The sequence below is a fragment of the Rattus norvegicus genome, chromosome 5 (genome assembly GCF_021556685.1).
Source record: "Rattus norvegicus strain SHRSP/BbbUtx chromosome 5, alternate assembly SHRSP_T2T, whole genome shotgun sequence".
NCBI lineage: Eukaryota > Metazoa > Chordata > Mammalia > Rodentia > Muridae > Rattus > Rattus norvegicus.
In genome coordinates this window covers 63,791,939-63,936,117 of record NC_141538.1, presented here as the reverse complement: position 1 = coordinate 63,936,117, position 144,179 = coordinate 63,791,939, and the positions used below count along the sequence as shown (strand labels likewise).

The window sequence follows — 144,179 nt, the reverse complement described above, 5'->3', positions numbered from 1 at the left end:
AGGATGGCAGGGCCCAGGCTGAGAGCCCAGGAAACACATTTCCCTCGTCAAATCTTGAGGATGCCATTAACCACAAAGCCTGTGGCCAGGAACTTGAAGTTAGCATGTTTTCTGTTGTATCTGGTTTCTACAGGTCCTCCGGATTCTTCCCCTGCTGGTCTTAGTAGGTTTAGTTTATCTATATCTTGTGCTTCATACAAAAGCCGTATAATGTGGTGGGAGGGAGCAGCTCAGCGGGCCTGGCCTAGGTGTTCCCCTGAGGAATCACCACCATGTGACAGGCCCAGAACAAAAGGGAGTTTATTGGGGGAAGGAAAGGGGACTGGAATGGGGGTAGATGCAGAGAAAGGAGAGACAAGGAGGACAGAAAGAGAGAGGAGAGAGAAAGAGGCCAGCTGGGGACTCGTGGGGAAGAAAGAGAGAGACTAGGAGGGGGGTAACACACATGGGTCTTATACTTCTGACTTGTATAGTGGGGCAGAGACGAAGCTGTTGCTAAATAGCTGTTGGGCAGAGCCTAGGTGAATGGCCAACACTTTCATCTATCTATCTATCTATCTATCTATCTATCTATCTATCTATCCATCCACCCACCCGTCTGTCCATCCACCTATCCATCCATCCATCTATCTATGCCTGTCTTTCTCTCTGTGTGTGAATCTGTCTCTCCGTCTCTGTCTCTGCCTCTCTATCTCTGTCTCTGTCTCTTTGTCTCTGTCTCTCTGTCTGTCTCTCTGTCTCTCTGTCTCTCTCTGTCTGTCTCTGTCTCTCTGTCTCTCTGTCTCTCTGTCTCTCTGTCTCTCTCTCTCTCTCTCTGTGTGTGTGTGTGTGTGTGTGTGTGTGTGTGTGTGTGTGTGTGTGTGTGAAACCTTCCATTACCTAGAGCTTGCCATCCTGGGGCTCAGGTCCTGTTTCTTAATGATGATTGATGGATGGCTTTGAAGATGCAGTAAATCGATAGGGTCTGAATTCCTAAACTCTTGACAAGAGCCGAAGAGAACACACATCTCAATGTCTGCCTTCACTCTCCTCTGGCTTCCTTGGTGCTCACATCAGTCAGAGATGGGACCCTGTGGGTCACTCAAGGAGAGAGTTTTCCAGTTGGTACACAGCCTGATCCGTGGTTACTTCTTCCATTCAGCCAACACTACGCCATGCCGTCTGCACAGGCCCGCACTTAGGGTAGGGGCATGGAAGGAAGAAAAACCTTAGCTCCTGCTCGGTGAACTTAGTCTACTGAAAAGAGTAAGAATACAGAGTGGCCTGTGGAGGGAGGACCAGGCATCCTGTAATTCTCCTGCCCTTCTGTGTCCTCTGGATAGTCCTATAAGGGACATGTCATCACAGAGGCTGAAGTCCCAGATGAGGACACCTGGCCAAGGGTTCAGAGGTTGGAAGTAAAAGAGGAAGGGTGGACACATATTAACCTGAACTCAAGGGGAGATGCCACCAAAGAACCCTGGGCTTGTGAGCCCGCTCTCCAGCCAGAAAACAGGATTTTAAAAGAAGTATGTGCACATCTTATGGTCAACACAAACCAGAATCCACCGTCTTTTATTTGTTGTGGGGGACAGGACAGGACCAGACAGAACGGGACCGGACAGGGTGGATGTGGGGGATGGTGTGAATAATGCACACTTTTCTGATTGTTTTGTTTCGTTCTTGGTTTTTTTTTTTTTTGTTTTGTTTTGTTTTTAAGAAAGAGAAAGAACATAAAGTTGGATGTTGGATGGAGGAAGAGATCCTGAAGAAAATGTGATCAAAAATATTGTAATTTTTTTTAAAGTGGAACAGCCATTCTAGATTGACCCTGTAACAGAAGTTCAGGAGAAAGGAAGGTATTTGTTTGCATGGAGCAGATGCGTTAAAGAGAAGCTCCAACACAGGATGGAGCTGGGTCAAATGAGACAGGAATAGGGGACCATCAAGGGTGACTTTCCCTTCAGGAGAGGATCGTAGGACAGAATAACGTGGAGGGTGCATCCGCAGCGAGAGAGCTCAGCAAGGGACCGAGCTCAGCCTGGGTCCCCTGGTTCCAGGTCGCCAGCGGCTGCAAGCCGGTGCCCGCGTCCCGCTGAGCGCTGCGGAGGGCAGGAGGCGGCTGCGGGGCGGGCGGCCACGCGCCCCGACAGGTAAGTGATTGGATTAAGAGACCCGGCTGACAGGATGTCCGTTCAGCCGCTGAGGCTAATCAACTTCCCCATCCTGTCTGCTAATAAATCCTGCTCCGGGGACCACTCGCCTGATGATGGCTCCTCGGGGACCGCCGCCGACTTCTCCCGGAGCACTCGCTCGCAGTCTATTAAGGAGGCAGCGCGCGCCTGTCAGGTCCTCAGTCCCGCAGCGGCTCCGAGGTGCCCATCACCCAGGTGCGGCGGACGCCAGCCATTGTTCCCACCGCGGGGGTGACAGCCCGGCCCCGGGTCCCTCGCCTCGGGGGGTCCCGGGCCCCTCCGGGCGGCGGCCTCGCCTATCGGGCTCTCAGCCCTCGTAGCCTCGTGGCCCGGGCTCCGCGCGGCAATTACAAAGAGGCAATTGCTGGATCTATAATATCTGTGGAAAAGATGTATAAATAAATTAAAGCTTTAATTATTTTCTTGCATTCGCGGCAGCTCCGAGAGGTAGCCAGAGCTGACTGTTGAGGAAGCTGCACTTGGCAGGACTCTCACCTCCCCCACTCCCCAAAAGGAGAGGGAGTGGAGGGGGGTGGGGGGAGGTGGAGAAACAATTTCCTTTGTTGCTCAATATAAAAAGTACAAACCTTTTGACCCAGCTGCTTCTAAAACAATATGCTCCACACTTGAGTAATACACACACACACACACACACACACACACACACACACACACACACACACACACGCTTTCTTATGAGTGGTGTCTATAGACAGAGTTCAATCCCATATTTTCATCTTATCTGGAAGAACCTCCAAGGGCGTTATTAAATATGTGAAATACGCCAGAAATATCCAAGCAATCCCCATCTGGCCCTGGGAAGGAGGAGGAACGGACTGGGAAGTAATAAAGTGTGTTTATTTTTTAATTTTGATGACAGGTGTTACATCATTAAAAAGAACCATTATTTTTAAAATTCAGCCAGCACGCTTCAGCGATTCAAGAGGTCTGCCACTGTGGAATCCATCAGAGCCTCCCTCCAAAAGCCCAGCTTGGTCCATCCTCAAGGCCAAGTTGCATTTTAAAATATCCTAACATGGACATGATTGTGAATCTTAAAATAATAAATAAATAAGTATCCGTCATCTCAAGGAGCAGTAAGGGCAACAATGTTACAGACTCACCTGTCCTTAAAATAGGTTTTGATCTTCAAGGTCATGGGATCTTAAGCTATGAAGAAATTCAAAAGCCAGGTGGAAATTGAAGCAAGTTCAAAATGATGCTGCCTTTGCCAACAAGCCAATCCCTCCAACGCAAAATACCATCATTTCCCTATAAAAAGTGCTGATGTGCTCCAGGGTGTGGGTGACTCCTCTGTGCCAGACCCTGTCAGCCTGTGCCGCCCCCTCCAGTGAGAAAAGCAGCCAGAATTACCAAGCACAGGACCTAACAGCTCACCCTGAAGACATCCTCACCCCTCTCTCTGGGTCTGTTTTCAACAGGCATCAAAAGGCCAGGATGAAAAGTGTGGCTCTGCTAAAAGGCAGGGCCCCTGATCACTTCCTGGTGTATCTATGGGAATGTAACCCCAGAAGCATACAAATATTATGTGAAGATTTCTCTCAAGCATGGTCATCGAAGTACTGTCAGCCTAAAGTCAGAGCTTGCATATTGATCAGTGGACAAAAACACATGGGGAGGGCTGGAGAGATGGCTCAGAGGTTAAGGGCACTGACTGCTCTTCCAGAGGTCCTGAGTTCAATTCCCAGCAACCACATGGTGGCTCACAGCCATCTGTAATGAGATCTGATGCCCTATTCTGGTGTGCCTGAAGCCAGCTACAGTGTACTCATATACATGAATAAATAAAATCCCTTTTTTTAAAAGAAAACCACATCAGGAATACCTGAATTCCAATAAGGGGAGGTGATTCCTGCACCTCCTGGACTACGATGTGGCAATTGGAAATGATATTGCAGACTTGTATTTAATAGAACAGAAAGAAAATTTTAATTTTTAAATTATAACTACTTATATTTAAATATATTATATATTTATATATTATAATTAATATATTTGTAGTGGCTATTCCTGGTTGTCAGCTTGACTGTATCTGGAATGAACTGCAATCCAGAATTGGAGGGCTCACCTGTGATCCTGATCTTGAGGCGGGGAGACACAAGTTACTGACCTGGATCTTGGTACAGAGATCTTGAGGTATAGTGGCCATGAATCCCAGGAGAAAGCAAGTCCCAGACCCAGGCTTGGTAGTACACACCTTTAATCCAGGCCACACCTTCTGCTGGAGACCTGCATAAGGACATTGGAAGAAGGAAGATTCTCTCCTCCTAGACTGCTTTCCTGCCTTGTGGGGCTGAGCTACTGCTAGATCCTTGGACTTCCACTCACAGCTGCTGCTGACCATTGTTGGGGAGTTGGACTGCAGACCGTAAGTCATCAACAAATTCCCTTACTATATAGACACTACCCATAAGTTCTGAGACAATATTATTTTTAAAAGATTTATGTTTTTATTATATATAAATGTAGCTGTCCTCGGACACACCAGAAGAGGGCATCAGATCTCATTACAGACTGCTGTGAGCCACCATGTGGTTGCTGGGATTTGAACTCAGGACCTCTTAACTGACGAGCCATCTCCCCAGCCCCCACAATATTACAATTAAAAAGAATTCACACAGCCTGTAAAAATGAAAAATGCATGTGCAGAGACAGTGCTAGGCCTCAAGACATTAAGAAGGGCTCTCCCTTGACATTAGGATTGGTCATGATTTTTATTTTCTCCTTTTTAGCTTATCCGTAAGTACACATTGGTCCAGCTTCTCTTGCTTATAACACAATTCCTCTAAGGGGTGTTATAAAGACAACAGGTTTATAGTGGCTCACACTTCTTGTCCAGAGTTGAGGGACAGAATCTGGTGATCACTTTTTTGCCCTGAGAGTCCTAGGTTGACTCAGTCATCATGTGACAAGAAACAGGGCACATGAATGTGCGTGTACGAATGTGCCTTCTGGTCTCTTCTCATGAAGAGTTCAGCCTCTGGCTATCCTGTGTATACGTTACATTTTCATCACTGTAAGCAAATATCCGTCAGAATAACCAAATGGAGCAGAAAACAATGGATTCACTGATTCAGACGGTTCGGTCCTCCAGGAAGGCATGGTAGAGCATAGCAGGTCTCATTACAACAGTCTCGAAGCAGAGAGCCAGGAAATGGTCAAGAATAATCTATTCCCAACCACCCCTTCACAGTGACCCACTGTGTCCAGGTAGGCTCCACTCCAGAGTTCCCAGAACCTTTCAAATTAGGCCACCAACTAGGATCCAAGGACTCAATTCATGAGGAGTGGATGGGATTTTCAGACTCAAACCACCAGACCCCATCCACATCAAACAACATCCTGATGGCATCACCTGTAACCACTATAGCTGGGTGTTTTTCGTGCCTTTCCTATCTCACAATGAGAACTAAACTGAGGGTTTGGGGGAGGGGTGCAGATTCAACCCATAGCAAAGTATTTCTGACCTTAAAAAAAAAAAAATCTAGCCTACTAGAGGTAGAAGCAAGTGGATCTCTGTGAGTTCTGGACCAGCAAGGATAGGGCAGTAAAATCCTCAAATAAGCAAATAAATGCACTATTAGTGCACCAATAAACATAAGCAGCAAAGAAATTTCTAAATCACTAAGTGTGGGTCCAGGGTGACCCTGACGCTGACCGTGCTGAAAAGTGCAAACTTCCTTAGTCCCCACTGGACCTTGTCTTTAGACCTTTGTGGCTGTTTATAGGCATAAGTGAGAGGTCATGCCCAGGATGTTACGTTAGAGGGGGAGCAAGAGGGGTAGGCAGCATAAACGGGGAAATGGAGACACCCAAAGACAAACTGGCATCAGAGTGTGGCTCCAGAGAAAAGCCAATGGCTAACCCAAGCAGTCCAGATCTACCCTGCACCAACCAGCCTTGGAGTCTTCACTGTGGCAGGCTAATGCTCACAAATGGAGCTGGTTTTCCTCTCATGTTTCCTTACAGCTTTTACTGTCTTTTTAAAAAATTACTTGCCTTTATTATTTTTAATTATGTGTATGTGCACCTTTGTGTGGGTCTGTGCACATGAGCATAGGTGTCTACAGAGTCCTCTGGAGCTGGAGTTACTGGCAGTCATGAGCTGCCTGCTGTGGATGCTGGGATTTGAACTCTGGTCCTCTGAAAGACAGTTCGTGGTCTTAACCTCTGAGCCATGATCTCTCCAGCCTACAGCCTTTGTTTTTTTGTCACTCAAACGACAACCCAAATAATGGGGTAACTTCAGAACAGTCAGAATAATGGGGCAAGGAGAAGGAAAAAAATAGAAAACGGGACAAAAGGATTGAAAGCATTCCTGTGGTTGGTCCCAGACTCACATCCACCCCAGAGGACATTAAAAACTGCCTGGCTGAAGAAGAGAACACAGATGAAGGTCGAATGTCGGTAGCTACAGGGGTCCCTGAAAAAGGCCCTAAACCCTGCTCTCAGGCTGAGTGGGGCTGACAGGGATAGCAAAGGTCTCAGTTGGATTTGGAGAGTTCTGAAGGTGGGAGGGTCCTGAGCCTCCCTAGGGAGTTCCCAGGCACACAAGCCTGACACAGCACCCATGGACAAAGCTACCATGGGAGGGATAGAGTAGAATCAGCTATGGTGGGTAGAGAACCCCATGATGCTTTCAGGACAGGAGAATTGATGGGTTTTTTTTAATCCCTTACAGCCAGGGTAGCTGATATTTTTGTTATTTCTTCAGTGATAGCTTCTAGGAAGCAAGGCAGCCACAGCCTGTAGGTGCTGGTCCTGAGGGCCTGTGGGGAAGGCTCAGAGCAGCCATGGGATGGGTATCTCCTGAGACAGAAGACCTTCTCACACTTTTTCCATCTGTGATCTTTCACCCAAGAAATGTGTGCAACCTCAGAAACCTGGGTGTATAAAATAGGTATATAGATCAAACATTTACTAATAACAAATTAGAAAGAAATGTGTTCTACAGCAATTCTTTGGGACATATAATTTTACCATTCGTTAAAGACAAAAGCGAATTTACATACTAATGAGTTGAATATGCTTGGTTTTTTGGTTTGTTTTTTTTTTTTTTACAGAAAGAATTAAATCCTGGCTGAATATTTGATATTGTAGGGCATAATGCAGCGCTAACATTTTTCAGAGTTGATTAGTGTTGTGATTTCATAATTGTAAGTATTGAGGACGTCGCTTTGCATAAACATGTAATACAAAATGGCAGAAACGTGCTTAGGGCAATTTCAGAAATTGTTGGGAATTCTGTCCTGATCCGAAGCCAAAACCCATGTAACGATCTTTATGAGACGCGAGTCAGGAACTTAAACAGCAGCTTCCTAGAGTCAGCCACCCTGAGACAGCACACTGGATGGACGGCTTGACCCTTTACACGCCGAAGGACGGCAGGACTCTTTGTTTTCCATATGTAAGCCATTACGTCTCTCTGAATGCAAAACACTGCAGTTCCTAACACATGCCAGTCTCAGAGAGAAGCCCCAGGATTCCACGCAGCGTTGATTAGGGTGTTGCAGAGTACAAAAGCATGTGAGGAACAGGGTACACATGTTGTGTGTTGGGGACCAAGGCTCTAGCGATGCGCTACAGAGCAGCACGGATAAGCACCACCAGATACCCCCCGCCCCACATATGGTTACAGTTTAAAAAGCTGGGACATAGGCGATCCTAGAACACAGGCAACCCAGCCCTACAGATGTGGCACCGAGAGACCTCACACACACCCAAACCTGAGGTACAATCATTCAGAGGAAGAGAGGGATGAGAACCCCCTAGCTGCTGAGATCCCCTGCAGTTCCCTGAGATGACCTTCCTGCTTTGCCTTCTGCTAGGACAAGTGAGACCGCAGAGAGGCCAAGAGTTGAGTATCGTCACACGGAAAGCCACACAGAGCCAGATGTTAGTCTCAGTTTTTCCTATACCCTGTCCCCCAATCCCACCCCCAGCGTTGTACATGGCCAGAGGACAGAATCAGATGGAGGGTTGAGCCATCCCTGGAGCATGTGGCTGTGTGGAGGTAGGTGACCCCTCCCACCAAGCCCCTGTTAGGGGTCCAGGTGCTCCTGTACCCACTGAGCCAGCTCGTCTCCAGCCACGGCAGTCTGCTAATAATTGCACTAACTGTCCCCACCGCCGTCAGCACTAACCACCCACACAGCCTTCCAGCACCTGATTTATCAGAACTGAGGGCATGAGGCATGATCTTAAAGGGTCACAGCGCACCGTGGATCTCTGGTTCCTTTAGCATTAAGTGATAGAACATATTTTCTCTGCTAACTCCACTGTATGTTCTAGGATAGATTATTTTAAGAATCGAGACTAAATTGAAACAAGGCAGGCTTGAATTTTCCTCCCAGAGAATCGTAGACGAGGGTCATCTATCAGCGTGACACAGCAGCAGGGTTTGAGGGCTGACTCCAAAGCCCATCGCCGAGGACTCAGCCCCAGCATGTATTTGCTGTGTGACCTTGGGTGAGGCGCTCATCTTCCCTGCCTCTCAGCTTCCTCACTAACCAGATCCCTTTCTGGTACGCAAGATGGTTTTGTCAAGTCTGTCAACAACTGCCAACGGACATGACAGAATTTCCCCTGGGACAATACAGCAGAGTCACATGGTCTGCTGACACAGAAAAACGTTTCAAATCCCTCGTGCTTTTAGAAATACAAATCAAAACAGTCGAGGACAATCAAACTGTAAAAGGTTCCAAGGCGGTCAAAGCCAGTGTTGGTGAATGTGGGGAGTTACAGTGGCTCCCTGACACTGTTGTTGATGATGCAGCCTAAGAACCCCCACCCACAGAGGCTGGATTTCAATCAAAAATGACCTTGCCTTTTGCCATAGCAGTACCACACCTTGGAGCCGTGTAGAGAAAACAAGTGACTGTCTGAACAAAGACTAGCTGGTCGGTGATGGGGCACACCTTTAATCCCAGAATTCAGGAGGCAGAAGCAGGCAGATCTCTGAATTTGAAGCCAGCTTGGTCTACAGAGTGAGTTCCAAGACAGCCAGGGCTACACAAAAGAGGAGGGGGGGGAGGGGGAGGGGGAGGAGAAAGAGAAAGAGAAAGGGAAGAGGAGGAGAAGAAAGAAAGGGAAGAGGCAAGGTTGGGGATTTAGCTCAGTGGTAGAGTGCTTGCCTAGGAAGCGCAAGGCCCTGAGTTCGGTCCCCAGCTCCAAAAAAAAGAACCAAAAAAAAAAAAAAAAGGGAAGAGGAGAAGGAGGAAGAGGAAGAAAAGAAGAGGAGGGGGAGAAGGAGGAGGAGGGGGAGAAGGAGGAGAAGAGGAAGAGGAAGAAGAAAGTTAGAAAATTGGGAACTGGAACTTGACCCTGCTGGCAGCAGTTTTTAAAGAAAAAAAGGAGGAGGGGTTGTAATGCAAAAAGGGGAGGTGGTGTCTGGTCCTTAGGGATTGCCTAAAGCATGATGTTTGATGGAATATTATTCACCTGGTTAATGGTTTCATGAAACCATCAGTGATACAAAGTATTCATTATTTGGTTTCCTTAAAAGCAGGCTACAACCAAACACTATGCAGAAAGAACTCTACTGCAGCGCTGACAATGGGCAAGTTTAGTTTTGTGCATATGTATCATATATGTATCAGCCACATGTCCTGTAGTGGCCAAGACACCCTCACTTTTAACACAAAAAGGGTGCTTGTCGGAATAATCCCTATTCTTTCTGTGTCTCCCCAGGGTGCATGTGAGGATTTGAGCGGAGGTCCCCACCTCATCTTCACGTCCCCACTAATAGTTTGTGTCTCTCTACAAGTCCTAGCTGAGCAGTTGTCCTGGAGTTATTTATGTCTCCACATCTCCCCCAAGAAGTCATTGCAGAGGGTGAGGTGTCCCTGTCTTGCCATCATGACTGTAAAGGGTGGAATAGACAGAACGGGTCTCTGCCAAGACTCATTGTATTCACATCAACTTCTCTTAAGGCTGAAGAAGCCCTTAAAACACCAAGTCCTCACTTCTATAAGTCTTGTCTTAGCAAAATAGCCTTTGTAGGAAGACTCAAAATGAATTAAGGATTCTGAGATGGAGACTCCTCATTTCTCTGGAGTGGATGGGCCTAATGACAGTCACAATGCTCTCACAAGAGAGAGCAAGAGATGTCTATTACAAAAAAAAAAAAAAAAAAAAAAAAAGTCATGGAACTATGACCACAGAGGCAGAAGTTGAAAGGAAGGAAACACGGCCTACACATGCTGGCAGCCACCAAAGCTGGTGTGGCAGAAAGACCCTCCCTAGAGTCTCTGGGGTTGTTGAGGGGAGTAGCCCAGAGGATAGCTTTATTTCTAGCCAATAGAACCAATTCTGTGTTTCTGGCCCCTCGGGCTGTGAGAGAATGCTCTGCCATTGTCTGAAGTCAGCAGGCTTCTGGTGGTTCATCCCAGCAGCCCCAGAACACGGGCACACATGCCCTATTGAAGCCCACGTGAAAGTTGCATAAACAAAGCAAAGCTCAAGGTTAGACGATCACGGAAGCAACTCATGCCTCCCTTGATTATTTGACAGAGAACATCAGCTGCTCCAAAGAGCCATCACAAGTTCAGTGTCTTCAGAGCAGGGCCCAACCCCTCCTCGGACTGGCACGGTTCAGCTGTAGTCGTTATGTATTGGGACCTGTGTTTAGTTTGGGGGTGGGGGGGGGACTCGGTTTTCTTTAATGGTTTTAGCACGACACAGTTTTAAGAGGTTAGCAGAATGAGTCGTGAGAACTACTCGGCTAGTCCAACACCTTCTTGTTCAGGCAGAGAAACCATTGCCCAGGGAGGGCAAGGGACTCGTCAATCAGCAGCTGGGAGGAAGCAAGAGTACAGACCCTTCAGCTCCGTCCATACAGAAGCGCACCTACACTTTGAGATTCCTGCCACTCCCACCCTCAGGGAGTCATTGTTTTAAGCTTTGCTTGTGGCTACTGTCACAAGTTGTCACAAACTGCATGGCTCAAAACAACTGAAACATACTGCTCCAGATGTCTGCCGGCCAGGTTATTTTAACTCCTCTGGAGGGAGATTCTGCTTGCCCCTGCCCCTGGCTTCCTGTCATTGTATGTCACTTCCATTCTAGTGCCCACCTCCATGTTCCCATGGGTTTCCTGTGGGCTTCTGTGGCCCTCTTTCTCAGAAGGACACCATCATTGAACCATCCAGTATGGCATCATCTTATTGAATTATATCTGCCAAGATCCCAGGCCACATTCACATATTGTGGGTGGACAATTTGGGGGCGGGGAGTGTGACACTACTCAACCATGTATACATGGATTAGTTTGGGGTCTTTCTCCAAACTAATAGATAACAGTGTGGATTGAAAGGCCCAGTAAGAGCCAAAAAACTAAACATCCAGAAGGTTTCTCCGTGTCTCCCTGCACTCTATGGTTGAACAAATAGCCAATTCGTCTGCCCCTTATAACCCATTGTCCTGGTCAGTATTTTGTCAATTGAACACAAATTTATTATTAGGGAAAAAGAACTGCAATTGAGAAACTACCTCCATTAGATTGGGGCATGAGGGGGACATTTTCTTGACTATTGATGTGGGAGCACCCAGCCCACTGTGGGGGGTGCCACCCCTGGGCAGGTGGTCCTGAGTCCTGTACTAGACAGTAAATCAGTAAGCACCATTCCTCCATAGCTTCTGCTTCAGTTCCTGTCTCCAGGTTCCTGTCTCGAGCTTCTTCACCAGTTTCTTTCAGTGATGGACTGCACTCATACTGTGTAAGACAAACAAACCCTTTCATTTCCAAGTTTCTTTCGGCCATGGTGTCTTTATCTCAGCAACAGAAAGAAAACTAAAACGCATGTGTACTCCTGGCTGACAAACCCACCAGCCCCCAACAGCTGTGCAATAGCAGAGGGACTTAGGAACTGTGATGGTTGAATATGCTTGGTCCATGGGGAGTGACCCAATTAGGAGGTGTGGCCTTGTGGTCATAGGTGTAACCTTGTTGGAGGAAGTCACTGTGTAGGCAGACGGGCTTTGAGGTCTCCTAGGGCTCAAACCCCACCCAGTGAAGAAGAGGTCATCCTTCTGCCTGCCTTCAGATCAAGATGTAGAACTCTCGGCTCTGTCTCCAACACCATGTCTGCCTGGATGCCGCCATGTTTTCTGACTTGACGATAATGGACTGAACCTCTAAAACTGTAAGCCAGCCCCAATTAGATGTTGTCCTTTATAAGAGTTGCTGTGGTCATGGAGTCTCCACAGCAACGGAAACCCTCACTAAGACAGGAGCATAGACTGAACAAGGAGCTCAATGTGGTACTTGGGAGAACAGCCCAAAGAAATTAAGTGGAAACCCAGGTGATTGTCGTGGTGTCCCTACAGGGTCTGGGATGGGTTTGGCTTTGTGGCTGCCAGCCAGCAGGGAGCAGAGTGGTCTCAAGGAGAGAGTGCACAAAGTGTGTGAAGCTGGCTTTTCCCCTTGACCGGACTGTGTAGAAATTGCTAGTCCGACTCCTATTTGTCTGGGGCAATTCTATCTCTGCTAACAGGTGTGGCTCTCCAGGGCGCCATCCCCAAAGTTGAAGATGAAGGACAGCTAGTCAAGACTCCTGCTGACCACAGTGTCCCCTTCAGCCTAGTGATGTCAGTTCCAGAAAGCGCTCCAGGGGGTATGTGAGGATGTTCACTATGGTATGGTTTATAGCGAAAGAATTCAAACATGAACCCTGGAAACCCACACAAGATTGGATTAATAAATGATTAGACACCAGTTTATGGATTATTGTACAATTGCTAAAATTTTAGTATTAATAAATATTATAAGGGAAATAATCAGCCTGCACCCGGAGAAGATGTGGGTGTGGCTGCCATGTCATGTGTGCGTCACTAGGTGGCAGAGCAGAGACCATGTCTACACTCAGTATTCTGACCTGGGAACATCTGAATGTTAGTAGCCTAACATAACCTGGAGAAAGCTAGCCTGAGACAACCATCAGCCCTGTGCCAGGTCCAGCCTAGCCTGAGATGACCACACATCCAGCACCAGGCAGACCTAGATGGGCTCCCAGGATGGTGAGCAAGCTGGAGACTGGTAGAACCCCAACTGGGACCATGTGTCTCCAGGCAGAAAGGAGCCTGAGACAGAGGACCCTCCAATAGGGCCACTTGGATGGGCCAGACAAGGAGCCTGAGATGACCATGGGGCCCAGCCAGAGAGCTAGCCTGTGACGACCACCAATCGGGTGTCTCTCAGGTCTCAGGGCAGACCATGTCTGAGATGACCTTTGCCTGGTGTCATAATGCACAGGCAGGGCACAGCACTCCTAAGACCACTCCTGAGATGACCCCAGACACTCAGAGACCCTGTACCCCCCAAAGAGGAACAAGTAAGTGTTGGGTAAATGGAAGAGAAAGAGAAACAGAAGGATGTAGGCACAATGAAGAGAGGCAGAACTGGAGAGGCAAGGGTAGAGAGGAGCAGTCTGATGTGAGTGGCCAGTGATGCCACCATGGTGGGTGCCTAGCCTGTGCTACCACAGTGAGGGGTGGAGTGCACATTTGGATCCATGGTCCTTCAGCGGCAGGGGTCTGTTACCACCAAAGGCCAGGTTATCCTCGATGAGAGCTGTGTAGAACTGGCCCCACCCCTCATCTGGGCATCATGGGAGACCTGAGCTCAGAGTCATGAGATCACAACTGGTCCTGCCCCTCACCTACTGCAGCACTCAGGAGAGCCGACCCTGAACTTCACCTGGGCAGCACAGTGGAACTGGCCCTGGATGAGAAGGCTGTGGATGAGCCAGCCCCAAGGGCTTGAGCATGGGAGAACCAGACCTACCTTCTGTCTGCTGTGCAGTGGTGTTGGCAAGGGCGATATTCCCTCCTCTTCCTTTTGCCCTCCTCACTGGCAGTGGATGGGAGAGCTGGTCCCTATGAGGGTCAGGAGAGCAGAACTATCCTTGCCCTTTAATGCAGTACCTTACCAGGGCAGCATAGTCAAACCGGCTCTAGATGTGGGGCTTGCAAATGAGCCAGCCCCAGCCCAAGCGCATGAGCACAGGAGAGCTGGCCCTGCCTCCTAATTGCTGTGTGATGATGTAAACAAGAGGGACAAGACACCCTCCTCCCTTCCTTCATCACTCACATCTATGGCAGTCAGGAGAGCTGGCCCCAGGGTCATGAGAGTGGAAAACTGGCCCCGTCCCTCACCAGCTGAAACACTGGGGAGAGCTGGCCCTGCACCTTGCCTGGGCAGCAGAGTAGAGCTGGCCCTGCACCTTGCCTGGGCAGCAGAGTAGAGCTGGCCCTGCACATTGCCTGGGCAGCAGAGTAGAGCTGGCCCTGCACATTGCCTGGGCAGCAGAGTAGAGCTGGCCCTGCTTGCAGGGGTTGCTGGTGAGCCAGCCCTGAGCACGTGATATCTGGAGAACTAGACCCGACCTGCTCAGATACCTTTCGGGCCCAAATCCGAGGTTTTGAATTGGCCCATCCCAACACCTACCCTATCCATGAACAGTTAGAGTGCGTGAAGGGACCTGTCCTACAAATCTAAAACCACAGGATCTCCATGACACAGGGCAACAACAAGGTATCTGAGAGGAGTCCCAGTGAGGACCCAGTATTGAGAGAGTAGCAGAGGGGCTGGGGATTTAGCTCAGTGGTAGAGCGCTTACCTAGGAAGCGCAAGGCCCTGGGTTCGGTCCCCAGCTCCGAAAAAAAGAACCAAAAAAAAAAAAAAAGAGAGAGAGAGAGAGAGAGTAGCAGAAGCCAGAGGCCTCGTACCAGACCAAGGAGTCACTGCAATGAACATTTGCAAGCAAAGAAGTTTGGACAAAAGTGTACACTGCAGAACACACTGTGACACACTACCTTCCACAAGGGGATTTTTTCTCTGTTGGTGAGGAGGTTGCAAGGGTGGAGGGGAGGAACGAGGGGATGGGAAGATGAGTGGGATTGGGGTGCACGATGGGAAATTTACCAATAAATAAATAGTTTCTTTTTAAAGAAAAAGGATCGTGTTGTATAATGAGAAATAGTGCATCAAATGCATTCCAAATATTTTCAAATTCCAATTAATATTCTTTCATGGTTCCAAAGATACATTACTAGTTAGCATTAGTTAAAAATTAGACCTTGGGACTGAGGAGAGGGCTCAGTGGGTAGGAGCACTTGAGTTTTGATTCCCAGAGCCTACCTAGAAATGTGAACTGGAAGTGCCAGTGTGGCTGTTACCCCAGCACTTAGGGAGCAGAGACAAGAGGATGCAAGAGGATGGCTGGGACCAATGAATAGGTATTTACATACATACATACATACATACATACATACATACATACATACATACACACACACATACACACATACATGTATACATACATACATGTATACATACATACACATATATACCATTAGACCTTGCCCCAATTAAGAACACGACTCATATACATGCTTATTCAGAAGGCCAGGTCTTCTGCTCCTGGTGTTGGGGTGTTCACGCTCGCTGCATCATTGAACCCTCAAAGTCAGCCCCAGGAAACAGTTCTCCATCTACTGCCCTCTGTGAGACAAAGGGGAACCAAATCCCAGTGCCATGGCCGTGTGTGGTACAGACTACTGCTGGAGGTTTGAGCGGTGGATGTGCTTATGCAAGTAAGAGAAAAGGCAGCTTCACTTGTCAAACAGCCCCCATCACACATAGCCTGCAATTCCTGCCTTTCTTACCTCACAAAGTGGCCTTGCCAGTGTCTGTTTCCTTGTTTTGCCACCGCTTTCTAATTCGGATGCCAAGGCTACTTGCTAATTGGCAGGACACCTGGAGCAGCCTTGCAGAAGGGCCAAGGACTGTGTCACAAGAGCAAACAATCCACTGCACTCTTGTCCACACGTGGGTCCAGGCATGATATGCACGAGGCACAATACCGAAGTCAGACTGCATAGTTGTTTTAAATATTTAATCAGATTTAATCAGATCTTTCAAAATGAATCTTAAATCCTAACTTTAATTAATTTAATAAAAAAATTTAATATATACTAATCATAACTTGAAATTTTGCCTTTTCACCTTCACAGATAGGTTCTCTCTCTCTCCTCTTCCCTTCTTCCTTCCCTCCCTCTTCCCCCCTCCTTCTCTCTCTCCCTTCTTCTCTTCCTCCCTCCTTTCTTCCCTCCCTCTCTCCCTCTCCCTCTCCCTCTTCTTCTCCTTCTTCTCCTTCTTCTCCTTCTCCTCCTCCTCCTCCTTCTTCTTCTTCCTCTCTCTCTCTCTCTCTCTCTCTCTCTCTCTCTCTCTCTCTCTCTCTCTCTCTCTCTCTCGCTCTGTAGCCCCAGCTGCCCTCTGTCTCCAAGATTCTGGGATTCAGGGGTGAAGCATCGTGCCCTTTAATACTTTTAGAAGGAAAGTATGCCTTTAATCCCAGAACTTAGGAGGCAGAGGCAAGTGGATCTCTGTGAATCCAAGGCCAGCCTGGTCTTCAAAGTGAGTTCCAGGATAGTCAAAGCTAAACGGAGAAAACTTATCTTGAAAAACTAATAATAATAATAATAATAATAATAATAATAATAATAATAATAATAGAGAAATAAACAATATGTTATACCTCAACCTTACTCTTGCTCTGTGATGTTATTAGGGGAGCAGATGTTTGGGGGATCATGGGATCGTGAGTTTTTATTGTATTTTGTTCTTTCATTTTTCCTTTGTATTTTTCTAGACTTTTGTTCAATGAAAAATAAAAATAACTATCTCTAACAAAAATTAAGCTAAAGGATCAGAGCTCAATTGAATTAGCAGATGGATTTTTTTTCAAAATCCAACACTGCTTCAGTGAGTACTATTTAAGACTCCTGTGTCCGATATTTGTGTTATTACTCTGTACAGTGATTTCAGCTCTTCAAAAAAAATCATTGGAACTTAAAAATATTTTTAAAAATTCATTCTTACTCCATCTTCCTAGTGACTAAGCATGAAAGCTGAATAGTGAGAGATGATGAAGGTCAGAGATGAACTTATGGAGGAAATTCATGAATTGTGTGGCTTTCCTTTAGTTCATCCTTCTGAAAATAGATCAAGCACATAGTGAAGATCACAGGAAAAAAAGAAAGGAAGGAAGGAGAGAGAAGGGGGAAGAAATGAAGGAAAGAAGGAAGGAAGAGGAAGGAGAGAAGGGGGAAGGGAGGAAAGGAGAGAGGAGTAGTAGGAAGAAAAGAAGGAAGGAAGGAAAGAGAAGGGTTAGGAAGGAAGGAAGAAGAGAGGGGGAAGGAAAGAAAGAAGGGGAAAGGAAGGGGGAAGGAAGGGAGGGGAAAGGAAGGAGAGAGAAGGGGATAGGTTGGAAGGAAGAAGGAAGGAAGGAAGGAAAGAAAAGGGAAGGGAAGGGAAGGGAAGGGAAGGGAAAGGAAGGGAAGGGAGTAGGGATTCATCTCTGATGTTTTGATGTTGTTTTGTTTTGGTTTTGCTTTATTGTTGTTGGTGGGTTTTTTGAGATGAGGTTTCTCTATGTAGCCCTGGCTATCCTGGAACTCGCTCTGTAGACCACCCTGGCCTCAAACTCACAGAGACTCACCTGCCTCTGTCTCCCAAGTCCTGGGATTAAAGGTATGAGCCACCATACCCAGCATAATGTATCTTTTTGTAACAGTCATGACAGCTCTCCAGCCTACTCTGTAGCAACTAGAAGAGACTTTCTGCGTTTCTCCAAGGGATGGGTTTCTAATTCTGTCCCCAGTCCTTATAGGCACTCAGACTTCAGCAGGCTGGGCTCTGGGCTGCAGCCCACACGGAACTGCCTACTTAGCTGGTATCCCTAGGCCTCACGGTAAGCAAAGGACCTAGCAAGCTGACCCTAAATGCCCTGGTGTCTAGTCTCCCAGTGGGGGGGGGGAGAGGGGGGCGGGGGGGGGGGGAGAGAGAGAGAAACTGTTGTGTGCCTGGTGCCTCCAGAGGCCAAACGCAGTATTGCCCCCCCCCTGGAATTGGCGTTATAGGCAATTTTGAGTTTCCAGATTTGGGTGCTTGGAATCAAAGCAGCGCCCTGAAACAGTGCCAAGTGCTCTCCTGCCACTAAACAGCTGAGCCCTCTCTCCAGTCCCTATAAGGAACCCTTCTATTTCCACAGATGACTGAGAACGTGCCCTTAAGGACAGGCCTGGGGCACATAGCATTCATGAAGCAAACGTTCTCCTCAGGACCACCACACCACTGTTTGCTCACACTGTGGCATTTAAATCTGAACACACACACCCTGGCAATGGACGGGGGGCACTATAGAGACACACTTGTTGCCACACCACACAGCTCCAATGGAGGCTGTTTCCCAGAGGCCTACCAACCGTGTGGTATAGCAGATGGCTCGGTGGTTAAGAGCACTGACTGCTCTTCCAGAGGTCTTGAGTTCAATGCAACCACATGGTGGCTCACCACCACCTGTAAGGGATCTGATGCCCTCTTCTGGTGTGTCTGAGGAGAGCAGCAGTGTGCTCATACATACATACATACATACATACATACATACATACATACATACATAAACACAAAAAGAGAGAGAACACACAAAAGACTATAACCAAGAAGATAATGGGGAGGAAAAAGTTTTGACAAGATATATAACCACCTCATGTCTACTATGTCTGTGAAAGCTCAAAATATGTAGTTTGTTTAGCCCAGCACAGTAATGCTGGCCCTGGTTGAGGGGGAGCGGGGGAGCCAGCCCTGACGACAGAGTGAGGGAGATCTGGCCCTGTCACTCCTCTGCTGTGAGGTGGCATGGGTGTGGGGGCAATACCCCTCCCCCCTCACCACATGCAGCAGTTGGAAGAACTGGTCCTGGGGTCATGATAGTGGGTGAGCTGGCCCTACTCCTCCCTGGCTGCGGTACTCAGGAGAGCGGCCCCTGCACCTCTGGACAGCACGGCAGAGCCGGCCCTGATGGTGAAGGTGCAGGTGAGCCAGCCCTGAGGGTAGGGGAGCAGGAGAGCTGGCCCAGCCACCTGCAGGCTGCAGCACTTGGGAGAGTGGGTTCCACACCTTGACTGGGCAGCGCAGTGAAGCTCCCTCTGGAAGCTTGGGTAGGGGTGAACCGGTCCAGAGGTCATGAGCGCAAGGGAGCTGCCCCTGCCTCCTGCTGATGGAGGCACTGGGTGGCCTCCCTGGAGTGGTGCTAGAGAGCCTGCCCTGGTAATGTGGATAAAGGGCTTTCTAGGCCAGCCACTATCCACACCCAGATCCAGAGCTCTGGATTGGCCCACCCCAAAATCTTTGTCATCTGCAAATGGTTGGGATATGTGTAAAGGCCAGTCCTGCTGTGCCACAGCTCCAGAATCTCCATAACCGGGAACCACTTTGTGGTCCCCAGACCCCTGCCTCGCTTCCTGCTTCACTCTCCTGACACCTCAACTCCGACCTACCCAGACCCAGAGTTCAGGGTGCAGATGCCTCCCTTATAGTCCTTTTATTTTTACATGGCTCCTGAGTGGGCATATGTCACCCTAATCTGACAGAGACAGTATGGACTTTGTCCCCTGCTCCATCTCTTGCACGTGGCGTGGAGCTCTGCAAACCTTAGGAACGATGGGCTATATGACAGAGGAGAAAGTCGCCTGTGATCCTGGACCACCGACTCTATAATCACCCCATTTTCCCAGTCAAGAAACAGAGGCCCACAGGACTGAGGAATGTGCCCATAGCTCAGCTACTAACTGGTGGACCAGAACAGGAACCCACCCAGAGCTGCGGTCCCACAATATCTCATCCTCCCTGGGGATCCTGCCACTTCCAGGAGTCCAGGATCCCGCAGACTCATCCGGTTCTCACGTCCTCAAACTGCACATTGTGGATGCTCTCCCTGTGTTTGCCACTAGTTATGTTTCTATACTGCATTTGTTTTCTCTCCCATCTCTGCCTTCTCACATCTCCCCCCACCCCCAACCCCAGCTCTGCTCTCCACGGCCTGGGAGACACCAAAGACCTCAAAAGACTTTAACAGAGAAAATCTTAGAATAAAGGAAAGGGGGCACCCCGCCATCATACCCAGGGCAACCAGAGAAAAAGAGGGGTCCAGCATCATATCCAGGGGACTGGGAGGCAAAGAAGAAGTAAGAAGTGTGCTTTCTCTTTTTATGCCTGTCCCTAATAGAGGAGACAACAAAGTCGGATGAAAAACAAAATTAGCTGCAGAGGAGGAAGAAAGCCGGAATCTGGAAACTCTAGGGAAACAGATATAATAAGCACCATTTGCAGCTGACCCCCTCCCCCCTCACAGTAAAGCCCGGAGAGCAGCCCCAAGTGTAAACAGATTTGAACACTAAACTTAGCGGACCATATACAATTATTTCTGGGGAGAAATGGATGAGCGCTTGGTTAGACAAATGGAAGAGGTGTGAATGAGTCTTAACACTCTGATCTAGCAAAATGGTCCTTTGAAATTAATGGAACAAAAAATTATACTGGGGAAAAGCAGCAGCCAGAAGAGCGGGCACTAAAATAGGAACCATGAAATGAGAACGCATTCTTATGAGTATGAGAGTAATGAAACGAATTTAAGAAAAGGTCAAGTTCGGGAGACGATCGGATGGGCCGTGGCGCCACAGAAACCCCTAATTTGCTGCGGCATTTGAAGCCCTCGGCTTTAGCAGGTACAGAATCCATGAGAAATCATCCATTCCGTGAGCTTTCTCTGAGGCTGAAGGATCTTGGGCCCAGAGAGGCTGAATGACTGCCCAAGACCACACAGCATAGTAGAAACCTGACCTCACACTGCATTTAAAGCACCATGTGGATTAAAGGAAGTCGCCCTCTTCTGTCTGCTCTGGTCTGAGAGACAGACATTATGTCTTATGGTTCAGAGATGCAGGAACCATCACGTAGAGAACATACTTTCTGGAGTCGGGAAGACCTGGGTTCAAATCTAGTTCCTACAAAGGACCAGCTGAGATGTCTTATTCATAACTGGAATTCTAAGCCTCAGTCTCCTCCTGGGTAAAATGCAGCCAGGATCACACACTAGGCAGAACATGATTCCAGAAGATTCCCAGGAGACAATCAAAAAAACTTCTAATACATCATTAATTTCTCAATATTCCGACTTTGCCTCAGAATGAAGAAAGGCAAAGAGGACAAAAGAAAATGAACTCTGGAGGCTGATAGCGGCGACAGTTCAAGGCCACCCTGGGCTGCAAAGCAGTTTCCAGGCAAGGCTGGATAGAAAGCCATCAGGAGCAAAGCTGGCCTCTGAGCTCCTCAACGCCCCTTTGGGAAGTCGAACAGCCCAAGAGGGCGAGGAAGACAGACTTAACTGATGCCTCCAGCCTGGGACATGCTTCCCAGTGGGGTCCCCAGCCGCCTCACGAGGGTGAGGGCGGGCTCTCCTTCCCTAGTGCTTCAGCCACGGGGCAGAAGGGTCCCTGAGGCATGGCTCCACTTCCCTCTATAGGGGGCACCAGAGAGGCGCCGTGCTCCCAGCTGTCGCCTGAGCTACCCAGAGGGAGCAGAGGGTATTTTTATAAATATTTTTTATTTTATTTCAATGTGTTTGGTAATATTCATAACTGCTTCCATCTGGAAGGTCCTAAGGGGACCCCAGCCATCAGCCCTGCCCTCCTCACAGAACTTGTAGTTGCAAGGGAACTAAGGAGACCGGGAGGAATGCTCACAGATACTAACTTTCGCTCTGATGCCCTGAGAAGCCGAAGCATATTTGGCTGGGATTGTTTTCACAAGATAAGCTAACCCATGAACCGCGTGCTAGTTTATGACTGGGGAGGCCATTAAGCTCAGAGATCTGCAGAAGCAGAACCCGGAAGTCCCCAGTCCGAAGCTGCCTGTGCCCTAGCGCATCCTCTCCTGGCTAATTTCTAGTCCCTTTTACTTTCATTGCACATGTTGGCAGAATTAACTAACCAGCAACGACACGCCGGCTCAGGTCGCCCGTCTTCCTGATCTTTTCTGGATTGTCCCGTCAGAATTACCTCAAACTTCCACAGCTCTGTACTAACCATCGTCTTTGGGGTTTTAAGGTGCGGCTGCATGTGAAACGGTACCAGCTGAGAGTCAGGGGTCATCGTTTCTCCATCACCTTAAGCTGGGGACCGGCCACATGGCCAGGGATCAGAAGCATTTGGGGGACTAAGTTAGAGTTATGGGAAATATGGACATGCCAAATGGACTCAAAGACCAAATAATTCCCTTATTCTTCCTAGGACAATCCCAGGTGGTTTATGTCAAGAGACTCAAAGAGTCCTGGGCTCAGTGTTCAGACCTGGGCTTGGTCGTGGGCACAGGAGTGGCAAAGGAAGAGAAAGAGGCTTCTCTTTGGCAATGGGTGGACCCAAGGTCAAACTCTCCCTTAGCGCTACCTCCCTAGGGATTCATCTAACTTGTCTCTAACAGTTTCATTCACTGGGGGGGGGGGGGGATTTAAATGGACAATGAGCGAAGAGCCTGCCTCAGAGTAGGCCCTAAACACAGGTCTCCCATTCCCCTTTGTATAAAAAGACAAGGTGGATAGGAAAAGGAGCAGGCTCCCATTGGAGGCTCCTTCCTCACGTGCCCGTGTGTAACTTCTGCTTCCCGAGTCTCCATCTGTAGAACAGGAGCCGTAGAACCTACTTTACATTGTTTAGGGGCAGGTCGATTGTGTTTAGCCAAACACTAAGATAGGCTCAGCTTGTCGAATCCTGAACACATCGGTGTGTAATGGGCTTCCTTAATCTGGGCTGACACACCAACCAGGCTCACAGTCGAGGTCTTGGCTCTGTAGCGGGCTCTGTGGGCTTGGGGTCCAGGCTCTGTGGGCTTGGGGTCCTGGCTCAGAGGGCACAGACCAAGGAGCAGACGGCCTGTCATATGGTAGGAAGACCCCACTACATTGAGGTCAGCCAGCACCAGCACCCAGGCGTGCTGCTGACCTAGGCTCGCAGCCCTGAAGGAACACTTCTTGCGGATGGTCCGCCCAGGTAGTTTTACAGGTACCAGCTTCCTGGTTCTTGGTGTCCACAAACCTGCTCTGGAGAAGCTTCACACCAGTTTCCATTCCCACCTTCCCTAGCATAACCCTCTCCTGTGTAGCAAGACTCACAGCTGTGTCACCTGGATCTTACTGTTAGGCGTTACTAAGTCAAAACCCCTCGTATCATATAAATGGTGTTTTCAATGTCATCTTCAGTCAAAGAACTATAACCGTTACCCCGCCCACTCCCATCAAAGGTCGCCACACACAGTTATGTAAAGTGTCCTCTCTAGAACTCCAGAGGCTGCCGTGTGTATAACAGCCCTTTACAAACAGCTTTCCCTAGAGTTTTGTGGCCACAGCCTGTGTGGCTGCATGAGACAGTTCTGCCTCCATCCGTCGTGCCAAGAGAAACATTTCTGATAAGAATTAGCTGCTTAACCCAAGGGTGGTGGTGCATACCTGTCATCCTCCAGCGCTTGGAAGGGAGAGAGGCAGGAGGATCACCATAAGTTCCAGGCCAGCCAAGGCCAGATGATAATATCATGTCTCCCAGGAAAAAAAAATGGGCCAATGGGAAGATGTCCTGTGGGTCAAAATGCTTAATGTGCAAGCATCAGCAGCCCAACTTCAGACCCCAGCACCGACATTCAAACAGAGCTGGTGTGGCTACACATGTCATGACTACACATGCCATGACCCCAGCACTGGGGGGACAGCGGTGGAGACAGGAGGATTACTGGGGCTTTGGGGGTGCCAGCCTACCCAAAATATCCCACAAGTTCCAGATTCAGTGAGGTACCCCATTTGAAGGGACTGAGGGAGACAGGGGACACCCGGTCTGTATAAATAAAAGGGGACTCCCAGTGACCTCTTCTGGCCTTCTCATCTGTGTGCATGTGCAACACACACACAAGAACAAAACAAAACATAAAGCACTTTAAACTCTTCAATAATCACCTGTACAATTTTTAGTACACCTATGTTACTTTTTTTTTTCTTTTTCTTTTTTTCGGAGCTGGGGACCAAACCCAGGGCCTTGCGTTTGCTAGGCAAGCGCTCTACCACTGAGCTAAATCCCCAACCCCTTATGTTACTTTTTAAAACCCAGCTTGCGTTAGTACTTAGAAACACCACTCAATCCAGGAGAATATTTTTTTTAACTTAGTGGCTCATGATTGGGGTAAATTTTTTAAAAATCCAATTTATATACATCTCTTTGTTGTAGGGAAGTCTGATGGGAAAATCAATAAGATTTCCGAGCATAAAAGTACATTACATTGGGATAAACATCTGTGGGGGAAGAGGATCGGAAAGGTAATCTCCCGCCATTAAATAAAAGCTCATCCGTGTGGTTTTAGAAGGATGGTGATATCCTGATGTTTGTATTTTATGGGGTTCATTAAAAACAGCAATGACAGTTTCCTAAAGACGATTTTCATAACACACTAGACATTGAGCCTTTGTGATTATTGTTATTATATTATTTTAATTGTTGCAAAACATCCTAAATACTAGAGATAAGATGTTCAAGAAGGGGCAGAGACTCTTTTCAAAGCAAAAACGGTTTACCTCGCTGATGTTGCTTACCCCACCGGACACGACAGCCGGCTTCAGCAGTTAGATGCTGGATCTTCAGGGGGACCTGTCCCTGTGGGGAGCCCTCGCTCTTTGCTTCTCTCTGCAAAAACTTCAGGTGCATGAGAACAGTGGTCCTTGGCTACCAGATCAGATTGGCCTGGGTATCTGTTGTCCTCCCTTGCTCTGCCAAAGGTTTCCTTCTGTGTGACCCTGGGTGGATGCTCACCTCCTCTGTCAGGCAAACGAAGGCATTGCCACAGGCTCTCCCCCACCTACCCAGGGGGAATTCCCTGGTGGCGTGGGACCGTTCATTCTCCTCTACCCAGGATCCTTCACTATGCATTTGATAGTGTACCTGGCACATAGTAGGTCCACAGCAAACAGGCCTAACCATTTGACAATCCCAAATGTAGACAGCTTTGCTTTTTCTCAGCAAAGAGTTTTCCCCAGTCAAAGAAAATTTTAAAAAACAAATTTCTGCATTACAGTTATTTATATATGTAAATGTGTGCGAATATTTATATATGTAAATATTTATATGTATGTACAATTATGTGTATATTTGTGTGTGTGTGTGTGTGTGTGTGATGGAGGTTCAGAGGTTGGCAGATAAATTTCAGGAGTTTATTCTCTAAACCATATAGGTCCTAGAGCTCTAACCCAGCTCATCATGATTGGCAGCAAGTACCTTTACCTGCCAACTTGCCAGTTCCCCTAAAACAGATCTTGGTTTTTTAATATTTAATTAATTTAGCATTTTTTAATCTCACCATATTTAAAATTCTTCCCAGAAAAATATATTAGTCTACCTGCATGGTGGCTATGAATTAATATACGTGAATTACAAAATCTTATTAATATTAATGCAAAGTCTTATTCAAATGACAAGCACATTTTGAAGAATTCCTTTCTTTTTTGCTACAGTCACATTATTTTCTGCAGCAACTGTATCCACTCTTCTTGGGCATCTTGGTCACAAGCAAAGCCACTTCGATATCATCCAACGGGGCTTTCCAGAGTGCCTCCTCTCCGCCTCCATCTAAGTCATCTACAATACAGGGTACTTTGTATCCACGGATGAGACTGTCACTGGAAATTATACTCCCAGCCCCAAGTACCCATTCTCTATTCATGAGCTCTGCAAAGCGGCCATTTAGCGTATTGTTTTTTAAGGGATCTTTAAAAGGCTTGTTTACAGCATCCAATGTTGCAATTATAAGGAAAGATCACTAAATCTGAGCTTAGTGATTTTTTTTCCTTTCTGTTTGCTCCAGAGAGTGACCTTTATAAGCATTTGAAACGTATCACTGATGACTTCGGACAAAGATGCTATTTCCAAATGGTACTTTGTGGGGCCAAATTTAGTGATTTCAGGAATGTCCTGAAACACAGGGGCTCTAGCAACGGCTTGAGCAGAAGAAACATACCTCTTTTTTGAGAGATACTAGGTGAGACCTTGCCCCCACCCCCAAGATTGGACAGCCCTTCAAGGACGTATTCCCCTTTACACTGAACTCTAACTTCTACCCAGGCCCAAGCCAGAGAAGAAGCCAAGGTTGCCGAGAGAGCTTCCGAGAACTTCCTCGGTGTGAGCACTGCAGGAGCCTGGGGGGGTCTGCAACCCTACTGAGCCTCTCCACCAGCAGAGGGCGTTTTTCTGAATCCCGACAGAGCAAGGTAAAACTCCAGGCAGCTGAGTTTCAACTCAGCTCCCCCTCCCCTCCACCCCGCCCCCTTTGGTTTTTAGAGTTTCTAAGTGTAGCCGGCCCTGCCTGTCGTAGACTCGCTTTGTGGACCAGACTAGCCTTGAAGTCATAGAGATCCTCCTGCCCCTGCCTCCCAAGTACTGGAATTAAAGGCGTGCACCATCATGCCCGGCTTTCAGCTACATCTTTAAAGACCTGAGGGCAGGAGAGATGGCTCAGCAGGTACAGTCACTTGACACCAAGCCCCCTTCCGACCCACATGGTGAGAGAGAGGGGGGGGGGAGGGAGAGAGAGAGAGAGAGAGAGAGAGCACCTGCGTACTCACACCCATGTGAGAGTCTGCATGCATAAATTTAAAAACTGTTTAACTTATAAAAATATGTAAACTGGCTGGTAGAAACTGAGGACATACTGGTGGCTCATGCCTGTAATTACATCACTCAAGACAGGAGCAAAAGAATCAAGAGTTCAAGGCCAGCCTCAACTATACAACAATAAGAGACTCTGTCTCAAAAAATAAACAACAACAACAAAAATGATAAATGATTTTTAAAAAAATTACAAACAAATCTGGCCAATGAGTAACAAACGTTTGGTAACACGCCTCTGCTTGGTGGCTCGGAGCTACTTCAGTGTGGCATTCCCGGTTTACAGGCGTGTTCTTCCACTTAAAACACAGAAGCATGTCTGTGTGTGGTCACTTATAGCCGTTGTTATCCCACCACTGGGTAGCCTGAGGCTGGAGAACAGAGTTCAAGTCCTGCCTGGGCATTGTGGCAGGACCTGTCTCAAGCAGGGTGGGCAGTGTGCAGAGACAGAGAAAGAGAGAGAAGGCTTGACCAGGAACGGGTAAAGAGGCCTACCCGTAGGGTTGTCATGAGAGGTAACAGAAGCTGGATTGGGGATGTGGGTCAGTGCAAGAGGAGATGCATGGGGCCCTGGACTTGGAACGCACACAAGATAATTGTGGAGATAACGTCCCCTGACCTGGAACTCACATCATCAGCACTGCCTGTAAGAATCTGGTCTCCTCAGAGGACGGAGAACACAACACAGAAAGAGAACCAGATGTTCCCTGGAAGGACACAGCTTTTCTGGATGATGAGTGACCACAAAGCTTAAGAATTGGGCCACCCACTCCAATATAGGGCTCTCAGCACAACGTCTTAAAAAATCATGCCTGCGGTTTGTTTTCTTATTACAAAATGATATGATTGATTATACATGGGAGCAAAAAAAAAATATTACAGTCAACTCCAATTCCTGGGAATCCCTTCAGCTAGGATTTCTGGGATGCATCTCTCTCTATGTCTTCTGGTTGGTGTGTTGATATTTGTCTTGCTTGCTCTCCTCTTCCAGTAACAACAGAAGGTCATCCTCTGTACGTGTGTGTGTGTGTGTGTGTGTGTGTGTGTGTGTGTGTGTGTGTGTGTGCATATGTGCATATGAAAGTCGAGTTTGTGGTGGGTTTTGAGACCTCCTCTCACTGTGTAGCCCTGGCTGACTTAGCTAGTTCTGTAGACCAGGCTTGCCTGTGCTTCCTGAGGGCCAGGATTAAAGGCGTGCGCCGCTCTGTCCAGCCTCACCTTGGTTTTTGAGACCAGGTCTCTCAGTGGCTTGGAGCTCTCCAAGTGGGCTAGGCTGGCTGGCCCTCAGGAGCCCTCTCCAGCACTGCATTGTAAGACTGCTTTCTTCTGGGGCTGGGGACTTAGCTCAGTGGTAGAGCGCTTACCTAGGAAGCGCAAGGCCCTGGGTTCGGTCCCCAGCTCCGAAAAAAAGAACCAAAAAAAAAAAAAAAAAGACTGCTTTCTTCTTTCCTCCCCGCCCCCCCCCCCACCTCTTTCTTCCTTTCTCTTTGGGGTACGGGATCAAGCCCTGGACCTCATTGCTAAGCAAGTGTGCCGCCGTGAGCTACACTCCCTACAAACCGGCCTGATGGTGTTCTCATGGTCATAATTATTGTTGCTTACTTTCTGAGCTACACTCCCTACAAACCGGCCTGATGGTGTTCTCATGGTCGTAATTATTGTTGCTTACTTTCTGAGCTACACTCCCTACAAACCGGCCTGATGGTGTTCTCATGGTCGTAATTATTGTTGCTTACTTTCTCGCCTTTGTTGTTGTTTTGAGACAGCCTCTTATTACACATTTCAGGCTGGCTTTGAACTTGCAGTACTCCTCCTGCCTCTGGTCCTGAGGTGACAGGTGTGTGCCTCCATATTCCCACTGACTTATCCCTTTGTGTAGTTCAGTGACAGTCAGTGGGGACAGATCTGTTCCCAACAGGTACACTTTACTGTTGTTAATTCAGTACTGGTACATAAGCAGTGTGTGTGTGTGTGTGTGTGTGTGTGTGTGTGTGTGTGTGTGTGTGTGTGCGCGCGCGCGCGCCACTGCACAAGTGTGGAAAAGAAGCCAGGTTTCCTCTTCTACTGAAGGTCTGGTGATCCCCCTGCCTCTAACTTGAGCCACTACAACTAGCTCACTGTGAGTTCCGGGATTTGACTTGGGCAACAAGCACTTTTACCCACTGAGTCATTTTGATGTCCTCCAAGAAGATACTGTTGACTGCCAGGGTTTGGGAAGAAGGGCAAGGTGGATGCCAGACACTCCCCCTCTCACAACCGCACTGCATTTGACCTTTGAGGATAGGGTCATCGAGGTCCAAACCTTTTGTGGTTAAGTAAACACAGTCTCCAATTCTGCTGCTGGGAACAGAGGTGCAATTGGTCTCATTCATAGTGACTTTTTCAGGACTGAAAGCCACAGGAGGGAAAACTGGGGGGCTTGGGGAAGAGTTTCTTTTCAGATAATTTGTGTTTATTATTTTACTTTTTTTCACGTCATTGTCAGGCAAGTCACTGATGCCACAGTTTGTTTGGTTTTGTTTTTTGTCTTGTTTTTTTTGTTTTGTTTTGTGGTTGTCATGCTCAAAGTGATTCTGCCTACAATGTACCTTTTCATAAAGTCCTCATTTCGAGATGCCCAAGATAAAAAGAAAATATCATCAACATTCACATGAACATGACTTCTTTTTTCTTACCTTCAAATATTCACTGTAAGGAAGGTTAAATTCCTTACTGCTCCACTGTGCTTTCTCATTAGAGAGGCGATGAAACATTTTAATTCTGAAGTGCATTTTATTTTATTAAAATTGCTCTCTTACTTCTACATTGTATGGCAGATAAAATGCTATATTGATTTTTAAATTATGTAAATAAATGGAGTATTTATGAATGTAATTTCAAGATGCTAAAGGGGAGGTTCTTTTAAAAATTACATTATCGATGGTCAGACCACGGGCTTAATCTCTGTTTTGGTTCAAATCTAAAATATCTTCAAGTCAGCTGGTTGGAACGCCTCTTCCCCGGATGGCATTTCCATATTGAGAGGCTTTAGTGGATGTGATGGGGGTGGGAGAATTATAGATCAGTTATAGAAATATAGTTACTATAGATAACCCAACTGCTGTGTCCAGTGTGCTGCTGACTCCCTGGTCCACCACGATGTGAACAACTTCCGCTTCCTGTGCACTCAGCCGCAGAAGCAGAGGCAGCCACAGAGGCAGTGCCTTGCCGGCTGGGATGTAAGACGCTCTGAAACTGAATAAGCCTTGCTCCTTTGAAGTTGTCTCTGCCAGATAACAACCACACAGAGGAATGATCTCCCTCTCTGCTAAAGGGTCATGCGTGAAGGCAGGTCTTGGCCCACCCAAGGTCCATCCTGTGCTGGGAATTCTGCTTTAATAGAAATTGACTAATAATGGTGGCTCATCCCAGAAACTGTAGACTGCACGCTTTTATAGGTGAAGAGACACCATTTCTTTTTTCTTTTCTTTTCTTTTTCTTTCCTTTCTTTCCCGTTTAAGAGTATATCTTTATGTAATCCTAGCTATACTGGAGTTTGCTATGTAGGCCAGGCTGGCTGTGAATTCACAGAGATCCTCCTGCCTCTGCAAAAGGCCTGCACCACCATACCTGATCATCAAGAGAAAACATTTCTAAAATTCCTTTTCTCAAAGGACAAATCAAGGTAGAACCTGCTGGGCCCAGAGACTGAGAGGATGCAGGATCTCAGATCTGAAGGCTGCTGGCACAGAGCCTGGCAGAGGAGAGGGCTGAGGAAACAAACACGGGGTCATCATGAGATGCCTCAGACGAAAAACCCCAAGTCTGCATCACCAGCCCTCGCTGTCCAAAACTGGGGAGTTGTTGTTACTCAGACATCTGCCCAAGCCCACCCCGTCCAATTTATTTCCTCTCCTCTCCTTCCCACGTCCCTGGCCCGGCCCACCTTAAATAATCTCACTCTAATTGGAAATTGGAGCTGTCAGCATGACCTTCCTTTCCTTTCCCTGAAACTCACCTTGGTCCCCAGCTCTGACAGATGTCAACGTCCCCACAGCTCCAAGAAGCGGTAGCATCCCGGGAGGGGACTGTGAGGGGCAGACTCCCGTGGTCGCCATGGATAGGACTGTGCCCCAGACTTCAGTTGCCATGCGGGGGAGTGGACCTGGCATCGCTAGTGATGAGTCTCGCCGCGCCGCCCCGGGGGAGCTGTCTCCAGCCCTCCGCTGTGGCGCGGCTGCAGGTTTATCTCGCTCGCTGAGAGAAGACATAATCAATTCCCCAGCTGGCACTTTGCACTGAATACCCACTTTTTCAGCTTGATAGCAAGACTAAATTAGTTATTTAGCAACTAGGCCCTAATTTAGAGCGAGCGAGGGCCTTGACAAGGATCATTGTTCAAGGCTGTCCCCCCTTTGCCTTCAGATAGGAAGCCGGCAAATCCCCAGAAGGTGATAAATAGACAATTAGAAAATAGATATATTTGGTTAGATCTACAAGGCTCCCCAGCGCTGTCAGGCTCACAATGAAGGGGGCCAGGGTAAATTGGTGGCCAATGAACACCAGCTGCACGGCCATCCGTCCTGCAGACACTCAGCCATATGTGGCCATTTGCAGACCATCCTGAAGAATAGATCGGACCAATAAGACCAGAGGGAACTAAAAATACTTGACAAAGTTGGCTGCTCTTCATTTAACAAGAATAAAATATCTAATGGGGTGTAATGGAGGCCATCAATCACACACTGCCAGACCCCAGCCCAACACCACACTTTTAACTATTAATGCAACTTTGTTTCTCTAATAAGTAGGACAGGCGGGTGAGCTGCGCACAGGGTGGGTGTCCGGGCAGGGGAAATGAAAGGGGAATGTTGGAGAAGAAGGATTCCAGCTTTAAAACAGAGGGAGAGATAGAAAACAGTGAAGCCACCATGGAGAACAGTAAAGCTGCCCTTTAAAAAGTCACTGTACAATTGCCAGAGGACCCAGAGGGTCTGCCCCCAGGTACAACCTCAAAGGACTCGAAGGCAAAGGCTCAAACAGACAATGGATAGCCACGTTTACAGCAGCAATGCTCACAAAGTAGAGGCACCCCAAACACCCCTTGACACATGAGAGTACACAATGCACAAAGCCCATACAATGGGTTATTATCCAGCCTTTAAGAAGAAGGACACGCTCATACATGCTACATGGATGAACAGGGTGGGCGTCATGCCAACTGCAGTTCAAAACTGCTAGTCGCAAAGCAAAACAAAACATTACCAGGAATGGAGATGGTGGTGACACAGGGACATAGTGTGTGTCACCTCAGCACTTTGGAGGCCAAGACAAGAGGTTTGGTTACTTCCCACAAGCAAGTTTCCCAGTCCTGCTGCTGTTCGGGATGTCTGTCGCTCAGTGACTAAGCTCTTCTCTATGGAAAACAAGGTTCTAGGACGAGGGGTGAATGTGGGTCAGAACACGCCTGAGCTCACAGGGCAGCGCTGTCATTCTACTGAAGGAAAAAACCACACCACACCCCCACACATCACATATACACCCCCACAACACATACATCATTCACACACACAAACACACACACACACACCACACACCCCCACAACACACACATACTACACACACACCACACATACACAACATACACATACACACATACTACACACACATATACACACCACACACACATCACACACACACATACCATACACATACTACACACACGTACTACATCCCATATAGACACCATATACACACATACCACACACACACACAGTACACACACACCACCCACACACTACACATACATACACACATACTATAATACCACACACCATACACACATACACACACATAGTACACACACCACCCACACACTATACATACACACACACACTATACATACACACACATACTATACATACCACACACCATATACACATACACACACAGTACACACACACCACCCACACACTACACATACATACACACATACTATAATACCACACACCATACACACATACACACACATAGTACACACACCACCCACACACTATACATACACACACACTATACATACACACACATACTATACATACCACACACCATATACACATACACACACAGTACACACACACCACCCACACACTACACATACATACACACATACTATACATACCACACACCATATACACATACACACACAGTACACACACACCACCCACATACTACACATACATACACACATACTATACATACCACACACCATACACACATACACATACTCTCAACACAACTGTGGGAGGCTGTGGAACTCACATTGTTGGGAAAGGACAAGATAGCCTCAGCATGCTCCTCCCAGTGAGGGAGACAAGAGGTTTACCGAGAGACGCTGGTCTTGAGCTGGGAAGGTCTGGCCTGAGAGCAGAAGAAAATGAAGAACGCAGACAAGGGTGGAGCTGTCAGACTGCACAGCAGAACCACATTGCGCTGGGGAAGACAGCACAGAACGAGAGGACAGAAAGCTTTGTTCAGTCTGCAAGCATTAACTATGTTGAGATATTAAGATCTGCAGAGGGGCTGGAAAGCTCAGAGGTCCAGGGCACCTGTTGCTCTTGCAGAGGACCCGGGTTCAATTCTCACCACTCACACAGGCAGCTCACAACCATCTGTAACCATACAGTTCTAAGGGATCTGACCTCCTCTTCTGACCTCCACAGGCTTGATGCACTGTTCAGACAGACATGCAGACAAAACACTCATACACACAAAACGAATGAATCTAAGTTTTCTAAAGATTCCAAGAAGATGGAAAGATCTTCCCAGCTCAAGACCAGCGTCTCTCGGTAAACCTCTTGTCTCCCTCACTGGGAGGAGCATGCTGAGGCTATCCTGTCCTTTCCCAACAATGTGAGTTCCACAGCCTCCCACAGTTGTGTTGAGAGTATGTGTATGTGTGTATGGTGTGTGGTATGTATAGTATGTGTGTATGTATGTGTAGTGTGTGGGTGGTGTGTGTGTACTGTGTGTGTATGTGTGTGTGTGTGTTTTTTTTGATCTGCCTCATTGCACAGAATAAAGGCTCGGTTTTACTGTTGAACTATATCGCTGTGCTTTGAAAGCAAAGGGGGCTTGTTAATAGCTTCCCCCTTCTTGGCTTCGTACTCTCAGATTTAAGATCATCTTACAAGATGTCTCACTGACTTACTCTGTGGAGAAAGGAAAGCCAGTAGCCATTCCACCTCGAGGGTTAACTTCTACTCTCATGCAGTGACAGCTACCCGCCAGTCCTGCAGTGTGCTCACACACCTGCACAAGACGTTCAGTGGTAAAGAGCAGGGTGCTGACTCCAGCGGGCGACAGCAAGGAAAAACTGGAAACCAGCATCAGACTGGCGGTGGATTCAACCGCACATATTCTAGAGCCTTCTCTCTCTGGTGGGGCCGAGAGAATCACTAACCAGTTCCTCTCCTGTCTTTTTTCTTCTCTTTAATGGAGTCTCCTGTGTTTCAGACTGGCTTCAGACTTACAATGTAGCTGTCATAGCTTTCCATTTCTATGAAGAGACACCATGGCCACGGCAACTCTTAGCAAAGAGGAAAGCATTGGGGCTGGAGTATGGTTTCATGGGTTTAGTCCATTGTCATCAAAGAAGGAAGCAGGGAGGGACACAGGCAGACATGGTACTGGAGAGGTAGCTGAGAGTTCTACATCTGGATTCACAGGCAGCAGGAAAGTGAGCCACTGGGCTTTGCTTGAGCATTTGAAACCTCAAAGCCCACCCCTAATGACACACTTCCTCCGACAAGGTCACGGCTCCTAACAGTGCCACTCCCTGGTGACCAAGCATTCAAATCTATGAGCCTATTGGGGATCATTCCTATTCCAACCACCACAGTAGCCAAGGGTGAGCTTTAGCGTGTGTGTGTGTGTAGGTGCATGCGTACATGTGTGTAGAAGCCAGAGATCAATGTCATCACTCTATTTTTTGGAACCGTGTTTCTCACTTACCTTGGAGTTCACTGGCTAGATTGTTTGGCCATTGGGCTCCTGAGTTCTCCCCTCTCCCCCCAGTAGTGGAGTGAGAGAAGGATGCTACCATGCCTAACTTTTATATGGGTTCTGGGGAGCCAAATCTAGGGCCTCACACTTGCTCGGAAACATTCTACACCTCTAGCCATCTCCCTGACTCTGACCTTGGACTTGTGATTCTCTTGCATCCTGCATCCACATCCTAAGGGATGGGATCACAGACATGTACCACAGTGCTGTGTATTGAACCTAGGGTTCCACGCATGCTAGGCAAACACTCTACCAACTACTCTACCTGCCCAACCTCCATTTCCTCTTTTACCCCAGCAGGCAGCTCATTTCCCAGGGTCCCATGCATTCGAACATGTGACTGAAAGTGGAGAGCTGACGGTGTGGGCCACCCCCAGCCTTGCACTCACAAACTTCCCTATGCAATCTACTGTGACTCCTCTTCTCTGCAGCCGGATCAGAGGACCCCAGCATCCAATGGGATGTCAGAAGCGTCTGGAGGAGGGAGTCGGATACCTTGTGTATTAGTGTCCAGGAGCCACAGAACAGGACTAGGTGGTTCCGATTAGATGAATGTATTTCCTCATGTTCTGGAGACCAAAGGTTCAAGATCAAAGGGACAGCGGGGCTTAGAGATGGCTGCCTGCCCAGTGTTGGCATTGGTCTTTCCCCAGGTGCACCTCCACATGCCCCATCTTCCTGTTCTCGTAAGGACTCCGGTCCCATTGGGTAGATCCCACACTAACTGAATCGCTCCTCACATTCTGAAGTACGATCTCAACGTATAAATTTTGGGAGCACAGGTACCGTCCAGTCCATGACACCGTGAAAGGCTTTTCCGATGGATGTTCTCGTGCTCACAGAGGAAATGGCTGTTGTGTTAAAGGATTGGAATCTGGGAACTGATTGAACACCTGAAGGCAATCGCCTTGACCAGTGAATGGGATGCTTTTTCAGCTCTGTGGTCAACAGCTTCGTCCAAAAGCTCCTTTGAGAGCTGTGTGTGCTTTCTGCTTCTGTCTGCGAGTAAAAGCCGCACCCAGGTGTGGTGCTCACAGTGCACACCTATAACCCCAGAGCTCAAGAGGCTAAGGCAGGAGGATTGCTATCAGTTCCAGACCATCCTGGTTAAAGATTGAGACCTTGTCTTCCCCCCCCCAAAAAAAAATAAAAGGGGGGTGGGGCAGGTGCACCAAGTAGTAGTGGTGCACCCTTTTATCCCAACCCTCGGGAGGCAGAGGCAGCCAGTTTCCAAGTTTGAGACCAGCCTGGCCTACCTAGTGAGTTCCATGACAGCCAGACCGTGAAACCCCGTCTCAAAAAACCAGCGAAACAAAACAAAGACAAAACATGTGGCTTCCGGAATCTATTAACACAGAATACCCTCCTTTCCCAGAAGCCCCGAGTCACCCTCCTCCTGTTGCATTGGCCCCCAGTGGGTCACATGTTCACGATCAGTTACATTCCCTAGAGAGGTGCAGTCATTCCCTGTGCCTTCTATGCTCCCCGAGGTGGATGGGAAAGGAATGGATGGTCTAAAAGAGCAGTTCATTAGACACAGGAAAGAATGGAGCACCTATTAACAGTTCTACTAGAGTTCTCCTTATTTTGGAGCCCTGAGGGGCCAGGGGTTTGCTGAGTTCAGTCCTTCCTGGGAGCTGGGGATGGGTTAACAGACATGGAGACAATGTTGAGGTCACCTAGAATGTGAGATTCAAAGACACAAAGAGTCGGAGTGATGTCCAGGCTCCAGCACAGGGGCCTGACTCACACTCCGTCCTCCCTCACCCATCCAGCAGCCCCACACTGAGGAATTACTAAGGAAATATCTAGCCACCCAGACTCCCAGCCCCTGGCCAGGCTGAACCAGGTGGAGTGGAGTTCACGATCACCTTTGAAAAGCCTCTCTAGGTTATTCTGGTTGGTGACAGATCTGGGAAGCAGAATTACACATTCTTTTCCAGAGAAATCATCTTTATATCCCAAGGTATTTTGAGAGGAAAAGTTTGTGACTTCAGTCAACCTAGGAGTATTTAGAAGACAGACTGTCAACCTGGAAGGCTGGCCACCTCCTGAGCAACTTGTGCTTCCTTTGGACCCCAGTTTCCTTGTCAATAGATGACAGATTACTGTCCCTGGTGCCTCTGCCACCTTGAGACAGTATGTGGTCCTAGGAGACTTAAGGACCTCTCTGTGCTCTTAAATGACACTGTCTTATTTGCCAACCCGTCACGCCCTCCAGTCAGCTAAGAACTGTTTGAGGAAACTCCATAAAGAACCTCCATCCACATGGACTGAATCGTTTCGTCTGAAAGATGCCATGATGAGATAGCTGGGTCCCCACTGACAAAGGCGGGACCCTGTTCTCAAGCCAGCACGCACTCAAGGAAGCTCCCACTTGGCATCTGCTGGTTTCAAGCACTATTCAGTCACAAGGGTCACCCTCTAGTGTCCTGAGTGCGTCCTTCACAGTCTGAGAGTATCTCCGAGTAGGGCAGACCAGGGACTGGGAGCCCAGTGACTTTGAATACACCTCCAGGATGCAGATGGGACAGGTGCTTTGGCAGCATGGGATAAAGCTCTTTGTAGGGAAGGCGCAGGGGGTGTGGGCACAATGACAGCTACAGAAAGCAAGCCATCGGGATTGTAGCAATGTCTGTGTTTTAGCTTTTTGTAGTCTTCTCACCCACCCCCCAGAATAAATATTTAGGTTTATTATAAAATTCTCCTTGATTTCATACCCAAGCCCAAATCACATCTCTTCACTTACTTGACCCTCAAAATCACCTTGGACATAAACAGCGTGGGTTTTCCTTTGTCTTGAGCCGGGCATGCTGTGCTCCTGTCCCGGTTCACTTCGTTTGAATCACTTGGCTCACTGTGTTCTTCATGATGTCCGTGAACCCAAATGCCTCAGGCCTCCATTCATTTTCTGCTTGAATCATAACATTTAGTAGATTTTATTAGTTAGGACTCACAAGTGTTAAAGACCAAACTCAAGTAAACTTAAGCAAAAACAGAAAAGAATAACGTTATTATGAAGATACAAAGACCACCCCCTCCCAGGTTCAGGCTTTCCCAAGTTCTCCTTCATCACCCTTCTCTGACGGGGTAGCTAGGTAAAAGCCATGGCCTCACCTCCTCCCTCTCTTCTCTTGGACTAGTCTCCTCCAGGTCTCTGACTAAAAGAAAAAAAAATATGGAAGCCAAGAGTTCATAAGTCTCACCTCTTAGTTTTCTACTCACTAGGAAGAAAAAAAATATGGCCACCCTTTTCTCTCTGAGCTTAAGAGTCCTTGGAAGGGTTCACTAACATAGGTGCCCGCTTCTGGATGGATTATGAGTGCATAAATAGGAAGCTGGGGCATCATCTAAAAGATGACGTTCGGAGGATTAGTCAGGGAAAACAAAGCATATCTCTAAACACAAAGAGTTCTTGAGTCTACCATGTGCGGGACAGGTTCATTCATAAATGTTTAGTGGGCCCCTACTGGGTGCTAGCCACTGTCCTGGTCACTGGAGATGGCTAAGTAACCACCCCTGCTGTCACATGATACCTGCCATACTTGATTGTTTTATCACGAAAGCAAACGGGACAGCCCTTAAGAAGTCACTTTCCCCACAGATAGGACAAAGCATCACAAGAGGCCACTGGAGGGAAGACAGATTTATTCTGGCTTGAAGTTTCTGAGGGGCCAATCTGACGTGGCTGGAGAGGTATGGTGGCCTCTTACTTCTTGTTGATTCAGGGAGCAGAGAAAAGGACCGGATGTGACCAGGCTAGGCTGACTCTGAAAGGTCTGCCCCTCAGTGACCCACCTCCACCAGCCAGGCTCTGCCTCCTGAAGATTCTGTAACTTCTTCAGGAGGCATTGCCCACTAGGGCCAGGTGCTCAGTCGAAAACAGGGGCCTCTGGGAACATTTCACATCAGACCACAGGAACAGGATACACGGCAAATAAGGAGGGGGGAGAGGAGAGGGGAGGGGAGGGGAGGGGGAGGGGGAGGGGGAGAGAGGAGTTTAGATGGGAGCATGTTCGTGATATGAGTGAGACCAAGGAGTGAATGGCAGATGGCATGAGAGTGGTGCAGTGTTAACAGTAAAGATTCAGGGCTGGAGAGATGGCTCAGGGGTTAAGAGCACCCAACTGCTCTTCCAGAGGTCCTGAGTTCAATTCCCAGCAACCACATGGTGGCTCACAACCATCTGTAAAGAGATCCGATGCCCTCTTCTGGTGTATCTGAAGACAGCTACAGTGTACTTATATATAATAAATAAATAAATCTTTGAAAAAAAAACAGTAAAGATTCAGTGAGTTTAATCTAGCAGAGTCATGACATCTGAAGTCTCACACTGAACTAGCTCCACAACATAGTAACAAGTTTCTGATTGGTCTTTAGGAGAGAGAGAGAGAGAGAGAGAGAGAGAGAGAGAGAGAGAGAGAGAGAGAGAAATATACTTTGGGGCGCATAGGATGGCTTAGTCAGTAAAACACTCATTTTGTAAGCACAAAGACCTGACTTCAAAACCCAGGACCCCTGTGAAATGCAGGGAACGGTGGGACTCTCTCAGCCCAGTGATGGGGAGAGACAATGGGATCCCAGGGCTCACTGACCCACCACCCTCCCAAGCTAACTGGTGAGCTCCAGAAAAATGAGAGACAACTGTCTCAAACCGGAATGGACAGAATTCCTCGAGGATGATGCAGAGGTGAACACACACGGAGTCAGACAGACAGACAGACAGACAGACAGAGAGACAGACATGTTAATAAGAGATTCTATAGTCCAGACACATTTTTGAAGCACTGGGCTGGCTATAAAGGACAGTTTATTCTCTGCTGCAAAACATGTCAGACTTGGGCATGCCACGGTGCCCAGAGAGGCTCTTTCCAGTCAAGCCCCCATAAGTATTTCATCTTCAAGTGCAAGCCACAGAGCTGTTGACAGTCCTTTTCAGATTATAGAGGGCATCTGCTTTGGTTTGGTTTTAGACAGGGTCTCACTGTATACCTACCTCAGGCTGGCTTGCAACTTACCCCAGTCTTCCTGTCTCACTGGCTGGACTGCAGACCTGTTCAACCACATCTGGCAATTTATGGGGATTGAGAGACCTTGCCCTCAAGGATACAACGGGCTTTAGACTACTTCCCAGAGGTCTACTCTCTCCCATCTCTGCATGTTAAAGCAACAGAAGCAGTCACCATTCCCCAGACTCCTTCACGGGTCTGAACAGCCAAGTGAGCAGTTTCACTAGTGAGATGACAGATCTTGTGAGAAGGACTTTCTCCTCCCATAGAAAGAGTGACTAAAGATGGATTCTCCCACTGCTCTTGCCCCCTGCTCTGGACAGCAGATGTGGGAGGTAAAGCAGGTGCTAGAAAGAGGATAGCCTATGCTAGACCAACTCTGAGTGCCCTCACTGAACTTCCTGTTCCTCTAATGAAGACCCTTTTTTTTTTTTTGATACACAGTCTTTTAAAAAAAGATTTATTTTATGTATATGAGTACACTGCCGCTGTCTTCAGGCACACCAGAAGAGGGCGTTGGATTCCATTACAGATGGCTGTGAGCCACCATGTGGTTGCTGGGAATTGAACTTGGGACCTCTGGAAGAGCAGTTAGTGCTCTTAACTGCTGAGCCATCTCTCCAGCCGGAAGACCTACAGTCTTCTTACAGTCAGAAGTTCTTACCCTGGTCACCCATTCTGGACTCTCTCTTTCTTTTAAATAAAAAAAAAATTGCATTTACTTAGAAGCATTCAGAACATTAACAAAACAGAAACCATTTTTTTTTTGCAATTAGAGCGGTATTTAGTTAACAGAACAGTCATTATCTGTATGAGCTGCATCAGAGACAACTGAAGACAAAATCAAAACAAGCAAACAAAAGAATCCTGCCATCCCAGATGTCACCAAGTGTGCTGTGCTTTAAATTTCCGTGCCAGTTTACAACTGCAGACTGTGCCGGGTACGGCTAGAGTCTATTGAAAAATACCACCAGGACAGAGCTATCTGCAGACACATTCAGTGCTGTGTTAAACACGCTGTACAGTTTAAAAACAACCCTTACACGGCCTTACGATTCAGGTTTTTTTTTTCTTTAAAAAGAGTGAGTTGTGTATGGGGAGGGGGGTGCTTATAAATGCTTTCTAGACAAGGAAAAAAAGACTTCACTAGAACCAACTTATTAACCATCAACTTTGTCTTTCTCTTTCTCCTCCTCCTCTTCTTTGTCTTGCTCTTCTCAGCCTCGAGCGCCCCCTTTCCTGCTACACCAGCTTTTCCCTTAGCTCTGTAGGCAGCTATTTCTGTGCAGCCTTTTCCTCACAGGGCTGCGGGTCACCTGCGGTCATGCCGTTCCACATCTCTCCTAGTTTCTTTGCAACATCACTAGGAGACCAGCCAAATGCTCTCCTTTGATTTGTGGGCGACACTCAGAACAGAACAAGAAGGCAGGAGGAGGTCTCTTGGGTGCATGGGGGCCCTTGAACTTCTTTTTGGTTCCCCATTTCGGGGGATGTAGGTTTTCATAATAACCTTTGCCATGTGTTCAAATCTCCCCTTTTCTTTAGCAACACACGTGGTCTTCAACTCTCCAAGCAGGTTTTTAGAGAACCAGCGAGGAGCTGACAGAAACATCCAGGTTCTCCTTCTTAACTCGGAAGGTTTGCGCGAAGATGCGTATGAGGACGCTTTGCCTCTCCACTTCTTAGGGTCTCCTTTGCCCATAAGATTTATTTATTTTATGTGAGTACACTGTAGTTGTCTTCAGATACACCAGAAGAGGGCATCAGATCTCATTACAGATGGTTGTGAGCCACCAGGTGGTTGTGGGATTTGAACTCAGGACCTCTGGAAGAGCAGTCAGTGCTCTTAACCCCTGAGCCATCTGTATGCTTTCTAGACAAGGAAATAAATTTATTTCTATTCATGAAATAAATAAATAAATCTTTAGAAAAATAAAGAATCTCTGTATCTTCTACAGAACACTGTATTCGTTTGTATTCATAAGCTATGACGATAAGTGTGACTGGACCCCAGCCCACCTGAGAGGCATTTTCAGAGCACACATGTTCATGCCCTGCCCGATTTGACCAAGTTAGCCAGAATGTCTAGGGTAGGGCTCATTTATTAATATTATTCCCCAGATCACTGTAATGTACATTCGTATTTGAGGATTCGTATGTCCTCATACGGAGGAAAACCTTCTGAAAATCACAGTTACAAAGTCCGCTGGTCTCCATGTCATTTGGCTACCAGGAAGTTCGGTCAATTTCCATTCTAGTAAATCTTACTCCTATTGTCACTTTACCTGTTCTCCAGGTTCCCAAACGTTCTTTCATCTCGACTCACTTATAATCCAATACGGTTCCAAATCACCTGTGTCCAGTCACTGGTCCTCCCTCCAGCCTGACCAGCTCTACAGTGTGCGCGCGCGCACACCCACGCACGCACGCATGCACGCACGCACGCATGCCCCTAGATCCGCTTACTCCTTTGAACTACATGGCTGCTTTTGAAGTCCTAGTCCACCCTGCACGTTCCACAGTGGTTAAAAACCTGGACTGGTTCAATTCCCTAATCGGAAGTATCAAATGTTACTTCCTGTGGTTAAAGGCATACTTTGGGGACAAAATGCATGACCTCACTTGAGGCCGTCTATCAACCCATTCGAATGTTTGGCGTTCTCTCCGTCAGTTCTGACAAAGTGAGATGGAGCTGGGCAGCCTGTGAACTGTCTCTGTGCTCTAATGTGTGAGCCGCGCTTCACTAGAGGGGATAAGATAATCCGCTGTCATTTCTGTTTTGATCATATTCATTTTGGGCAGAGAATTTATTCTCCCTGCACCGTATCACTATTTATGTGCTTCAGTCTCCTGCTTCTGCATTCCCCAGAGAACGCACCATTAAAACTCTTAATGTGACACCTCATATTTTAGTAGACTAGAAAATAGTTACAATTTTAATTTAAATTGAAATGACTGTGTAATGGCTGGACAAATCAGCTCGAGCTCCCCAGAGCTCTTAATTGTGATTCTCCGTTGTTTTCTATGCATAAATGTCTTTTCTGAGCTTATTCTAAAACACTCACTCATGTTTTTCAGCCGCCGTGGCTCATTCCAAACTGACTTATTTAATAATTTTCTAGGGTGGACAACTTCATGATTAAACTTTAATGTTATATATAAATGGTGGGAGTCGTAGGCTTTATTAGAGAATTTGGGAGGGGGAGAAGATTCGACATTTAAGGGGCGGCGAGCATAAGAATCAAGTGCATGAAGAGGAGAGACCGTATTCAGCCAAGAACAAAGTCGATTTTGATAGCTTACATATATGCATACATGGGACATAAACGACTGGCACAAATGTCTAGATTTCCTCAAGCAATGGGGAGGGGCGCTCAGCGACAGAGCAGCCACGAGTCTATCTAGTGTAACCTGCTCACTTATCAATGAGGGGATACAGGGCTCAGAAAAGAGAAGTGATTTTTTTTTTTACCAAGTCAAAAGACTTATTAGCTAAGATCGAAGAACAATCAGCAGTGAGGCAAAAGAAAAACAAAGAATTCTGTAAAGCCCATCACCCCAGAGTCCTCTTGCCCTGTCCCATCGCAATGGCACCACCCTTCCCAGAGGGATGGGGTGTCTAAGGTACCAAACTGAGCTGCAAAGTGTGTCACATCACAGCCCCTCATGAAGCTGTGCTCTGCTGAGGCCTCTTCCTGCTATCTCATGCTCAGCTTAAAAACACGGCTAGAGCTGGAGATGGATGGAGCTTGGCTGGTGGAGTGCTTGCCCAGCATGCACAAAGCTCTGGGTTCAGTCCCCAGCACATCTGAAGAGTGCACATCTGTAATCACAGCACCCATGCACAAAGGGAGACTTGGAAGTTCGAGGTCATCTTAGGTTACACAGTGAGCCTTGGGTAAGTGAGACCTGTTCAAAAAATTAATAATTAAACACAACCGGAGATACTAAGAGATCAGACGTGATGTTTAGTTTTGCCAGGCAGCATTAAGAATGTAAAATGTACATATACTAAACTTGCAGTGATACAGAGGTAATTGGCAGTGTCCAAAAATGGCGTCCTTGTCTGTGGGCATCCCTGGTTGGAGGAGGAAGAAGATGCTGCCCAGAGAAAGTTGGCGGAATGCCTACCAAATATCCCTTGAACGAGTCAATTCAACTCCCTAGAATCCCGTTGGAGGTCTGGAGAGATGGCTTGGTGGATAAAGCACTTGTGAAGACTTGAGTTCAGATCCTCAGGATGGGCAAAAAGCTAGGCAGGCATGTGTCTCAGCACCCAGAGGCAGAGGCAGGAGATCCCATGGGTAAAATGCTAGATTAGCTGGAATCTGTGAGCTGTGGGTTCAACAAGAGACCTACCTCAATAAGTACGGTGGAACGCAATCACGGAAGACACCCAGTGTCAACCTCGGCCCTCCACATGAGCATGCACACGTGAACATGCACACGTATGCACCTGTGTACACAGACGTGCACCCACGGCACACATGAATACACAAACACAAAAATACTGTTGGAAACAATACCATGTACGCTAGGCATGAGATACCACAGAGTGCCCTCAGCTTTCATGGGAGGCTATGAAGAACGTTGGTGCAAAAACTCAACACCCAAGATAGAACAGTGGTTAAGAGGACTGTTTTTCCAGGGGACCCAGGTTTGACCCCCAGCATCCACATGGCAGCTCACAACTATCTGTAACTCCAGTTCTAGGGGATCTGATGCCCACCCCTTTCTGTCCCTGACCAGAAGTAGTGCACAGATGTACACGAAGGCAAAACACCAAATACACATGAAACAAATTTAAAAATCTTTTTAAAAATATGTACTAGAGAACCATAGTTCCTGACTCTTGGGACTCAGAGGAAACTGAGTTTGAGAACATCTCTGGAGCCATAAGCCCAGTGCCAGTGGACAATCTACCTACTACCCAGGGACTGGGAATGTGTCACCTTCAGGACAAGTACTTTTTTCCTTCTAGACAGCTAAAGGTAAAATCTTGCTTCACACAGAGCCACACCCACATTTGGTATTCTGAGTACCCCACAGAGCCACCCAGAGGAGGTCAAGGCCCTCTTCCATGCTTCCACAGATTGCTGGGTCACCCCCATTCCTTCCGTCATTCCTCTCACCACCACACAGATTCCAGCCCCCGCACGCCCTACCCTGCTCTCCCGACTGTAATCATTCCCAATAGCGAAGTGTGTTGTTCGGTGCACAAAAGGGATTTCTTTTAGTTTTCCTTTAAGTAGTTCATTTTTGCAAACATCAGGGAACAATTTTCTGAGAGGCAGTATGACATATGGTGACATAGGACAAGGTTATCCAGAGCCCAGCACATCAGACCGTCCAGAGAACCTTAAGTGAAGAATGCCTGTCCCCATGAAACGTTTGTAATTTAAAGGGGACAATGACGATCTGAGGCAGTCAAGGTCCCCGTTAAATCTGGCAGGGCTAGGTGACTGGAAGCGGGGGTGTCTCGTGCAAGGGGACCCTTCGGTCTTTAGCGACATCGTTATCTGTGGGTTATTATCATTACTACAAATACTAATACAGTTTATTAAGCACTGCCAATGACCCAGGGCAAGTGAGCTTAAGTTCATATTAGATCCATTTTCATTATCCAGAGGAAAGAAGAGGATGAACAAAGGGCTATAATGTGAAGATCTAAAGTAGGAAAAATGAAAAAAGGTTAATTAAAAAAAACTCCCAGTGTAAAGAGAAAGGCTCCAACTGTTCACGGTCAGAAGCCATGATGGATGGGGAATCTTGTCACCCTGGACTTGTCCCCTGTGATTTCTTTTCACCTTTCTCTCTCTTACAAAAAAAAAAAAAAAAAATCTCTCCGCTAAGGACATGGCAGGGTCAGGAGAGGGTGAGGAGGGAAGTAGACCTTCATGTCAAGGGCCCCGTCTCTGAAACCCTGAAAACATCATTGCTTCCGAGCTCTAACAGCTAGCCCCACACAAAACCAAATTTACCATTAAGAAGATTTAAAGTGGGAAAACAAAATTAGGATATTAAACCCTGATCCTGATGGACAGCTCCTTCTTGAAATGCAGCCTCCTTTTTCTACTTTTTTAAACCTTGGACATGAAGACATTCAGGTATAGCACACCCAAGGCCTTCTGGCAGCTCATATGGCTCCAGGCTAATCCCAGAACGCTACGGTTAGCAATCACACTTCTTTGAGCGTGTCCTGTGAAGTTCTGTCTTTCTGTTCTGTGACTGCCTTTCACTCAGATGGCTTTCTAAGCAAGTTATTTTTCTCCATAAAGGGGAAGGCTGGATTTTCTCAGAGTGTAAAGACCAAACCAGAACTCAGAATGCTGAAGAGGTCAGGAGGACTGAAACTTCTAATGGAGGGGTAGATGCCCAGGTCCGAGGGTCCTGGGGCAGGGGACCCTGGATTTGAGTCTGTGCCACAGCACGCAGTGAAGGGTTTGAGATGCTCCATTGGCTGTCTTGGCTGAATCTGTTCTGCCATTCCAAATTACAAAGGCAGCCTGTTTCTGTAGGCTCTGCCTAGAGGGACCCCAAAAAGGGATGTGTATGAAGTTTATACAAGCACCCCAGAATAGGCAGTAGCTGATCCAGTCACAAAGCAGAAACAGGTCTGGACGCAAATCCAGTGGTCTTTCTGCTAATGTGCAGAGTAAAGGTCAGTACTTAGTACACCACGGCTGGCCTTGGAATGAAGATTCAATGAAGGCTAAGGGGTGAACTGGCAGACCATTGTGGGGTGTAGACAGCTGAATTCACTGGTAAGAGATTAAGAGTTGGGGTCGGAGCACGCTCATTTGTCAGTGGGCTTCCAGCTCTCACTCAGAGCAAACCCTCTGCTGGGAGCTGCACAGACATTCTCACTAAACGTGCAGTCTCCCTTGGAAGAAAGCACTGTTTTGCCCACTGTAAGGCGCTTGAGCATCTGATGCTTTGAGGACATGCCCAGTTGCTCAACATCACTCTATGAGGACATAACAGAACTTTAGAGTTCCTGCCATTCCATACATTCTAAAACTTTAAAAACCCACCAGATGTCGCTCACTCTCTTCCGCTCGTGGCATACACCAGCCATGTGGGTTCTGGTTACTGTTGTTTTTATCTATTCTGTATCCCGGCCATATTTTGTGTATTCCTACCATCCTAATGACTCATTCATCCAACGAGCCCTGATTTTTTTTTTTTTTTTTGTTAGAGAATTGTATTGGAAACCAAGATCTGAGTTGAGTGTGGCAGCATGTGCCTGTAATTCCAGCACTCGGGAGGTGGAGACAGGAGAATCAGGAGTTCAAGGCCTGCCTCAGCTACATAGAGAGTTTGAGGTAAGTCTGGCTCTACATAGTAAGTATCAAGGCTACACAGTGAGACACTATCTCAGACAGACAGACAGACAGACAGACAGACGGATGGATGGATGGACAGATGGGCGGACGGATGGGTGGATGGACGGACAGATGCATGGATGGACGGGTGGGTGGACGGACAGATGGACGGGCAGATAGATGGGTGGATGGATGATGGATGATAGACAGACAGACAGACAGACAGACAGACATAAAGGTGATAAACATTCTTGAACGTAGCCATTTGTATCTATATTAAGTTGCAAAGGATCCCACAGTCCATCACCAGATGGACCACTCTAGTTCCCTGCTCTTGCTTATCAGTAAATTCTCCCTCTAGTTGTGAGAAACCTGGCTTTCACCACCTGCCATTCACTGACTTCAGTGTTCACTCATATTATATGTGTGCCTTGGGTTTGCTCGGGAAACGGCCATCTCAGCTAACATGCAGTGTCTGCCTCTGCCTTTTGTCTCACAGTCGCTCATTTGCAATGGCTCCCAGCAGCATGCTTTCCACCTTCAGAGAGGTTGCTTCCTAGACTTGCTCACAGGAAGTCAGTCTCTCAGCACCGCGTAGACGCCCCCTGCGATCTCCCATCCCTGTGAGTGGTTTTAAAACAAGATTTCATACGTGAAGATACACGTTTTGTGCTATAAAGTTCTACAGCCTTTTGATAAATCCGAGTGTCCCCCACATAAAGGTGGCCAGATTCCTCGTACCTGCCACATAGAATTTAACCACGTAAAACTCCCCTGTGCTCCCTGTTCAGTGGCATCACCACACTGACAGTCACCAACCATTTGAATGTCTCTAGTTCCTCTTCTGCAATGTTAAGCGACTTGAACCAGGTGAAAGGCGGTCTCTCCGGAGTCACTCGGTAATAAAGTAGGCCAGTGAGTTGTGAACAGAAACCACCTGTGCCAACATTCCGCCTGAAGGAAGGGATCCATGAGTCATGGAACTGGAACGCTTCAGGGGAAAATAAGCAAATGTGTCTATCCAGAGTCTAGAGAAAACAACACAGGTTTGTCAGGGTCTTCATTTGAACCTAGTGAGACCTGTGGTTGACCTCTGACCTATAGTGCTATAAGCTAATACTAATGATGAGTGGGAGGGGTGCTAGCCACTAGATCTGACAGCGGAATTGGAGAACTAATGAACTAATAAAAGTGCTCATTTCTGAACTCTGCTTTAAGACCCACATCTATATCCTCAAGCCATTCCCGGCTGCCCTGTCTTGATTTCTGAGGCTTTGATTTTGGAATGTGAATCCTCCAACTCTGCTCCTTCTCAAAGGTGTTTTGGATATTCTCGGCCCCTTACATACTCACACAAGTCTTACGGTCAGCTCGTCAGCTCCTGAAAAGAACCACCACGGGGTTATAAGGATGCTCTGACCGGAGATGAGCTGGAGGTACGCCAAGTCAAGCACGCCGACTCCTTCCACATCTAGGAACACGGGTATCACTTCATAGTTTGAAGAGGACAAATCCTACATAGTTGTTCCTGAGTGTTTGCTTCTATTTAAAATCATTTGTCGTCATTGCAATCCCACCTTCACATTGGTCTGCTCACACACAAGAGGCATAACTGGTCTTTATGTTAGTGTGGTATCCAGTGACCCCACTGAGCTTGCTCACCCAGGGAGTTTTGTGTGTGGCATTCTCTACACGTGAGGTTATATCGTTTACAAGTGCAGCTCTTGCTCCCGTTTCCAGTACTGAGATCTTTTCATTTCATAGCCTACCTGCTCTGGGAGGACCCCCCCCCCCACTGCATTACATTACACTTGATCTTAAGGCAAAAGCATCCAGTCTCCCACCACAAACAAAGACCCTACCTCCAAAGGAAAGGAAAACTTTGAAATGGATGGGGATATGATTTAGAGGCACGCGTGTTAAATCCCCAATCAAAATACAAAAATAAAAGTGTTGAGGCACTTGTAAACCCTGAAGTCATATAGGGGTAAAAGCCAAAATAAATACGCCCAACAGCTAATTACAAAGAGTTCCTGCAGCGTGGCAGGGCTCAGAAGGCAAAATGTAGACTCCAGGGTCTACGTTTGAGGATTTGAGGATGGGACCTATTGGACACACTGGACTTTCAGTCATAAGCACTGGCCACTGACAGCCTCAGTTTAGTCGTGACAGGATGGAACTGATTGCCCTTGACTCTCTCGTCATAAGAAAAGAATAAATCCTTTCTAAGGAAGGTATCACCTACAATTCTGACAACCTTTAATATATAAAATCTATCATTCAGGAAGTAATTACTAAAAAAAAATCAAAATCAAGATGGGTGCGGTGACACAAACCTGCAACTCCAATACTCGACAGGACAGTCTGGGTTCAAGTCCTTCCTTGGCTTTCTATGGAGTTCAAGGCCAGCCGGGGCTCTGAAGAAAGTTCAAGTCTAGCCTGGACAACTTAGTGAGAGCTTCCCTCAAAAAGAAGCAACTCTTTGGTGGAGCACTTGCCCCGCATGTCTGAAAGCCTGGCTCAGCTTCCATCACTGAAAAGGGGGATTAAAAAGAAAAGGCTATGGGCTGAGGATGCAGCTTACAAGACTCTGGGTGGAATCAGAATGAAAAGGAGGGAGAGAAGCAAAAGCAGCATTTCAAAGGGTAACAACTAAAAAAAAAAAATTAAACTAATAAAAAATGCAGAAAATTCTCAACAAAGCCCAGGCAACATAAGTTTCAAGAAAAAACAAAACAATTACAGCATCACCCTACTGGTGACAAGACAAGAGAAATGTCTCAGCAGGTGGAGAAATGCGGCAAGCAGCGCCCTTCAAGGAGGTGGTGAGACTGATGCTCATGTCTCCCAAAAGTTAATTCTAGGATTCAGGTGACAGTGGAATCCACACCATTAAAATTCAGACAACAGAGAAGCAACTGTACCCATTTAGAATTCTATAGTGGCGGGAAAAGCTTTAAAAAGGCAACCAAGGTAAAAATGGCTTCAGATAAACAGAAAATAGAAGGATTTATCCTGGAGAAGCCTCGCTAAGATCAACAAGAAGAGGACTTCATGCAGAGGTCCACAGCCACGATGACCACGGCTAAACCGTAAAGTGCAGGAACAAAGATCTACAGAAAGGATAGACGTGTAAACAGAAAGCTAGGAAACACGTTAACAGTTGGGCATTTGAGCTTATTATGTGGGCAACACCAGTAAGCAAATGGCGGGGAGGGGGGTTTGCTTAGGTTTGATTGCTGTGAAGAGACACCATGACCATGGCAACTCTTATACAGGAAAATGTCTAATTGGGAAGAGGTGGGCTTACAATTCAGAGGTTTAGTCCTTTATTATCCTGGCAGTGTGCAGACAGACATGGTGCTAGAGCAGGAGCTGAGAGATCGACATCTTGGTCTCGACAGGCAACAGGAGGAGAGTGCCACACTGGGTATGGCTTGAGCATCTGAGACCTTAAAGCTCAACTCCAACAAGGCCATGCCTGCTAATAGTGCCACTCCCTATGGGCCTATGGGGGCCATTTGCTTTCAAACCACCACAGGGAGAACCTTAATTACATAATTCGGTTTTCACACACTTATCTGGTGTTCTCACTAAAAAGAGAGTTAACAGGGCTGGAGCGATGGCTCAGGGGTTGAGAGTATTGACTGCTTTTGCAGAGGACCCCTGGGTTCAGTTCCCAGCACCTACATGGCGGCTCACAAACACCTGTAACTCCAGTTCCAGAGGACCTAATGCCTCTTCCAGCCTCTCGGGACACAAGGCATGCATGTGGTGCACAGATGTACACACAGGCAAAACACCCACACACATAAAACATCTTTAAAGGGAGTTAACGACTGTGCAAATAATACCACAGAGAAACGGAGGCAGAGGTGAGAATTCAAGGGGGTAAGTGAAGAGAACTTGATAGCTAAACACCCAACTATGTTAGTAATTGGACTAAAGGTCAGTCCTTGATGGGTGTGGCACAGCCTCCAAACTCAGCACTCAGGAGGCAGATGCTGGATACCGATCTACAAAGCCAGGCTGCATCCTGCGAGACTGTCTTAGGAAGGGAGAGAGGGAGGGGAGGAAGAAGGGAGGTGAGGAGGGAGGGAGAGAGAGGAGGAGGGAGAGAAGGAGGGAGGGAGGGAAGGAGGGGAGAGGAGGGAGGGAGGGAGGGAAGGAAGGGAAGAAAGAGGAAAGGAAGGGAAGAGGGAGAGAGGAGAAGAGGAAGGGAAGAAGGAAGGAGGGAGGGGAGGAAAGAGGGAGGGGGAGGGGAGGAGGGAAGAAGAAAAACCTCAAGGCTGGGGATATACCTCAAATGCTTGCTTGTAGTGAGAGACCCTAGGTTGAATTTCAAACAATGTGGCAAGAAGTACTTTTTTTTTTCTTTTTTTTTTCGGAGCTGGGGACTGAACCCAGGGCCTTGCGCTTTCTAGGCAAGTGCTCTACCACTGAGCTAAATCCCCAGCCCCAAGAAGTACTTTTATTCCTGCCAGTGTCCCACTGTCCCTTACAGTCTTAAGTAAAATTGTTTTAATTCACATGCTCAAAACTAAGAGGAAAACCCATACAACCCCTCAGTGTCTTAGTCTCTTTTCCTGTCACTGTGATAAAACTTGGGGAGGGGTTTATTCTGGCTGAGCTAACAGTCCTTCATTGCAGGGAGATACCGGATCACACTGGATCCACAGGCACGAAGCAGAGAGAGACAATTCAGCCCACCCCATTTTCACCCAGGCCAGGACCCAGCCCAGGTGTCACTCACAGTTAAGGGGGCTGTCTTCCCACCCAATTAATGCAGTCAAGATAATACACCACAAGCAAGGCCAGAGGCCCATCTCCTGTCAGTTCTAGATTCTGTCCAGTTGATATTTAATACTAACCATCACAACTGGAGGTCCTAATCCAAAAGATAAGAAATGGAAAAGGGGTATGCAGATTTGAAAAGGCGAAAGATGCCTGTGTTCACAAACGACATGGGTACATGCACAGAAAACACTTAAGAATCTACCTCAAAAAGCTACTAGAATATGTAAATTTAGGAAAGTCACTAGATAGATAGATAGATAGATAGATAGATAGATAGATAGATAGTCAGTCAGTAAGAAAAAAAAAGGTGAATGACCAATGCAGAATTTTTACCATGTGTGCATGAAATCTAGCCCATGTCATGAGAAAGGGACAGCTTTCTTAGGACCCTGTACTGGCTGCTTTTGTGTGTCAACTTGACACAAGCTGGAGTTATCACAGAGAAAGGAGCCTCATTGAGGAAATGCCTTCCTGAGATCCAGCTGTGAGGCATTTTCTCAATTAGTGATAAAGGGTGGAGGACTCAGCCCAGTGTGGGTGGTGTCATCCCTGGGCTGGTGGTCCTGGGTTCTATAAGAGAGCAAGCTGAGCAAGCCAGGGGAAGCAAGCCAGTGAGTAACACCCCTCCATGGCCTCTGCATCAGCTCCTGCTTCCTGTCCTGCTTGAGTTCCAGTCCTGACTTCCTTCAGTGATGACCAGCAATGTGGAAGTGTGAGCTGAATAAACCCTTTCCTCCCCAACCTGCTTCTTGGTCATGATGTGTGTGCAGGAGTAGAAACCCTGACTGAGACAGATAGAGAGGTGGATAGGGGCTTTCTGAAATATATTTGTCAGGGTTCTTTAGAGGAATAGAACCAAGGAGACGTTCGAGCACACACACACACACACACACACACACACACACACACACGACATCCCATTACCATTTTGGAGTTCTTTAGATTTTTAGAAATGCACTAACGGACATTATTCAACCATAAAAATGAGTTACTAAAACAGACATGATACTAACAAATCTCAGACTCATGTTAAGTGAAAGAAATTCCACATGGTAAATGTCTACGTAACATTCTTCATATGCAAAATTCCTGAGCCAGAAATCAGCTGTGGTGAACACATGTGATGGGGAAGGTTTGCCATCCTAGCACTCAGGAGACTGAGATCAGCAAGTACCAGGCTAGCTGGGTCTACAACAAAGACCCCATCACAAATACACAAGGATGGGGCTGGGTTTCAGCTTGGATGGTATTGTGCTTGCACCTCAAATACACAAAGTCATGGATGAGTTCGGTTCCCATGCCACATGAACTGGATATGATGGCATGTGCCTATAATCCTAGCACCTGAGAGGTAGGAGCAGGAAAATCAGGTTTCAGGTCATCCTTGGCTGTACCGAGGTTGTAAACAGCCCAGGATACACAAGACCCTATTTTCTTTTTTTTTTAAAGAAGGAAATCAGACAGTCTTGCAAGAGACAGGGGGCAGTGGCAGGGACTGACAACAGGGCATGATACAATGCCTTGGGGTGATGGGAATGTTTTAATTTTGGCTACGGTGATAATTTCATGACTGCATGCATTTCTCAAACTATGGTAACTATGGTAACTATGGTTCCTTCTGTAACTAGGAAGGGTAATTCTAGTGTATGGAAATTATATCTCAATAAACCTGATGCCCCGAAACTGGATTATTAAGAGGAAATTCAGTTAAAAGTCCAAGATCACAATTATCTGACTGTTTTATCTGGGGCTGGAGAGACAGTTCAACAGTTAAGGACACTTACTACTACTCTTCCAGAGGACATGCTTGGTTCCCAGCAGCCACTTCAGGTGGCTTACAACTACCTGTAACTCCAGCTCCAGGGACCCTAAGCCCTCTTTTGGCCTCCTCAGGCACCTGCTATACTCATGTGCACATACCCCCCCGACACACACACAAATATATATACAGTAGTGTACTGGATATAGTGGTGTAGTTACTATCCCAACATCCAAGAAGCTGAAGCAGGCAAATCCTGAGTTCAAGTCCAGGCTAAGCTACATAGCAGGATCCTGCTTTGCCCACTCCCATTTCAGGCCCAAGTATGTTTGTCTCCAAATGTCCCCCAGAGCTCCTTGTCGAGGGATGGGCTGGTCTCCCCTAACACTATGACAGGAAGGGAAGAGATCAACAAAACAGCCCAGGAGTGAAAAACATTGTGTGTCCTTGAGAACTAGAAAGTAAACCATTGTTTCTTAATGTTTTCAAGATTTATTATGATGCCTGTGCTCATACTTCACCTTCATAGCTGAATAATACTCCATTGATTATCCTATTGCTATCCCACGGTATAAAATGCCTACAGTGAGACCAGAAAGCTGGTAATGAAAGCTCAATAGAGAATCCCAGCCAACTGCCTCAGCTTCCCAGGGTGCGTCTACTGGGAGACTGTCTGATCAGAGTTCTCTCCCTGCTATTTGTTCTTCGACTTGGAAGCCTCCCCTATGGAGACTCCTGTGCTCAGGACTCTCAATGGATCTGGTGGCTTCTATGCTCCCCTAGTTGATTTCTGCTTTATGCTCAAAACTCTCTCTTCAAAACCCCCAAAGTATATGTTATATTAACATTTAAGGGCTTACATTACATGAATTGATGGTGGGTTTTGGTAAACACAGTTCCAAGATTCACTTTCCAGACGATGCCACTCCCCATAGAGGCAGAGGGGTGAACACAGGCTTATGCCTTCACTGTCTTATGACTTCCATAAACAGGAAACCTGGGCTTCAGAGAATTCTGACTTTTTTTCCCCTCAAAATTCACCATCAAGTTAGGAAGCCCACAGACATAAAAAAGCTAAACAAGCAAACAAACAAAAACCATAGACTAAGGTGCTGGTGAGACAGCTCAGCAGTTTATAAAGTGCTTATCGCTCTTGTAAACAACAATGGAGGACTACTTAGCTATGACTTAGGATGAAGTACTAATGCAGGCAGCATAATAAATCTTGAAAACATTAAGAAATTAGATCCCAAAGGTAACACATGTGATCCCATTTTGCACTAATTAGCTTTGCTTTCTTTTTAAAAAAACAATTTGCGTGTGCATATATTCTATGTGCAGGTGCCTGCTGGGAGGCTCCTTGGGGGTGGAGTTGCAGGTGTCTATGAGCTGGCTTCCATGGGTGTGGGGACCTGAACCCCAGTCCTCCTGATTGAGCGGCAAATACTCTTAAGCACTGAGCCATCTCTCAAGCCCTCTTTTGCCCTCAATGGCTTTGCCAACCTGACACAGCCTAGAATCCTCTGAAAGCCTAGACCGAACAATCGCTTAGATCAGAAAGACCAAAGACCTGTAGCATTTCTGTGCGGGGATCACCTTAACCATTAATGGACATAGGAAGGCCCAGCCCACCGTGGGCAGCACCATTCCCCTCTCTGGTGGCTCTGAGCCATTAAGAACGATAGCTGGGGCTCTGGAGATGGCTTAGTGATTAAGAGTACACGTTCTTGCAGAAAACCCAAGCACAATTTCCAGCACCTATGTCAGGCGGCTCACAACTGCCCTTAAGCCCATCTCTAAGGAATCCAATGCCCTCTTCTAACATCCAAGGGCACCTGCACTAGCATACACAAGTCCACACATAGGCATACACATATAAATAACTTTTAAGAATAACTTAAAGCCAATCTGTAAGAAAGCCAGCAAAGTGTTTCCTCATGACGTCTGCCTTTGAGTTCCTGCCCTGATTTCCTTCAGTAATGGACGGTGACCCAGAAGTGTAATCCGAAACATCCCTTTCTGTCCCCACGTTGCTTTTGGGTTGCGGTATTTGTCCAAGCAAGAGCCGAACTGGAACACAGTTACATGGATTACACAGAAGAGGTAATCTGAAAGGACAGAGCAGATTTGTGCCCATCAGGGACATGGGGTGGGGGAATGGACAGCAAGTCTTTGCAGAGGCAGTTTGTTAGGATAGAAACCTTACAATATCAGATTGTGGTAACGCGGGTGTAACTCTGGATAAGCTTTGGTTCTTCCCCATTTTTGTGTGTGTGGTGTGCACAGGTGTGTGTGCATGTGTGCACACTCATCCAGAGTCTGAGGTTGGTGCTAGCAACCATCCTTCATTACTCTTCCACCATATTTGTTGAGCAAGGCCTCTCCATCAGACCTAGGCCTTGCACCTTGCTCTGGAGAATTCCGACTCCACCTTCTGAGCTAGAATTCCAGGGAGACATTTGCAAGGGTTCTAGGAATCCTAACTCTGGCTCTCAGTCTGGGATGCCAAGTGTTTTAACCAGTGAGCAATACCCCAGCCCTTACTTATTACTTAGTGAAGAATTCTTTACACTTCTTTTGTCATGGGAGAGGAGTGGGGAAGGGACGAATGCCATGGCATGCATGTAGAAGTCAGGGGACGGCTTCTCGCCACCATGTGGGTTCCAGGCACCTTCACCTGCGGAGTCATTTCACTGTCCCATGAATACACTTGTTAGAAATCTCTGAATTATCAATATTTTGTATGTATGTATGACTTATGTCAGTAAAGCTGTCCCTACAGAGTGTAAGACCCTGCGTCAGCTTTCCTTACCCAAGGTCCTCTCTTCAGCTCCTCCCAGGTCTATCCTTGGCTAACCTTCCCACTCTCATCTATTTCCCCTCAATACTGTCATTCCCACTTCCCTTTTCTATTCGGCTACACCTGAAAACGCTTTGCCTTCGAGTATATTCTGTTAAAAGCATCATACTTCCCACTTCTGTCTGGACTCTCCCTGTGGATCTATCACGAGTAAATGCTATTTTTCCCAAGACATCATTCCTACCTTCAGATCATGTGTGAATATGAAAACATCTGGCCCTCATGGCGGACTCTGAACTCCCCGGCCTGCTAGACAGTACCAATTTCAGTTCCAGAAGCAAACGCTTGTAAGCGCTCGGAAAATGTTCCTTGAATAAATGAATGACAAACACCCCCTGCTACTGACCAGAAACAGTGCTATTTTTTTTCCAACTAGTTTAATTGGTAAAATCCATACAAATGTAACTTGAGTTCTGGCCTTTAGAGACCAATAAAATGAAATAAAAATACAAATTTGGAGCCATCGTTGAGACTTAGAGAGATTACCATAAAGTAACATTTCATGGGGCCTGCAGGTCGGATACTTATCATTGTTGACTGGACATACTTACTGAAGTCAATACGCTTTTATTCCACGTATTAAATGTGTTGTTTAACTCTGGTAACCACAGCTGTGACTTAGTTAACGATCTCAATAAATCCTACTTAAATCAGAGACAGGAAAAAATTATGCAAATGAATTCTTATCTGTTTTTCTGCCCAAGGCATATTTGATAACAGATAAAACACACTCCAAATAGTCTATACTTAACAGTCAGAAAGCCATTCGAGGTTTATTTGGATCAAAATCAGATACAAAGAAGGGCTTGATATATTCACAAATGGTTTTAGTTCAGAAAGAAACTGCACATCAAAATGAGTCACAGGGAAGGGCTGGCACTGCCAGATGGGAGTGAATATAGAAAGCAGTTGTTAACACCCCAAGCCACAGACTAAGACAGACAGTAATAGATAACAACACGAGAGCTGCCCTGGATTCAGCCACAAAGTAAAAACTTTGGTTGAAAAAACAAAAAGGTCTTGGTCTCGAAGATGGCGATTTAAATGCGCCTGTAGTTCCAACGGGCCTGAAAATCCAACCAATCCACGGTCTTCTTCTGTGCAGCACCACACCCACATTCATCCGGGTAGATGGACACCGCCATCGGTTACATCTTGCAGCCAGACAAGATATCTTCCACTAATCTCTTGTAAACCCAGGCATCACCCTTCAGCCGCTGTCTCCGGATGCCCACCACGTCAGGTCTCTGCAGCTGGCACACTTCCAGTTCAAACTGCATTGTCACTTTGCCAAAATCAGACTGTGTCTGACACTTCAGTGTGTAACTGAAACACAAGGTACCAGGCAGTTAGGGAGCTGTGAGTATTCCGGATGATGCGAGAGGAGCTGGTGGGGAGATGTGGCATTATTTCCCTCTAAGCAATGCATTGTCCATACAGTTTCCAACTGGCCCGGCCATGCTGTAAGGCTGCGTAATGACCCTAGAATGTGGTGGAAAGCCTGAGCAGGAGCTCTCTCTCAAACCACAAGAAAACCTTCCTGTCACAGCTCCAGCAGTCACGCACGCCCGGGCAGCCTGGGATTTTTTTCGGTGTAATCCAGGAACATGAGGCCATTTCCACCATGTTCCCAACAAAAGAAAACAAGGGAACTTTAGGATATTCTTCTCTGAAACGTGTGACTTTCTCTTAAGTAAAGCTGAAACAATTAAGTTTCTAGAGAAAGATTTGCCTTCAAATTTTTCTAATGCAAGTGTAGAAGTTATGACTGCTGTAAGACTTTACAGTAGAAAGAAAAGCGAAGTGAAGCAGAGCAGGGAGCGGCCACCCCTGCTGGAAGCACAGGACATGCTGAGTCAGCGCGGCCGGGTTCCCTTCCTAGCAACACAAAACAGGGCTCAGACTATGAAAGTGGCATAGACTGAATTCACACAAATAAATTATTACTTTACATTTTAAATATCAGAGATATGTCTTACTGATCTTCAAAATATAAAAACCACGACAAACACTAGAGTTTACTTTAGATTTAAGTTCTCTAACTATTTAAGCATGTGTTCCTCAGAGGTATGGAAATTTTTTATTTCTTTTTTTGAGACAGGGTCTTGTGGCCTAGAACTTGTGAGAGAAACAGTTCAAGGTTAGCCCCTGCTACACACTGCTAAGGTTAGCCCCTGCTACACACTGCTACGTAGGACGTTGGAGGTTAGTGGAGCTACTGGAGATTGCCTCAAAAACAAACAAACAAAAAGAAAACCACCAAACAACAAGAAATACTTTCCATGTAGCCCAAACTAGCCTGGAACTTACTGTAAAGTTTAGTCTAGCCTCAAACTCACAATAATGTATGTGCCACTGGGCACAACTGTCACTGTTTTTATTCCTTGTGATGAAGTTTCACAAAACATTACTCTTTGTCTTAGTTACACTGACTTGGGGGCACTGACATAATGCCTTAGAAATAGACAACCGGTATGAGAAATGTTAAAAGGACCAGCCCATGGCGAAGGTCTTCACAGGAAAATGAAAGCTGTGTAGCTTTGTGGGAAGTAATCCATCCTTACTGAAGAGAGAATGAGCTATCATACATCACACAGGGAAGCTGAATGCTACCTTTCACTTTGTCACAAAGTAAAAGCAAATAGAAAGTAACAGAACAGAGAGTCAGGACCTTTTGGTGCTCAGGTCATCAGGAGGTCAAAGCTACTGATCTGCTGCTGAACCACAAGCCAAAGGAGAGATGATCCCCAGGCCTGGGAGATTCAGCCAGAGCTTCTGGGACCGGAGAAACACCACCACACATAGAGAGCACTAAGAGTGAGTTAGAGAAACATGCTCTAACGAAGCTGAAAGACGCAAAGCAAGAGCTCACATAGGAAACACATAGAGTCTGAGTGATGATACATTCACAAAGGATTGTCTAAAACCTTACTCTAGAATGGCCATTGTGACACAAGCCTGTAAACCCAGAGTCTGGAGGTGGAGGCAGGAATCGAAAGTTTAGGGCCACCCTAGATTTGTCAATTGAGTTCCAGGTCAACCTGAGATAAACTAGAACTTGGGGTGTTGAGGCAGGAGGATCAAAAGTTGAGGCCAGTCTGGACTACAATATAAGGTCCTGTCTCAACAGGCTAGAACAGAAAGTTGAACTCTGTATAAACGATCCTATCTGCATGCCATCTGTATGCTGCACAGCTGCTTTAATAAAGGCATTTAGAAGCTGCTATGATGGCATACTTTGTCACAACGTAAAAGCAAACCAACAGTAACAGAACAGAGAGTCAAGACCTTTTGCTTGCGAGGCTGAGGCAGTCCAGATCAGGGGTTCCATGCTGGTCTGGGCTACCTAGTTAGACTGTGTTTCAGATAAATGAGTGGGGCTGAAGAGGTGGCTCAGTGGCTGGGAGCACTGGCTGCTCGTAACCCAGGCTCAATTCTCAGCATTAACAGGACAGCTCACAATGATCTGTGACTCTAGACTGGGGGATCTCATGCTCTCTTCTGGCCTCTGCAGGCACCGGGCACACATGTGATAGACATATATACATGCAGGCAAAACAGCTATACATACAAAATTAAAATTAAAATTAAAATAATGAAGTCATTTTAAAGGCATAAATTACTGAAATTCTTAGAAATAGAAACAATTCACATGATCAGAAGAGACCTAGCCCCTCAGACCATGAGGCACACACGGAGCCTCTCAGCAGGGACATCAGCCAAAATAACTTCCTTAACTTACCAAAACTCCATGAGGTAGTCACGAAGACGTGATCTACAAATTTCCACTTGCCCAAGTGTCCTACTGGTTAAGATTTCAACGAATAATAGTACAATAAAGCAGAAAGTTACAGGGTGTACAGGACTGTCCTCCAACAAAGGGAAGTCCAGATTTCCCAACTCTGACCTTGAAAGTGGTGACCGCTGAGTGTTCTCAGCTCAAAAGAAAGTCAATATGAACGATGGCAGTGCCACAGCACCCTCTGGAGAGTGGCGGGGGCATTTCTAAGCGGGGCAGGAGGGAGAGAGAATCAAAATGCACTGGCAGGAAGGGAAGGCGCGCACAGCAGTGGGTGAGCTTCTTACCCTTTCTGCACGAAGTCCACGTTCTTCTTTGGAAGAATAGCCATGATTTCGTTCAGGAGCTGGTCGGGATTCACCAGTCTAGTTGTAGTCACATTGTAGTGCAGCTTAGGAAGAAAAAGGCTGAGTGAGGAGTCAAACTTCACATCGACACAAAAGCCCCAGGCAACACCTTTTCAAATAAGACCACTTCAAGAAAACATAGGAAGACCAGCCAGCCAGCCACACTAGCTGCATTAGCACAGCAGTAGGTAGTCAGGGGAGACTGTCTTCATCAGAAACATTCCCCCCATTAGAATACAAACCGTGTGTGTGTGTGTGTGTGTGTGTGTGTGTGTGTGTGTGTGTGTGTGTGTGTACACATGCCTACACATGTGCACACAGGTCTGCCTTCAGAGTCAAGGATAAAAAATGGGCTGTTGAAGTCTCCTTCTGTGGCTAAGGAAAGCTGCCAGGCAAATGAGGGGTGTTCCTCCATGGAGGACAGGAGAGGCCACTGTGTGAAGCTGTAAGGGTGAATAAAGCCTTGGAGATCCCAAGATACTGGAAATGCCAGATACAGGAACCAGCCCAAGAGAGAGACGTGTGCTACAGTCACCAAAGCTAAAAGGAATTGAGCTCTGAAGACCACTTTGACCTCAGACATGTCGATGCAGGATTGGCATTGCCCTGCTGGTCTTGGTCTTTGATCCAGCATTCCCTAGCTATGCCCTCTTTCCACCTTTTTGGTCATGTCCATTCTGTATCATTGTACGTTCAAAGTGTGTGATCTGCTTTTTGGGGTTGATTTACAGGGGTTAACAGTTAAAGAGATTGGTGTGAGTCTCAGAAGAGAATTTGAACTTTGAATTTTTAAGTTGTGTTAAGACCGGGACTTATGTTATGTGGGACTGAAGTCATGTTCTCATTATGGTATAGCTATAAGCCTGTGGGGGCCAACAGAATGTGGTGGTTGAATAAGAGTGGCCCAATAAGCTCATATATTTGAATGTTTAGTCACACAGAAAGTGGAACTGTTTCAACAGATTCTAAGGATTAGGTGTGGCTTTCCTGGGTAAAGTGTGTCACTGGGGGTGGGTTTCAGAAGCCCATGCACGGCCCAGAAGCTCTATTTCTTCCTACTGCCTGCAGATCACAGCTACTTCTCCAACTCCTTGCCTGCCATGCCTGCTGCCATGTTTCCCACTATGATGAAATGGACTAACCTCTGAAACTGCTAGCAAGCCCTCAGTTAAATGCTTTCTTTTATAAGAGCTGCCTTGGTCATAGTGTCTCTTCACAGCAATAGAACAGTAACTAAGACGCTTGTAACAGGCTGCTTCTTTCTTCCCCACCACGTATATTGCCTACATCAACAGATGAACCATTTTACAGTGTAACAGGATTATTAAATAAGATGCAAACCTCCCAGCCAGACCCAAGGGCCTTCCAGCCTGCCTTCCCAACCTGCCACTCACTATTTTCCTTAACATACTACAATGCAAAGTTCAGATCAGGACTGCCAGGATGGCTCGGTGGGAAAGAGTTTACTCCCAAGCTAGATGATCAGAGTTTGATCATCTCAGGACCCACATAGTAGAAGGAGACACCAGATTTCTGCAAGTGTCCTCTGCCTCCACATTCGTAACTATTTTTAAGCTGTTTTCCAGCCTGAAGCCAGCTCCTCCTCTCCCATGTATCGCCCATGTTTTCCTACCTCTATGTTGTCCTGTGACCAATCTGTGTGATGTTTGAATTATTTGAATTATAGTTATATGTTCTTTGAAGAACTATACCTAAATCACCCATTTTTTAGGTTTTTATTTTATGTTATGTGTCTGACTGTTTTGCTTGCATGTCTGTGCACAACATGTGTGCCTAGTGTCTGCAGGGGCCACAGGAGGACACCAGATCTTCTGAAAGTAGAATTAAGGGTGGTTGTGAGCCACCATGTAGGTGCTGGGAACTGAACTCAGGTCCTCTGCAAGATACAAATGCTCTTAACCACTGAGCCATCTCTCCAGTCCACCTCTGCATTCTTAAAGTCTACCACATAAGAACATGCAAGTATTAACTACTAAAAAAAAAAGTGTTTAAATGAACTAATAAGTAATTTTAAAAAGAAGAGTAAAGTTACTTTTTTGTTTTTTAAAAAGCAAAAGAAAAAAAACCAAAAAACAAAACAACAACCACAAACCCTGGCAAGATGGCTAAGCAGTAGGTAAGTGGTGAAAGGTGTTTAACATGTGCAGGAGGAATGCGTCAGTCTACCCTGACGGGCAGCCCACAGTGGCCCAGGCATGCACAACAGCTACGTCCCATTCAGCTACTGTGAAACTGCCCAACTCCTGGAGACAAATGATGACAGAACCCATGACCAGAGCAACCAATTGGATGATGCCAGCTACAGGGAGCGAGATGACAGGGACCAATGGGTCCACGTGATGGTATAAAAGCACACCCCATCCCACAATAATGAGTCTGTTTCTGCCTCTCACCTGACTCCCAGATTCTGTCACTGACTCTGCACCTGCTTACCCCTTACCACCAAGGACCACCATGAGGGGCCGAGGAGTAAGGCACCATACATGCACACCCGACACCCCGTGTTAGCCCCTGGGTCCTATGGATGGATCTGCAGTGGTGTGTACAATGTGGACCTTTGTCTCTCTCTTTCATACACAGACACACACACACACACACACACACACACACACACACACACACACACACACACACACACACATAGACACACACACACGGGAGAGGGGAAACAACCCAGACAGACAGCACAACACATGGTAATAACTGCACATGCCTGTGAGCCCAGCAATTGGAAGGCTGAGGGAAGAAGACTGCCCTGGTTTAAGACCAGCCTGGGATAGAGACCCCACCAAACAGAAGGGTGGGGCTAGATACGTCAGTTAAGAGTCAGCTTCTGAAATCTGTAATCGACTCTGGCCCACTTACCTTTCGCCTTCTTGGCCCATCTTTGGCAGAGCCCTTCTTCTTGTTCCTTGTAAGTGCAGTGAGAACCTTATCCAGTCCTCTCTCAAGGCTCCCAAACACATTGGTTCCTTTCCTTTTAGGGGTATCCTCCATGTGTGCCTGGTTGAGATCCACTTCCATTGAACGGCACCTTAAAAACCAGCACAGCACTAGTGGCACTGCCCTGTTGCCCTCACACTCCTGTGCCTGTCCCTCCACATACACCAAGGGCTACAGGCAGGTGTACCAGAGCCAGATCACCTCAACCCTCCTGGGGGAGGGTACACTAAAACCATCTCCCACAGATTAGACCTTCTCCCTGCCCAACCAGTCTACCTTTCCTGTCATTTTGTTTATTCATTTGGGAGATGTCAGAGATTGAACTTGGGTCCTCATTTATACCAAAACAGCATTCTCAATGAGCTATATCCTCACGCTTCTTTTTACTTTTTATTTTTGGGACAGAATCTTCAGTTACCCAGGCTGACCTTGAACTTGCAGTCCTACCTCAGCCTCCCAAGTAGGTAGGATTCAGGCCTATACTATGCCACAGGCTCAGCTCCTTCACTTTTCTGTTTAAATCAAACATAGGGACATCAGAATACCACATGTCCTCCCAGGGCCAACAACTGCTAATATGTTGTCAGTGGCTTTCTGTGTGTATATAGACAGTACAGATTAAGTACATAGACCACTTGCTTAGCCACCAGAAGCTATCACAACACTTCCACTCCGAAACACTTCTGCATACACCTCCAGTGAGTAAGAACGTCTTCTTACCCAACCACAGAATCAACAACATAAAAATAAAAACCTGATAAAACCTTCAACAGCATCCAATAGTCAGTCTATATTCTATTTTTCCCAAATAGATCATGCATCTAAGAACAATTACAAAGGCAATGAAGGCTCACCCACGCCTTGGGACTCCCCATCTAGGAGCAGTGAGTTAGTATTTCCCTTTGTGATCTAAATTAGTATTCTTACCATTTGAGGGAAAGCTGACGGTTACTGTACATCTACACTCCACCTGCAGAAATAGACCTAAGTGGCCTTGCAGAAGGACGTAATGGCAGGGGTGGGGTCCCCGTCTTCCCAGCTTGCTCATCAGGTTCATGATGCCATGCTGCTCCGGAAGCCACACCCAGCCCCAGAGCGTCCTCATGCACAGCTATCCCTACATCCAGCTGTGTCTGTCTCAGTTCCCACTGCAGGCTTTTCTCCCAGATGAAAAGAGTAATCCCAGAACCTACACTGCAGAATGGAGTCGGAAAAGTAACACTTACCTCCTCTCAGGGCTAATGACATTTGTCGTTAGCGTGTCTGCTCCTGCGGAATTCACCGGCGTTCTAACCTGGGTTTCTCTCAGGCACTGCGTTCTAGCTATTAGAAAAACAAACACGGGGTTGGGGATTTAGCTCAGTGGTAGAGCGCTTGCCTAGGAAGCGCAAGGCCCTGGGTTCGGTCCCCAGCTCCGGAAAAAAGAACCAAAAAAAAGAAAAAAAAAAAAAAAAGAAAAACAAACATAAACCACATGCAGCTGACATGGCTCCAACATGGTCCGCCACACATGTGCATCAACAGATCTGACTAGTGTCTTTTATGGTCTAAACTTTATATTGCTGGGGTTGGTGGCGGAGTGCTCTACAGCTCCATCAGCTGTACTGAGTGGACCAGCACTTGCCTAGCATGCCAAGGTCCCGTGTTCAATCCCAGCAAACACACATGTACACAGGTTTTATTCCCTTTAATGGTAATAGTGATAACAATTTTTAAAATATTTTTTAAGATTTATTTATTTTATGTACATGAGTACACTGTAGCTGTCTTCAAACGCACCAGAAGAGGGCATTGGATCCCATTACAGATGGTTGTGAGCCACCATGTGGTTGCTGGGATTTGAACTCAGGACCTCTGGAAGAGCAGTCAGTGCCCTTAACCACTGAGCCATCTCTCCAGCCCCCAATTGATAACATTTTCAAGGTGGGGGTTTTATTTTGTTTTTAACTAATAAATTCTATTTTCCCTAGTTTTACAAGAACACTAAAAAAGTTAGTTAAAAAAATATTCATCTTTGTATTCTAACAGAACATGCTACCATACATTGCTGCCCTATGACAACTACCACAGCTTGGACATGTAGGAGTCACACACAGGAATTAATATTCAGGTCAAAAAAAAAGTAAGATGCACTAGTGGGAGCTGCCACTTGCTCTCTGTGGACACTCTGTGTTTAAGGAATAACAGCCCATAATATCAAGCTTCTCACTAACACAATGTTGCAGGGACAAGCTGTGTAAACTACATTTCTAACTGTCCACATTCCAAAACCCTTTACGATCACTTTAAACGTATCAATAATAAATAAGTACAATAAAAAAACTATATAGCCAAAAGGTTCTTTTTCTTTTTAATTCCTGAATGAGGTTTGGGAAATGGCTGAGTAGGTGTGTGGTTTGAATATGTGTGGCCCAGGGAGTGGCACTGCCAAGAGGTATGACCTTGTTGGAGAAAGTGTGTCACTGTGGGAGTGGGCTTTGAGACCCTCCTCCTAGCTGCCTGGAAGCCAGTCTTCTGTTTGCCTTCAGTTCCTCCAGCACCATGCCTGCCTGGACGCTGCCACACTTCCCACTGTGATAAAGGCCTGAACCTTGGAACCTGTACGCCAGCCCTAATTAAATGTTTGCCTTGGTCATAGTGTCTTTTCACAGCAATGGAAACTAAGACAGTTGCTGGCTATGAAAACATGAAAACTTGAGTTTAGGTCCTCAGCACCCTGGTGAAAAAAAGGCCTGGTGTGGTCTGGCATGAACTTCAAATCCCATCACTAGGGAGGCAGAGGCAGAGATGGGGGCTCCTATGTTTGATGCTCACCAGCTTAGCCTAATAAGCTTCGGACCCACAAGGACTGTCTCAGTAAAGTGGCTCCTGAAGGCTGACTTCTGGTCTGCATATTCTCTTTCTCTTTCTCTTTCTCTTTCTCTTTCTCTTTCTTTCTCTCTCTCTCTCTCTCTCTCTCTCTCTCTCTCTCTCTCTCTCTCTCTTCCCTCCCTCCGTCCCTCCCTCCCTCCCTCCCTCCCTCCCCACCAGGCAAAATGGTACACATCTACAATCCCAGCACTTGGGAGACAGAAATAAGAAAACCAAGAGTTCAGGTTATTTTCACCTACGCAGGGCCAGCAAGTCTATGGCCAGCCTGAGCTACATGAGACACAGTGTGAAAAGACAAAGACGAGCTGGGCAGTGGTGGCACATGTCTTCAGGCCCAGCACTCTGCTGCATACATGGATTACTTGTCTTGGGGAGATCCAATCCTAGCAAGCTGGCCTCATACTGACACAGTAGAATGTGTCCAGAAGAGACAGCAACCAAAACACTAAGTGTCCTGGAGAGATGATTCAAAAACTGGTAGACATTACACCAAAGAAGACACCAAGAGAAAGAAGAGTCACCTGAAGGCTGGGAAGGAATCAGACTCCCCTGCCTTCTGGACTCCAGAGTACTGCCACAGGGCAGGACCCAGTTATCAGGAGAGAGAACCAGACAGTAAGAAGAGCTCAACAGAAACTCCAGCCTGGGTGAGTCCCAGTGCAGTTGAAGTAGGCTGAACCAGTTGAAGTAGTGCATGACCTTGGCAAAGCACACTACTCCTCTAAGTCTCAAGTTCCTACACATGGAAACACGACAGTTGCTCTCCTACTGCTATGACTCAGTCACACAAAGGTGACAGAAGGGCTGGAGAGATGGCTCAGCAGCTCAAAGCGCTGGCTATGCTTCCAGAGAGGCCTGAGGTTGGTTCCCAACACCCACACTGGGTGGCTGTAATTCCAACTCCAGGGGGTCCACCCTCTTCAAGTCTCCTTGGGTACACACACACACACACACACACACACACACACACACACCCCTAATATAAATCCTTAGATGTGGAAAAGAAAGTAACAGCACCACTGTGAGTTACAAGTATCATCCCCGTGTCCACTAATTCAAGTATGTATGATAAAGGCAGCTGCCCGATCCCTGAAGCCAGGGAACAAGGCTACTTATTTCCAAATGCCAGTGTGTCATTTAGAACTGTAAGAATTCCGTTTGAACCTTTAACTCTCTGCTCAATTCTCTTAGCAAATACCTTTTGCAGGTGCTGTGAACTGGGTTGGTGAGGTGAGTATTTCTCTCTTATACTGGTTCCGACTAACTGGAATCTTCGGCTCAGAAAACACGAATTGCTCTTGATTCTTCACAGAAGACTTGGGAGTGCACACATTCTCTTTGTCCTTTAACTTATTGGCCAGTGCTCTGCATACCACTGGAGTTGGTGATTCACATTCAACATGATTTGATTCTGCCCAGTGTTTGGTAAACTGGAGGGAAAAGGAATCCCAGATAAAGGACACTAAGGAAAAGTCTACTTCTTTACAATATATCTTAATAATCAGCAAATTCCTTGTACTGTTCTTATTAAAAGTCAAGGCCACCAAGAAGACACTGCTGGCACACCAGGATGCCTGACAGTGTCTTCAGTTCTCCTCGGCCTTTTCTACTGGTAGGGATTGCCCCAATGCTGAGAATACACAGCCTCTACGTCATGATTCTTAACACCTACATTACCATGGTTTGACTCTAATATGTACCAAAAAAAGAAAGTTTTCTCAATGATTGGAACAAAAAGAAAGTATTAGAATACTCTTTGCCAGGTGGTGGTGGTGGCACACGCCTTTGACCCCAGCACTCAGGAAACAGAGGTAGGTGGATCGCTGAGTTCTAGGGCAGGCTGGTCTACAGAGTAAGTTCCTGGACAGTCAGGGCTACACAGTGAGACCCTGTCTTGAAAAACAAACAAACGAACAAACAAAAATTCTAGCAGGGGCTGGGGGGTGGCTCAGTTAGAAAGTGACTGTTGTGTATGCATGAGGACCTGTGCTCTGGCCCCAACACCCATGTAAAAGCTGGGTGTGATGCTGTCTGCAACCCTGGGGAACACGCTGACACAGGCAGATCCCTAAAGCACAGCAGCGAGTCGTTCTAAGTCAACTGCTGACGTTGTGCTGTGCAACAGCACAGAATCAACAGAGATAAAGCCATTACGGCTACCCGGGAATTTTAATGCAAAGGCATAGTAACTTTTTAAAAATTACTTGTGCATAATGGTATAGGTGGGGCATGAAGGGAGTATGTCTAGGAGCTATACTGTACGTTCTTGGGGAGGCAGGGGTGCTCTCTCTCTCTCTCTCTCTCTCTCACACACACACACACACACACACACGCTCATGTGCACGTGTGCAGGAGGGAGGAGATGACGGACTCATTAGAATAATTCACAGCATTTTCAGGAACCATTAGAAAGGGAATCAGCAAACTGGAAACAGGTGGGTAAAATTACTCTGAGGAACAGAAAACAAAAACAGAATAAAGACAAAATCTCATATTTAAAAAAACAGCTGTAAAGTCCCATATTTAGTGGAAAACTTTGAACCACACACCTAAGAAGTCCAACAAACTTAAAGTAAAATTAAAATTTCAAACAAGGAGGAAAACCTATCTGCCTGCTGCTGCCTGAGTTAAGAGGAAAAGGAGTTCACAGAAAGGACATGGGAGACCTGGGAGAGGGCAACAGAACGACGGTGTCACAGTTTTGGTGGCTCTGCATTGTAAAGCACAGACTAAACACTAAAGGGTGAATTTCAACATTTAACCACATGCGAATCACAGTTCATTCAAAGACGGGAGAGGCAATGAAGTGCTCCACAATGGAATCTTGGTTTTCTTAACTTTGAAACCACTGACTTCTCTCTCATTAATATTCCAATAATCTCTCGTTAATGTCTTCAGTGGCTCAGAGATTAAATAACTCTACAAGCACAGACTTGATTTCCTGTTAGGCTAGATGTGTTTATAATTAAGACATGCATTCTGCTTTAAGTAGTAATAAAACTACCCACCTGTGGTGTCTGGGGAGCTAGTAAATTATCTTCACACAATTCATAGTCTATTAATCCAGCCACACAGCTATCGCCACTTGTGGACATATCTTCCAGGCTCAGGTTCTTTGACTATTAATTTAACAAGGCAAAAGAGGTTAGCAGTAACAACACTAGGGTTCACACTTTACAACAGCGCATCCCAAGCACAGGGAGAAACTGTGGGAGCAGAAACAGAGACAAGCTGGATATTATATGGAATCCAACGGACTTAGCTTGTCACTCTTACACAGCAGTGTTAGACACGCATGTGCAGATTCACAAAGGAAGTCTCAAAAGCAGAAGCTGGCAAGGACATAACTCTTGACATTGAGGAGCATGGACCAGGAGCCAGCAGCATGGCTCAGTAGGTAAGAGCACTCGTCCTGCAGTCCTGGTGACCGGAGTTTGACCCCTAGAACTCATGTGGGTGGAAGGGAAGAATTGACTCCACCACGCTGTCCTCCAACCTCCAAACTCCTGCCATGGCGTGTACGCCCATCCCCACGCATACATTACACACACAACCTCAATCAAAAAGTTATCCCCAAAACTTTTATTTTATGTTTAAGGGTATTTTGTCCGCATACAGGTCTATGTGGCACATGCACGCATGGCACCTATAGAGGCCTAAAGGGTGTCAGGTCCCCTAGAGTTGGAGTCCCAGGTGGTTGTAAGGCACCATGAGGTGCTGAGGACTAAACCTGGCTCCTCTGGAAGAGCGGCCAGTGTTCCTCACCACCGAGCCATCTCTCCATCCCATTAAGAAAGAGAACATTAAAAGCATAAAGTACGAGTATGCTTGTCATTTCAGCCAGGAGTAAATTAGTTTTATGAAAGATTACCCATAAATAGACACTCGGGCCCTATGCTAACACTTTGTCCATAAACAGGACACGTGGGCCCTATGCTAACACTACCAGCAGAATACCTTGCTTTCCTTCATCCTTTCCCTGTACAAACTCAAAGTATGTTAGACATAGCCTGAAGGCTGAGGCTGTGGAGACTACCACTGAGTTTCTAACACCTACATTCCTGTGCCCCAGACTTACAGCTGACTGAGTTCAAGGCCAAGTCTCCTTTTATCTGGACTGCTCAAAAGGCCCCCTCTACTTACCCGACAGTTCTCCAGGGTTGCCAGTTACTATCAGAAGAACTCACCCCTCAGACAGAATGCTAGGCTGGGAAAATACTAATGCTAAGTCTAGGGCAAGCCAGGAAAAGTTCAGGGTTGTACAGAGGATGGCAGCAATGATTCTATAGTAGACAAAAACCACACACAGCATCCCTGACTGAACGGTTCTCGCTTTCTGTTGCTGTTTTTTTTTTTTTATTTTGAGAGCGTTTCAGGTATAGCCCCAGCTGCCCTGGAACTCACTCTGTAGATCAGACTAGCCTTGAACTCAAGAGATCTGCCTTCCTGTCTCTCAAGTGCTGGGTTTAAAGGTGTGTACCAACACGCCCGACCTCTAAACAATTCTATGGGGAAATGTTTTTCTAACTTGACATTTAGTTATTTGAGTGTGTGTTGGTTCAAACATGAAGAGGACAGCTTATGGAACCTGAGTACCCAACTCAGGCTGTTAGGTCTGGTGAGCCCAATTTGGTGTCTGAGCTCTGCCAATTACATTTATCACTATTCTCCCTTTCTTCCATTTTTCTAAACTCAAACTCAACTGCTGATCCAGTTTGGATCTCCCAATGGTGATCACTCCTATTTCCCACAGTCCTCACAGCAACTACTTAATCTGGAACCCATCTACTGACGTTTAGAGTCCTTCCTTATGTTTCTGTGCATGTGTTTTCCCTCAGCACAGCTATCCCAAGAGCAAGTACAACTCAAATAGATCTCTTCTCCAAATCCAGTGCCTGACAACACTACTGTTGAAGACTGTGTGGTCTTCAGTGATTCCTGACTCAGACTTTATTATTATCTCTTTGAAAGTGCCATCAATTGATTGGTAAGTCAGAATTACTTATTCTATTAAAAACAAAACCACAGAAAAGAGGCCATCCTATCAGGGTGCAAAGAGACCATACAACCTGTTCATGTTCACTGATAAGCACAAACACCATAATAGAACTCGAAAGGTGGATCTGCTTATTTTCTGGTCATTAAATGTCTATCTGCTATAAAAATTGATCCAGCAATATGATTGCCCAAATAATACAATTATTAGGAATATTTACTATGTAATGGATGGAAGATAAGAGGATCTTCTCAGATCTTCCCACTTGGATACTTTATGTATCAAAGAAGCCATCCACTAAGACCATACAAAGGCAGAGATAAGAAAATCCAAAGGCGGGGTTGGGGATTTAGCTCAGTGGTAGAGCGCTTGCCTAGGAAGCGCAAGGCCCTGGGTTCGGTCCCCAGCTCCGGAAAAAAAAGAAAAAAAAAAAGTCCAAAGGCTCAGGAAAATGCACCAGGGATCTTAACTGAATATATTTGGCTAAAGTAATTATTCTCAATGTAGAGGTAAATCGGACCCTTCTACACTTACCCTGATCAGAAACAAAGCTCATGTTTGTATGTCTTCCTAGACCCAAATGAATCTAAAGTTAAAGGATTTGACCACAGCAGTGAGAAAGGTGACTCACTGTACATGCAAGCAGGAGCACAGGGCATTCACAGCCTAATAGAACTCTCTAAACCTCCACAGGAAACAGGCTGGGGGGGGGGGGGATGCCTCACTCCTCAGACTGTACAGTGGTCATCTGCACTGATACCCTTATCCTGAGTTTGGTCAAAACATCAAGAAGGGAGGGAAGACAGGAGATGGCTGAGGCCTGTCAGGACCCCAACATCCACCTGACCCTAACTCATGACTCTCAGGCCAGAAAAAAGTTCTAAAAGAGAAATTAAAACAAGCTGGAGACAGATGATTCAACTAGAGACCATGAGATAGTGGGTTTAACTTATTTTAAAAAGTTTTGAGATCTTAAAAAAAGGCTTACTTTAGGGCCTTAATTTATAACCTAAAGTTATATTAAATAAATAAAAAGAAGGTCAACTGTGGCTTTCTGAGGATAACAAAAATACATTTTCCATTCTGGTTTTTCCCTTTTGTTCTCTGTGATACTAGGGATCAAACCCAGGGCCTGAGGCATGCATGCCAAATGAACCCTGTACCACTGAACAATGGCTGCACCCTAAGGTGTGTTCCCTAGTACTGCAATCATCAAACTGCAGACTGAATTAAACTGAGTGAAGACTGTATTACAGCACCCCACACTCACCTGACAAAGCGTTCAAGCAGTCTGTTGGGTCTCATTCTGTACCCACAGCCTGGCCTGAATTCATATATGTAGCCCATGCTGGCTTTGGAACACACAGTAATTCTTCTGCTTCAGCCTCCCTCAAAAACAGTCAGTTAGGGCTGGAGAGATGGCTCAGTGGTTAAGAGCACCGACTGCTCTTCCAGAGGTCCTGAGTTCAAATCCCAGCAACCACATGGTGGCTCACAACCATCTGTAATGAGATCTGATGCCCTCTTCTGGTGTGTCTGAAGACAGCGACAGTGTACTTATAGAAAATAAGTAAAAAAATCTTTGAAAATAAAAAAAGAAGTCAGTTAAATTTTAAGCAGTGGGGGGCATGCAGGGCACCAGAGAAATAGCTTACTAGGAAAAGCTGCTTGTCTAAGAACAGAATTCAATCCCCAGTGACAATCCGTTGTTAAAGGCTATCCTCTGAGCACCTGCATGCTGTGGCACGAGTGCACACGCATGCAAGCATCACTCACACACACACACACACACACACACAGAGACAAACAAATAAATAAATGATATAAAATAGATCTCAACTATGGAAGAGAGAACTAAACAGAAAACAAATCTGAGCTAGGAGTCTAGGAGGAATGACACGTTGCTTGCAATATAGAAACTCCATAACTGTAAACATCACAACAAAGGAAACACATAAAAAGAATCACAATTTGATTAAAACCATCTCTGGTAGAGGGGCTGACGTTGCTCGAGCTGCGACAACTGCAGCAACCCCAATCTCCACAGCACCCTAAGCGTGAGAGTCTAGCAAAGCACCCCTGCCACATGAAACGCCGCACTCCATGTATCCGCAGGCTCGACTCCTTTCAAAGCCCTGTCAGTACGCAAAGCAGAGACGGGAAAGACACATTGAAGAATTAACTTTATCCAGGGCACAAGAGATGGTTCAGTGCATAAAAACACTGGCTTTTCTTACAGAAGACCTGGGTTCAACTCCCAGCGCTCAGAAAGCGGCTGACATCCTCCATCTTTAACTCCAGTTCCAGTGGATCTGACATCCTCTTCTGGCCTCTTCCAGCACCAAGGAACACACAATGCATACACACACATGCAAACAAAACACTCATATACGTTAAAATAAGTAAGAAAGTAAATCTTTAAAAAAAGAGCGATTATATCATCTATAGCTAGTAGGCTTATAAGTAAATCCTATTATTTTCTTTTAGTTAATCTATTTCTCAATAAGCAAGATGTGCTATAAAAGAACAAAAGAGGGCAGAGGAAGTGTTTTTTAAATGCCATATTAAGTTCAGAACTCCCATTTTTCTCATCAGATCTTTAACCAATTGGAAAGAGCTCAGTGGGCGAGCACTTGCCTCGCACGAGCAAGGCCTGGGTTTTGATCTCAGCACTGCAGAAGAAACAAGCACTTCCTTGCACCTGCACTGGCTTACTGGGTCTGCTCCTGAATAAGGCCGCAGGCGAGATGAGCAGGTCACACACGGGCCTTCTACAACTTGCCTTTGGAGTGGTGCTGGTGGTCCCACCAGAGAAGGACAGAAGCTGCAGACGAGCTGGCTTCCCTCGAGCCTTCTTGGCTAGAAGCAGAAGGTAGGTGGCTGTGAGGTGATCATACTGCCACTGAAGAAAAAGGAAATCAGGCAGTTAAAGCACTCACATATGTGAAGAGATAGTATTCTATTTTAAATTATTTTCCTCAATGCAACAGGCATTCAGAATTCAGTCGATAGCTTTGCAGACGTGATATTTACCATTTCTCCACATCATGCCTGCACACCTACAACTACCCTGCACAGAAAGAACTTCTAAACACTTGAAAGCTATTTTGTTTCAACTGCATATTTCTAAGTTAATTTCCTTTGTAGTTCTAATTGTTTTGTTTTTAGTCATTCCCCACAGAATTCTTAATATGGAAAATAAAAATTTTGCTTTATTACATCTTTCCTACATACATCTTCCCATCTCCTCCTCTGGTAATTTCATCATTTGCAACTAAATCAAATTTACATCATTATGAGTTTATAAGTAGTATTCACAACTAAATAGGGGTAAGGTCTTAAATATTGTATTGTTATCCCAATACCACCAGTCAGAATAGAGACAAAGAGGTGGCCAAGAAGGTATTAGGGCCTTCTAGTGGAATTTCAGAAAGCTGGGAGAGGACCACAAAAGTCTCAGAGATAAAAACTAAGGCCATAATACACAAAGGCGTAAGAGCTAGACTCTGTGTGTGTGTGTGTGTGTGTGTGTGTGTGTGTGTGTGTGTGTGTGTGTGTGTGTGTGTTTATATCATTGTTAACTGTGTAACAGTCTGTTTGAGATACAGGGTTAAGGAAGTAGCTCAATGATAAGAGTACTTGCCTAGCACGTGCAGGACTGAGTCCCATACCCAGCACCATAAAAGTAACAATAAGATATTGGGGAAGTTGTATGCAGAGTATCTAAGACAGTAACAGGGAGGTCCTCAGAACAGCACCACCACATCCAGGATTAACGCCTTAATGACAGAGATACTGGCTGGCTATAAGCCCAGCCAACAAACCACACAAGAACTAAAGACAAAAGGATACTAAAACAGAAGAGAAGTCAGTCTCGATACTTACATTTTTCTTTTTGATGTTTTAGAACTGTGCCCCTGCTGAAATTAATTTTTTAAGTTTATCATTCTTCTAATTCTACCACAAATTATAACATTCATGGCACATTGGCTAACCCACATCCTCTCTTCTCCCAAAGACATTCCCCATATTGGCATTCCCTGAGCCACCTGCCAGTCTAGCAACGTTTTTCTCCTCCATGCTACAATGTACCCAAGTGTTCATCTTTCTTGATTGACATTCTTGTGGTAGAAATCACCCTCCAGTAACTTTCTGAGGGTTGACATGAGGTAAATGTTTTGAAATTGTGCATGTCTGATATATGACAGCATTCTGTCCTTATGACTGATTCTGGTTTGGTCAAGTAAAGAATTACAGTTTAGAAGATACTACTTCTTTTGATTCTAGTATAGCTATTTTTAAAAAGTCTAATGGTGGTGGCATAAGTCTTTGATCCTAGCATTTAGGAAGCAGAAGCAGGAGGATCTCGGAGTTTGAGGCTACCCTGATGTACAAAGCAAGTTCCAGGAGAGCCAGGGCTACACAGAGAAACCCTCTCTTCAAAACACACATACAGGCGTTGGGGATTTAACTCAGTGGTAGAGCACTTGCCTAGGAAGTGCAAGGCCCTGGGTTTGGTCCCCAGCTCCGAAAAAAAGAACCCAAAACAAACAAACAAACAAAAAAAAAAAAAACACACACACACATACAGACAGACCAATTTACATACACACAGTCTAGCTCCCATGCCTTTATGTATGACCTGAGGTTTTGTCTCTGAAACTTTTTTGGTCCTCCCCCAGCTTTCTGAAATTCTGCTAGAAGAGGCATTGACTGGCCCCTCTCTGTTCTCATCCACCATGCTAATCCTGGTTAATTTTCTTTGATGGTTCCCCTGACCCCTCTATTACTATAATAATATGCATGATACGTCTTTTTGAAAACTTCTTAACTTCACTTTCAAACACTTCTGCTGAGTTTTTTATTCCCATGGAGAGTTTAGAGCTCTGAGAGCTAGCACTTAGAAAGCTCATGAACACACTGTAATCCTCCTCAAGAACTAACTGGCATTCCTTATTTCAGAGACTATTATCTTTGACCCATCTCCCATTCCCTGCACTACCATTACAGTATCTTTCCATTTTCTTCCTTCTTCCTTGTAGACTGACCTTTCCCAGAATTCTAGAGCGCGAGTCAGTGTCCTCTATTACCTCTTCCCTCCAAACATGGAGCTGTCAGCTTTCTCAACTTCTTTTGTCCACTACAACCTATTTCATAAATTTAAAATAATGTCTTCACATCCCTTTGTCTCCTCTTTATATATGTATTCTGGAAAGCTTTTGACTTTTTAAATCCCTTTCTATTGTTTTAGTGAGATTTCAGGAAATATTTACAGACTCAAAGTAAATTCTGACTATGAGCTTCTATCCTTACCACCCCTAATGATAAATTAAGCATGATTTTTGTTAATTTTATCAGTTAATATTTTACACAGGTTTACATGTAATAGATGACTTGAAATTTTCATGTTGGTCCTTTCAATCTAGAAAGAGCATAAAATACTGTATATTGTGATAATTCACAGTGAAATTCTGACTACACACATCATAGCAAGGGGGGCAAAAGAGACTTCAGAGGAAGAACTGCAGAACTGGGTGAAAATAATAAGCATCTTTCCTTTTCCCCAAATTATACTAAAGATCTTCCCATCCATTGTGTTACATGTGCAGGCCAACTTTTGAAAACACACTAAGGGCTGTAGGGATGGCTCAGCGGTTAAGAGCACTGACTGCTCTTCCAAAGGACCTGAGTTCAATTCCCAGCAACCACACCCATGTGTAATGGGATCTGATGCCCTCTTCTGAGGTGTCTGAAGACAGTTACAGTGTACATTAAGTAAGTACTTTTAAAAACGCACCAAAACAAAAACAAAAACAAACCCTGTTTGAAAGACACAGGATAAGAAAGAAGTCAGGGGAGCTGGAATATACATCAGTAGAACAGCACTCATCTGGCACACCTGAGGCCCTGGGTTCAATCCCCAGTAGCACCCCCAGTCGAAAGGGGGTCTGTCATTTACTAACCTAGTCCAAGCATAAATTTGAACAGACTTTCCATTCAGCTTTTTTTTTAAGATTTATTTTATTTACATGAGTACACTGTAGCTGTCTTCAGACATACCAGAAGGCATGGGATCCCATTACAGATGGTTGTGAGCCACCATGTGGTTACTGGGAATTGAACTCGGGACCTCTGGAAGAGCAACCAGTGCTCTTAACTGCTGAGCCATCTCTCCAGCCCTCTATTTAGCTTTAAGAATACCCCTATGTTCCCTGGTGGAATTACCTCACAATAATTTATGCATCTTCTCTAAACATGCCTATGTTTTCTCTTTCCCTTGGGAAAAAAATAAAAATAAAATAAAATAGAAATAACTTTAAACGTTTTGGGTCATAGTCACTCTGAACTTCTCCTGATGCAATGTGATGCACAGGAACCTGGTAGGAGAGAGGTCGGTAGAACAATACAGTAGTTTCCCTTTTGTCTCCTTACCTTTTCGGTCACTCCCAACCTTTGAAAGTAAATGTCTGATACTGATAGGTTTCCCTCTTAGAAAAAAATCTTCTATCTCTAGAAAACTATAAGCACTTTTAACTTTTGCAAAGTTTACTTGGGGGAGTGTACACATCTGGAAGTCAGAGGGTCCACAGCCTCCTTCTACTATATAGGATCCAGTCAGATTTTCAGGTTTGCAACAAGCGCCTTTAACCACTGAGCTATCTTGACAACTGACCACTCCTCCCGGTTTTGCTGAGAGAGGGTCTCTGCATAGCTCTGGCTATCCTGAAACTTGCTATATAACCCAAGCTAGCTGGGAACTCATAGAGATCGGCCTGCATTTGACTCCTATGCAGGAATAAAGGGGTGCATCCCCACTCAGGGTGTTACAATCCTTTCTAAGCGCTCAGTTAAATGTTAACTCCACAGCCACTTGGGAGATAGCATATGCAACCCTAAATGAAATTCCCAGATATGTGTTTGCTCCCACAACCCAGAACCACTCAGAATGGGAAGACTAAGGGAGTGATAAGCCAGAAGGCTGAGCACCACGACTTGGAATCTCATGATGCACAGAATGACATAGACCAAACTGTGAGCCAGAGGAGAATCTGACCACTTCATATAAACATTTATTAATAAAAAATTTAGAAGCCATGTATGGTGACTCAAATGTTTAATCCCAGCACTTAGGAGGCTGAGGCAGGAAAAGTGCTGTAAATTGAAAGCCAGCCTGGGCTATGCAGGTAATTTCAGACCAGCCTGGGTTATAGAACAAAATCTTGTCTCAAAAAAAGCAAGTAAACAGACAAGGAAAAAGTACTGTTAGGGATGTTTGCAGAGTTCCAGTCTGTGTCACTATTTCTTCTCTCTTCACAAAGATCCATGGTACCTTATTAGCATGAGTCACAAGGACTGATTTGTCAAAGACAGAACTCCAAAATGCCCTAGCAATTGTAGCAACCCTAACTGATCTCCGAAGATCTTTAAACTGGAAAGTTAAAGCCCTGTACGCCATTAGTCCCAGCACTAGGAGGCAGAGGCAGGCAGACCTTTGAGTTTAAAGGCAGCATGGTCTGTAGAGTAAGTTCCAGGACAGACAGAGCTAGAGAGAAAAACTTGTCTCAAAAAACAAACTGGAGGGGTTGGGGATTTGGCTCAGTGGTAGAGCGCTTCCCTAGCAAGCACAAGGCCCTGGGTTCGGTCCCCAGCTCCGAAAAAAAAAAAAAAAACAAAAACAAAAAGCAAACAAACAAACAAACAAACAAACTGGAAAGTAAAGATTGTGACACTGTAATTCCAGTACTAAGAAGGCTGAAGCAGGATTGAAGGTTCAAGCCTAGCCTAGGCTATATAAAGAGCTGGCCTCTCTCTCAAATTGGAAAGTACTTAGAACAAATGTGAACTCTCTGAACCTCAACATTTCTGAGAGAAAAGATTATATAAAACCTAATATTCTTTTCTTTAATCTTTGAGAATTTCACATATGTCCCCAACAAAATTTAGTTTTTGTCACTCCCAACACCTCTCATAACATGCCCTCTCCCCCATGAACCCCTCTTCCCAACAAGGTCCCTCATATCACCATGCTGTCTGTGTGACCCACTGGGTGAAGGTTTTTACTGAAGTGTGGGCAATTTAACATTGACTACAGCATTGGAGAAAATGTCACCCATCCCCCTGAAACCATTACTGTCAATCGTCCCCACCCATGATGAAATGTTGACTGGCCCAATCTTGGGCACATTACCACAGCTGCAGTGAGGGATGAGTACAATGGCTGGAAAGATGTTTTTTACAACACATCCCCACCCTCAGGCTTACACACGCTTTCTGTCCATTTTTCCAAGATGCTCTGAGCTTTGGAGAAGGTGATGGCTCATTTAGGGTCACACATGGCACCATCACTTACACTCAACATCCTGACCAGTTAGAGGTTTCTGCACTGACTGCCTCCTCTGCACTAAGAAACTTCTCTAGAGCAAAGCACAGCACTAATCTTACATGGTGGCCAGGAGCTGGCTTTTCTTCATTCTTTGAGACAGAGTCTCAGAATGTAGCCCAGGTTTGCCCAAGTTAGTATCCAATTCCTCCTCTCAACTTCCCAAGACTGGAATTACAGGTGTGAGCTCCCCTGGCTGGTGGGGTTGGCTGGTAGTTTTTTGAGGCGGTCTCTCACTATAGTAGGAGGAATCCTCCTGCCTCAGCCTTCTGAGGGCTGGGATTACAGGTGGCATTAAACATAATTTTTAATTAAAGATCATCTCAAAGAAAAAGCATGTAAAAATTTTAGGTTGCTTAAGTAGAAATTTCAAATCTGTACTGTTTAAGACTAAGGAGCATTAAGACATTCTGCATTACCTTCCAACTTTTTTTTTAAAGATTTATTTATTTTATGGATATGAGTACACTGTTGCTATATTCAGACACACCAGAAGAGGGCATCAGATCTCATTACAGATGGTTGTGAGCCACCATGTGGTTGCTGGGATTTGAACTCAGGACCTCTGGAAGAGCAGTCGGTGCTCTTAACCACTGAGCCACTGCTCAGCCCTAGCTTCCAATTCTTGACATTCTGACACCATGGCCCAGAGCCACTGCATGGCAGCACTTACAGTTTCTTTACTTTGCAAAGCACTCATTGCAAAGCTGTAAAGCTATTTCAAAACAAACTGTTACAATTTCTATCCTAGACAATGGAAAAACAAACAAACAAACAAAGCACAGGTGACAGAAGACAAAATGTTGAACAGCAGCATGAGGAGGCATGAGCCTCACTTGCCACACCAGATGGGACTCAGTCGTGAAAGCCTCTATCTCTAGAAAAAGACTACAGGTTTAGCCTGAGTATCAAGGACCTAAAAAAGAAAGCAATCCAACATGAGAAATCTTGCGAAGGATGTTATAACATGAGTTCTGCACACTAGGGGATGAACAGCATACTACAGAGTTGCTCTTAGGAATGAAACTACAGTATGAGCTGGACAGTGGCCGATGCCTGCATTCCCAGGACCGGAAAGGCAAAAGCAGGAAAACTGGGTTCAAGGCTAGCCTGACGTACACAGCGAACTCCAGGATAAGGCCAGCTGAGGCACACAGCAAAATTGTGTGTGTGTGTGTTTGTGTGTGTGTGTGTGTGTGTGTGAGGGGGAGAGAGAGAGAGAGAGAGACAGACAGACAGACAGACAGACATGGAAGTCAGAAACAGAGAGAGTATGGGACATGTTATTTGGATTACAATACAAGCCACTGTTGGAAAACAAAACTTTTTGTTCTTGTTTTGTTCTAGTTCTAGAGGTAGAACCCGGAGCTTCAAACACAGGAGGCAAGTACTCTACCACTGGCTACGTGCCTACCCTTGAAAGTGAAAGCTTGTGTAAGTATCTTGTCCTTTCATGTTTACAGCAGAACCAGATTTCTATGTCTGAGAATTGCAAAAGTGTGAAAATGAGAACTACCAGTTCTCTGTGTGTTCTCAGCTATGTAAGCACGATGTCTCTCTAACCAACATCCAAAGTTCAGAGTGTTCCTGTTTAAAGGGGACATCCAGGGATGGTGAGAGGGCTCAGGGGCATAGGCACCTGTCATCAGGCTGACCACCAGAGTTCCGTCCTTGACACCCAACTCCCACAGCTGTTCTCTGAGCTCTACACACTTACCGTAGCATGTGCTCACCCACACACAGAGAACAAGCAAACGAGCCAGAGAGGTTGTAAGAGAACACCCAGAAGACAGGAAAGAACTGTATCACATAAATATACAGTGCTGCAGTCACATTCATGAAGGTCCATGGTCCTAAAAATGCTACATCGCTGTCAACGTACAAATAGACAGAAGGACAATGGGTCAAGTCACCATGTTTAAGTTCATGCTGTATTTCTTACCGACGAAATTAAATCCTCCATTGTTTGCCTGCTGTTGCGGTGATGTACAGAAAGCTCTGTTATGCAATCCTCATCAAGGTGAGTCAACTGCAAAACACAATGTCATGCTGTTGTTTGCAAGTGTGTCCTACTGAACGTTAAAATCAGCATAATCATGAGCTTGTCAAAACTTTTGGTTGCACATCAACACTGCTGGGACTTTCTCCTTTGTGCGATCTCAAACCTGAATCTGCCACCTCATGTTAGGCATGTGCTTTACTGTTGAGCTACACTGTCAGCGCAGCAGCCCCGGGACCAGAGGCCACCACCATTTCAAGGAAGGGAGTTTGCTCCTGGCTCTCATAGGCTGTCACCTGACTGACAATCAGTGCTTTTGTGCAGCAAAGGGATCACGTGTTCAGAAATCAGCGTTGACACAAGTGGTCAAAGGGTGACCCTGACTTGTTGTGTTGCACTTTGGGTCAGGTTTAGGTCTGCACTATCCCAGTGTGTGACAAACGAAGCATAGCTACAGTCACACTGAAGGTACAGTACCCCATAATGTCAGCACACTGAAACTCTCTACTTAAATTTCAATTTGCTTAAGGGCAATGACCAAGTTTAAAAACAAAATGACAGGAATGGTTTTGTCTGGGCTGGAAAACACTCAGAAGATGGATGTGAAGAGAATCATAAGGAATGTGACTTCCAAAGTTAAGGCATCCTCCCCACAACAGCTTCAGGAAGTAACGGTCTGCTTTCTGCTTCAAGCCCTCTTGTAGGAAAGTCGGGACAGCTGTGGTGCTCTCCGTCACCTAAGCTTGTCTCCATGGGATCTCTCACTGCTGAGTCAGAACAGTCTTGAGAGTTAAACAGGTTTTGAGATTACAGAGATCGTGGTTTCATTGTGACATCCCTTTATAACCATGTGACCTTGAGTATGCCAGTACACCTCCACGAGTCTGTTTTATCATCTGTAAAAGACATGCTACATGCCTTGCCATATATGTAACACAGGAATGCTCAAGTATAGCACTGAAACAGACAAGACCCTCAAAAAATGGTTAACTATTTTTACAATATGCACAGTCCTAGTTCCTCTTTAACTTGATAACCTTCAGAAATTTAAATATTCTTGTTACAGGCCACTTCCCCTCTAAATGAACGACTTGGAATCAGCACAGCAGGAAGGAGACGACTGCCTCGAACAAGGCAAAAGAGCGTCATGACCACCCTCATGCACCACAGATAAGTGACAGTGAGCTCCTGAGAAACGTACCCCACCTCATGAATGAAGAGAAAGAGAAGACAACGACCTTTCTGTGGCCCAGGGTCTGTGTTCCTTCAAGACTGCACGCTGGCCCCTAATGACCAACACGAGTGTTAAGAGGTGGGGATTAGAAGGTGAGATGAGCAGAATCCATCTTTACGAACAGAAAGAGGCCCCAAGGCACCCTCTACTCCTTTCACTGTGTGAGGAAGACACAGTGGGAAGGAAGCAACTACAAACAGAAAAGCAAGTCATCCCAGACACCACACAGGCTATGTCTGAACTTCCCATGGTACTCCACTCTAGAACAGACTGAACAGATCAAGACAAATTTGATCAAAAGTTCAAGGCCAGACTGAGCTAGGCAGCAAATTCAAGGCCAGCATAGGCTACACAGGACTTTAACTTTCTGTGTATGAGTGTGCCCGAGTGTATGTGTGTGCACCACCTACTTCCTGGAGCCCAAAGAGGTCAGAAGAGTGTCGGATCCCCTGGAACTGGAGATGGTTGTGAGTTACCATGTGTGTGTTGGACACTGAACCCAGGCCTCTGCAACAGCAGTAAGTGCTCTGAAATGCTGAGCCATCTCTCCAGCTTTGGGAGACCCCATTTTTAAAAGAAAATAGAAAGAAAGCAAGTAAAACAAACAAACAAAAAAAAAAAAACCAAAAACAAAAACAAAACAAACCCAGGTCTGGCAATATGGCATAGGAGGTAAAGACTCCTGCCACCCAACTCTATGGCCTAGGATTGATTGTGAGCTCCACAAGATAGAAAGAAAAAGGTCTGCCCTACACACACACACACTCTCTCTCTCTCTCTCTCTCTCTCTCTCTCTCTCTCTCTCTCTCTCTCTCTCACATACTCTCACACACACACTTTCTCTCACACTCTCTCACACACACACTCTCTCACATACACACACACTTTCACATACACATACTTTCTCTCTCACACATACTTCCTCTCTCACATACACTTTCTCTCTCACATACACACACATACTTCCTCACACACACTCTCACATACACATAAACACAAACTTTCACACACACATGTTCTCTCTCACACACACACTCTCTCTTACATACACACTTTGTCTCACACTCTCTCTCACATACACACACACTCTCACATACACACATACACTTTCACATACACACACATACTCTCACACACTTTCTCTCTCTCAAACACACACTTTCTCTCTCTCTCTTTCTCTCTCTCTCTCACAGACACACACACACACACACACACACACACACAAATAAATGCAAAACAAAACAAAACCGAGCCCCCATGTTTTTAGAGGAAACAGACAAGAGCCTGTTTTCCCACCACCCTGCCCTGTGCATCTACCACATGCTATGCACAACACAGGAGAGGCAGGACAGGCATGAAGGAAGCGCTGGGCTTTCTGTTGGACTCCTGAACTAGAATAAAAAGGCCAGGGTGACAAAGGTCTGAGAAAGTCTCTCATTTCAAACTGAGTCCTTCAGGGGCTCGATAGTTTGATGGTGCTCTGAATTCTCAGTATGCGTGCTCAGGTTAGGTTAAGGACAAAAATGCATGTCCAAAGGTAGCCAATTATTTTGGATTATCCGTGCCTGCTACATTTCCTGTTCACTAGGGCAGAAAATGAAACTGAATATAACTTCTATTTGATACAATACTAGGGTACTAGACCTGTGCATGAAAATAGCATGAGGAGATCATGCGTAGAATTATTACAGCATCTATGCCTTAAATATCCAAGTAAATCAGAATTATTTTTATAGTTCATTCTTGATAACACACACTGAAAGAAAAAAGCAAATCCCTCAACAGGCGACAACAATCCTCATACCTCTTCTGTTTACAACTCATTTCACCCCACAACAGCTCTGGGAGGAGGGAGAACGACAAGTAAGCTGATAGGTAAAGCCACAGGGACTCCAGGCAGGACACTAACCAACATGCTGATTAGGAATGATGAAGTGAAGATTATCTGCCCCACCCTCACCCCACCCCCATCCCCATCAAGACTGGCATTTTGATTCCTGGCTCAGACTTTCCTACCACACCATGATGCTACCTGTCTATGATTCTGTACCAGCAGACACCAGACAAGGAATGAGGCAGACGGGCATGATACAGGCCCACGATTAAATCCAGGTCCTTTCCAGGCTACAGCCCTTGTCTGGATTCAAATTCTGGCTCTCTACTCTATGCTCGATGGCCACTCAACTGTGCTACTTCATGAAAATGCACATCCTTTTGCTCCATCTGCAAAAGAGGGCAGTAATAGCCCCGATTCAGAGAGCCAGTACAAAGGCCGAATGACAGAACAAGGCTTTACCGGAAAGTACTCTCCAAGAATTCTACCCATATCATCCCATAGTAAGATACAGGGCCTGACTCTTAGAATAGCATGTTAATGTAGAATTCAACAAATACTAGCAAATTTTAAAGGCTTATTTTTATTACTCTCTCTCTCTCTCTCTGTGTGTGTGTGTGTGTGTGTGTGTGTGTGTGTGTGTGTGTGTGTGTGTGTGTGTGTGTGTGTGTGTCTCTTGGGGCCTGAGAAGGCCAACAGTATGGGACCCCTCCATGGAGCTGTAGTTAAAGAAGGTTGTGAGCCACTACTTGCCATGGGTGCTGGGATGAAAACTTGAGTTCTCTAGAAGAACAGGAAAGATGTGCTCTTAACCACTGAACAATGTTTGCTTTTTTTAAGACAGTGTCTCTCACTGGCTGGCCTAGAATTCACGGTAGCCCAGGCTGGCCTCAACTCATGTCATTCCTCTTGCTTTGGTTTCCCAGGTGCTAGGACTACAACTATGCGCCCCAATATCCAGATTAGCAGTTAACTGTTTTCCTTCCCTTTTTCTAAGACAGTCTCACTGTGTTTCCAGGACCAGCTTCAAATTTGTCATCCTCCTGCCCAGCCTCCCAAGGAGCTCAGATTATAATAGACCTGTGCCACCACAGCTGACCAGAAATTATAGTAAGATGTAAATAAAACTGGGAACACTCAAAATTACGTTCTACTTTAGACTGTGCCCCAAATTTAAAAACAAAGAACAGAAAGCAAACACACAAAACCTCTGATGTTTGTTTAAATTCAAGAGGCTCCTTAGGAGCACAGTTAGGAGGATCTGAGATTCCATGTTAGCCTGGTCTACACAGCAAGTCTGAGGCCAGCCTGGGCTACAAGAGACTGTGTCTCAAGAACAAACAATGAGACACATACTTCATTTTGTTGTCTATTCTAACATGAACAGTAGTGTATTCTATCCCATTTGAATCATGGCTCAAAGACAGGCAAAGCCTTCTACACATGGAGAAATGATGACCCCCAATGGCTGAACACAGGCATTTGCACCCCCAATCTCCACCTCACAAGGGGCACATCAGTTTCCCCGTTCCTTCTGCTGACTGCTCAGACATTCAAATGGCTCTTGGGCTCTGCCATTAGTAGTCAATAGATTAGGTTGCATTTACTCAATAGATATCCACTACATCATGGAGGGCCAAGGAGAATATGGATAAGAGATACACGGAGAATTAACCATCACAAGAAAATAGGGTAGAGGGGGTTAGTCAGCCTATATGGCCCTAACATGGGGACAAGAGTAGAGGCTGGAAGCAAAAGTTCACTTTTCTAAGACTAGCTAGTTACTGAGTATGTATATTCACTGACCTGATTATTCCAGAAAGCAAATGTACCATTTGTCTACATGTAACATGTCTGAGACATACTCCCAAGCTATTCCAATCCATGTGCATGACATATGCCACTGCAGAAGTAGAGAACAGTCTTAATTACCTGTAAAAACTATAAAGGCACTACTCCCTTTTGTAACTACATATGTGATGAAGCTACATGTGTACAAGTACATGCATGAGTGTGTACACAGTGTGAATGTGGTGTGTGCACATGTGTGTACATTACGTGCCTGTTAGAACACAGAGGAGTACGCCATGTACAGAAGACCACTCTTTCGAGTGTAGTCTCCTGAGGACCTCCAAAGTGAACACCATCTTTATAACACTAGTGTTTCTCACACACGAGCTATAGCACGACAGTGAGTGAAACCGGGGCTTCTGCAGAAATCGCCTAGTCACAATTCCCCCAATAAGTCAGTTTCAATTAAATACTTGATGAAGCAAAGAGAAGAATTATTCTATTTCATGTCAACATCATGCACGTGTGTGTTTATTATAAGATGGCGGTGACAAATGCAAAGCTACTTCTGTCCTGAACAAAGATCTGTGTGACTGGGGTGCAGCCTCAGCAGGCATTTTAGTCATAGAAAACCCCCCCTTACTGGTCACTCAGATTTGGCCATTGAGAAATTATTCATCAAAGCTGAATAAACTGATGGTAGTTGTGTCAAAAAATGTGTCAGCACCGGGAAATCTGCACATCAGTGCACAAATATTTCCCACATGACCAATACAGAGTGGTATTTGGGGAAAAGAGCCATGAACCAGTGGGCTTTATGGGGGAATCCGAAGTGCTCCATGGTGTGACTCCATACTCTACCTTCAACTAACTTTTAAAAAAACAAACTGCGGGCTCGACAGCTGTTCTCAGTACTCTTACTCAGGACCAAGGTTCAGTTCCCAACACCCACACAGTGGTTCACAACCATCTGCAACTCCAGTTCCAGGAGACCCCACGTTCCCTTTGTCCTCCTTGGTCACAGGGTGCAGGCAAGTATCCACTCATAAACTAAAACAAAGATTTTTTTAGAAAAGAAACGAACAAGAGTTAAGGAATTATCAGAAACTATCTGAAAAGGCTACTGAAATACTTGCCCCTTTCTTTCTGTCTGGGTAAGGTTGCATTTTCTAAATGCAGAAACAGAAGACTATACAGGTATCTTCTATTATCCCAGACCTCACAGACGCTTGTAAAGACATCAACATGCCACTCCTTTGCCCAATTATTTTTAAATGATTTTTCTTCACAAAAATATGTATTCATAATATGTAACAGATTTACTGATTGCTTTTTTTCTTTAAAGATAGTCTCAGTGTATAGATCAGGCTGTCCTCAAACTTGCAATCTTCCTGACTCAACTTCTTGAGTGCTGGGATTATAGACGTGTGTCGCTATACTCAACTCTTACTGTTACTTTAATGAGCTAATAAGTTAAAGGTACAAAGTGTTCCTCAGGCTTAGATGTCTGAAAGCTAATGTGACGTCATAACTGGAAAGCAGAGAAGTTTAACCTATTTCTAAAATGAATAAACAGGTTAGGCAGAGTTAATTCACTCCTCCAGGACTCCAGAGCACCCGGGCCCCGGTGGCACAGGCCATTAATCCTAACACCGGGGAAGCAGAGGCAGATGCAGATAGATCTCTTAGTTCAAGGCCAGCCTGGTCCTCAGAAATGAGTTCCAGGACAGCCACAGCTACACAGAGAAACCTTGTCTCAAATCAACAATGACAGCAGCAGCAGCAGCAGCAGCAGCAGCAGCACTATTCACAATCCTGACTGCACGTGGAAAACACCCGGGAGCTCTTAGAAGCACTCACTAAATAGCTATTGTATGGTAGAAGGAGACCTGCCGGCAGTAAGGCCTGGAATAAGAGGCAGGACCTGCTTTTTAAGGTTCCGGGTGATTTATGCGCACGCAGTACAGGGTGAGCAACCACTCACTGGCCAGAGACTAACAGGCAATATAGGATTAGGTTCTAAGTCTCCTCAGAGTCAGTCCAACCATGTTTAAAAAAATACATTGACTTTCGTGTTTAGAGCACTGCGGGTTCTGAAGTCACACAAACTTCTGAAAACAAACAACTGGGTTTCGCCATACTTACAGAAGCCTTGCTTTGCCACTCAATGGGACAGCTGTAATCTTGCAGGATCCAGGGATGGTTCAAGAGATTTTTCATAGAAATCCGTCTCTTTGGGTCCACCTAGTGGCCATTGAAGTACATTTCAAACAGAGACTACAACACCTTTCTCCCGAGAACTCAAAATGTACCAGAATAGATGTAAACGTTATCATCACAAATAACGCTGTCAAAGACCTTAGAATGGCCTTGGAATGAATTCTTTTAAACAGGCAATTGAGGCAAGAAAACTATAGCAACCGACACAGGCCTACAAGATAAATGTTTAACAAACACGGACTTCATTGGTATGGACATTATTCATGAAGTTCAGTCAACCTATTGTATGATGTAATAGTCTTTGCTGGAAAACCTATTCATGGGAAATATTCCCCAGTTGAGCATTCAAGGCCGTGCAGTGCGGGGCATTCACACTGAATACGCAATCTCTACTTCCGAGTCACTCACAATCACACAGAACAAGCTGAAAAGCACACCTTTCCCTTCCATTTGTGATGCTCAGATGTGAGCAGAGAAAAATTAATCAACAAAGATTAAGTTTGGGGTCTAGAAGAAAGGCCCAGGCATTTTTCAATCTCACTATGGAGATTTGGTGGTCTGGCTCTACTCAATCAAGGTGGGTGAGCCTGAGGCACATTTTAAATTAAAGGGAAAGATGGCTTAATCGATGGGAAACTGGAAGATACTCAGGTAACACAATCAGTAAAATAACTCACTAATAATACACTCCTTTCCTAAGCATTTCCAACTCATTGTATCTACAATACAGCCCAGAGCAGTGAGGTGGGCTCAGACACGCCCCTCCCATTTTATAGGTCACAAAGGTTTAGGACGGAAGCCCACTGCTGACTGATGAATAAGATGACTACCGAGACTTCCGCCTTCATCCCATCAATCATTCTCAAAGTGGCCCCAAAACCATCAGCATCAGCACCACTCAGGAGCCTTTTGGAAATGCAAATGCCTGGCCCTGCCCCAGATCTGTTAGATCAGATGGTGGAATGGGGCCCACTAAGTTGTGTTTTAACACACGTCAGATCTCTACTAGATCACAGGCCATAGCCTACACATCAGCTCATGCAAGCATCTGCTGAGTGGCTTCCACATGCCTAGCATGCATGCAAGAGCTAGAGAAACAGAATGGCTGCCGAATGATGAGTGCATGCATAAATAAATAAGTAAATGTGAAAAATGGGCGCGTCATCAAAGATGGGCAAGGTCTAAAGCAACTGCGTTTACAACACCAGTGCAGAGGTTCTCAGAGAGAACGGGATACATGATGCGTAAATCCTTTTTAAGCTCACAGGTAACAAGAAAGGCAGCAATTGCACAGATATGAAAAGTTAAATCAAACAAATGCAGTGAGCTTCTATTACTGCAAGTGAATACGGAAGGTTACCTGAAGCATCTGCTGGAGAAGCAGGATGCTGCTGGGAGACAGCCACTTGGGAACTTCATACTTCCCTCTCTGCAAAAAAGCAAAGAAACATTAAGATGTAGGTGCACCCCAGCCTGCTGATAGTCTAAGGTAATGAGATTAAGGTTTGCTCCTCTAACTTTCTCTAACCAACTACAAGACTCAGTCAACACTGCCAATAAGAACAATTCCCAGTTCTTGTCGAAAAGAACAAAATCCAGTCAATGAAATCCAATCATCAACTCTAAATTATCCATGTATCAGAAAAGGACTACAGCACTGAGACTATAAAACACACACACACACACACACATACATATATACACATATACTGAATACACAGACACACATACTGAAGACACACACATATACATATATACACATATACTGAATACACAGACACACATACTGAAGACAAATATACTGAATACACACATACTGAATGTGAGACCATGAAGGGTACCCTGGTCCCGGTTGAGGTTTGAAACCCGGGTGACCCTGAAAGGGCTGGTGTGTTTCTCCTGACTCCCAAGAAACCAGACCAGTCACCAGCCGAAGCCCTCCATAGATCTGTGGCCATCAATCATGTAAGGGTAACACCCCAAGTTCCTCCATAGGTAGAGGACATGGCAAGTTACACAGGCTCAAGACAGATCTCCATTATAATGAGTACCCAAAGGCCTGGAGGCTTAGCCAATGAACTTTCCTTCCCAGACACTCCTCCTTACAAAAGGTATTTAATCTCAGGCCCACTCTGAGAAGTAGGGCATGGTTATTCATATCCACTTTCTACCACGACAATAAATAACATTAATAACAATAAATAACAATAAATAAACCACATTTCAAGTCTCTAAGGACTATCCCCTCAGAATGAGCTGGAGCTTCCCTCTCTTTTCCCCCTTGGCCCCAGGCTAGATCCAGCTCCGAGGGGCCCCCACTCCGTTCTCAGCTCTTCCTTGGTTCCCTATCAGTGCAAGAATGCCCAAGAGACTGAGAACCCGACAGCACCATCCTCCTCTAGGCCAGGAACTCCCGAGCCAGCTCCAGCTGTGCCCCACACGCAGACTGCGCTTCCCCATACCCAGAGCAGTGTCCCATGGCTTACCACAGCCCAACACCCACCCAGCGGCAGAGTGGGGTGAGCATGGTCAACTTCCTGCATCCTGCCTCCCTGAGCAGCCAGAGCCCTGTGGCGGAGTGACGTGAACCCCATAATAACCCTACAACTGAAGGCTTTGGAATCCATACCATGGTTACACGAACAACAGGAGAATGCTACACCAGTTTTATACTGCCAAAGCAAAGTGGAGTTGATATCTCAGAGCAATTATTAGCTGTCACAGTGAAACAATAGCAAGTATATTCGACAGCAGAACATGGTTAAAATAGGTCACAGTGGGCAGGTGGTGGTGGTGCACGCCTTTAATCCCAGCACTCAGGAGGCAGAAAAAGACAGATCTCTGAGTTCAAGGCCAGCCTGGTCTACAGAATGAGTTCCAGGCTAGCCACGGCTACACAGAGAAACAAACAGAAGTCACAGTGGATGGGGTGAGCTGGGTGGCAGTGAGCTTCCCTGGCAAATGTGTAAAACCTTGGATTTGGTCCCCACCCCCAAAACTGAACAAAAATGAGTCATAGGGCAGAGCTCTCAATCACTGTGACAAAGTCAATTTCTTTTTAAGACATTATTATTCTGTGAGCATGTGCATGTGAATGCAGGCACATGTGTGGCACAAAGTATGTGGAGGTCAGAAAACAGCCCTGTGGAGTCAGCTCCCTCCCACAGTGCTTCTTGGTTTGTGGGGCAAGTGCTTTCCCCCACTGAGCCATCTCTGCAGCCATCTACAAGCATTTTCTAAGGCAAACAAGGGAACGGTAGGCGCTAAGGAGAGAGACGCTTACAACCTGGTTCACTGAGACATCATGGGCTATGATGTCAACCAAAGACAAGGCCAGGAGGTTGCTAAACCTTAAGTCAGGTCAGAATACCTTTTGCTAGAACCTGACACAAACACACCCTTTCCCAACTCTGGAGAAATGATACCATAATTTCTTAGGGCAGAGATCAATTTTTTTAATGATGCTAGAATAACAAGATAATTATTTAAGAAAACCTAAAGTTGGGGCTGGGGATTTAGCTCAGTGGTAGAGCGCTTACCTAGGAAGCGCAAGGCCCTGGGTTCGGTCCCCAGCTCCGGAAAAAAAGAACCAAAAAAAAAAAAAAAAAAAAAAAAAGAAAACCTAAAGTTGAATGTGTTAATTCATTGCATACATGAAAAATAACTCCACCCAAATTAAATACAAATACAAAATCCTAAGAATACGTAAAGAAAAGCAAGGAGGAAAGCAAAGGAAATTGTTAGAATTGTTCCAGACATGATTGCAAAAGCAGAAACTGTAAGCCTATCCCCACAAAATTAACACATTACATATCTGAACAGCAAAGCACTAACACAATCAGCAGCCATCAGGGAAAAGCCTTTCCTGCCTAGATGAACGAATACCATATACACTCAGTCACACGAAAGGTCTGCGAATCACCCTGCACCACCGCTGCAGCCCCCACCCACGCCCCCACTGCCCAGGAGTGGTGGAAGCATTGCCAATGTCAACTCTTAACTACTCTTCCTCTCAACCCACACTCAATCCATCTGCGTCTTGGCTGTGCTCACAGCATTCCCAGCCTCCTCATCTATGTCACTATGTCACTACTCATCTATGACGCTGCAGAGGCTGCTAACCGGCCATCGACTGCAGTCTAATCTGCACTCTTACAGTCTTTTCAAACACTGGGGCAAGTCATGGCACCTCACTACTCCAAGCTTCCACCCAGTGGCTCCCCCATCTGGCTCAGGGTGGTCTGTTTCCTCTTGTCCATCTGCCTCTTGCTACCTCTCAAGCTCATCCAATGTCTCTCTCGCTCTCCCTCACCAAATTATAGTCAGTAGTGAAAGCAGCCTACCTCAGGTCTCAGCACTCAGTTCCCTCTGTCTGCCATGCCTGTGCTGGGCACCAGCAGAGTGTAGACGTCGGTCTTCCTCAGATCTCCACCTAACGCCAGTGAAAACCAGCCTGCCCTGGCCTGCCCACCTTCACCACAGCACCATACGCCAATCGTTCCTACTTGCTTTACACCATCAACTTCTATTTTATGCCCCACTCCTTCAAACACAGGCTCCTTAGTACAGGTCTTGCCATTCTGCTGACCTAACAGTGCCTGGTTCTAGTGTGTATAAGGTGCTCAATTCATATTTTTTTTTGACTAAAGGAAGAAATTAAGACAAAAAGCATATATTCTAAAAGAAAGTAGGCAAAGAATACTGATAAGACATTTAAGTGGTCAGTAAGCATGAAATTATGTTCAAGTAATCAAACAAAAACTTAGATGTGGAGAAGTGGCTCTGTTGGTAGAATTATTGCCTAACATGCACAAGGCCCTGGGTTCAGTCCCCAGCACTGTGTAGAACGAGGAGTGGCACTCTCCTGCAATCCTAAAGACAGAGCAGTTCAAGGTTCCCTAAGTTACACAGCAGGTCCTTAGGTCAGCCTGGACTATATGAGACCAGTCTCAAACCCAGACACGAGTGAGTGAGCACAAGCCACTCACTCTGGGCAAATCCCACCCCACAGCGAGAAGACCTGCATGTGGTGTTCATCTGTTACCCTAGCGCTCCTTCAAGGATACACGCAGCAAACTGCCCAGCTGCCCATCCCTCATAAACTTCATCTTGCCCTCACCAAGGTCCCATAGAGAGAAGAGATGGACCTGCCTACCTGCTTACCAAATGGTCACAGCCTACCTGAGTCCCTGAGCAGAACTTGCTCCTCTGCCATGTCTTTCACTAGAAAGACTCCGTGAGCTCTGGGTGACCCCCATGCTGGCTGCTGTAGGCTTCTGCTTACTCCCTGACCTCCTCTACGCTGAAATGTGCCAACCCTCAACTGTGAGAGAGCAAATCTCAACTGTGTTAAGCCACCACCCTCAAGTTCTTGACTCCAAAAGCACTAAGCAACTCCCACTGCTTCCTCCAGGGTTTCTCCTCCTCCTCCTCAAGTGCCACTCTCCCACCAGCACACTCTGCCTGAGGAAGAGCCTGATTCCAGGCTCCCGGGCTTTTCTGATATCAAATACAGGCTCACAGCTACCAGAGTTAAAGAAATGTTATGCCCTTAAACTAACACTCAAAAGAGGGAAAAGGGAAGAAAAAAAGAAAGCAAACTCCTAGCTAAAGGTAGGAATACTCCACATAACTGTTCCACTACACCCAGCATGAGGAAGTTTTCAGCAGAGGCCTGTGCTCTGCTGGGGAGTGCAGGATAGGTTACCCCCGGGCTCTAGTAAGTACAACATAATGTTCTGCACACCCCAGTGCTCGGCTTCCCTACCTACAGCAATGAGCTGGTCCCAAATATCAGCACAGAGCCAAAGCTGAGAAACCTGTTACGGGATAAAACAGTCCTGAGGCTAGAAAAGGACCAGAGGCAATGCAGCACTTTCTGCTCTGCCTACAGTACACAGAGGGATGACTTAAACAGTAAGATATACATCCGAGACCAAACAGAGAAGACCTCAAGAACAGGGCCGCGAGGAGCGGCATCTCCACAGAAGGCCCTGTGCCACCCAGGGCTGTGCACCTTAGTCCTTCTTCTCTATTTAAAAGGCCATTACCCTCCAAATAGGAGCAGGCGCAACAGTGGGTGGAAGCCAAGTGGAAGGAGAAGATCTCCGGCTAAGCATAATCCTGGAATCCTAGCAGCCTTGAAACTGTGCATTTTGCACATGGAGCTAAGAAAGGCAGGCAGTTTCCAACACACAAGGACAGCATCACAGTCAACTCTATAAAATCTTAAAAATATAATCTCATAAAGAAACAACTTACTCATTGTCTTTAAATTTTAAAGTAACAATTGATAAGCAATTTTACCTTCAGACTATCCAACTTTGACTTCTAAATTACGTAGGCCACTCTAATATTTGTATGCCAGAACTGAAGTATGGTCACGCTTGTCTTCAAATACAGTGATAGCAAATGAATAAGTGACTTTAATAAGATTAATACAAAATCTCTAAGTAATCATGCTGAAAATTACATTTCAGCGTTTTTTTAAAATAGCCAACAATGCGAAAGATAAACGAAGGTTGCCTCTTACGTAAGTTACACAGTGTGTCAAATATGGCTGAGTCTTTCAATCAGGCCAAGAAGTGAGGGTGGTACTAGTCCAGGTGAGAACTGTTAGGACGTTCTAGGCAGATACAGACTGCATGCGAGTGATACAACACCTTAATTAGATTCAACAGCAGACGGTATTACACCGCGACTCGGAACAACAGTTCTGAGCCAAGATTACAATAAATTTCAAAATCTATAATGTGTGAAATTAAATTCCACAATAATGCATAAAAATCCTAATTTGAATCAATTTTCAACTTGCAAATACATGAAAAAATAAAAAATAAAATTCAAAGTAGGAGAAGCAAAGAATTCACAGTATTAGTAAATAATATTAATTAGGAAGGCCAAATCTCTACCAAACAAGAAAGAATCAGACATGTTCTGCCATTCATACAATCCCAAAGGCACTTAATTTGCCCAAAAATCAAACCTTGGATTTTACTATTAGGGCAGAACACTTTCATATTATTTTAAGGTAAGTTTCAGTCCCTTAATCTTAAAAAAGATTTATTCAAGATCCACTAGTGCACTCAAATATACTAATTAAACCATATTAATAATTAATATACTAATGACACATCTGGCATGAGTGTGAATCTGCAGTAACAGCAAAGGAAAGGAAAGAATATAGTAGTTTGAGGTCTAGACAGGCCAAACCACAGCACTCCTCACGGGAAAGTGAGGAGATCGAGACCATCATGGCTACCCTAGCTCAGCCCAGCAGTCCATGAACAGTCATGCATCTTATAGAATCCTGGCTTCCTGGCTTAGATAACAGCCTGAAACTGAATATACCAACCCTCAGGTACCCTGTACTGTTCAGTGTATCCTTCCTGCTACCTTGTTCTTTTACTGAATGCAAATGAAGTGTGCACTTGAGAGTCTGCCTCACCGTGCAGCCTGGCACCAAGACTGGTGAGTTTGATGGCCCACTGAGCTGTTCTTTTCACAATGGATTTGGGGTTCCTGGAGAAAAACTGAGTAATGTCAACACAGTAAGATTCCAGCTCCCTCAAGCCACTGGGCAGGAACATCTGGAAAACAACTGGAAAGCAAGGGCTTTGAGCACTTAGTGCTTCCAGCACTGGGCGTGAAGATGCAGACCTTGAACATCCTCCATACCTTGCTGCCAGCTCTGCTTGGTTCTGCTAGGTGTGATCCTCTTTTTGACACTCTTAGGCTTCACAAGAGGTCTGAGGACAGCCAGGTCTCAGAATAAGAGATGGATGGCACCTCCAAAAACAATGCCAACAAAAAGTTCCCATTTTCTGAAAACAAGGTCTCATGCAGCCCAGGCTGGACTTAAACTTTTTAATGAATAAGTATGATATAAATTATACGATATGCACTATGACATGTATGACATCATATGATATATGATATATAATATATATAGTACTTACTCAAAAAGTTTAACAAGGAGCTAGAGAGATGGCTCAGAGGTTAAGAGCACTCACTGCTCTTCCAGAGATCCTGAGTTCAATTCCCAGCAACCACATGGTGGCTCACAACCATCTGTAATGGGATTTGATGCCCTCTTCTGGAGTGTCCGAAGAGAGAACAGTGTACTCATATACATAAAATAATTTTTTTTAAAGTTTGATGAAATATAAGCTGAAAGTGTTACAGATTTATGATATATATCATATAGAGAGATGGACACAAATGTGTGCCTTGGTAAACTTTCAAAAACTGAATACAGAAAGTATGACCAACATCCAGGTCAAGAAAAAGGATTCCCCTTAACCAGGGCCAAGCAATAGCTACAGTGTTCTCTTCCAACAGCCTGGAACATATCTGCCTTTTGGTACTTTTATACATGCACGCACACAATAAGCAGCACAGAGAGCTTTAATTCTGAAATTCTGTACCCTAACACTCACCATTATCTTCTTGTACAAAGCCATGACATTATCATCATCAAACGGGAGGAATCCACACATAAGCACATATAGGAGGATGCCCATGCTCCAAACATCTGCCTAAGAGGGAGAAAAAAAGCAACATAAAACACATTTCAAAAAGGCAGGATGGTTAAACAAGAACCACAGAATCGTTCTCCTGACTAAGGCAAAGCCCAGAAAGGAAGGTTTATCCAGAATCACTGACTCAGTGGAAGACCCCTGACTTTCAAGTCAGTGCCCTCCTCTAGCTACACACCAATGCCAACTAGAAAACAACCCACATGGGCATGACAGTGCATTTGTTTAATCCCAGCACTAGGGAGGCAGAGGGTGGCTCATCTCTGTGAGTTCAATGCCAGCAGACTTAAACAGGTCTGTAGACTTAAACGGATCTACAGAGAAAGAGAAAGAGAGAGAGAGAGAGAGAGAGAGAGAGAGAGAGAGAGAGAGAGAGAATGTTCCAGAACAATCAAGACTACACAGAGAAACCCTGTCTCGAAAAACCAAAAAAAAAAGAAAAAGAAAAGAATCTCCAAAGGTCTAGAAACAAAGTCATAAAGAAACAAAGCCTCCACTCTCTGACTCTCTGATTCTCAAAGCTGAGTTTAAGGCTTCCAGAGGCTAATGTTACACAGGAAGATTATGTAAACATTCAGAGAGATATCCAAAACAAGTCTGAAAACCTCCTGTTAATCTGAAAATGCTAGTAAGCTATGGTGCAAACCCTTTGCCTATGAAGAAATCTTAATAAAATTCAATGGTTGACTTTTCAAATATGTAGGCTAGAAATTAGCATAAGAACTACCTTCCTGAGATTTCCTTGAGTCCTGAGCAGTAACTATTTATTCAATACTTGGCCTTGATCAATAATGATGCCGCATTATTAATCATGGCTCCTGTAGTGGCTAAACTTGGGTGTTGCCTTCACTACATCTAGAATCAACTAAAACCTCAGTGTTGATTTGCTTTAGCACACATTTCAGGAGGGAAGACCCACCCTAAGTCGGCCACACCTTCCAATAGCAGCCCACACAGAAGGACATGGAAGAACGACACATTGCTTTCTGCTGCTTGCGCTCACTGGCAAGTCTGTCTGTCCTGCTCTCACAGTGGTTGGTATCAGATGTCAGGACGCCAATGAAAACCAGCAGCTCTCGAGGAAACCTCTCAGACGCCAGCAGCAGATCAGGACTGCAAAGACATGCAGCCTCACAGACTGAACAAGTGGTAGATCGCGGTCTTTTCACTGTGAGAAGCCATTATCAGATTATCTAGACAATCTACAAATCAGTTTAACAAATCCATATGTTTCTTCCACTCTCTAAGTTTTGTTCCTGTAGAGAACGCTAACAGAGCTTCCCTGCTGGCAACAGCCCAGTGGCAGAGCACCTAACTGTAAGTCACAGCCTCCCCCTCATTTACCTTTGGAAGTCCATAAGGGAGAAGGACTGCATTTTTGACAAAGACAAATAAAAGAGAAAGGGTTAAACCATGAGGGCAGCCGCGGCTATCTAGGTGTGCACATGCACTAGAGGAGCCTGCTGAGACAGCGCTGTCTCCTGACTCACACCAAAGCCAGCACTCCATGCCTTTCAAGTCAACAGGTGATTTGTGTTTCAAGTTGTAGCTCAGAAGTTAAGCATTTATGCCTAAGAGATGCAAACACTAATTCATTAAGTTGTGGCAATACAGGAAGTGAACACGGCCTTGCCAAATACCATGAGAGGTCAAAACGGATTGTGTCTGAAATTAAACTAAAAGATGAAAGAAGTATAGTAATGTTTCCATACAAATCTACCACTGCTCCTGAAAAGAAACTAGACTTTCGAGTTACCTCATCAAGCATCTCGCTTCATTGATTCAAACAAGATGAGAAAACACACTAATTAACTAAAATTATAAGCCAAAGTAAATGTAAATAAATCTACCAACTGACAATGAGATAAAAAGAACTGGGGGAAGAAAGCATGCTCAAACACTTCCCATTAGAATCTGTGAACCTCAGAGAGCCTACCACAGAACATGCCCTGTGCAGGCAACTGCTTACTTTACAACTTCCAACAACCAGAACAAAGTCTGGATGCAGGCCTGAGGTTCGCATCTTTCAAGGATGCCAAAGGACTCTTTGGTACAGTTCTTATTACCATACAATGACAGAGAGTCAAACTCCCATAGATAAGGTAAGAACCCCGGAACCCACAGGCACCTTGCACATGCTTATAAAGCCCAGCTCCAAGGACAGCAGAGACAGAGGGCTGCTGTGGAATGTTGGCTGCCAGTCTAGTCAAGAAAATGTGAGCCCCGGGTTCAGGGAATGCCCTGCCATGCACAACACAGTTTTCTTAAAGGCAAGTCTCTATGTAGTCCCCTACATGCTATAACATAGATAAACCTGGAAGGCATGTTGAAGAATATGATAGTCACAAAAAGATTATTAAAATTATATCTAACATGGAATAACCAAATTCAGAGACACAGAGAATGGCACAAAAGCCAAAGAGATTAGTGGAAATGGGGAGGTATTGTCCAATGAGCTATGGGTGTTTAGCTCTACAAGTAAAGAAAACTATAGAGTTTCATTGTACAACAATGTGACCGTACTTAACAAACTGAATTGCAAATCAGTTACTATGGTGATTTTGTTATCTGTATTTTTCCCAAAGTTAAAATTAAAAGGAAAAAAACCCAAACAAACCAAGCTGAGGGGATCAGTCCAGCATGCATGAAGCCCTTGACTGGGTCCCCAGCACCACATAAACTGAATGTGATGCACATGTCTGTCATCCCAAACCTGGAAAGCAGAGGCAAGATCAGAAGTTCAAAGTCACAGCCTGAGATACACAAGACTGTGTTTCAGAAAACAGACAAGCCAGGCATTGTGATACCGTTAATCCCAGTACTCAGATGGCAAGGCATCTCTGGGAATCCAGCCTGATTACACAATGAGTTTGGGCCAACTAGAGCTACAGTAAGATAGCTTGTCTCAAAGAAAAAAATGTTAAGGAAAACGAAGAAAACCTAAGTTTTCCAGGCTAAAAAGAACTCTAGAGGGCCAGCAAAAAGGATCATCTGGTAAAGGAGCTTCTTGCCAAGGGTAACATCATAATAAATACAATTCTCAGGACCCTCAGTGAAAGGAGAAAACCAATAAACTGTCCTCTGGCCTTCATCTGCATGCACACACACATAAAGATAATGTAAATAGAGCTTAAAAAAATACAGTAACCAATATAATGAAGCTATAAAGATGGTTGGTACAAGCAACACATTTTATAGGATCTGTAGCAAAAAGGCTTAAATCTGTAATTCCAGAGCTGGGAGGATGAGGCAAGAACACCCAAAAGCTCAAGGCCAGCCTGAGCTACATACTTAACTCCAGACCAGCTGGGAATCCAAAATGGGTTTCGCTCTGCCAGGCAGGTCTGTGAATATGAGGTTAGATCCCCAGAACCACACAAAAGCTAGGTGGTGTGACTTCTACGCCTAGACCAGAAGTCAAAGACAAGCTTCCCTTGACACACTGACTACCCAAACTAGCCAGAACCCTGCCTCAATAATGAGCAAACTATCAACCTGATGTCAACTTCAGACCTACACATATAAATATATGACACATATATACACACAGCAAACATGCACACACGCGCGCACACACACACGCGCGCACACACACACACACGCGCACACACACACGCACACACACACACACACACACACACACACACACACACGAGACAAACGTCCTTCTTATGAGGCTGAAGCAGGAGGACCTCAGGTTTCCAACTGAAAACTGAGCAAAATCCTGTCTCAAAATTACAAAGAAAAAATATCAACAATAGAACTAAAGGGATAGTGACCTAGTCAGTGAAACAGTGTTAACATATTCAAGGCCCTAAGTTCAATATCCAGTACACCATAAAAAGAAAAAGTTCCTCCTGGCTTTCAGAAAATATAGAGATAAAGCTACAGGCAGCAGCACTCCAGTTACTGCCCAGCCTGCTGCCCTCAGACAGCACACTCAGTAAACTATTCTTCCAAAATAAATAAACAAATAAGCATTTTCTCTGCCATTGCCAAGTCTTATAGAGGAACAGGCTCAAAGTACATTCAAGATTCAGTTTCACCCTACTCCACACCATGGCCAAAGAAGGCAGTGCTGCTGAAGGGGTAAAGGGCAGTTCTAGAGGAAGTGCTTAAGAACGCTCTCAACCCTGAGTGCGAGCAATTATGTATGTGTGTGGATGTTTACCAGGCTGTATGCATGGATGTCAGGATGATGGAGTCCCTTTGTGCTGAACACCAAAATAACCTAAAGTCCACACAACAAGCTGAAGAGCTGGGCCTCTGGGAGTGTGTGCAGCTATCAAGGAGGATACCCTCCCCCACTCTCCCTTCCCACCCCACCCGATAAATCGATAAATCGGTTGGCTGCAGCTATGTGGTAGGTAGAGACTGTGGCAAAGAATCTCAGGCCAAGAAGTCATGGAAGAGCACTTCGAATGCAAGAATTGAACAAATTAAAAATTTGGCTCATTTAAAACAAACGCAGGAGCAAACAGGCTGGCAAAATGACTCAGCAGGAAAAGACTCTCCAAAGGCACTCACTACCAAGCCTGACAACCTGAGTGCAATCCTGGAACCGGAAGGTGAAGAGAGAACGAACTCCAGAAGTTATCCTCTGACATCCATATGTACATCAGGGCATGTGCTGCCCCCAGTATACACACAGAATAAAGATATAATAGCCCTTAAAGAGATAATATATAAAAAAATACAATATACACAAATACTTAATTTTAAAGGGATATGATGTCCAGGTCACATTCATATGATTTTTAAAAAGGCTGTGCATAAATTTGTATGGAGAAAGAATAAAGCAAACGGGAAAATATAAATAATTGCAAATGTAAATAAAAACAAACCAATTTTTTTTTTTTTTTGGTTCTTTTTTTTTTTTCGGAGCTGGGGACCGAACCCAGGGCCTTGCGCTTCCTAGGTAAGCGCTCTACCACTGAGCTAAATCCCCAGCCCCCAAATTTCTTAATTATATTTTTGTACAATTCTTTAAATTTACATCGGGGCTGGGGATTTAGCTCAGTGGTAGAGCGCTTACCTAGGAAGCGCAAGGCCCTGGGTTCGGTCCCCAGCTCCGAAAAAAAAGAACCAAAAAAAAAAAAAAAAAAAAGAACCAAAAAAAAAAAATTTACATCAAAATGAAGTCCCTTAAAATATACAAATCCCCATCTATTCCTGCTTCAGGTTAAGTAAGTTGGTATTTTCCAAAGTTTCTCCCACACAGCACTTATCCCCATAGTTTTCCATGAGAAACACAGGTGCAGCACGTAAAGAGAGCTGAGCGCAGCTGCCCGTGCTACTGCCTTCCAGAGGGCGCCCTGTACCAGACCCCTGTACCAGACCGTAGGAGAGACAGGAGACATTCGCCCCAGTTCCTAAGCTTCTGACCACTTGTGTTTTCTTTCTTTATGACACTAACATCAGCAACACCTGAGCTGCAGAGAATTCGATCGCTGACTGGATGAAGAAGTGCAAGCTGGCTGTGGTGACCCACACCTTTAATCCCAGCACTCAGGGGGCAGAGGCAGGTGGCTCTCTGTGAATTTGAGCTCAGCCTGATCTACAAAGCGAGTCCAGGACAGCCAAAGCTACACAGAGAAACCCTGTCCCAAAAAAACAAAAACAAAGAAACAAGTCAGCTGTGCGAGAAAGATAAATTTTTCTTTGCGTTAACTAATAAATATCTTTGAAAACTGAGTGTATTATCATAGCCTTAGACCTTACCTCGCTGGCCCAACCAGTTCGAACTATAGCCACTTTATACAAAAAGCAACCACAAAAAGGATGACAGAAATACATCAAACTCATCAGTAACAATTACCTCTGATCCAAGATACGATTTCCCTTGTATTAGTTCAGGTGCTGCATACGCCAGACTCCCACAGCATGTCTGTAGATGGTAGTCCTTGTTGCCCTACATAACACAAAAATGAAACACTTGTAGTCATAGCCCCTGAGAACATTAAATCTCAAATCAGGCATGCTGTTACACATTTGTAATCCCAGCACTTGGGCAGTAGAAGCAAAATGACCAGAAGTTCAAGGTCCAACCCAGCTACATGAGACCAGTCTCAGAAAACAAAAATAAATATTAAAAGCATTAAACTTGGTCTGGAGAGATGGCTCAGCAGCTAAGAGCACTGACTGCTCTTCCAGAGGACCTGAGTTCAATTCCCAGCAACCACCTGGTGGCTCATCACCATCTGTAAGGAGATCAGATGCCCTCTTCTGGTGTGTCTGAAGACAGCTACAGAGCTCTCTCACACATACAATAAATAAATCTTTTTTAAAAAATTAAACTTTAGGGGGTTGGGGATTTAGCTCAGTGGTAGAGCGCTTGCCTAGGAAGCGCAAGGCCCTGGGTTTGATCCCCAGCTCCGAAAAAAAGAACCAAAAAAAAAAAAAAAAAAAATCAAACTTTAATTCTTGCCTTTGAACTCAAAGAGAGACTGATGAAAAACTATACCCAAAAATAGAGATCTCTGCAGCTGCTTTTTGTATACACGCACACATGCACATGTCAACTGAGATGCTCTACACATCCAATACCACTCCACCTCACGTGAAGACCTTTTTCTCCTCAGATCAGTCAGATCAACTATATACTTCCCTAGATTCTCATCTGCACAGTAATCAACCCCACATTTATCCAAGCACCCATCATTTCCTACACACAAGTATTCAAGGAATACCCACAGAATTCAGGCCCCTAGCTTTAACATCAAACCTTTGCCAATACTAAGATCTTCCTTCTTGTGTGAACATTAAGGAGCAACTGGTGTACAGGAGAATGCATTGCTAATCTATTGTCTAGACTCTGTGATGAGACCGATCACCACCTTACCTGGTGATCCGTTGACCTCCTCCTCTCCCACAGAAATGAGTCAATAGGCTTATGTAAACGAAGCTACTGCACTCCTGTGCCTCTACAGGAGGCAAAGATCTAGAAACTCTAACTCTGTTTACAAATGAGTCAGGTGGTGGTGGCACAGTGAGAGCCCCACAGAACTGAGGCCATCTTTCCCAAACCACCCATTTTCTTGGATACTGTCTATTTGGGTTAAATCTGTGGCAGCCATTACAAAAAAACAAAAAAGCTAATGGAGTCTTCTACAAACATTCTCACCACCTCCTGTAGAGAATATAACTTATCTGCCAAAGGATGGTCTTTATAAGCTTTTATATGTCTGTAAAAGAATTTTTTAAACCTGCCTTCTGAATCATCTGCTTCCAGACACGAGCTCCCACTGGTAATCTCAGAATAGACATCAGTGGGAGAAGAATCAGACATTCAAAACTAAAGAGGCAAGATCTGCTTCTCTCTGCACCTTGCTAGTTCTGAGGGGCAGGAAATAATCATGGGACTACAAAGGGCTGAGACAGGTCTGCAGTTTCAACATTCTTAATGAGTACAGACAGCTCATTTTAGCAACGCAGTGCCGTCATTAGAGAACCCAGAAGGAAGCCTCCAACAAGCCACCTCACAGGAGACCTGCTGCCACAGCAGAGCTGAGACACTCAAAGTCACCTCAAAGAGAAGTTACGCTGAAGAACACCAGTATATTCCTATTTGGTGCAGATCAGGGAAGTCCTGAGCAGCATAACTGTAGAAGCCCGTGGCCATCTACCTCCCTCTTCTTTAACAAGGAAAGAGGATGACACAAGAGTATAACTAATCTTAGTTATGCGACCATTTGGGGAACAATAACTAGAGACGCAATAAATTCTCAACTTCTACACAAATGAACAAAGGCATCATCATCTAGTGGCAAAATGCTCAAACTACAAACAAAGGCGTCAATATCATACTGTAATGGCTTCATGCCACCTGTCACTCCAGATTCTCACAGCGTCCCTGTAGGGACAAATCCTAGACCTACGGTGGTGACTCACAATCTTGGCTCCATCTTAGAATTATGTAGCATACTTACAAAATACTAATGCTAAGGATAAAATTCCTTAAAATGGACGAAACTAAACAATAATGATTAAGTGAAAGTCAGTGCAAAACAACACACCAGCAGGTAAACTTTAGACATAAATGTACTTTTATTTCCATACTTACCTTGGGTTTTGCACAGAGACCAAAGTCAATCAGCTTTAGCTTATGATTTTCGTCAAACAATAAATTTTCCTGAGAAAACAAAGATATTTTGATAAGTGTATTCTGACTTCCTTATGTCATACCCCATTTCTAATCATTTCTAAAAATAATTGAGTTGTTTCTATTTGAAACTGAGATCCAATATAAGTTAAAACATAAATAAAAGCCAATGGGGTGGAAAAAAAAAAAACAAGAAAAAATAGAGGTAGGGATAGGTACCCCCTTTAATGACAGTCGTCAGGAGGCAGAGGCAAGTGGATCTGTTTGAGGCCAGCCTGGTCTACATAGTGAGTTCCAGGCCAACTATGGGAAGAGTACTGACTGCCCCCAACAACCCTGTGACCTAGGTTTACTCCCCAGAACCACAAAAAGAAAGAAAAAGAGAGAGGTCTGGAGAGTTGGAAAGTGATGGCACACACCTTTAATCCCACTACTTGGAAGCAGAGGCAGGTGGGTCTCTGTGAGTTCAAGGACGGCCTGGTCTACAGAAAAGCGTTCCAAGACAAACAAGGCTATATACACAGAGAAACCCTGTCTGGAAAAACAAAGAGAAGACTAAACAGAGCTCAGACTGAAGAGTGCAGTTTAAAAACTAAAAAGTGGGGCTGGAAAGATGGCTCAGTGGTTAAGAGCACCGACTGCTCTTCCCGAGGTCCTGAGTTCAAATCCCAGCAACCACGTGGTGGCTCACAACCATCTGTAATGAGCTCTGATGCCCTCTTCTGGTGTGCATGAAGACAGCTACAGTGCACTCATATATAATAAATAAATAAAATATAAAGAAAAAAAAACCCAAAAAACTAAAAAGGGATAACCATGCCGCAGACTGACCACGTTCCTGACTTGTAAAGTTATTTGAATACACATTCACTATCACACACACTGGATCCTAAAGACTGAATGAGTGTTCACATCTTCATCAGTCCTTTAAAGGTAGAAGCTGCCAGTTCTGCTGAGTTACCCCTTTCTGGGGGGAATGGTTTAAAACTAAAGGAATATAATCTCAGCATTTTGGGTGGCTAAGACCAGCTCAAGATAGGGACAGCCAAGGCTATACTGTGGGCCTGGGCTATATATAGGTAGACAATGTCTCAACAACAACAAAAGAAAACACTGAATGGAAAATACTGGATGACTCATTTTTCCCAGGGATAAAATCTTGACGAAGAGCATATAACGGGTCATGAGGATGCTAAGAAAGAAAAGTTAACGGACAGATTCTGACAACAACCCAAGCCTAAGAAGCAGAAGTGGGGGCGGGGTACTTGATGAGGCACGCCGTGCTGAAGTCCCGGTAAACATCTAAGGGTGACAGGACCACTCACTGGCTTGAGGTCCCTGTGGGCATAGCCCTGGCTGTGCACATATGCAACTGCAGACAGGATCTGGCGGAAGATGACTCGGGTCTCCTCTTCCGACAGGCGATCCTGGGAGATGATGTAGTCAAACAGCTCTCCTCCTGGACAGTACTTAAACAACAAGAGTCTCATTTACACACATTATAGAAATCACTTCCCAGGAATGGAAAGTAAAACCATAGCAAACTCAATATTAGTTTAACGTCAAAGGCAAGGGAACTGAGTGAATGAACTGCACTCTCAGGATCCAACAACACAGTAATTATTCCAGAATTCGAACAGCAATTCTTCCCTTGAATAGTTTTAGTACCAATAAACAGAAGTTAAACCAACTATCACTGTGATTTTAAAAAGCTCACTCTGGGCCTGATATTTTTATAGCAAAGTACTAAAACTCATTTTCAACTTAAATTCACATTTAATATAGTAATCTAAAGTTAAAAATGAAAAGCAGGAGTAATTATTGTTTCTCCAGTAATTATTGCTGGTCATTGTCCAAAGACCACTGATTTTTAATCTCCCTAAAAAGAGCCCATTAGGGGTTCATGCTGAACAAGCATGAGGACCTAAGTTCAGATCCCCAAGCACCCACATAAAAGCCTGCGGTTGGCAACGCAAATCTGTAATCCCAGCACAGAGTCAGAGATAAGCAGCTCCTGGGGCTCCTTGGCCAGCCAGTCTAACCAAACAGTGAGAGATCTGGTCTTAACAAGCAAGGGAAAGAACAAGATAGAAGGACGCTTTGAGTTTCCACATGCATGTGTGCAAGCGTGCATTCCCACAAGCACACAGATGTCTGACACACAATCATACACTGATCTACAGGAGAAAAAGTAATTAAGAAAAAGGGCTTACAAAGCCCCCTCGTCAGGATTTATACAGTTAATGATTGATAAGGGAGGGAGAAACATTTTCTTCAGGGATACAGCCATTAATAAGGTAGCCATGCTCTTGTACGCAACCCTCAAAAAAAGAGAACAGTGGGTTATCAAAAAAAAAAAAAAAAAAGACATAGAAGTAGAAGTGGGGCTAGTTGAGAAGAAGGGACCCAGGGTGATAACAAGAATATAATAAGAGATAGTCAAATATGGTCAAAAACACATTATATAGAAAGCTGGTGGGGCTGGGGATTTAGCTCAGTGGTAGAGCGCTTACCTAGGAAGCGCAAGGCCCTGGGTTCGGTCCCCAGCTCCGAAAAAAAGAACCAAAAAAAAAAAAAAAAAAAGAAAGCTGGTGAGATGGTTGGGCTGCTCTCACAGAGGACCCAAGTTCATTTCTCAGCATCCATATGGCAGCTGACAGCTTCTATTACTCCAGCCCCAGGGGACCCAACACCCTCTGTGGTTTCACCAGGCACCAGACACACAAATGGTGCACAGACAGACATGCAGGCAAAATATTCATAAACATAAAATCTATTTCATACATAAAAATATGTATTAAATGTCACAATAGAACACAATATGTATAATTAATATATACTAATAAAAGGCACAAAAAGGGCCAGCAAGATAGCTTTCATCCCAGGAACCCACATAAAGGTAAAAGAAAAGAACAAAAAAGCAGTGAACTTTATTACCCTAACACGACCTCGAATCACCTGGGAGGACAGTCATGGATTGTCTATACAGGACTGGCCTGTGGGTATGTCTATGGGAGGCTGCCATCACTAAGTTCCTTGATGTGGGAAGACCCAGCCCACTATGGGTGGCACTGTTCCCCAGACAGGGTCTTATACTGTGCATAAGACTGGAGAAATCAAACAGCACAGGCAGACAAGCAAGCATTTATTTGTTTCTCTCTACCCGTAGCTACGTTTGTGCTGCTCTGCCTTCCTGTGAACCTGGAACTGAGCTAACCCTTCCTCCCGCCTCAGTTATGTTCTATAAGGATTATTCTATCACGGCCACAGAAATGAAACTAGAACAAACATTTATTCTAATTTTCCAGAATTCTCTCTCAACTACTAAAAAAGCGAACAAGCACTCTTAGTTGTCTGGGGCTCACCACTAACCTCAAGCACCATGAATATTTTGTTCTTTGTCTCTAGCACATGGTAGAGCTGACATATATGCTGATGTCTCAGATTCTTCAGGGCATCAATTTCAGTTTTGACTCGGGGCAAATCGCTCTGTTTGACAAAACATCAGTTCAGACAAGCAACAAACTCTCTGGCAAGTATTCCAAGCAAGCATCAACAACTTTAAACTAGGTAGCTATCACTAGCTTGAAAACAAGCTGCTCGAAAAACAGAAAAGCATTACGAAACTCGCATCCTGAGGAACTTTATAAAAGCAAACTCAGTGTAGGTGTGTCAGTCGACCTGTCAGTGTGCGTGGGTGGAGATTAGCTAGCACACGCTAGGAGCCTCTGGGACTCAGAGAGGACCCACACTGAACACGGGGACACCCCTGAGTCAGCTTGGGCATGGGTGGAATAAAGGAGCACGCCTACTAGCAAAGGCATGCTGTCTCCTAGCTGCCACTGAGGCACATGCTCAAACCATGATGACAGTCAACCTCACCTCAGGCCCAAAGCAATGGATTATTGAACCCAAACCACAAGACAAGACAAAACTCAATCATTCCTCCTTTTAAACTGTTTCCCTCAAGTATTTGCCACAATGATAAAAAGCTACTACACAGTAGAATTCCTGAAAGAATCTCAGACTAGTGTAGAAGGGACCATTCAAATAGAGAAATCACAGAGACGCCATTAGCAGGCCTGGAGGCAATCCTAGCAGTCTGAAGACTTGGGGAAGAGGTTCCAGTCTGAAGACAACCTGGGTTACAAAGTGAGTTATAGGTCAGTCTGGACTAAAGGACAAGAAAGGAGTCTCAATGAAATTAGTTACTTGTAAAAGTACCTCTCATTACTGCTGCTGCTGAGGTCTCACTGTACAGCCCTGACTAGCCTTGACCTAGCTATGTGGGCCAAGCTGACCTTGCACTTGGAGCAATCCTTCTCCTCCTCCTGCCTCTTAAGTGTTGGGATTGGAAGTATGTACCACTATGCCTGGATCCAGATTACATGAAAACCACAGGTCTTTTTGAGTGTGGTATATGTATGTGTGGGGGACATGTATACGTAAATATATACACACGTGTGCAGACACATATAAAGGCCATCTGTCTTCCTTAATCGATACCCATCTATTTTCCAAGAGAGTCTCTCCTTGAACCTGGCATCCACCAATTAGTCTAGACTGTGTACACTGGGATTATGGTTGTACAAAGCCACCATGCTCAACTGTTTCTGGGAGAGCTTAGAGTCCAGACTCATGTTCTCATGCTTACATAGCATACTTACCAACAGCATATCACCACCCAAGGTCTTGCTTTCTTTAGTAAGGTTTGTTGTTATTGTTTTTAATTGTGTGTTTTTGTGTGTGTGTGTGTGTGTGTGTGTGTGTGTGTGTGTGTGTGTGTGATTCCAGATGTCCTCAGAAGCCAGAGGAGCTGGGTGCCCTGAAACTGGAGTTACAGATGCTTGACTCCATGTTCAATGGCTGACATGGATGATGGGAATGGAACCTGGGTCTTCTGGAAGTGCAACAAGTGCTCTTAACTGCTGAGTCATATCTCAAGCCCCCAAATCTTTACATTTGCTGTGCAAGCAGGAGGGCTAGAATTTGAATCCCCAGAAGCCGCGTAAATTCCAGGTAAGTATGGCAGCCTGTTTATAATTCCAGGTTCAGAAGAGAGAGACAGGGTCTCCACAGCAAGCTGTCTAGTGAGGCTAGCTATACCAGCAAGCTCTGGGTTTGACTCAAATACCATGCCTTAGAAAGAATAAAGTGGAAAGCATCAAGGAAGATTCCAATATCAACCTCAGGCCTCTGTACATGTATGGACATACACATGTACACACACCTACATGTGTACCCATACACATGCCATGTATACATACATAGAAAAGGATAAATATATTTCTTAGTAGGATATGATGAACACCAGCAGCCCTAAGACTCATGAAGGTAAAGCAGAAAGATCAATACAGTTGAAGGCCAACTTCAACACAAGGTGAGCCTAAGACAGCAAACCCTAACCCTACCCTAACCCTACCCTAACCCTAACCCAACCCTAACCCTAACCCAACCCTAACCCTAACCCTACCCTAACCCTAACCCAACCCTACTGTATATATGGAAACCTTGACTCAAAGTTAAGTTTTAACGTCATGAGAGATAAATATGACCAACATACTATGACTCATATATAAAATTATCAGTGATCAATATACTATAACTACTATATAAAAAAATTATCAATGGAACCCATTATTTCATACAAGTAAAGTAAAAAAGAATTTCAAACTTACCCCTAGTGCATTCTTATCCATGATTTTTATAGCTACCATTTCTCCAGTGAGGATATGACAGGCAAGTTTGACCTTTGCAAAGCCACCTAAGTATAGAAAATGCAAACGGAGATAAATGAGGGTCCAAGCACAGGTTTTTTAAAAGATTTTTCCTGGAAATTTTCCTTTCTTCTGTCACTTCCACATGCTAGCCAGGACTCCAGATTCTTTTCAGTCCATGTTCTAGACCAGTACTTACCACCTGTGACAAACAATCCTTTCACAGGGGTACTAAGACCATCAGAAAACACAGATATTTAGATGACAATTCCTAACCATAGCAAAATTAAAGTTGTGGAGTATCAACGATAATTTTTTGGTTGAGGAGCACCACAACCCTGTATTAAGGAGTTGCAGCATTAGGAAGGTTAAGAACCACTGTTCTAGATGGATTTTTTCCCCCTACCATGAACAGCAAATATCTGATTTTATACTAAAGAAGTAGGAAAAAATATTCACTCTTTAAAAATATGCTCTACGGAAGCTGGAGAGATGGCTAATAAGTTAACGTGTGTTTGACACTCTTACAGACCACCAGGGTTCAGTTACCGGCACCCACATCAGACAGCTCGCAACTGCCTATTCCTCCAGCCCCAGGGGATCAAACACCCTCTTCTGCTCTCCTCTGCCACCACAGACACAAGGATTACTCACGCACAGATCACACATACATAGTAATAGAAGTAAATCTTTTTAACCATATTCTATGTTTAACGCTGCAATTAAATTTGCTTTATTATGAACATGCTAGAACACAACATAAAGTTATTAAAACTGAAGACAAATTACACAAATCTTCAATGAGCTTTAAAACTACAAATCAATTGTATATTAAAACTGGGTCAGAGGCTGACTAAATACTTCTAGCTATCTGAAAGAGGTTCAAATTAATAACTCAAAAAAAAAGATTCAAATAGTCTCTTCCAAGGTCTTCCGTGCTGTTTTCCCAGGTGGCGTGGAACTTGCAGCACGGAACGTACTTTCTCCAGCATTCCATGTACAACTTGCAGGCAAATCCCTCCCCGCCACTTGCGCGGGGCAGACATACCAATGGCTTCCTTAGGAAGGGGACAGGTGCTGCTGAGAAGTGGCCATGTCTTCTCTGAGCAGGTAGTGCGTGACTGTATACTCATCTGAAACTCACTGACATCATGCCCATTTTACTGTATTACGACTCAGTCTCACTAGCTTCACCCTCAAATTCTAGCCATGCTGCCACCCTCTCCTGACATGGGCTCTCCTGCCTGCCATCGCTTCGACAGCCCTGCTCTCCCCACCCAGGGCCTTCACTCTCAAGCGGCCAGGATGACCCTTTCAAAACATAGGCCATATCGCTCCTTAGCTGAGCACTGTCTCTCCAGTGGCTTCATTTACACTAAAACACACACCACTTTTGTAGTGACCTGTAAGGCTCTTTGAGAGTCTGCCCTTGCTCTGCTCTGCTTTATTAAAGCAGGCAGAGGACCAGGAGAGATGGCGCAGCAGCAAAGGTGACTGACCTGAGTCAGCCCTAGAACCCACATAAAGGTAAAAGGGCATCTACTTCACAAAGCTGTCATTTTATCTCCACACGCATGTTGTGGCATGTTTCCCACATACATCACCCACAGAGACATACACCAGACAAACACACACACAAAATAAAATTCAAACTTTTTAATTATAGGTACAAAACAAAATTTGAGGTACATCAATTATACTAAAAAGCTCATGACTACCCAAATAGACCATACTTTCAATTAATTTACCTGTATTCTGCCTCCAAGAAAAAAAAAATTGACATTTACCTGTCCCAATAGTTTCATATAATTCATAGTATTTAAGGAGCTCGTCATAATCTTTCATAGTCCAGCTGGAAGCTTATTCAAAATCACAACAAGAACCTGTAAAACAGGAGAAAGAGTACGTATCCGATAAGAGGAACATCGGCAGCTCACCGCCCCCCTCTGTGAACACGGATGAGCATAAAGCTAGGGCATATAAATGACCAGAGCACTAACTAGTAAGCAACAGAGCAGGGCGGAGGCGGCCCACACCTTCAGTCCCAGCACCCAGGAGGCAGACGCAGGAGGATCTGACTCCCAGGACAGCCAGGGCTACACAGAGAGATCCTGCCTCAAAAACAACAAAACAAAACAAAAATCAAAACCTGGATTCCTGCCTCACATCATCCACACAAATCAAATTCCGATAAAGAGTTGAACTTACTAAGGTAAGAGTACTTGCCTGTAATGCCCATATTTAAAAGGTAGAAGCAGGAGCTCAAGGTTTTCTTCCTAGACTACACAGCAAGTTCAAGACCAGCCTGGGCTACAGGAGACTATGTCTCAAACCACAAATCCACTTGTTCGGTGGGTAAAGGCACTTGCCACCAAACCTGAAAAGCTGAGTTTAATCCCTAGGACCCCGATGGCAGAAAGACAACTCCCATAGCTGTCATCTAACTTCCACACATGCACTATAGCACACACATACACACACAAACATACACACACACTGCCAAGTTTGAGGCCAGCCTGGTCTACATGAGTTCCAAATCAACTAGGGGGAAAAAAAAACTAAAATGTGAGTCTGTGTATGTTTGTGTATGTGTGCCAGCACACAGAAGCACACACATTCAGAACTTCTGCACAAAGACACCATTAAAGAAGAAAGCGAACCAAGTATGTTTATTGATAGGCATTTTCTCTCCTTTGGTGATGCAAATATAGGCCAGATTAGACCAGATTAAAAGTAGATAAAGGCAGGTTTATTAGGAGGCAGCTCTGGGGTCGGTTCACAGGTGGGGCTCAGTGAACTCACACATGCAGGCTAAAGCAAGGGGGTTTTACAAAGCTTAGGTGAGGAGTGATGACATGCCAGCTAGGAGCTGGGATGGCGTCCATACACGGTCAGAATCTGAGCCCCTGCGTGAGCATTCTTGGGTGGGTTGCCAGAAATAGGGAGACAAGGAGTGATGACACGCAGGAGTTTTCTCCAAGCAGTTGTTTTCTCTGTACGGGCAGGGTTTGGAGGAGGACAGATGGGTTTCCCAGCTTGTGCAGAGAATGAGCAGAGGTTCCAGCCTAACACTGATGCCTGCCTATATTCCCAGCACTGGGGACACCAGAAAAGAAGATTTAAAGTTCCAGAACAGCCTGGGTTACACATAAGACCCTATAATAAAGCAGGAGATGGGGTCAGGTGTTGGGGGAAAAGACTGGACAGGAACTTGGGAGCTAAGAGTGCTTGCGCTGCTCTCTCAGGTTAAGTCCTAAGCACTCATGCTTACGACCACCTGTAACCCCAAATCCAGATGATCCAACACCCTCCTCTGGTCTCTGCAGGCACTAGCATGCTATACACTCATACAGACAAATGTTTTACTTTTTATGTGTCGGTGGGTGTGCAATGCCATTGTGTGTGTGTGAAGGTTCAAGGACAGAGAGACCCAGCAGATTTACATGGGCTCTGAGGCCCGGACTCAGGTACTGCTCACACAGTCAGTGCTAACCCACAGCCACAGCTTACCCATCCAAATTTTAAGGAGCGATTTTTAAGGGAATATGCTAACTCAGAAATCTCTAAATGGCCATTTGCCTGTAGACAACTCTGGGAGTAAAAAACCAAAAGACAAAAAACAAAACTGGAATCAGAAAACTAAGAAATTCCTAGACAAGAAATAATCTAAGTTTGGAGGTCAAGACATGGCCCAGTAACTCCTAAGATCCTGTTCAAAGGAAGGGAGGAGGAAGAGGGAAAGCAAGTAAGGAAATGGAAAAATTTGGGGCTATACATTTGACTGAAGAGCTGTCCGCTATAAGTAGGCTAGCAAGCCCAGCTTGGAGATGCAGGCCTGCAATCCCACCAGTCTTGACTTCTCTCAATAGCCCAGGCAGTTTTGAACTTTCATGCTTCCTGACTAATCCCAACAACAACAACAACAACAACAACAACAACAACACACACACACACACACACACACACACACACACACACACACACACACACACACAGAGGACTCTCTATGGAGTTTTAAACTTCCAGTTCCTAAGGAAAGACTAATTTGCACAAACACTAAATCCTTTTTTTCTGTCTACCCTCTGCCTCAAATCACACCATGTCTTTGAGTAACATCACTACAGGGCTAGATTATATCTTGAAATCCAGGGAAGATCATTTTTGCAACTATTGTGAAAACTAGCTGGGCTGACGTGACATCTTTAGTCCCAGCACTTGGGAGGGAGAGGCAGGCGGATCTGGATCTTTGACTTCAAGGCCAGCCTGATCTACAGAGTGAGTTCCAGGACAACCAGAGGTACACAGAAAACTCTGTCTTAAACCCTCCACCCCCAACCCCCAACTCCTACCCCCCACCTACAAAAAGAAAAAAAGACAGACTAGTGATTAGATCATGTTGTGGGTATAAAGCTGGGTCTAAATAATCTTACACATCCTGTTTACCTTCTAGAAATTGGAATACAGGAAGCAAAAATGTATCTGCGTATTCCTTTGGTTGGTGAAGAAATGGGGCATATGCAATAGAGATCTTTGTGAAGAAATAAGAAACCAGCTAGATACTGGGAGAGTTGTGATTAAACTATCAGATACCGTGGTACATGCCTTTATCCCAGCACTCAGGAAGCAGAGGCAGGTGCATCTCTGTGAGTTCGAGGCCAGCTTGGACTATATGGTGAGTCTTCATAGGAAGGCAAACTGAGGGTATCTTGCTACCAGTGTGGTGTTATTTGAGCTATGCTATCACTTACTACAAAATACATTAACTTGTCTCTCATGCTCATTGAGACACTCATCTGGTCACTTCAAATGCAGAATGGTTTAAGAACTTAGCCTTAGAATACAGTGGAGTGGCATTGCACCCTTCTGTTCCCTTGTGGAGCAATAGAGGTATTCATTCCAAAAAGCATTTAGGGACTGATCTGTCCATCTAATCTGTCATAATAGATAAGCAAAAAGGAGAGAGCCACTGTTTCCACGACAGTCCACGACGTCCACGACAGTGTTTAACAGGGCTTCTCTGATTCTCTCACACCTCATAAGAAACAGAAGCCAAAACATGAACAAAAGTTGGGACTTAAGCCTCCTGCGAAAGCCTCTCTTCCTACTCCACTAACCACAGAAATCCACCTAAGGTGAGACTAGAATACTCACTAACCTCACCATAGTATGAGCTTCCTGCCTTGGAATGCCTTCTCAGAGAAGTTTCCCTGTTTCTCTCCACAACCTTCTTGACAGGAACATTTACTACTATAGCTTCCTGAGCACCCTTACAATATGGGAGTCTCAGGCCACTTGCTTTGAAGAGGTACAAAGCAAAGAAAGATTTGGACTCTAAAAGGGGGGTAATCACACATTTCTCTTTTAACTGGAGTACTCCAGAAAACTGAGTTGAACGAAGTAAAGTACCTCAAAGCCCATCTCTGAACCGCTTTTGCAGAAAATCAAGAGCACTGAAACAGAACTGAAAATTCCCATCTACAGCAGCCTCCAGGGCGTCAAACGCTCTATCAAAATTTATCAATTACCTCGTGAGCCAGGAGTGGGGAGCACTCACGCCTGTATCCCCAGGTCTCAGGAAGCTATGGCAGAAGTATCCAGAACTCAAGGACCACTTTGGCTACAAAGTGAATTCGAGACCAAGATACGTCTCAGAACGAGAGGCAAAACACACACAAACACACACACCACCACCACCATCTGTGAAAGCCAGGCGCACGCACACACACACACACACACACACACACACACACACAGACACACACACACCACTTCCACCACCATCTATGAAGGCTAGGCACGCGCGCGCACGCACACACACACACACACACACACACTCACACCCCACCATCTATGAAGGCCAGGCACAGACACACACCACACCACCACCACCACCACCACCACCACCACCACCACCACCATCTGTGAAGGCCAGGCACAAACACACACACACAGACACCCCACCATCTGGGAAGGCCAGGGTCGAAAAATCTAGACTTTCTCACAGAGAACAGCGCTGATGGGTGCAACCTCAGGGAAGCTCCGTCTCCTAGCCACGCCCCAAAAAGCCCAGAATACCGCCTGAGGGCGGGAGTACTGACCTAAAGGGCAGCGGGCCTGGCAGGACCGAACAGGACAGAGGGTGAAGCAGCCGGCAGCAGAGCCTAGCAAAGCCGGAACAGTCGGTGGGAATCTCTGCAGGATTCAAGTTCCAGCAGTTTCCGCCCGCCAAGGGAATCAAAACTCGCGGGCCGGAAGAGGCGGTGCCCACGGGAGCCCGAGACCCAGTCCAAGGAGGTGGGGCGGGGCCAGGAGAAAACTGGGCAGGGCGATGGTGGGGCGGGTGAGATAGGCTAAAACTTGTGATGGGACGTTAGATGTGTAGGAGGTTGTCAAACGCTCAGGATCAGAGATGGTGAAGACTTCAACATACTGACTGAAGAATTAAGGCCTTGCCTCCTCATTTTTTTTTTAAAGAATATTTTTATTTGGGCTGGAGAGATGGTGCAGTGGTTAAGAGCACTGATCGCTCTTCCAGAGGTCCTGAGTTCAATTCCCAACAACCATATGGTGGCTCATCTGTAATTGGATCTCATGCCCTCTTCTGGTGTGTCTGAGGACAGCTACAGTGTACTCATATAATAATAAATGAATAAATCTTTTTGAAAAAGAACATTTTTATTTTAAAAATACCTTTATTCTTCGACAATTTCATACATGTATATAAAGTATGTTGATAATATCCAATCAAGTCTCCCTTCCTGCTCCCCATACTAACCAAAACCCTCTCTCATCTTCATTTCCTTCTTTAAAATAGTTTGCCTATACTAACTGCAGTGCCTATCTCCACACTGCACAGAAAAATTTTCCAGAAGACATCGATTTGTTAAGTTTTCACATAATCAACTTTCTTATGTTCTCTTTCTTAAGTTCTCATTACATTCATTTATTCGAGTGTGTGTGTGTGTGTTTGGGCACACGTACCACTCTACCCATGTGGCCATTAAAGGACAACTTTCAAGAGTTGGTTCTCTCTTGCCATCTAATAGGTCTAACTAACAGAGTCAAGCTATCCACTTGGCAACAGTTCCCATCACCCACTGATCCATCGTTCCCCTGATCTTTTTCCCCTTCCGGTTTGTGGGAGGACCCTCCCTGGCCTTGACTACTCTAAACAAGAACTCTAACCTTGTGCTGCTTTCCCCCAGCCTGTGCATTTCTTGACTCTTACTAAAATCTGTTGCTATGAGTTATAAAACCTTAGGAACTAAATCAACTATCCATCAAGATGCTAGCAATGTGGTTCACCAGGTGAAGATGTTTGCCACTACCCCTGACAACCCAAAATCAATCCCCAGAAACTCTGATTTCCTCATTCACCACCCCTGCAAACAAATATGTAAATGTTTTTTGAAAAGAAAAAGTCAATGCACCATACACACCCAGTGTGCCAACAGAAGTATTATTCATCATAGCATCCTTGTTGCACCCAGTGGTGAGCTTCATCATTATAGGGACCGGAAAGATGGCTCAGTGGTTAAGAGCACTGACTGCTCTTCCAGAGGTCCTGAGTTCAATTCCCAACACCCACATGGTGGCTCACAACCATCTGTGATGTGATCTGATGCCCTCTTCTGGGGTGTCTGAAGACAGCTACAGTGTACTCATATAAATAAAATAAATAAATCTTTAAAAAATAAATAAAAATAAAACTTATATAGGTTGCGTGAGCTGGATTGTAGGAACAACCCAAACCAGAAAAATATTACGAGTTACAGTTATGGGGAAGAAAAAAATAAAGCATATACGCATACGTGTTTGCATCTTCACCGTTATTTGACACTCAGTAATTAACTCACAGCCTCATGGACTGTCTGGTTTTGAAAGTGGCTACCAAAGAGACAGAGGGCACCAATGTACAGAGCTGTTTAGTGAGCCCTCCCCACAGATAATCATACAAAGGAAAACAGCACGGGGCACTCCCTAGTGCAACTTGGGTGAACCTAATATCGGTGGACACATTTGGCGTCCCCACCTCTTTCATGAAGCCTGTCCGAGGGCAGGCTTCTAGAGGACAGTTTCATAGATGGGCTTGTGTTTGTTAATGGAGTGTGGTTCAGTCACCACAGTCAACTGGACACAAACTAGAGGTATCTGGGAAGAGGGAACCTCCCACTGGATTGGCCCATAGGCAGGCGAGTGAGGCATTTTCCTTTTTCTTTTTTCTTTTCAAAGTTTTTATTTGTTTTAGTTTTATGTGTATGTCTATTTTGCCTGTGGTTATATCTGAGTGCCGCACGTGTGCAGTGCCTGCGGAGGGCCAGAAAAGAGCGCTTCAGTTCCCCTGGAACTGGTTTAGGCACCACAGGGATGCTCAGAATTGAACCCCTGTCCAGTCAGTGTTCTTTCTCCCCCCCCCCCCCCCCCGGAGCTGGGGACCGAACCCAGGGCCTTGTGCTTGCTAGGCAAGCGCTCTACCACTGAGCTAAATCCCCAACCCCAGCAGTCAGTGTTCTTAAGCACTGCACCATCTCTTCAGTCCCTATGTGGGGCATTTTCTTGATTGATGTGGGCGGTGCCACCACTGGGCAGGTGGTCCTGGGGTGTGTAAGCCATGAGGAGTGTGGGCAGGCTAAGCAAGCCAGTGAGGAGCACTCCTTCATGGTCTCTACTTTAATCCCACCTTCCTTTCTCCTGCCTTGAGTTCTTTCCTTGCCTCTCCCCCTCCCCCACCACAACCCCCCTACCCCCCACCCCGTGACAGGGTGGAAGCCAAAGGAACCCTTTCCTCCCCAGATTGCTTTGGGTTGTGATGTCTTACCACAGCAACAGAGAGCAAACTAGAACACCCCCTATATCTTTAGTTTATAGTAGCGACGTGTTTTACGGGGCTGGGTAGAAGATTTTCAAGCAAAGGAAAAAATGAAGTAACGTAAAGGACGGATATATGGAGAGTGGAGAAAAGGGAAAGAAACTGTGAATGATAGAGAGACCATTCGCCTGCTGCCCGGGGACTGAGAACAGCAGCAGAGGCCTGCGTGTGTCCCTAGAGTCCATGACAACATTGCAGAAACGCATTTAATAATAGAAAAAGGTTGTGTTATTCTTATGTGTTTTGAATACTTGATGTGTCAAATCATCCAAATATTTCTAATCCACTAGATACTTTTTGTACTGTAGGGTTTTTTTTGTCAACCTGATGCAAATCAGGGACGTCAGGGATTGGAGAAAATGCTTCCATCCAGTTGGCCTGTGGGCAATGCTGCGGTGCATTTTCTTGACCTTTGTTAGATGTGGGTAGCTTGCAGCTCACCGTGGGTAGAGCCACCCCTGGGCTGTAGTGCCGGGTTATAGGAAAAAGCAAGCTGAGCGAGCTAGGAAGCAGAATTCCCCCAAGGCATCAGTTTCTACCTCCAAGTCCCCGCATTAACTTCCTGCTCTGACTTGCCTTCATGCTGGACTATAAGGTGAAATAAACCATTTCCCCACAAATTTCTTTTGGTCATGGTGTTTTCTACAGCAATAGAAACCTAACTAGTGGGGGCAGGGGGAGTGGAGAGATGGCTCAGAGGACTGCTGGCTGCTCTTCCAGTGGACCTGGGTTCAATTCCAAGCAACCACATGCAGTTCACAATTGTCTGCAACTCCAGTTCCAGGGGATCTGACATCCTCACACAGACATGCATGCAAACAAAAAAACCAATGCACTTTTTAAAAAGTTTAATAAATAAATAAATAAATAAATAAATAAATTTATTTTAAAAAAGGCAATGGTAGTACATGCTTTTAGTCCCAGGGCTCAGGAAGCAGAGGCAGGTGGATGAAGTAGAAACTTATGGGTTCTTCAGAAAGTCAGTTGTGTTGGACAGTGTTGCGCTAAGGGAAACACGTCACAGAACATTTCATTGAAGTGGACACAGGTGAAAGGCTAAGGCAGACTCATGAAGGAACGTTTCACTAAAGCAGACATAGGAGAAAGGATGTTCTGCTAAAACAAGCACATAAAAAGGACACATGATAAAAAGAGTCTTCGCTAATGACATACATGTATTGGTTTGCCGTACATTCATAATTGAGCTCCATTTGTTGGGACTCCATAGAGAGAAGTGTGCCAAAAAAGCTTCCAGTACTGTGCTGTACTCTCTCGATGCTTCCACAGACTTGGACTGATTGGCAGAGTGATGTCAGCTGAAGCAGGCTCATGAGCTAAGGCAAGACCTATGGAGGACATGTGATGTTTGGAAAGCTATAAAAAAGACTTAGCGGACAGTGATGGGGTGGTTGAGCTAGGCTTGCTTATAGAGCTAGCTGTGCAAAGCTTGTTGGTCTTGAGTTTTCACTGATCTTCGCTCAACTGAGAGAGGCACAACCAAGAACTGCTCCTGATGTCCCTGCTGGTCCAGATTCCTCCTGCTCGGCTGTTCCCGCTAGGTTGTGCTATCTGCTGCTATCACAACACTACTGAACTGAACTGCTAGTGTGTCCGTGACGTGTTTGCGAGAGAATCAAGCTGCCACTGCTGACTCCTGTGCACTGAACTACCAATTTCCAGACAACACAGATGGGAGTTGCTCAGAAAAAAAAAAATTTCTAAACAGGTCCACTTCCCCATATCCTTTCTTTCCCACTACCTCTGGTGGGGAGTGGGCAAAAAGGGAGGACAAAACATTTAAGAACTATCATTAGAAATAGAGTTTTGCTCATAGCTCTGAGTGCCTGCAGAAAGAAACAGGAGAGAGCATATGTCACCAGCTTGACAGCACACCTAAAAGCTCTAGAACAAAAAGAAGCAAATACACTCACGAGGAGTAGAAGGCAGGAAATAATCAAACTCAGAGCTGAAATCAACCAAGTAGAAACAAAAAGGACCATAGAAAGAATCAACAGAACCAAAAGTTGTTTCTTTGAGAAAATCAACAAGATAGATAAACCCTTAGCCAGACTAACACAAGGACACAGAGAGTGTGTCCAAGTTAACAAAATCAGAAATGAAAAGGGAGACATATCTACAGAAACAGAGGAAATTCAAAAAATCATCAGATCCTACTACAAAAACCTATATTCAACAAAACTGGAAAATCTGGAGGAAATGGACAATTTCCTAGACAGATACCAGGTACCGAAGCTAAATCAGGAACCCAGATAAACCATTTAAACGACCCCATAACTCCTAACCAAATAGAAGCAGTCATTAAAGGTCTCCCAACCAAAAAGAGCCCAGATCCAGATGGGTGCAGTGCAGAATTCTATCAAACCTTCATAGAAGACCTCATACCAATACTATCCAAACTATTCCACAAAATTGAAGCAGATGGAGCACTACCGAATTCCTTCTATGAAGCCACAATTACTCTTATACCTAAACCACACAAAGACACATCAAAGAAAGAGAACTTCAGACCAATTTCCCTTATGAATATCGACGCAAAAATACTCAATAAAATCCTGGCAAACCGAATCCAAGAACACATCAAAACAATCATCCACCATGATCAAGTAGGCTTCATCCCAGGCATGCAGGGATGGTTTAATATAAGGAAAACCATCAACGTGATCCATTATATAAACAAACTGAAAGAACAAAACCACATGATCATTTCATTAGATGCTGAGAAAGCATTTGACAAAATTCAACACCCCTTCATGATAAAAGTCCTGGAAAGAATAGGAATTCAAGGCCCATATCTAAACATAGTAAAAGCCATATACAGCAAACCAGTAGCTAACATTAAACTAAATGGAGAAAAACTTGAAGCAATCCCACTAAAATCAGGGACTAGACAAGGCTGCCCACTCTCTTCCTACTTATTCAATATAGTTCTTGAAGTTCTAGCCAGAGCAATCAGACAACAAAAGGAGATCAAGGGGATACAGATTGGAAAAGTAGAAGTCAAAATATCACTATTTGCAGATGATATGATAGTATATTTAAGTGATCCCAAAAGTTCAACCAGAGAACTACTAAAGCTGATAAACAACTTCAGCAAAGTGGCTGGGTATAAAATTAACTTAAATAAATCAGTAGCCTTCCTCTACACAAAAGAGAAACAAGCCGAGAAAGAAATTAGGGAAACGACACCCTTCATAATAGTCCCAAATAATATAAAGTACCTCGGAGTGACTTTAACCAAGCAAGTAAAAGATCTCTACAATAAAAACTTCAGGGGCTGGGGATTTAGCTCAGTGGTAGAGTGCTTGCCTAGGAAGCACAAGGCCCTGGGTTCGGTCCCCAGCTCCGAAAAAAAAGAACCACGAAAAAAAAAAAAAAACTTCAAGCCTTGGGGCTGGGGATTTAGCTCAGTGGTAGAGCGCTTACCTAGGAAGCACAAGGTCCTGGGTTCGGTCCCCAGCTCCGAAAAAAAGAACCAAAAAAAAAAAAAAAAAAAAAAAAAGAACCAAAAAAAAATAAATAAATAAAGAACTTCAAGCCTCTGAAGAAAGAAATTGAAGAAGACCTCAGAAGATGGAAAGATCTCCCATGCTCATGGATTGGCAGGATTAATATAGTAAAAATGGCCATTTTACCAAAAGCGATCTACAGATTCAATGCAATCCCCATCAAAATACCAATCCAATTCTTCAAAGAGTTAGACAGAACAATTTACAAATTCATCTGGAATAACAAAAAACCCAGGATAGCTAAAACTATCCTCAACAATAAAAGGACTTCTGGGGGAATCACTATCCCTGAACTCAAGCAGTATTACAGAGCAATAGTGATTAAAAACTGCATGGTATTGGTACAGAGACAGACAGATAGACCAATGGAATAGAATTGAAGACCCAGAAATGAACCCACACACCTATGGTCACTTGATTTTTGACAAAGGAGCCAAACCATCCAATGGAAAAAAGATAGCATGTTCAGCAAATGGTACTGGTTCAACTGGAGGTCAACATGTAGAAGAATGCAGATCGATCCATGCTTATCACCCTGTACAAAGCTTAAGTCCAAGTGGATCAAGGACCTCCACATCAAACCAGATACACTCAAACTAATAGAAGAAAAAGTGGGAAAGCAACTCGAACACATGGGCACTGGAGAAAATTTCCTGAACAAAACACCAATGGCTTATGCTCTAAGATCAAGAATCGACAAACGGGATCTCATAAAACTGCAAAGCTTCTATAAAGCAAAGGACACTGTGGTTAGGACAAAACAGCAACCAACAGATTGGGAAAAGATCTTTACCAATCCTACAACAGATAGAGGGCTTATATCCAAAATATACAAAGAACTCAAGAAGTTAGACCGCAGGGAGTCAAATAACCCTATTTAAAAATGGAGTTCAGAGCTAAACAAAGAATTCACAGCTGAGGAATGTTGAATGGCTGAGAAACACCTAAAGAAATGTTCAACATCTTTAGTCATAAGGGAAATGCAAATCAAAACAACCCTGAGATTTCACCTCACGCCAGTGAGAATGGCTAAGATCAAAACCTCAGGTGACAGCAGATGCTGTCGAGGATGTGGAGAAAGAGGAACATTCCTCCATTTATGGTGGGATTGCAGACTGGTACAACCATTCTGGAAATCAGTCTGGAGGTTCCTCAGAAAATTGGACATTGAACTACCTGAGGACCCAACTATACCTCTCTTGGGCATATACCCAAAAGATGCCCCAACATATAAAAAAGACACATGCTCCACTATGTTCATAGCAGCCTTATTTATAATAGCCAGAAGCTGGAAAGAACCCAGATGCCCTTCAACAGAGGAATGGATACAGAAAATGTGGTACATCTACACAATGGAATATTACTCAGCTATCAAAAACAATGAATTTATGAAATTCATAGGCAAATGGATGGATCTGGAAAATATCATCCTGAGTGAGGTAACCCAATCACAGAAAAACACACATGGTATGCACTCGTTGATAAGTGGCTATTAACCCAAATGCTTGAATTGCCCTAGATGCACAGAACACATGAAACTCAAGACGGATGATCAAAATGCGAATGCTTCATTCCTTCTTTAGAAGGGGAACAAGAATACCCTTGGCAGGGAATAGGGAGGCAAAGATTAAAACAGAGACTGAAGGAACACCCATTCAGAGTCTGCCCCACATGTGGCCCATATATATACAGCCACCCAATTAGACAAGATGGATGAAGCAAAGAAGTGCAGACCGACAGGAACCGGATGTAGATCTCTCCTGAGAGACACAGCCAGAATACAGCAAATACATAGGCGAATGCCAGCAGCAAACCACTGAACTGAGAATGGGACCCCCGTTGAAGGAATCAGAGAAAGGACTGGAAGAGCTTGAAGGGGCTCGAGACCCCTTATGAACAACAATGCCAAGCAACCAGAGCTTCCAGGGACTAAGCCACTACCTAAAGACTATACATGGACTGACCCTGGACTCTGACCTCATAGGTAGCAATGAATAGCCTAGTAAGAGCACCAGTGGAAGGGGAAGCCCTTGGTCCTGCCAAGACTGAACCCCCAGTGAACGTGATTGTTGGGGGGAGGGTAATGGGGGGAGGATGGGGGGGGAACACCCATAAAGAAGGGGAGGGGGAGGGATTAGGGGGATGTTTGCCCGGAAACCGGGAAAGGGAATAACATTCGAAATGTAAATAAGAAATACTCAAGTCAATTAAAAAAAATCTGTTAAAAAAAAAAGAAATAGAGTTTTGAAAAAAAATTAAAGTTACAGGCAGATTTCTGGATCTCTGTGAGTTCAAAGCCAGGTCTGGTTTACAGATCAAGTTCCAGGACAAGCCGACAACCAACAACCAAAAATAGTTACCATATATAAAGTATAACCTTTGCAGCAAATCCAGGTTGTGATGAAAAATTCAGCGTCTGCATAAAATTTTCAAGATGATTGTGAGTGAAAAATCTTCAAAATAGTTTGACTATCACCGCACTAGAAACAATAATTAGTCCAGGTGGTGGTGGCACACAGCTTTAATCCCGACACTCAGGAGGCAGAGGTAGGTGTATCTTCGTGAGTTCTAGGCCAGCCTACAGAGTGAGATCCAGGACAGCCAAAGCTACATAGAGAAACCCGGTCTCAAAAATGAACAAACAAACAAAAACGAAAAAGAAATAGTAATTCTACAATGGAGAGAACAGTCCGGTTCAAGAAGGAAGGACCCATGAGCCTCTGTGTCCCCAAACCAAAGCCTGACCCTCTGTGAGCTTATTTCCTTGTTCAGGCAATAAGGGAGCTGAATTCCTACTCTGTTGTTCCCTGCATCAAGAGTGTCTCAACTGAGTAGGTCAGGCCATTTAAAATGGAACATTTAAATCTCGGGCTGGAGAGATGGCTCAGCAGTTAAGAGCACTGACTGCTCTTCCAGAGGTCCTGAGTTCAAATCCCAACAACCACAAGGTGGCTCACAACCATCTGTAATGGGATCAGAACCCTCTTCTGGTGTGTCTGAAGAGAGCAACTGTGCACTCACATACATAAAATAAATAAATCTTTAAAATGGAACATGCCATTAGTGGCAGTGATAAAACCCACTACAGTTTTCCAAACAACTAATGCACACTAATGCACACGTATGTGAGCCATCCCTTTACACAAGGGCCTGCCCCATCACACAGGATAATCTGCGCTCTTGTTCTCTCAGTGGTCACCAGCATCTACCCTTGCCAGGACCTTTTCAAGGCACTGCCAAAGAAAAGAGATGTGGCTTCTGCTCAAGGGAGCTCAGAGACGATGTGTGAAACTCATAAACAAGCAAGCAGTGCTAATAAAGAGTGCTTGTGATAAATAAATGAATGAAATAATAAAATACTCAGAGCAAAGCCTAGTGTGGTGGTGCCTGACTATAATCCCAGCACTCGGCAAGCCAAGGCAGGAAGGCCAAGGCGGTGAGGTTCCGATGCTAAGACTATGTTAACAAGAGCCTACTGCAAAAAGAAAACATTCAGAGGTTTGATTTTGAAACAACTTCAGGGATTTACGAAATTTTCTAATTCTGGTCAGTGAACTGTCATATATCAGTAAATGTTCTAATCTAGGTAAAATACACCTTTTTAAAAAAGATTTGTTTATTTATTATATATAAGTACACTGTAGCTGTCTTCAGACACACCAGAAGAGGGCATCGGATCTCATTACAGATGGTTGTGAGCCACCATGTGGTGGCTGGGAATTGAACTCAGGACCTCTGAATGAGCAGTCAGTGCTCTTAACCACTGAGCCATCTCTCCAACCCATTTATATATATTCTACATTAAATGGCTCACAATATGTCCTCCCACACATCTCTGAGCATAATCCATTAATCCACAGTCGTTAATGCAGGACATCAGGCCTTCTGACTGCTGGTATTTCTCAGCTAAGGAGAGGTTAGGGAGGGTTAACAGATTCTCACCTGAGCGCCTACCTGTTCCCTCTTCTGCTTCCAAGCCCTCTGCATATCATTGTACCATAATTGTATGAGAACCTTGAGGTAGAGTGCATTGATTATAGGAGCTAAACTGGAAAGGAGGAGACCATATACACAGCTACAGGGAAGTCATCCTCCATGTTACTTTCCAATGGTGCTGTTGCTTCATAATTGATCCCTCACCACCCATGCTCTGTAGGTGACCCTCACCCATGTTCTGTAAGCCAAATAACGTATTGGCTCCTCATGTTAGATTTTGCAGGACTGCTAATCTGATTTTTGTCTCAGTGCCATACAAGGAGAATCAAATGTTTAAGTCTCTCCAGGGGACAAGTTCCCAAAACAGAATAAAAAGTAGTTAAAACATCTCCCTTGCCTGGGTGAAAGCTGGAGTTTAATCTTTAGCCCTGAAATTAAGATTAATTATTGGACCTGACATGGAGGTGCATGTCCCAGCACACGGTAGGCTGAGACAAGAGGATTGTAAGTTCACAGCCTGTGAGTGTGTCTCGGTTAGGGTTTCTGGGTTTCTATTCCTGCATGAAACATCATGACCAAGAAGCAAGTTGGGGAGGAAAGGGTTTATTCAGTTTATTCTGTTCGTCACCAAAGGAAGTCAGGACAGGAACTCACACAGGTCAGGAACTTGGAGGCAGGAGCTGATGCAGAGGCCATGGAGGGATGTCACTTACTGGCTTGCTTCCCCTGCCTTGCTCAGCTTGCTTTCTTATAGAACCCAGGACCACCAGCCCAGGGATGGCACCACCCACAATGAACTGGCTCCTCCTCCCTTGATCACTAATTGAGAAAATGTCTTACAGCTGGGTCTCATGGAGGCATTTCCTCAACTGAGGCTCCTTTCTCTGTGATAACTCCAATTGACACACAAAACCAGACAGTACAGAGGGTTACAGTAAGATCAAGGCTAGCCTTTCTCAAGAAAAACTAATTAATCATTTAAACAATTACCACTATCAAACAGAAGAATGATTTCTTTCATATATATTTTGTACAGATCCAGTAAGAACAGTGTTCAGCTGCACCACTAGGAGAAATGCAGCCTGAAACTTTGTTGAAGAGTCATGTTTTACTAACGAGTTATCAAACATCAGTTTACTAATTTACTGTACTAACGAGGATGCATCGGAACAATAGCGTGTGTGGGGACAATGTACGCACTGTTAATAGGAGTACATTAAGTGACAATGTGACCCATGACCAGTTGGATATTATCTACCAAATTTGAAAAGGCTTGGAGCTTTGGTGCAGCGATTCAATTCTAATTATTCATTATATTATATGTTCATAAAAACATCATAAGGATGTTCAGTGTACCATCGTCTTTTGTATTGAGACAATTCATATATCCACCATTAAAGAGATAGTTCGTGGGTTTGGTTTGATATGGTTTCATTGGAGAGTTCGGGTTAGCACACACTTGCTAAGTAACCAAGGCTGGCCTTGAACTCCTCCTGATCTGCATCCTAAATGCTAAGGAATCAGTTTCAACTAAATTATGGTGAATATGATCAAATGAGTAGAACAGCTAATGCAAGGAAAGGAAGCCTGGAGTCAGGGCGGTGGCTCTGGGGTTAGGGATACTTGCCACACAAGCCTCACCACCTGAGTTTGATCCTTCTAACTCACATAAAAAACCAGAGGGCTTGGCACACATCTGCAATCCTCACATTCCTACAGTCCCATGAGAGAGTGGGACAGGAGAATCGCCCAGAAGCTCATGGTCCGCTAACCCAGAGTAAGGAACAGAGACAGAAACAAGAAAGATCCAGCCTCAGAACAAAGGTAGAAAGTAAGAACTGACTGGACCTCCACACACAGAGGACCCAGAAGAATGCTAGCATGGTAAGAGCTGTACCTGGACCAGCTTCAGACTCCTCCAGAGGGCTGCTGGGAGGACAAAGTGAGTTCTCAGGACATGCTGAGAACCATGTCTGTCACATTCGAGATGCTCTGTAATCATTTTTATCTTATTTTATTTATTGTTCTTTATTGTGCATGACTGTTCTGCATGTATGTCTGTGCACCGTGTGCATGCCTTTCATCTGTGGAGGCAAGAAGAGGGTGTTGGATCCCCTGGAACAGAAGAGAGGTGATTGTGAGGTAAATTGCCATGTGGATACTGTACTTTAATATTCCTGAATGATAGTTTGGTATGGTGGGGTTTTGTTTCATTTGTTTAAGATTTACTTATTTTTATTTTATTGCATTGGTATTTTGACCTCATGTATGTCTGCAAGAGGGTGTCAGATTCCCTGAAACTGAAGTTACAGACAGTTGCAAGCTGCCATGTGGGTGCTGGGACTTGAACCCTGGTCCTATGGAAGAGCAGCCAGTGCTCTTAACCACTGAGCCATCTCTCCAGCCCCACGTTTGTTTTGGTTTGTTTTTGAAAAAACAGAATCTTGCTGTGGAGCTCTGGCTGGCCCTTGCTATCACACACTACTATGTAGCTCTGGCTAGCCTCACTATTTAACCCAGACTGGCCTCAAACTTGCAGCAACCCCCTGCTTCAGCCCCTTAACTGAGAGAATTGTCCACATGTGCTGGTATACATGGCTTTAATAATCCTGGATGCTGTAAAATATGAGGGTCTTGGGCTTAATGCCTTTTAGCTATTAAAATGTGCCATCGAGTCATAGTATTGGCTTACTCTAAAAGGTAGCTTGTTAGACTGGGCAGCTAAGCTGGTAGAGTTCTTTTAAAGATTTACTATTTGTTTGTTTGTTTGTTTGTTTGTTTGTTTGTTTAAGGTACACCATAGCTGCCTTCACACACACCAGAAGTGGCCATCGGATCCCATTACAGATGGTTGTGCTCTTAACCGCTGAGCCATCTCTCCAGCCCAGCTGGTAGAGTTCTTGCCTAGCATGCATGAATCTCAAAGATGGCATAAACCTGGGTCCGATGGCTTGCCTCTAATCCCAGCACTCTGGATATAGAAAAGGAAGGGTAAGAAGTTCAAGGTTATCTTTGGCTTCACAGTAAGTTGAAGCCCAGTCTAGGATACACAAGACCCTATTTTTTTTTTCTTTTCTTTTTTTCGAGCTGGGGACCAAACCCAGGGCCTTGTGCTTGCTAGGCAAGTGCTCTACCACTGAGCTAAATCCCCAACCCCACAAGACCCTATTTTTAAAAGTGTTTATAAATGTTAAAGGAGCCTCGTGGTGCCAGGTATGGTAGCACATACCTATGCTCCAATCCAAGTACTTTGAAGGCAGGAGGACTGCCATGAGTTTGCAGCTAGACCGATTTGCATGGCAAGTTCTAGGCCAACCACATCTACATAGTGAGACTCCATCTATCTACCTACCCCTCTAAGAAGTGATATGGGCTGGATGGCTTAGAGATAAATCTCAGGGGTAGATCCCTTTCCTAGTTTATGCAAGGCCCAGGTTCCATATTCAGCACCTCAACATGTCTAGGGGATGGAGGCAATTTATAATGGCAGGACAATCTTGCTTCTTAGGATCTCAGCGCCTTCCTTTTGTGGCTATACTGAACTGTTACCACTTGGTGGCAGCATACTCTAACCACCAACTCTATTACTTAAAAAGGCCACTGCCTTAAAAATGGGGCCATCATTTTGTAACTCCTGATGGGCTTGTACACCACAGCACCGTCCAAGAAGCAAGCTTGTCAGGCAAAAAGAAGGCCAAACTTGAGCTCTGGAAAAGAACACGTGCCTCTCATAAGTGAGGCCATTGGTTCAAATGCACTGGATCCAGATATGCCTTCATATGCGTGCGCGCGCGCGCACACACACACACACACACACACACACACACACACACACCATACATGAGCAAGTCACAGGACAAATGTAAGTGTAGGTTCGTGTAGGTTCTTGCTTTCTACATTGTTATGAAGAAAGAGTCTCTCTCTCTCTGTCTCTCTCTCTGTCTCTCTCTCTCTCTCTCTCTCTCGTGTGTGTGTGTGTGTGTGTGTGTGTGTGTGTGTGTGTGTGTGTGTTGACTGCATGTATGTCTGTGTCTGTGTACAATGTTTATACCTGGTACCAGAGAAAGCCAAAGAAGAGGTTGTCACATCGCCTGAATTGAAATTACAGATGGTAGTGAGCCACCATGTGGGTGCTCTGCATAAAACCTAGGTCTCCTGGAGGAGCAGCCAGTGTCCTTAACTACTCTCAGCCCCTCAGAGAGTTTGCTATTCACCACTGCCCACACCAAGCTACCTGGCCCAAGAGGATCCAAGAGCTCTCTGGCCTCTGCCTCCCACCTCGATGTAGGAGCGCTGGGATTACAGATATGTAATACTGCACCTGGCTTGGCATGGGCTCTTGGGATTTAAACTAAGGTACTCACACTTGCAAAGTAAGTACTTTCTTCGCTGAGCCTGCGCCACCCCCCCCCCAACCTTTCAATATGGGATAGGCTCATGATCATGTAGGGTTTACCTTTCAAAGAAAATGTTTGTAAAGGACTCACACATTGGGTTTGGGATTTAGCTCAATAGTGGAGGGCTTGCCGAGCAAACACAAAGCCCTGTATTTGGTTCTCAACTTAGGAGGAGGTGAAGGGGAGATGCATGCAGGATTGGGGGGTGGGTATGACTCAGTGTCAGAGTGTTTGCCTAACAACTGTGAAGCTCTCAGCCATGGAAAGAAAGAAAAGGTATATATAAACTACATATATGTGTGGGGAGAGAGAATATGTATAATATATAATTACATATAATTACAAAACATTGATTGTGTTATACTCCATAAATCTGAATAGTCCCTAATTAAACTTAAAAAGTCTTTGGCGACAGAAGGATCAGGATTCAATGTCATTCTCGCAGAGACAGAATTTAAGGCCAGCCTGGACTTCTGAGACTCTCTCTCGCCCACAGGATGCCAGGATGACATATTCACTGTCATTTGTGGGTTTCCTCAAAATCCAGTGTCTGAGTTCTAGTCAAAATGGAACCAGCCTAGACCCCTAAGTCCAGGAACAAAAGCGTGAATAAAATCCTTCCAAAGTTGTTATTAGGGCCAGTGAGATAATCTGGCAAAACTGGGTTTGCCCCACAAAGACCTGTTTCCTGTATTAAATCTTTAGAATCTAGGTAAAGATAAAAGGACAAAGCTGACTCCATTAAGTTTTTTCCTGACCTCTACACTCCTGCTGTGGTATCCACGCCCCTCCTACATTAAACATCATCATCATCATCATCATCATCATCATCATCATCAACAACAACAACAACAACAAAACATGGTCTTGCTATATATAGCCTCTGATGGCCTGGAACTTTTTTCTCTAAAGACTTATTTATGTTATGTATGTGAGCACACTGTCGCTGTCTTCAGACACACCGGAAGAGGGAAGAGGGCATCAGGTCCCATTACAGATGGTTGTGAGCCACCACATGGTTGCTGGGAATTGAACTCGGGACCTCTGAAAGAGCAGAGGGTGCTCTTAATCACTGAGCCATCATCTCTCCACCCTCCTCCATTGTCCTGGAATTTGATATGTAGATCTGACTGACCTTGAATTCCTAGCGATTGAACTTGACCTGCCTCTGCCTCTTGAATCCTCTGGGATTAAAAGCAATACTCAGTTTCCCACAACTTTTTTAAAAATGTAATTTAACCTATGTAGTAAATCAGACCTGTACACGTAGGTAGGTGACAGAAGGAGAAAGATCATGATTTAAAGATCAGTCTGGGCTACATATTGAAACCCACCTTAAAAAGGAACAGGCAAGGAGGGCTGGAGAGATGGCTCAGTGGTTAAGAACACTGACTGCTCTTCCAGATGGTCCTGAGTTCAATTCCCAGCAACCACATGGTGGCTCACAACCATCTGTAATGGGATTTTGATTCCCTTTTCTGGTGTGTCTGAAGACAGCTACAATGTACTCATATACGTAAAATAAATAAATAGAAAGAAAGAAAGGAAAGAAGGAAGGAAGGAAGGAAGGACAGACGGACAGACGGACCAAAGGAATCACACATGTTTTAGCCATGTGTGATAGACCTATAATCCCAGCATTCAGGAGGTAGAGTGAGATCTTCACAAGAACAATAACCAGGACTATACGGTCAGACCATGTCTCAGGGAGGCAAAACAAACAAACAAGGAAAGGGGCCACAGTGTTGCCCACACTGGCTTTGCGAGCATAAGCCCAGCACCCCATTAGCCAAGAACAGTGGTGCTTGTGACCCCCACACTTGGGAGAGTCAAGATGATTCCCAGCTGTGCAGCAAGTCTCGAGTGAGCCTAAGCTATCTGACGCTATTAAAAAAAGATAGGGCATTTGAGATGTACTTCTGGATAATTGGGAAAGAAGTGGACCGGATAGGAAGGTAGAAGCAACATTGTATAACAGTTAAGAACTGTGGAGGTTGAAGTCTGGCGTTTAGAAGCTTGTCCATCTTCGCTACTCAAAACACCCTCTGAGAGCTTCTGAGGAGACGCAGGGCCTCCGGCCCTCCTCAGATCTGCTGTGTAGAATCTACAGTGACCAGATCCCTGGATCTATAATCACACTGAAGCCTCAGAAGCACTTAGGTATTCTTTTTCCTTTTGGTGTGTTTGAAATTTCTACAGTAAAAAATGTAGGGGTTGGGGATTTAGCTCAGTGGTAGAGCACTTGCCTAGCAAGCACAAGGCCCTGGGTTCGGTCCCCAGCTCCGGAAAAAAAGAAAGAGAGAGAGAAAAAAGAGAAAAAAAAATGTACACAGTGGGCTGGCAAGATGGCTCAATGGTAAAGGTGTTTGCTGCCAAGTCAGGGCGTCTGAAGTCAACCTCCAGGAACCATGTGGTAAAAGGAGAGATCCAACTCCTACAGGTTGTCCTATGGCCACTTACTGTGGCACACACACACACACACACACACACACACACACACACGGGAGAATAATGCAATAAAATGTAACATATAAATACTACAAAAATTGTAACAACAATTGTAACAACGAAGTGTCAAATATTCCTTCAAAGTAATTATCAAATATTGATTGGGATAAGCCTGCCCAAATAACAAAGATTTCTTCTCTTTGCCTTTTTTGTTTGCTTTGCTTTGTTTTTTTCAAAACAGGGTTGCTATGCGCAGTCCTGCCCATCCCGGAACTTCTTCTGTAGACCAGGCTGGCCTTGAACTCAGAGATCCGTCTGCCTCTGCCTCTGCCTCCTGCGTGCTTGCTAACATTTCTAATTTGCTTACCAATAATCAGATCCGCGGTGTGTATCTCAGTGGTGGAACATCCCAGGATATGAATAAAGGACCCAGGTACCAGAAAAAGTATATCCTAACTGCACTACATTATCATTAAATTACAGCAGTTCTGAATGTACTTCATCTCTATAGGAGCCTCCACAGCCCTTATTCATATTCCAGGAAAGTAAATTGGAGTATAGGAAAGCTAATCTGAGACCCTATCACTCAGAAGTACAAAATCCCTGATTTCCACTAGGCATGATGGCTGACACCTGTGATCCCCATGCCTGGGAGGCTGACTTGAGATGGGGAGGGGGGACAGAGGTCATAGACAATTTGAGGCCAGTTTGGGCTACATAGAGAGTGTGTGGTGAGCTGGGGATTTAGCTCAGTGGTAGAGCGCTTACCTAGGAAGTGCAAGGCCCTGGGTTCGGTCCCCAGCTCCGAAAAAAAGAACCAAAAAAAAAAAAAAAAAAAAAAAGAACATCCACATGACCACTGAGCTGCAAGAGGTGCTGGGAAAATAAGCGCCCTTCGTCAGAAGTGACTTCAGGGACCTGAGAGTGTGTGGTGATCTGAATGAGAACAGCCCCCATAGGCTCATATATTTGAATGCTTAGTCCCTAGTTAGTGGAACTGGTTTTGGAAGGATTAGGAAGTGTAGCCTTGTTGAATGTCACTGGGGATGGGCTCTGAAATTTCAAAAGCCTATGCCAGGCCCAGTTTGGCTCTCTCTCTCTCATGCCTGTGGCTCAGATAAACACTCAGCTACCTCTCTAGTGCCATGCTTCCTGCCTGCTGCCGTCTCCCTCGAAATTGTTAAGCAAATTAAATGTTCTTCTCAACAGGTTGCCTTGGTCTGGTTTCTCAATAGAAAACAAACTAAGACATAGTCCAGAGCCAGCATGGACTACAAGAGTAAGAACCTGGAGAGGGGGGGAGAGAGAGAGAGAGAGAGACAGAGACAGAGACAGAGACAGAGACAGAGACAGAGACAGAGACAGAGACTCAGGACTTCTAACTCCCAAACCCATTCTTTTTTCTGTCACTGCACCATATTTCTGGAAATTGAAATGTAGCCCAGGCATCTGTGGCTTGCTTTTATAGAATTTGGTTTTCTTTCATATATATATGTATATGTGTGTGTATGTATGTGTGTGTATATATATGTGTGTATGTATGTATGTGTATATATATGTGTGTGTGTATGTATGTGTGTGTATATATATGTGTGTGTGTGAGTATATATGTGTGTATATATGTGTGTGTATGTGTGTGTATGTGTGTGTGTATATATATATGTGTGTGTGTGTATGTGTGTGTATATATGTGTGTATATATGTGTGTGTGTATGTGTGTGTGTATGTGTGTGTGTATATATATGTGTGTGTGTATGTGTGTATATATATATGTATGTGTGTGTATGTGTGTGTGTATATATATATGTGTGTGTGTATATGTGTGTGTGTATATATATGTGTGTGTGTATGTGTGTATATATATATGTGTGTGTGTGTGTGTGTCTGTCTGTCTGTCTGTCTGAGTAGGTGCTTTCATCTGCTGAGCAGTCTCACTGGCCCCGTTATTGGTTTTCTTAAACTTTGGAGGTTGGGTTTTGTTTGTTTGCTTGTTTTGTTTTTTGTGGTTTGAAAAAAAAAAATCTCAGCCATTCTCTGCATGGCTCAGGGCGTTTTCCCAGCAAGAAAGCAAATACTTAGGCTGCTCTTTCAGAAGACCCGCATTTTATTCCCAGGACCCACATGGTGACTTAACATGTAACTTAGCATCTGTAACACTGGTTCAAGAGGATCCAGTGTCCTCTTCTGGCCTCTGCAAGTACCAGCGAGGCACTGAAAGCACCCATATACACAGACGAATAGATCTGCTTGGGCTGTAAGTGAGACTCTGTCTCAAGAAGGAGAAGGAAGACAGAGACAGAAAGGGAGGGACGAGGGGGGAGAGGAGAGAGGGAGAGGGAGAGGGAGAGGGAGAGAGAGAGGGAAAGGGAGAGAGAGATCAGACTAAGGCTGTCCTTGCACAGGATAAACTTTCCAACACATTTTAAAAACTTAAATTTCAAATTTCTTACTCTGTGCGGTCCCCAAGACTCTGGCAAAGGGGCTGCAAAGCAGGGCCTAAGTAAACTTAACAACAAGACCCCCTGAGCTGAACACTATAGGAGCTAACTGCAGCCTCCAGTCCCATGATCCTCTGCAGCTTTCAGGCCAGAACTGGACTGTGAGCCATTACATCCACCCCAGTGAGTGGGAATGCTGGAGAAAGAACGGCCAAGCCCATTTGTCCAGCCCTCGGAAACTCTTCTGAACTGCACGTGAAACCACACACCTCAGAGGCCAAAAGGGGCTCAGGTTACCAAGGCAAACCAGACATGGTTTTCTGCCCCGGCGCCCCCTTAGTTTTGGTGCTAGATTTGAAGCCAAGGCCTTGTGCCCACTAAGCACATGCTCTGTCACTGAGCTACACGTCAAACACCAGTCCCCAGTAACCACATTATTTTCTGTCTCGAAATCATTCTTACCTGCTCTGCCGCCTCCGTTTGTGCTGGCAAACTGCCAGGAGCGCCATTCCACCTTCATCATTCGAAGCCTTTCTAGTCTGCTTCTCCAAACCTTCCCACAAGCAGTTCTAAAACTTCTGAACCCTGTGCTCAGGTATAGTCAGCAAAATCCTACTTTTCCCTTCCTTCCGTATTTATTTATTTATTTATTTATTTATTTATTTATTTATTTATTCATTCATTTATTTATTTAAATTCAAAGTCTCACTGCGTAACTCCGACTGGCCTGGAATTGCTATGTAAACCAGACTGGTCTCAAATTCACAGAAATCTGCCTGCTTTTGACTTTCCAGTGCTGCGATTAAAGACACGTGCCACCACCCCCAGCCATGACCTCTCTTCTTGGGGCCGATTTTCTGTGTAGTCACTTTTTGTCACTGTAACGAAACACCTGAGCAGAGCAACTCAAAGGAGGAAAGATTTATTTTCTTTTAATATTATGTCTGTATGGGGTGGGATTGGTGTTAGTTTACAAGCGATTCCACTAGGCTCCTCCCAGGGCCGTAGCAATAGCTTGCGTCATCACCAGCCGCCATTACCTCCTACTGTCAGGTGTGGGCAGCATATAAAAGGACTGGTCACCAGCTGTCACTCTGTTCCTATGTGTTTCCAGCAGGTCTCTCCCCTTTTCCGTCCTCTGTACCCCATCCTCTTCTCTGTCCCTAACTCAGGCTCTCTGCTTGAACAGTGTGCGCTGAAAACATTACTTATTTTTATTTTATGAGTGTTTGCCTGCATAATGCCTGTGTACCACGTGCATGCCAGGGACCCTAGGCCAGAAAAGGAGGTGGATTTCCTGCAGCTGGAGTTAAAGATGGTTGTGAGCCCACAATGTAAACGTTGAAAATTTAAACCTGGGAGGGACTGGAAAGATGGCTCAGTGGTTATGAAAGATCCTAGCTCGAGTCTCAGGATGGTGCGCCCCAGGAAACACCGATCCCGGACGAGCCCCCAGATGAAAGATCCCCGAAGAGAGACCCTTTCTAAAGTCGCGGGAAATCGCGGACCCCAGACACAGAGAGACCATTTTGGATGTAATAAGTAAAGGTGAGGTTTATTACGGTTATCTATTACGGGGATCTCTGGGCCGACAAGTATCCTGCGCAGCAGACAGAGGTGTCGACCCCGAAGCTCAAAAGTCAGGGGTTTATATAGGGAAGGCTAGGGGGTTTGGCGCGGTTACACACAATTGGCTAATTTCTGGCGCGGCTATAAGTGATTGGCTCATTTAAACACGGCAGTGAGATTACAGCACAGCAGGAGAGTACATATTGACTGGATCGTACAGGATTTTAGAAGCTAGGGGCGTATCAGGGTTTGAAGGACATCTGGTTAAGGTGTGACTCTGAGTAAGCTGGGGGAGGTGCCCTTCTGCCAGATGGTTTGGGTCAGTCCTGATAACTCGGGCTGGTTCCTGCATTCCTTTTCTTTATCTTTATGGTCTGTTAGTCCTAGCAGCAGGGTGGGGCTGCTCGGACTTGCTTTTCACAGTGTTTAGCCCTGAGTTTGTGAATTTTGAAACATACTCTTTTAACTTCATATTTTTAAACCTTAAATCTGTATAATTTTCCTTTCAGTTAAGAGCACTGGCTGTTTTTCTGGAGGTCCTGAGTTCAATTCCCAGCAACTACATAGTGACTCACAACCATCTGTAATGGGATCTGATGCCCTCTTCTGGTGTGTCTGAAGACAGCTATAGTAAACTCACATACAATAAATAAATACATAAATAAATAAGTAAATAAATTTTAAAAAGAAAAGAAAAGGGTTGGGGATTTAGCTCAGTGGTAGAGCGCCCTGGGTTTAGTCCCCAGCTCTGAAAAAAAAAAAAAGAAAAGAAAAGAAAATTAAACCTGGGTCCACTGTAAGAACAGAAACTGCTCTTAACCACTGGGCAATTTCTCCAGCCTCAGAAAGATTTATTTTGACTCATCGATATCAATCTATGAGGACCTCGCGCCATTGCTCCTGAGCCTGCGGAGTCAGCAGGCAGAATTCCTGGATAGGAAACATGTCAGGGAGCAAAATGACCTACTCTATGGTGGACAGGAATCAGAGAGAAGTAGAGAGTAGACACACCCTTCAAACCGTGCACTCAGGGAACACGTCCTCCAAGTAACCCATTCAACTATGAAGTCATAGATGTGGAAACACATTGATGAGCTTAGTGACCTCACAAATCACCGTACAATAGGACCACCAGGCTCCCAACAAATGCCCTTTAGGGGGGGACGTTTCCAATCCAAACCCTAACACTGCCGTTTACCGCTTGTCCCACACAGAGAGATCTGGAAGTAGAGTAGGGAAACAGAGATGAAAGAAAAGAGTCCTCGTCAGGGAATGGCATACTTAAAAGATCAGCAGCAAATTTACACTCGCTAGTTAGACCAAAAGACCAACAATGCCAAACACTGGCAAATGTAGAGTAACCAGAATGCCCATATGCTGGTGAGAAAAACACAAGACAATTACTGAGATAAACTTAAGTATTTCCACCCTCCCTGGAAATGTGAACACATCCCTCTGTCTTAGTTAGGGTTTTATTGGTGTGGAGACACCAGGACCAAGGCAATTATAAAGGACAACATTTAATTGGGGCTGGCTTGTAGATTCAGAGGTTCAGCCCATAATCTTCATGGCAGGAGCCTGGCAGCATCCAAGCAGACATGGTACTGGAGGAGCTGAGTTCTACGTCTTGATCCAAAGGCAACCCAGGAGAGACTGTCTTCTGCAGGCAGCTAAGAGGAGGCTCTCTTCCATAGTAGGTGGAGTTTGAACACTAGGAGCTCTTAAAGCCACCTATACAGTGACATCTTTCCTCCAAGAAGAGCCACCCCATCTAATAGGGCCACTTCCCATGGCCCAAACATATTCACACCACCACACCCACACATTCACAATGTTGAATGATGTTCATATTACTTTACCATACTTTCAACTTGGAACAAATCAGGCGAGGACGTGGACAAACATATTCACACAAGGAAATACTACTCACCCATGAGAAGAAACTATGATCTCATACAAATGCACATGAATCAAAAAAACCATGCAGGGTGAGGGCGGCATGACAAAGACTGGCTCTGTAGGATTCCATTCATCGTCACGACATTCAAAAGGGAACAACTGATCAGAAATCAGAGCCATTATTTTCTGGAGGTAGGGAGGGTGGGTATATAAGTGGGGTAAGAGATCTTTTTACTCTGTGTGTGTGTTTGTGTGTGTGTGTGTGTGTAAGGAAGTACGCATGTTTACAAGCATGTGTTTGTACAGATGTGTGCCTGCGGAAGCATGAGGACAAACTTAGGTACCATTCCTCAGAAGCAGTCTACCATGGGTTGTTTGTTTTGTTTCTTTTTTATTTTTAGAGATTTATTTATTTATTATATACAAGTACACCAAAGCTGTCCTCAGACACACGAGAAGAGGGCATCAGATCTCATTACAGATGGTTGTGAGTCACCATGTGGTCGCTGGGATTTGAACTCAGGATCTCTGGAAGAGCAGTCAGTGTTCTTTACCACTGAGCCATCTCTCCAGCCCCTCTTATTTTTATTTATTTGTTTCTATTACCTCATATATGTATTGCAGGGACACTGATGACCCACCCAAGTTCTGGGATTACTAGTGAGCACCAACAGACCCAGTTCTATACAGCTGGGGATTGAACCCGCGGCCTGGTGCATGATGCTAAGCCCTCTATCAGTGGCGCTATGGTCCCAGCCTCCACTGTTCTTAGAGCAGTTTAATGTAGAAAACCAATTGCAATAATTAGGGTCCAGTATTGGCGCATTTGTTACTGTGGAAGAAATTACTCCCCAAAGTGAGGTGCATTAAAACAATTGCTGGAATTCTATTTCATAACTCCTGCGGGTTGGGTTTTAGACAGGCCACACAGTTACAATGGCTTGCCTCCTGGGATTTTGCTTAGGGACTGAAGCCACCTAAGGCTCCTTCATTCACATCTTGTGACTTACTGAGGCTGTCAGCTGAGACCTCACCTGGGGCTATTGGTTACAACCTCTGCACATGACCTTGTCAAACAGCTTCCTGATAATACGAGTTGACCTTTGGAAGCAACAGTCGAGTGATTGGATAGTGAAGGAACCTGGGCTTTTTTATACCTTAGCCTCTGAAACCTCAGAGGTTCAATACTGCACTGGTTACAGGAGACTGACCTACTTCAGAGGTGTGACCACAGAGCCCACCTATAGAGGGGGAGGGTATCAGTGGAATCGCAAGAAAGCCATGTGGAATGGTAGTACCAACTTCAAGATAAGGCTCAAAGGACTCAAACTATGCCACTAGAACAATTTCCGTTCATCCGTGGCTCCAGCTTTCTCTACGCTGCATCAAGCCTCAGGAGAGAACCTCAAGAAGCCCAGAGGCTGCCATTGCTCCAGCCATATACCTTGTGTTGTTCAGTGACCACGGGAAAAGAGACTTGTTCTTCTCTTTCCAGGGCACGTCTTGCAGAGTGGATTTCTTTAGCTCTAATTGTCCTGACTTGGCTCTTGGGGTCAATACTGAAAAGATCACTTGTCCTTCACGGAATGTTCTGTGTGAACTAGCTTAGGCCCTCCTCAGTCATGTGCCCATCTCTGACACCAGGAACAAGGTTAACCGGCATCGCCGTAAATCGCAAGTCTCAGTAACGGCAATGACGTCAACTACAGGAACACCACATTTGCCAGGTGCTGCCGGAAGAAGGTGTTTTTTCTCACATGTCAAGATCCACACAGTTCCAAGTGTTAATCCAGCGTCTGAAAAAACTGTGGTTCTCTTGATCTTTTTACCTCTCTCGGGATGGATGCCCAGTTGACCTAGTCGTCATGTGTGCCTTGTGCTTTGTAACATTTGCCATTGCTTGTTTTAAAGAGGCTGGGATAGTGAGGCTGGGATAGTGAGGCTGGGATAGTGAGGGTGGGATAGTGAGGCTGGGATAGTGAGGGTGGGATAGTGAGGCTGGGATAGTGAGGCTGGGATAGTGAGGCTGGGATAGTGAGGCTGGGATAGTGAGGCTGGGATAGTGAGGGTGGGATAGTGAGGGTGGGATAGTGAGGCTGGGATAGTGAGAGTGGGATAGTGAGGCTGGGATAGTGAGGCTGGGATAGTGAGGCTGGGATAGTGAGGGTGGGTTGTCGTGGTTTGCCCTGGATTCCACTGCCCCGAGGACGGCTGCCTAGTCTCGTACTCAGAACTCAGGTGACTTCACCAGAACCTTCTCCCCACTTAATTTGTAAAATACAGGTGAGGGCTGGTACAGGATAGAACGAGGCCCTTGAACAAGAAGAAATGATGGGTGGGAGAAAAGTTTGAGGGAAGAGGAGGAGGGAGGAGGAGAAGGCAGAGTAGCCGCAGGACAACATGGAGGCCGACGTTAAGATTCCAGGCTTCACCTTTACAGGTTGTTATGAATGTTCTTAAGGGATGGGTGTGTACAGGGCTTTGTATGTCTAGGTGGGCAATTATATCTTATCCACTGGATCGGAGGTTATTGTGTTGTGTGTTCTTTCATGTACACATTTAAGTGTAAGAGAGTGTGTGGCGGCTAGAGAGTCTGGGCCGCCACGGGGTTGGGATGTGTGCTTCTGGCAAGATATCTACCAGATATCTTGGAGCACTGCGGTGCTGGATCTAGTGGGGTGAAAGACAGCCCCCATTTTTATAATTTTACAACAACAGTGGGTGGGGCAGGCAAATAGCAAAGAGTCAGGACTGTGAGCTGAGTGTTCAGCCCACGTCAGTCACTGCACCTGGAAATGTGTTAGCTTCACCTGAACTATGCCTTGGCAATCTCCCTTCAGTAGCAAAATGGGTGGGGGCACTTCCCCCATGTCTCTCTCTCTCTCTCTCTTCTCTCTCTCTCTCTCTCTCTCTCTCTCTCTCTCTCTCTCTCTCTGAGATATTCACACTTTATGTTAGTGAGTACACTGCAGCTGTCTTCAGACACATCAGAAGAGAGCATCAGATCCCATTACAGATGGTTGTGAGCCACCATGTGGTTGCTGGGAATTGAACTCAGGACCTCTGGAAGAATAGTCTATGTTCTTAACCACTGAGCCATTGCTTCAGCCCAGTGTCTTTTCCTTCTCAAGAGTTCTTCTTCTTCTTCTTTTGTTCCTCCTGCAGGAAGTTAGTGATAAAAGGAAACCAAACCCCACTGTCTTCTTAGTAGTAATTGTCATGTTCTGTAGAAATTTAATCCTTTTTTTCCCCTCTTCTTGAGATAGGGTATCATGTAGCCCAGGCTGGCCTTGAACTCCTGATCTTTCAGCCCCCACCTACCAAGTGCTAGTGTCACAGGTATTCCCCACCACACCAGACTTTCAGCCTTTTCTTGTTGGGTTTGTACTTTGATTTCACAGTGTCGATTGTGGTCTCCCTTGGTTGACTCTCTGGTTATTCAAACTCTATTTGTTTAGCCTTTATGATGCAGGGCCCCCTTTCTCACCTTTTTACATCTGATCACACCATTTTCATCTGAGAAGTTAAACTGCCACCATGCACCCTCCTCACCTTCAGGTCCTCACCATGCACCTGTCTGGTCCCTCATCTTCTGTTTTGATTTCTCCTACGTGTGTATGCATGCCTTCAGTGCATATGGAAGCCACAGTTTTGTGGACTTGATTTACTCTTTCAACTGTTTATGTGGGTTCCAGAGTTTGAACTCAGGTCACCACTTTATCCTCTGACCTCTGTGCCATCTCTCTGGCCCAACACCCTCAGGTTTCTCAGGTTTCTTAAATTAGTT

General features: G+C 45.2%; 1 protein-coding gene and 1 non-coding gene across 5 annotated transcripts; one reads left to right on the top strand and one right to left on the bottom strand.

The window, feature by feature from the left end:
* Positions 1-12,975: 12,975 nt before the first annotated feature.
* Positions 12,976-13,102, top strand: LOC120103315 (small nucleolar RNA SNORA17). Its single transcript, XR_015621597.1, has one exon. It is a non-coding gene; the product is annotated as a small nucleolar RNA SNORA17 (small nucleolar RNA).
* Positions 13,103-57,263: 44,161 nt separating this feature from the next.
* Positions 57,264-117,519, bottom strand: Melk (maternal embryonic leucine zipper kinase). Of its 4 annotated transcripts, none has more exons than XM_087549674.1 (19): positions 117,408-117,519; positions 116,835-116,926; positions 113,097-113,192; positions 111,271-111,356; positions 108,965-109,081; positions 106,918-107,061; positions 105,554-105,622; positions 103,310-103,402; positions 97,393-97,491; positions 90,315-90,383; positions 88,880-88,978; positions 81,819-81,905; positions 74,279-74,398; positions 69,509-69,619; positions 67,699-67,930; positions 64,856-64,952; positions 63,552-63,720; positions 60,606-60,709; positions 57,267-57,845 (listed from the first exon to the last, which is right to left on the bottom strand). In XM_087549674.1, the coding sequence occupies exons 3-19, from the start codon at positions 113,152-113,154 to the stop codon at positions 57,668-57,670; spliced, it is 1,932 nt and encodes a 643-aa protein (XP_087405800.1). In that variant the 5' UTR covers positions 113,155-113,192; positions 116,835-116,926; positions 117,408-117,519; the 3' UTR covers positions 57,267-57,667.
* Between the last annotated feature and the right edge of the window lie 26,660 nt (positions 117,520-144,179).

Bases quoted from the DNA above. Each gene is read 5' to 3' on its own strand.
- Melk (XM_087549674.1), bottom strand. From the start codon at position 113,154: ATGAAAGATTATGACGAGCTCCTTAAATACTATGAATTATATGAAACT. The intron at 107,062-108,964 runs GTTAGTGGTGAG...TTGTTGTTTAAG, and splicing joins AAATATTCATGGTGCTTGAG to TACTGTCCAGGAGGAGAGCT. The intron at 90,384-97,392 runs GTGAGTGTTAGG...GCTTTTTTGCAG, and splicing joins CTTTGTACAAGAAGATAATG to AGAGGGAAGTATGAAGTTCC.